Below are 127,378 nucleotides of genomic sequence, written 5' to 3'. Positions count from 1 at the left end.
ATAGAATAATTAAGGATCTAGACAGCTTACTTTGAGAAACAACCCCACAAAATTCTAGTTCAGTAAGAAAGCTTAACATAACTATGTGTTTTTGGTGTTTGAGTCAATTAGACCATACCCATTTCAAGATGAACTTTCTAAACAATGAAAAGTTATTTCAGAATATTTAGGCAAATTAGCTGGCTCATTGATCCTGCTTTGTAGTATTCCTCTCTGTATCTATTTTTCTAAAACAAAAGTGTCTTCCTCAGATGTTGTGAGATGATGAAAAGACAGTAGAGAGAGCATAAGTAATCTTTCTGGTTACTTTTAATGCATAACTACACAAAACAAAAATACCTGATTGATGAGGAACCCAATGCACAATGTATTTCGTATCCAATCCAACAGTATTATTCCCTGTGCCTAAAACAACAGAGAAGGTAGAATTCCATTTAGCATCCCATAGCCTGGCAAATCAATTTTACTCCACCTTTCTGTCTTACACAACTCGACACATTTTGATGCAATATTTGTCTTGGCTGCCATGACAGTGATGAAGATTGACTAAGGAAATTGTAGTTTCTTCTTTTACACAAAGACTATAACTACTAATACTGTTTCAATGCACATCCTTTTGGAATACTGTTTGTCATCAGGCTTCTTTTGGCAAGGATGTTACTTCTGGATGTAACCACTGACAGGCATTAGTGCTTTTTAATTTCACTTGGGCCCAGAACTGAAAACAGAAATATAAACCAGGTGGGTTTGTCTTCTGATGGACTCTGGCAGGAGACCAGCCATCGGCTTTTTAGTCTTGATGATAAATCAGTATGATTAATACGAGATCTCTGACCTCGTTTAAACCCATTTCAGAAGAAGATGGCTAATACTGTACAGCTGATTGTCTGTTTTTTCCTTATTTATTTTCTTTTTGAGGTATTTTCCCCTGGAAAACACATAACAGTCATGTTGTTCTGTCCATCTGAAGCTATAATTTCCCCTGGAAAACATGCATAAAGTCCCTATTTGACTGTAGTCTTATGACATAGCTGCCTGCGAGTTACTGTAACAAGCCTACAGCCTGTACAGCAAGAAGAAAGCACACATTCTCTTCCCAAGTTTGCACTATGTGGCCAGGAGCTCTGACTTTGTTCCTACTGGAATACATTAACAAGTGAGATTATCCAGAGGCTAGCCTGTTTGAATTAGACGCCTTGAAAAAATACAGTTGTGTTTCAGAAATATGAGACATGCACTGACCACCCTGCCTCTGATAACATCATAGAGTGATTCCGAAGCAATCGATAACACCTTTACTGTATAAACATTTGCAAGTTATGTTTCCTGTGTTTGTCCCCCCAAATAGATATAATGTATATATTTTTATGAAATCCATAACAAACACAGCTTTCCATAACTGAAAGTAAATCCCCAAACATCCTCTCATTACATGGCAGCAGAATCAGGAATGCACCTTACCTCTTCAATACTGTAGTTGCCAAGGAGACCACACTAAACAGGAACCCATACAGAACATGTTTACATTTTCATACAGGCGATAAACTGACAGACACATTTGTCAGTTTCAGGTATTCAATTTAGAGTTAGCGATGATAATACAAAAAACTTAAAACATAAAATGGGACGTGAAAATATACAATTGGAAAATATGGCATCATTTGGAATCATTTGGCATGAAATTGTTAAGAATAAGTGACTGGCGAACGGTTGTTTAAGATTGATAGAAAAATGTAATCTTCAAACAGTAGGCATTTCACATAGGGCCAATATACAGTATGCAATCCTGAATTTATGTTTGTAACAATAGAGGGGAACCATGAATTTGTCCTAAATTTACAACACAAGACACAAGTTAACCTTGGGAAAATGCTTGCTTCTCATGAAAGGATGTCTGAAGATGAAAGTCTAAGTCCCAGGGCTAACCTTGCCAAGGCACAGGTACTTCAATTTACAATGATTGGAGAAGACATATCAGGTCAAATGCAGTCTTTCGGGACTCTGGAAAGGCAACACACAGCCCCACTTTCTCTAGTTCAGGAAACAAATGTGCATATAAGCACACATGCACACTATACATCAGCGTAAGGAGACATTTCTTGTGTCTTACTGCAGCCTTGTCATACCAAGCAACATGTACAAATCTGACCCAGGTGGCCGTGCTGTTTAACAGACACTGATTGAGCTGTAATGGAAGTCCCAGCACACTCAAAGAAGACAAATAGGGAGAACTTGAGCCACATATTTACAGAGTTAACTTTTAGAATGTTTTTATATTGTTATAATTCTAGACATTAAGTTAGATAGTATTGTCTAAATATTCCTAATGTAATGTTAATGGGGAGCTAACATGGCTGCCATAAACTGTTGAAGTGTAATGTCAACGCATTAATACGCAGAAACCGCATTGGCCCAGCTCTCTATATAAATGACTCTATAGGGAGAACCATGTAGAACGATGAATAAAGTAAACTGAAAAATATTTTTATTAGATACAATTTCACCAGCCTTGTGGACAGAGTGTAAGCTGACCCTTTGAAATAAACTGTGAGGCAAAGAAAAAAAAAAAAAAAACATCCTGTAGTTAACTCAAGGGAAACAGAAATGGGAATTACGTAACAGAATTGACAATGGCTGTTGTTTTGTGGCCATTCATTTACATGTATTATTTAGTTCACTGAGAAACCAATGTTAACCCTGAAAGTGACAAAAATGTAAATTACTAAACCCTTTTTTTTTATCCATCTGAAATGTTTAGGACATTGTCAAGCAACTAGTTATAGACAAAACACACAATTTATCATGATTTAATATAAAATAAAAGAATAACCTCTCTTTTGTATGCCAGTGGTGTGCGGCTAAACTGAAAATGTAGACTCAATAGTAAACTTTGGCATAGAGGTAGATGTAAAGTATATACTCTAAAAATACATAGTTTTGGGGCCACTTCAGATCTGCCCTTAGGGTGCGTGGCAGCCACTATAACTACAACATTACTAAACAATTCTAGTCAGTAGCTAGTTATCCATCCAACTGGCAATAGGTTTTCAATATTCTAAAATATGCATAAATAAAATATGCACATTTTTCCACCAGAGATGTGTTTCCATCAAATGAACTTGTTTCAGATTAAAGTCTGTGCATGATTACATAGTGCACATATAAAACTTTTGCGGTTCAATTTCCGTGTACTGAATAAAAAATACAAGTTAAATGGGGTTCCATTGCATTTTCAACTCTACTGATGGTTTTGTAACAAAAAAAAATTGCTTTATATAGCGAATGTGCCCAGACTGGTCTGGGTAAATGCACTCCAGCCAACAGCTCGCAGAAACAGTGCTCTGGTATAGCCAACATGATGAGATCATTTTGAACGAAAGAGCAATATTATTTTAAATTGTCAAATGGCAGCCAAGCATCGATCATCATGTCACCGGAATAAGATATTTATTGGAAAGGAGCATCAAGCTCATCACCTTGCACTTTCACCACTCTGTGAAATTCATAACTTATAATAAACAGCTAGGTGTAATAAACGGCATGCTTTCCCAAGTTGTAGCGGGGGGACCAGGGTTGGATAGGTTACTTCCTAAATGTAATCCGTTACAGTTACTCAGTAACGTAACTTTTGGATTACCCAAACTCAGTAATGTAATCTGATTACATTCAGTTACTTTTCGATTACTTTCCCCTTAAGAGGCATTAGAAGAAGACAAAAATGTACATTACCAATTGAACGACATCTATTGCAGGATGAATTATTGTTAAAGTTTACATAACTGACCATATATGGATGTTACATTTTACTTTATGGGTTGGTTGTGTATGCTTCTTCTAACCCATTGCTTTCTACTACATATAATATATAATACGATTAAATTATATCTTTACATGAATATATATAATTTCTAAGTCCAAAAATGGATGTAACAGCTACAGATTGCCCCTTGAAGTCTATCAAAAGTGTGTGAGTTTGAGCATGTGTCCATTAGGCTTGTGGATGCATTTTTTTTTATCAGCATGAATTACATTGAGCTATTAAAGCCCCACTTTTATTCCATAGGCTGGGATCCGCACTATTCATCTGTTGTAAGAGCTCATTTTTCACTTGCTGTCCAATGGTTTCAAAAACAATGATTGATAGGCAGCTTAAATTTCTTCAAATAAAACATTATTGGGTTCAAATAAACATTTGATTTGTAAACAGCCATCCACAATAACCACAATCCGTAAGGCTCAAATAGCTAAATGAGAGAGCAGCAGTGTAATTCACATCAATGCGCTGTGTAGATATCAATAAGAAGTGATATCCGTATCGCCGTAGACTACACCCCTGCTGTCATCCTTACCTCCAAGCTTTTATTCAAGTTGGATAATCTTTGGATGCCAACAGCAGTCGCACCATTGGAAGACATAGCTTGGACTGTAGCCTACAAAGGCCCATTCCTGCTCTTTTCCCGTGATCCATCAAACACATTTGGTGTGTCATCATAGTGGTCTCTGACTTGTGGTCAGACTCACCCAGGTGGAACAAACTTAAACTTGTGCCTTTTTTCAATGCTGATTTGAGTGTCATTGAGAAAACAGTGAACTGTCAAAGATTTTCTTTTCGCAAACATCTTTTCTTAATTTAAAAGTAATCCTCGATGTAATCTAGATTTTCAAAAGGATCTGTAATCTGATTACAATATTTTTGCTTGTAACGTAACGGGTTACAGTTACCGGTATTTGTAATCTCTTACGTGTAACGGATTACTTGTAATCTGTTAATTACCTTAAATTACCTTAATTACTCCTAAACCCTGGGGAGGACAATACAACATGTCATCACGTGACTCCAAGTTAACTTCAACATGATGGTTACTACAGATGAAGTCGGAAGTTTAAATACACCTTACCAAATACATTTAAACTCAGTTTTTCACAGTTCCTGACATGTAATCTTAGCAAAATACCCTGTTTTAGGTCAGTTAGGATCACCACTTTATTTTAAGAATGTGAAAACTTTTTTGGTTACGATATGTGTTATTTCATAGTGTTGATGTCTTCACTATTATTCTGCAATGTGGAATTTAAAAAACATTTATTTTTTTGGAAAAGATAAATAAAATAATGTGTATTTTTGCCATAATTCCCCATTTAGGGTCAGAAATTACCCCTGTTGCCGCTTTTAGGGTTAAGGATATTTTATTTGTTTCATGAGCAAACCTCTAAATTACTTTCATAAACCACTCAAGGTGTTGTTATCCTCTTTCCCCCGTATTATTCTTTGTAACACCTTCCACCTTCTATAGAGCGGATATTATACATGTTGAGACATTTCATGACAGTTGTTTAGTATGCAGACCTAAGCTTGTCACCTGCCTTCTTGCCTTTGGGATGACTCCCATTGGTAGTGCGGAGACTTGAGCAACTCGTCATTATATAGCCAACAGATCTCGGACTAATGCTGCATTCAATTGCACTCTGAAATTTCCGACATGTGAACTGATATTATTTATGCATGTACCGCAGCCCAACGAAACAGGAAGTCGGATATTTCAGAGTAGCATATGAACGCGGTATGAGGTAACACTGACATCATCTTTTAGGGTATGGTAATGAGGTGACCATTAATGATTGCAATTGAGATCAGCCGTGTGGGTGAATTTAGCACATACTGATGTTTTAAGGAGACATCAGCTGGCGTTAATCTAGTGCCATCCATAGTTGCAATAGGCCCCTTGTTATTTGATTAAATTCCAATAGGCCTCATTTTGCCTAGCCATTGTCACAAATTGAAAGGTGTGAAAACCATTAATAGGCTACTGTTTGTGTTTCCCTGAGCTGATTTGGGCCATCAGTTGATTGACAGATGTAGACCTACTGTAGAATGGTAAACTTTCCTCCAGTGTGGATGCTCGCCCATGTTTTATAGTTAGGCTATGTACAATATGCTGAAAATCTGAAAATCTGTTCTTAATGTGGCTATCAGCAGTAGAAACAATAACAAGACCCTGTTTTGGTAAAAAGCAGAGAAATGGGGCTGGAGAAATGTAACCATTTACATTCATAGACAGAGCTATTCATGCAAGGACTGACCATCCATGATATCACAATTATAGTTTTAACCATGTTTTGAGGCTATGTAGTCTTTAATTTGTTTAGAAACAGAAAAATTCCTAAGTACTAGTCACAAATTTAGTTTGGTAATTTTTACACCTTATAGTAAATTGTGACAGCAAAGAAAAAGGACAGTTTAGTGCAAGTGATTTGACATGCATTGTTTAATTTAAGCCTGCCTGCCAGCCAGCACCATCTTGCAGATGTCCTCCAGCACAGCTAAAATATTGATATAATAACCATCAGATGGAAATAAATGGGGTCACGCAATGATATGGTGTGGTCCTCTCACTACAACTCGGGAAACCATGCAGTTTACTAGGCTACAGATGAAATAAGTTACGATGAACTTCAGAGAGTTGTGAAAGTGCACGGTGATCTTGATGTTCCTTTCCAAACAATATCGAGGGTCTAATTCTGGTGACATGATGTTTGACAAATACAAATATTTTTGCTCTTGTCCATGATAAACTCATTATAAAGACTATCTTACCCGTCCGTACTGTATCTGCAAGCTGTCGGCTAGAGCACACGTGCCAAGACCAGAGTAGACACATTTGCTATTTAATGAAACAATTTTTGTGACAAAACTATCCATTGGGTTGAAAATGCGATGGACACACATTGAACTTTAGATTTTTATTCGGTACATGAAAATGTAAGCGAAAAGTACATTTTGTGTGGATTATGTCATCACGTGCTGATTTTTATCCCCAACATGTCCATTTGGTGTTAACACACCTGGTGGTTAAAGGCACATATTTTCTTTATGCGGATTCTAGAATATTCACATGAAAATCCGTCGCCAATTGGATCGAAACCTAGCTGCTGTGCAAAATTTCATAAAAAGTTAAATGGTAACTGAGACATTTTAATAATTTTACAATTACAATAGCATTAGAACGCCAGGCAGCCCTGAGGTTAAGAGGTTGATCCGGTAACCGAAAGGTTGCTGGTTTGAATCCCCAAGCTGACTAGGTGACAAAATCTGTCGACATGCCCTCGAGCAAGGCACTTAACTCTAATTGCTCCTGTAATGGATAAGAGCGTCTGCTAAATGAGTAAAATGTCAAATGCAATTGCACAATATAATTTCAAGTACATGTGATGGTGAATGCCCACTAAAACGATTTACACCATGTTTCACTCAAAATGAAATATCAAGGATGATCAGGCAAGCGTACAAAAGTAAAATAAGCATTAATATAGAAATGTCACTATCAATCGGGTTACTAGTATGCAAATCAGGCACATTTCAACATGTAATTAAACATCAAGGTAGGTATTCAGGTCAGCATCATAAGTAGCCTAACAGATAATCAAAAGGCCCAATAGAATATCAATTGCCATAGTCAACTCAATCATCTTTTTCCAGCCAAGGTAGGATTTACTGGTCATGTTTCAATAGGATTTTGACATCAAAGTAGATTTTTTGGTACATTTTAGCTAACCGTAACCCTTCTCCTAACCTACTCCTCTTAACCTGCATCGTTAATTCTCTTAACCTGCTGCATAACTTCCAAAAGCAGCATCCCTTCTAGACAAAACCAGATTTACCCTCCGAACCTCACCTTTCCACTTACAACGCTATTTTATTTTCTTGGCTGGCCTATTCTCCTCCCCCTTGGTTGTGCTGCAAATAAGACAGACACAAAAACTACTTTGTAGTATATGGCACAAAAAAAGATTACTGATATGATACACTGACTGAATGAGAGATTTGCTTATGGGCCTAGGTCATAAAAACACAGGGACATTTACACACACGCACACTGCGCTGAACATTAGCTAGCTAGCTACATGGTTTACACTGCAGCTAGCTAGCTAGTTTAGACAGCATATCTACTTGCACTTAATGTGATAGCTAGTTAGCTATTGCCATACACATCTGATTAATCTGGGCACTATTTAAGCCAGTGACAAGGTGGCTAGTTAGCCAATAAGCAGAGATAATATGGAGAGCTAAAAACAGGTAGTTAGCAACCTAGCCATTTCATTTGCACTCGCCCTCAAAACACAATCAAAATCAAATTTCATTTGTCACTTGCACCGAATACAACACCTTACCGTGAAATGCTTACTTACAAGCCCTTTACCAACAATGCAGAGTATGAAAATACTGGCTACATAAACTAATGTAAAAAAAAGAACAAAAAAAGAACAATAACGAGGTTACAGTTGAAGTCGTAAGTTTATATACACTTAGGTTGGAGTCATTAAAACTTGTTTTTCAACCACTCCACAAATTTCTTGTTAACAAACTATAGTTTTGGCAAGTCGGTAAGGACATCTACTTTGTGTATGACACAAGTAATTTTTCCAACCATTGTTTAGACAGATTATTTCACTTATAATTCACTGTATCACAATTCCAGTGGGTCAGAAGTTTACATACACTAAGTTGACTGTGCCTTTAAACAGCTTGGAAAATTTCAGAAAATGATGTCATGGCTTTAGAAGCTTCTGATAGGCGAATTGACATAATTTGAGTCAATTGGAGGTGTACCTGTGGCTGTATTTCAAGAACTACCTTCAAACTCAGTGCCTCTTTCCTTGACATCATGGGAATATCAAAAGAAATCAGCCAAGCCCTCAGAAAAAATGTCTGGTTCATCCTTGGGAGCAATTTCCAAATGCCTGAAGGTACAACATTCATCTGTAAAAACAATAGTACACAAGTATAAACACCATGGGACCACGCAGCCGTCATACCGCTCAGGAAGGAGACGCTTTTAGAGGTGAACGTTCTTTGGTGTGAAAAGTGAAAATCAATCCCAGGACAACAGCAAAGGACCTTGTGAAGATACTGGAGGAAACAGGTACAAAAGTATCTATATCCACAGTAAAACGAGTCCTATATCGACATAACCTGAAAGGCCGCTCAGCAAGGAAGAAGCCACTGCTCCAAAACCGCCATAAAAAAAGCCAGACTACGTTTTACAACTGCACATGGGGGACAAAGATCGTACTTTTTGGAGAAATGTCCTCTCGTCTGATAAAACAACAACTGTTTTGTCATAATGACCATCGTTATGTTTGGAGGAAAAAGGGTTAGACAAGCAAGCCGAAGAACACCATCCCAAAGCATGGGGGTGGCAACATCATGTTGTGGGGGTGCTTTGCTGCAGGAGGGACTGGTGCACATCACAAAATAGATGTGAGGTAGGAAAATTATGTTGGTATATTGAAGCAACATTTCAAGACATCAGTCAGGAAGTTAAAGCTTGGTCGCAAATGGGTCTTCCAAATGAACAATGATCCCAAGCATACTTCCAAAGTTGTGGCAAAATGGCTTAAGGACAACAAAGTCACGATATTGGAGTGGCCATCACAAAGCACTGACATCAATCATGTAGAAAATTTGTGGGCAGAACTGAAAAAGCGTGTATGAGCAAGGAGGCCTACAAACCTGATTCAGTTACACCAGCTCTGTCAGGAGGAATGGGCCAAAATTCACCCAACTTATTGTGGGAAGCTTGTGGAAGGCTACCCAAAACGTTTGACACAAGTTAAATAATTTAAAGGCAATGCTACCAAATACTAATTGAGTGTATGTAAACTTCTGACCCACTGGGAATGTGATGAAAGAAATAAAAGCTGAAATAATTTATTCTCTCTACTATTATTCTGACATTTCACATTCTTAAAATAAAGTGGTGATCCTAACTGACCCAAGAAAGGGAATTTTTACTAGGATTAAATGTCAGGAATTGTGAAAAACTGAGTTTATACGTATTTGGCTAAGGTGTATGTAAACTTCCAACTTCAACTGTAGCCTACGCTGCTTGAACTGACACCCAGTGGACCTGTAGTCTAATATAGCCTACAAACACCGTTCAGATCTGCCCCCTGGCAGTTATTCCTAAAATATTCAATATTCACTAAAATCCTCCAGCTGCAGAATTATTTTCCTCCTGCGACAAAAGGGGTCAAATTAAGATCCAACATCTGTAGGATGAGCCATGACAAGAATACGCTATATACACTACCGTTCAAAAGTTTGGGGTCACTTAGAAATATCCTTGTTTTTGAAAGAGAGCACATTTCTTGTCCATTAAAATAACATCATATTGATCAGATATACAGTATTGACATTGTTAATGTTGTAATTGACTATTGTAGCTGGAAATGGCTGATTTTTAATGGAATATCTATATAGGCGTAGAGAGGCCCATTATCAGCAACCGTCGTTCCTGTGTTCCAATGGCATGTTGTGTTAGCTAATCCAAGTTAATCATTTTAAATGACTAATTTATAATTAGAAACCCCTTTTGCAATTATGGTAGCACAGCTGAAAACTGTTGTACTGATTAAAGAAGCAATAAAACTGTCCTTCTTTAGACTAGTTGATTATCTCAAGCATCAGGATTTTTGGGTTCGATTACAGGCTCAAAATGGCCAGAAACATAGACTTTCTTCTGAAACTCGTCAGTCTATTCTTGTTCTGAGAAATGAAGGCTAATCCATGCGAGAAATTGCTAAGAAACTGAAGATCTCATACAATACTGTGTACTACTCCTTTCACACAACAGTGCAAACTGGCCCTAACCAAAATAGAAAGAGGAGTTGGAGGCCCCGGAACACAACTGAGCAAGAGGGTTTAGTTTGAGAAACAGACGCCTCACAAGTCCTCAATTGGCAGCTTCATTAAATAGTACCCAAAAACACCAGTCTCAACGTCAACAGTGAAGAGGTGACTCCGGGATGCTGACCTATGCAGAGTTACAAAGAAAAAGCCATATCTCAGACTGGCCAATAAAAATAAAAGATTAAGATGGGTGAAAGAACACAGACACTGGACAGAGGAACTCTGCCTAGAAGGCCAGCATCTGTTTAAGCTCTCTTGGGTAGGGGGCAGCATTGTGAATTTTGGATGAAATGCATGCCCAAAGTAAATATGCATATAACTGGTATATTTGGATAGAAAACACTCTAAAGTTTCCAAAACTGTTCAAATAGTGTCTGTGAGTATAACATAACTGATTTGGCAGGCGAAAACCTGAGAAAAATCCATTCAGGAAATCTTTGTTCTTTGTTATATAGTTTTCTATTCACTGCCATTACAGTATCCATGGACTCAGGACTCAATTTGCAGTTCCTATGCTTTCCACTAGATGTCAACAGTCTTTAGAAATTGTTTCAGGCTTGTATTCTTATAAATGATGGAGTAAGACCAGTCTGAATGAGTGGACCCTGACGTGTCACAGAGCTTTTTCATGCTCAATTCCGAGAGAGTGCATTTCTTGTTTACCTTTTGTATATTTTTTTTGTCTGCCTGTTTTAACTGCGTTTGAGCCTGTGGATTACTGAAGAAAACGCACGATACAAAGAGACTTTATCGAACAAAAGGAACATTTATTGAGTAAATGAATGTCTTCTGAGTGCCACCATATGAAGATCATCAAAGGTAAGGGATTAATTTGACCTCTATTTCTGAATTTGTAACGCTTCTGCTTGGCTGGTTACTGTTTGTAATAATTTGTCAACTGGGCTATGTTCTTGGCTAGGTATGTTCTGGGCTAGGTATGCTTTCACCGAAAAGCATTTTATAAAATCTGACACCGTGGTAGGATTAACAAGAAGTTCATCTTTAAACCTATGCAAAATATGTTTTGTTTTCTGAATTTTTATAATGAGCATTTCTGTATTTGAATTTGGCGCTCTGCAATCTCACTGGATTTTGGCCAGATGGGATGCTAGCGTCCCACATACCCTAGAGAGGTTAACAGTGTCATGACGTTGCCCTCTTTGGACACAGCGAGCACAATACTCCTACCTCTGCACCATCCCCCCCCCCCCCTCTCTCTCTCCTACACTCAGGCTGCTGAGTTCAGAGAGGTCATAAATTCCTGGAGGAGAATCTTCCTCATGGCCAGACAGTATAGAGAGAGCGTGAGTTTCATAGAGAGAACAAAGGAATTTATTCCACCTCACAGAACTGGAGAACCGAACAATATTTATGTTCTGGAGAATGTATAAAAGATCGGTGAAGAATCCAGCTACGAACTGGTCCATTTGGTACAATTTTGTGAAACTCACGAGAGTCAACACAGCCGCATTACCGTAACCCTGTTTTTTTTAGAGTCTCAGTTATGGGGCTTACATCTAATTGTTGTATAAAATGAATGAGTAAAGATGAAACTATTTGTGAAATTATGTAACGTGATTTTAGACTGTTTAATGAAGGAAACTCCAATTCCCTTTGGAGTTTAACTAAATCAGAGGACCACCCCCAGCACAGGCAGGACCCGGCGTCATGGGACCACCCCTTTCTATGTTCTGAATAAAACCCCCACCTGGGTTTTCCCACTTCAGACCGAGCTTACCTCAATTACGAGAGGGCTAAGGGTTGAGACCAGACCAGCTTACCTCGATAACCACGAGAGGGCTAAGGTTGCAGACCATGCATTTCTCTTGTTGAAAACCATACCACGTGGTTAAACTCTTAGACTATTGATACCAACAGAATAAGAACAAATCTTTGATGCTAATTACTAGTCTGCAGCTAGGAATTAGGTATCATTGAACGCGAAGACCGACAACCGCCGAAACATCTATTCTATAACAACATGAATGAATGTTACTCTGAACTATCCATTCTAACCACGGCAGAGAGAGAGGGCGGACAAACTCTCCAACAGAAACAAACTTTTCAACAAAGATCCTGACGACACACTGAGCGTAAATATATATTGATTGCAATTATTCCCGAATGAGTGAGCGTTCAAGTGCAAAGGATTAGCATTTCAATTGTTATACTTATCAACTTTGTAGTATCTTATCTCAGTTGACCCCCACTTCCCTTTTTGTCCACCAAGCCGCGATACCTGTTTATCCCATTGGGAAAATCCGCTATCATTTCCAAAAAAATAAAATAAAATAAGTCTTCAGTTTTAATGATGCCAAAGACACGACAACAGTCTAATGGCCTGGGGATAAACCGTTTCTATCAGTCTCTCCTCCCAGCTTTGATGCACCTGTTCTGTCTCCTCTTTCTAGATGATAGCAGGGTGACCAGGCACTGTTTCGAGTGGCTGAGGTCCTTGATGATCTTCTTGGACTTCCTGTGATACCGGGCTGACCTCACCACCATCTGGAGAGCCCTGTGTTTGCGGACTGTGCAATTGTCGTACCAGGGTTTGATACAACCCAACAGGATGCTCTCAATGGTGCATCTGTAGAAGTCTGTGATGGTTTTAGGGGCCAAGCTGTATTTCTTTAGCCTCCTAATCAAAGTTTATTTGTCACGTGCGCTGAATACAACATTACAGTGAAATGCTTACAGGCTCTAACCAATAGTACAAAAAAAAGTATTAGGTGAACAATAGGTAGGTAAAGAAATAAAACAGTAAAAAGACAGGCTATATACAGTAGCGAGGCTATAAAAGTAGCGAGGCTACGTACAGACACCGGTTAGTCAGGCTGATTGAGGTAGTATATATGATAAACAGAGATTAGCAGCAGCGTAAAAAGAGGGGTTGGTGGGGTTGGGGGGAGCACACAATGCAAATAGTCCGGGTATCCATTTGATTACCTGTTCAGGCTTGGGGGTAAAAACTGTTAAGAAGCCGTTTTGTCCTAGACTTGGCACTCCGGTACTGCTTGCCATGCGGTAGTAGAGAGAACAGTCTATGACTGGGGTGGCTGGGGTCTTTGACAATTTTTAGGGCCTTCCTCTGACACCGCCTGGTGTAGAGGTCCTGGATGGCAGGCAGCTTTGCCCCAGTGATGTACTGGGCGGTACGCACTACCCTCTGTAGTGCCTTGCGGTCGGAGGCCGAGCAATTGCTGTACCAGGCAGTGATGATGTCGATGTCGATGTCGCAGCTGAAGAACCTTTTGAGGATCTCAGGACCCATGCCAAATCTTTTTAGTTTCCTGAGGGGGAATAGGCTTTGTTGTGCCCTCTTCACGACTGTCTTGGTGTGTTTGGACCATTCTAGTTTGTTGGTGATGTGGACACCAAGGAACTTGAAGCTCTCAACCTGCTCCACTACAGCCCTGTCGATGAGAATGGGGCCGTGCTCAGTCCTCCTTTTCCTGTAGTCCACAATCATCTCCTTAGTCTTGGTTACGTTAAGAGATCGGTTGTTATTTTGGCACCACCTGGCCCGATCTCTGACTTCCTCCCTATAGGATGTCTCGTCGTTGTCGGTGATCAGGCCTACCACTGTTGTGTCATCTGCAAACTTAATGATGGTGTTGGAGTCGTGCCTGGCTTTGCAGTCGTGGGTGAACAGGGAGTGCAGGAGAGGACTGAGCACATACCTCTGGGGAGCTCCAGTGTTGAGGATCAGCGTGGCAGATGTTTTGCTACCTACCCTCACCACCTGGGGCGGCCCGTCAGGAAGTCCAGGATCCAGTTGCAGAGGGAGGTGTTTAGTCCCAGGATCCTTAGCTTAGTGATGAGCTTTGAGGGTATTACGGTGTTGAACGCTGAGCTGTAGTCAATGAATAGCATTCTCACATAAGTGTTCCTCTTGTCCAATTGGGAAAGGGCAGTGTGGAGTGCAGTAGAGATTGCATCATCTGTGGATCTGTTTGGGCGGTATGCAAATTGGAATGGGTCTAGGGTTTCTGGGATAATGTTGTTGATGTGAGCCATTACCAGCCTTTCAAAGCACTTCATGGCTATGGACGTGAGTGCTACTTTTCTGTAGTCATTTTGACAGGTTGCCTTCGTGTTCTTGGGCACAGGGACTATGGTGGTCTGCTTGAAACATGTTGGTATTACAGACTCAATCAGGGACATGTTGAAAATGTCAGTGAAGACACCTGCCAGTTGGTCAGCACATGCCCAGAGCGCACGTCCTGGTAATCCATCTGGCCCCCCAGCCTTGTGTATGTCATCCTGTTTAAAGGTATTACTCACGTCGGCTACGGAGAGCGTGATCACACAGTTGTCCGGAACGGCTGATGCTCTCATGCATGCCTCAGTGTTGCTTGCCTCGAAGCGAGCATAGAAGTGATTTAGCTTGTTCGGTAGGCTCGTGTCACTGGGCAGCTCGTGACTGTACTTCCCTTTGTAGTCTGTAATAGTTTGCAAGCCCTGCCACATAAGATGAGCGTCAGAGCCGGTGTAGTATTATTCAATCTTAGCCCTGTATTGACGCTTTGCCTGTTTGATGGTTCATCGGAGGGCATAGCAGGATTTCTTGTAAGCTTCTGGGTTAGAATCCCGCACCTTGAAAGCGTCAGCTCTACCCTTTAGCTCAGTGTGAGTGTTGCCTGTAATCCATTGGTTCTGGTTGAGGTATGTACGTACAGTCGGGACGACATCCTAGATGCACTTTTTGATTAAGCCAGTGACTGATGTGGTGTACTTCTCAATGCCATCGGAAGAATCCCGGAACATGTTCCAGTCTGTGATAGCAAAACAGTCCTGTAGTTTAGCATCTGCTTCATCTGACCACTGTTTTATAGACTGAGTCACTGGTGCTTCCTGCTTTAATTTTTGCTCGTAAGCAGGAATCAGGAGGTTAGAGTTGTGATCGGATTTACCAAATGGAGGGCGAGGGAGAGTTTGTACGCGTCTCTGTGTGTGGGGTACAGGTGATCTAGAATTGTTTTCCCTCTGGTTGCACATTATATAGCTGAATATAGCTGAAAACTCGAGGCAAGTAGTGTGGCCTGCACGTCTTACCGGTGTGTGCTGTTCTATCTTGCCGGTGCAGCGTGTATCCTGCTAGCTGAATATCCATGTCGTCATTCAGCCACGATTCCGTAAGACATAGGATATTACTATTTTTGATGTCCCGTTGGTAGGATATTTGTGATCGTACCTCGTCTAGTTTATTGTCCAATGATTGCACATTGGCGAGTAGTATTGACGGTAACGGCAGCTTTCCCACTCGCCTTTTCCAGGTCCTGACCAGGCATCTGGCTCTTTGTCCTCTGTACCTGCGTTGCTTCCTCTTGGAAATAACGGGGAAGTCGGCCCTGTCTGTCACGATGTTCGTAATAATGAATGTCGGACCAAGGCGCAGTGTACGTTGAGTTCAACATAATTTATTAAAGAAGTTAAACTTTAGCAAAGACAAAACTATAAACAATATCCCATAACCCACAGGTGGAAAAAATGCTACTTATGTATGATCCCCAATTAGAGACAACGATAGCCAGCTGCCTCTAATTGGGAATCATATCAAAACCCCAACATAGAAAAAAACAACCTAGAACCCCACATAGAAAATATAAACTAGACTAACCACCCAGTCATACCCTGACCTACTCCACCATAGAAAATAAAGGCTCTCTATGGTCACTTGATGATTGAGTTGGAGACGTGTGTTGCTATACAGTCATGGGTGAACAGGAAGTACAGGAGGGAGAGGAGCACGCACCCCTGTGGGGCCCCCATGTTGAGGATCAGTGTGGCGGAGGTGTTGTTGCCTACCTTCACCACTGACCCAGGGCCTTGAGCTTAGTGATGAGCTTTGAGAGCACTATGGTGTTAAAGTCAAGGAACAGCATTCTGTGGGATGGGCAGTGTGCCTTGCAATGACGATTGTGTCATTCGTGGATCTGTTGTCGGGTAAGGTCGAGGTGATATGGTCCTTAACTAGCCTCTCAAATCACTTCAAGATTACAGGAGTGAGTGCTATGGGGCGATAGTCATTTAGTTCAGTTACCTTTGCTATTTTGGGTCCAGGAATAATGGTGAACATTTTGAAGGAAGAGTGGGGGACAACAAACTGGGATATGGAGAGATTGAATATATCTGTAAACAACCCAGCCAGCTGGTCTGCACATGCTCTGAGAACGCGGCTTGGAATGCCGTCTGGGATGGTAGCCCTGCGAGGGTTAACACGCTTAAATGACTTACTCACGTCGGCCACAGAGAACAAGAGCACACAGTCCTCATGAGCAAAGGGGGTCCGCGTCCGTGACTTGATGTTGTTTTCCTCGAAGTGGGTGAAGGAGGTGTTTAGCTTATCCGGGAGTGAGGCATCGTTAGATCAACACTTAACCCTGCTGAGAGCACTGAAACACAAAACTGACATTTCATCAGAACTCAGTGTGCAGTGCAGGGTTGCTCCTGTGCAGTGGCTAACAAGATATTAAATATAAAGGAGCTTATTGACATCTTCAAAATAATGATAAGATTACAAATCATTTATAATATTAAACTGAAATATATTCTGCTATCCATGGGCTCAGTTGTTTCAAAAGGCATGCTAAATGAGGAGAATCTAGGTCAGGGATGTGCATCTGGGCAGGCCCCTTTTGAAGACACTTTAATATACACTGAACAGAAATACACTAACCAAAAATATAAATGCAACATGTAAAGTGTTGGTCTCATGTTTCATGAGCTGAAATAAAAGATCCCAGAAATGTTCTACAAGCACAAAAAGCTTATTTCTCTCAAATGTGTTTACAGCCCTGTTCGTGAGCATTTCTCATCTGCTAAAATAATCCATCCACCTGGCAGGTATGGCATATCAAGAAGCTGATGAAACATCATGATCATTACACAGGTGCACCTTGTGCTGGGGACAATAAAAGCACACTCTAAATTACACAGTTATGTCACACAACACAATGCCACAGATGTCTCAAGTTTTGAGGGAGAGTGCAATTGGCATGCTGACTGCAGGAATGTCCACCAGAGCTGTTGCCAGATAATTAAATGTTAATTTCTATACCATAAGCCTCCAACTTTGTTTTATAGAATTTGGCAGTACGTCCACCTGGTCTCACAACCACAGACCACGTGTATGGTTTCGTGTGGGCGAGTGGTTTGCTGATGTCAGCATTGTGAACAGAGTGCCCCATGGTGGTGGTGGGGTTATGGTATGGACAGGCGTAAGCTACAGACAATGAACACAATTGCATTTTTTCAATGGTAATTTGATGCTGTGATGAGATCCTGAGGCCCACTGTCGTTCCATTCATCTGCCGCCATCACTTTATGTTTCATCATGATAATGCATGGCCCCATGTCTCAAGGATCTGTACACAATTCCTGGAAGCTGAAAACATCCTAGTTCTTCCATGGCCTGCATACTCACCAGACATTTCAGTCATAGAGCATGTTTGGAATGCTCTGGATCAACGTTCTACGATGCTCTGGATTGACGTGTACGACATGTTCCAGTACCCACCAATTTCCAGCAACTTCACACAGCCATTGAAGAGGATTGGGACGACATTCCACAGGCCACAATTAATTAGATGTGTTGCGCTGCACGATGTAAATGGTGGTCACACCAGATACTGACTAGTTTTCGGAACCTAAGTCTAGGTTCCTGGATATTACAAAAGGTGTACCACAGGGGTTGGTATTGGGACCTGTTCTCTGTAATATTTATATAAGTATATTGGTCTCTCTGTTAAAACTTGTAATAGTCATCCATATTCAAATCAAATTTGTTTGGTCACATACACATGTTTAGCAGATGTTATTGCGTGTGTAGCGAAATGCTTGTGTTTCTAGTTCCAACTGTGCAGTAAAATCTAACAAGTAATATCTAACAATTTCACAACAATACACACAATAGACACAAATCTAAAGTAAGGAATTTAACTAAGAATATATACTGTTATGTATGCCATTGCCCCAACTGTAGACCAGGCATTGTTAGAGCTGCAATCGGACCTTGTTAACTTACAGAAAGCCCTGGTTTATTAATAATGTGCACATAATGTGGCTACGACTAAATATATGTTGTTCTCTAATTCTCAAGAAAATGTTTCAGATGGACTAAATATTTATTAATTGAATGGTTCTCCCATCGATCGATCGGGTTCCCGTCTCTATAAATATCTGAGCTTCTGGTTTGGCAAGGATTTAAAAAACATACTAATGAGTTAGTTAAAAAGCTAAGATTTAAGTGGGCTTCATTTTTAGAAATTGATCTAGCCTCTCCTTAAACAGCAGGAAGCAGATCGAATAGTTCACTTTCCTGGCAGTTCTTGATTATGGTGACACAATTTACCAGAATGCAGCAACCACTACTGTTAAGCCTTTGGATTCCAACTTCCATAGCACCCTTCACTTTATCACAGGTGAGAGCTTTAATACTCATCACTGCATCCTTTATGAAAAACTCTTGAGGTTCCTCGAGTCTCCACCGAATGAGGCAAATCCTCTTTCAGTTTCAGTTTCCTCACCACTGGAACAATTTCCACAAGTCATTACAGTTAGATGTTCTGGTGTCGCTCGGACAGCTTAGGGTGTTAATTGAGGACCTAGTAGCTGTGGACTGTGACTGTTTTTCATACATTTTGTGTGTCCTGTTGATTCCTGCTTTATTTTTTAATTGTATTGGTTTTTGTATTTTTTTTCCCAAGGTGGCGTAGCTGTGCAGACGTGTTTTGTTCGTTCTCTCGTGTACTTTTGTATTTTTTCGTCTTTTTTGTACATATTTCAATTTTATTTTCAATCTCTTCTCCATTTTAGTTCAATTATACCTTCCAGTAACCTACGTCACCCAATGTGATACGGAACCGCTATTATTTGCCATTTTTAGACTTTAAAACAAGAACCTCAGCCATCAGAAGCTAACCATTAGCTACAAGCTATTTAGTCATTGTTAGCCACTGCAAGCGGCCTTTACCTTCTGCACAGGTACCAGTCCCTTTTTTAAATATATATATATATACAGTGGGGCAAAAAAGTATTTAGTCAGCCACCAATTGTGCAAGTTCTCCCACTTAAAAAGATGAGAGAGGCCTGTAATTTTCATCATAGGTACACTTCAATGACAGACAAAATGAGAAAAAAAATCCAGAAAATCACATTGTAGGATTTTTAATGAATTTATCTGCAAATTATGGTGGAAAATAAGTATTTGGTCACCTACAAACAAGCAAGATTTCTGGCTCTCACAGACCTGTAACTTCTTCTTTAAGAGGTTCCTCTGTCCTCCACTCGTTACCTGTATTAATGGCACCTGTTTGAACTTGTTATCAGTATAAAAGACACCTGTCCACAACCTCAAACAGTCACACTCCAAACTCCACTATGGCCAAGACCAAAGAGCTTACAAAGGACACCAGAAACAAAATTGTAGACCTGCACCAGGCTGGGAAGACTGAATCTGCAATAGGTAAGCAGCTTGGTTTGAAGAAATCAACTATGGGAGCAATTATTAGGAAATGGAAGACATACAAGACCACTGATAATCTCCCTCGATCTGGTGCTCCACGCAAGATCTCACCCCGTGTGGTCAAAATTATCACAAGAACGGTGAGCAAAAATCCCAGAACCACACGGGGGGACATAGTGAATGACCTGCAGAGAGCTGGGACCAAAGTAACAAAGCCTACCATCAGTAACACACTACCCCGCCAGGGACTCAAATCCTGCAGTGCCAGACGTGTCCCCCTGCTTAAGCCAGTACATGTCCAGGCCCGTCTGAAGTTTGCTAGAGAGCATTTGGATGATCCAGAAGAAGATTTGGAGAATGTCATATGGTCAGATGAAACCAAAATATAACTTTTTGGTAAAAACTCAACTCGTTGTGTTTGGAGGACAAAGAATGCTGAGTTGCATCCAAATAACACCACACCATGAAGTGTACCTATGATGAAAATTACAGGCCTCTCTCATCTTTTTAAGTAGGAGAACTTGCACAATTGGTGGCTGCCTAAATACTTTTTTGCCCCACTGTATATATATAAACAATGCCGGACACCTGCCGTAATCCCTGGACCATTCTCCTGATCTTCACAGCTAGCTAGCACCCACCGTGTTAACCAGTACTGAAGCTATCCCTGAGACCCACCTCCCGGCCTACTCAGTTGTTCACCCGGACACGGCTAGAACACACTACTCCACCGGATCACCGCTGCTACCGAGTGGCTATAGTGGCTAAAGCCTCTGCCCCGAAGCTAGCACCAGTTAGCCGTAAGCCAGGCGTATCTACAGTATAGAAAACTAAATTACTACATTTACAATACCTCTTTTGCCACCTGGCTTGGATCCTTAGTCGACACGGCGCCCCGCCGCACCACTACGACAAGTCTGCCGACTAATACTCCATCCGCTGTGCCTTCAACCGGCCTCCGTCGGAGCAGACGCTTCTACTAGCCCCGGGCTATTAACTTTAAACGCTGCGTCGCCCGCGTGCTAGCGTGGTAACGACTACTCCGCGGCCTCCCTGTTCCATCTTTTGCTGCCCCTGTACCCTATGATCACTTGGCTACATAGCTGATGCCCGCTGGACTGTCCATTAATCACAGTACTCCATTCTGTTTATACTGTATATACTGTATATATATATATATATTTATTTATTGTTATTTCTTTATTTCTTTATTTCTTTATCTGCCGGCCCCAGCCGCAAACTCAGGCTCTGTGTGTAGTTAACCGACCCCCTGCCCATTCATCGCCATTTTACCTGCTGTTGTTTTAGCTAGCTCTCCAAATCAACACCTGTGATTACTTTATGCCTCGCTGTATGTCTCTCTCATATGTCAATATGCCTTGTAGACTGTTGTTTAGGTTAGTTATCATTGTTTTAGTTTACAATGGAGCCCCTAGTTCCACTTATTATACCTCTGATACCTCCTTTATCCCACCTCCCACACATGCGGTGACCTAACCCATTATAACCAGCTTATCCAGAGATACAACCTCTCTTATCATCACTCAGTGCCTGGGCTTACCCCCGCTGTACCCGCACCCCACCATACCCCTGTCTGCACATTATGCCCTGAATCTATTCTACCACGCCCAGAAATCTGCTCCTTTTATTCTTTGTCCCAATGCTCTAGGCGACCAGTTTTGATAGCCTTTAGCCGTACCCTCATCCTACTCCTCCTCTGTTCCTCGGGTGATGTGAAGGTAAACCAAGGCCCTGCATGTCCCCAGGCACCTTCATTTGTTGGCTTCTGTGATCGATAAAACCTTGGTTTCATGCATGTCAACATCAGAAACCCCCTCCCTAAGTTGGTTTTACTCACTGCTTTAGCACACTCCGCCAACCCTGATGTCCTTGCCGTGTCTGAATCCTGGCTTAGGAAGGCCACCAACAATTCTGAGATGTCCATACCCAGCTACAACATTTTCTGTCAAGATAGAACTGCCAAAGGGGGAGGAGTTGCAATCTACTGCAGAAAGAGCCTGCAAAGTTCTGTCATACTTTCCAGGTCTATACCCAAACAGTTTGAACTTCTAATTTTAAAAATGAACCTCTCCAGAAATAAGTCTCTCACTGTTGCCGCCTGGTATTGACCCACCTCCGCTCCCAGCTGTGCCCTGGACACCATTTGTGAATTGATCGCCCCCCATCTAGCTTCAGAGTTCGTTCTGTTAGGTGACCTAAACTGGGAAATGCTAAACACCCCGGCAGTCCTACAATCTAAGCTAGATGCCCCAAATCTCACACAAATCATCAAGGAACCCACAAGGTACAACCCGAATTCGGTAAACATGGGCACCCTCATAGACATTATCCTGACCAACTTGTCCTCCAAATACACCTCCGCTGTTTTCAATCAGGATCTCATTGATCACTGCCTCATTGCCTGTATCCGCTATGGGTCCATGGTCAAACAACCACCCCTCATCACTAAAACACTTCTGCGAGCAAGCCTTTCTAATCAACCTGGCCCGGGTATCTTGGAAGGATATTGACCTCATCCCGTCAGTCGAGGATGCCTGGTTATTCTTTAAAAGTAATTTCCTCACCATCTTAGATAAGCATGCCCCGTTAAAAAAATGCAGAACTACGAACAGATATAGACCTTGGTTCACTCCAGACCTGACTGCCCTCGACCAGCACAAAAACATCCTGTGCGGACTGCCATAGCATCGAATAGTCCCCACGATATGCAACTGTTCAGGGAAGTCAGGAACCAATACATGCAGTCAGTCAGGAAAGCAAAGGCTAGCTTTATCAAGCAGAAATTCAAATCCTGTAGCTCCAAAAAGATTTGGGACACTGTAATGTCCATGGAGAACAAGAGCACCTCCTCCCAGCTGCCCACTGCACTGAGGCTAGATAACACAGTCACCACTGATAAATCCATGATAATCAAAATTTCAATAAGCATTTCTCAATGGCTGGCCATGCCTTCCTCCTGGCTACTCCAACCCCGGCCAACAGCTCCACCCCCCCCCATCCCGCAGCTACTCGCCCAAGCATCCCCAGCTTCTCCTTCACCCATATCCAGACAGCAGATGTTCTGAAAGAGCTGCAAAACCCAGACCAGTACAAATCAGCTGGGCTAGACAATCTGGACCCTCTCTTTCTAAAACTATCCTCCACCATTGTTGCAACCCCTATTACCAGCCTGTTCAACATCTCTTTCGTATCGTCCGAGATCCCTAAAGATTGGAAAGCTGACGCGGTCATCCCCCTCTTCAAAGGGGGTGTCACCCTAGACCCAAACTCTTACAGACCTATATCCATCCTGCCCTGCCTATCTAAAGTCTTCGAAAGCTAATTTCGAGTCCCACCCCGTACCTTCTCCGCTGTGCAATCCGGTCACGGGTGCACCTCAGCCACGCTCAAGGTACTAAACGATATCATAACCGCCATCGATAAAATCGACCTGGCCAAGGCTTTCGACTCTGTCAATCACCATATTCTTATCGGCAGACTCAATAGCCTTGGTTTTTCTGACGACTGCCTCGCCTGGCAACTACTTTGCAGACAGAGTTCAGTGTGTCAAATCGGAGGCCATGTTGTCCGGACCTCTGGCATTCTCTATGGGGTTACCACAGGGTTCAATTCTCGGGACTACTTTTTTCTCTGTATATATCAATGATGTCGCTCATGCTGCGGGCGATTCCCTGATCCACCTCTACGCAGACGACACCATTCTGTATTCTTCTGGCCCTTCCTTGGACACTGTGCTAACTAACCTCCAAACGAGCTTCAATGCCATACAACACTCCTTCCGTGGCCTCCAACTGCTCTTAAACGCTAGTAAAACCAAATGCATGCTTTTCAACCGTTCGCTGCCCGCACCCGCCCGCTCGACTAGCATCACCACCCTGGACGGTTCCGACCTAGAATATGTGGACAACTATAAATACCTAGGTGTCTGGCTAGACTGTAAACTCTCCTTTTAGACTCATATTAAACATCTCCAATCCAAAATCATATCTAGAATCGGCTTTCTATTTCACAACAAAGCCTCCTTCACTCACGCCGCCAAACTTACCCTAGTACAACTGACTATCCTACCGATCCTCGACTTCGGCGATGTCATCTACAAAATAGCTTCCACCACTCTACTCAGCAAACTGGATGCAGTCTATCACAGTGCCATTCATTTTGTTACCAAATCGCCTTATACCACCCACCTCTGCGACCTGTATGCTCTAGTCGGCTGGCCCTCGCTACATATTCGTCGCCAGACCCACTGGCTCCAGGTCATCTATAAGTCTGTGTTAGGTAAATCTCCGCCTTATCTCAGTTCACTGGTCACGATAACAACACCCATACGTTCCAGCAGGTGTATCTCACTGATAATCCCCAAAGCAACACCTCATTTGACTGCCTTTCCTTCCAGTTCTCTGCTGCCAGTGACTGGAACGAATTGCAAAAATCGCTGAAGTTGGAGACTTTTATTTCCCTCACCAACTTTAAACATCAACTATCTGAGCAGCTAACTGATCACTGCAGCTGTACATAGTCCATCTGTAAGTAGCCCACCCAATCTACCTACCTCATCCCCATACTGTTTTTATTTAATTTAATTTTCTGCTCTTTTGCACACCAGTATCTCTACTTGCACATCATCATCTGTTCATTTATCACTCCAGTGTTAATCTGCTAAATTGTAATTATTCGCTCCTATAGCCTATTTATTGCCTACCTCCTCATGCCTTTTGCACACACTGTATATAGACTTTCTTTTCTCTACTGTGTCATTGACTTGTTTGTGTCATTGGCTTGTTTATTTTTTACTCCATATGTAACTCTGTGTTGTTGTCTGTTTTACACTGCTTTGCTTTATCTTGGCCAGGTCGCAGTTTCAAATGAGAACTTTTTCTCAACTAGCCTACCTGGTTAAATAAAGCTAAAATTAAAATAAATAAATAATTAAATACAAGTATTGTTGTGATGAGACCACCCTTGGGAAAGAGACCATGGTCTCAAGGAGTTTTCTCTGAATAAATAAAGAATACTACAAAAAAATACATAATAGTACTTGCTAAAATAAAAAATACATCTGTTCAAGGTACAAAAACTAGTAACACTCAAGCAAAGAAAGACATAAAGAACGAAAGAAAGAGAGAAAGAAAGATAAAAAGAGAGAAAGAAAGAAAAACACCCTACACAAACTTTAGCGGATTGTCATGGGTTGTTTTACTGCTGTTTTCAGAGCAGCCATTTTGTGGTGTGCCTCAGAAGTAAGGGGCTGTTGATGTGATGGGATTCAGAGCACCTCTGACTCACTGTGGGCTGTAATTCAGCAGGAGGCCCTCCCGAGGGGAAGGAGGCAGTGTATCAATCTGCCCTCAGTATTGCAACTCCTTTCATGTGGTCAGGGGGTTTACGCTAAGAGGCCTCTATACTTGCTGAGAGTTCCTGAAAGTATGAGTTTATTCATGCTAGCCCCGTACGTTATAGAGAGGGAGAAATGTAGCTGGATTGGAAAGAATCCATGATATTAAACAGTAGATGGGATTGTAAGTGCTAGAAGTAATCATGCCAGGCAACAGGCCACAGGAATGCAAATCATCCTCCACGCCAAGAGTTAAGTTAGCAGGTGGCCTCTTCTATTCATTGAACATCAACACTTTACGATGGGAGCACACATAACATCTGGGTAGACTGGTCACTGCTTTAAATTAAGTGAAATATAGTCACTCAATGTTCTGCCATTTGGAAAAAAAAAAAAAAGGGGGTGACTGAGGGAAGAAAAAGTATAGCTGAATACATGTCCTGTGTTTGGTGAAGGTCAATACAGTTGTGTAAATAAATATTCATCTTTAACCTAATCCCTTTGGTTATCTACCTTTCCAAGTGTACTGAACATCCCTGGGCAACCAAAGGACTTCAGGAAGCCCTACTTGGACTGATTTGTTAGACCAGGGGTGAATGCAAGAGCTATTCATCCCAGGTCCCTGCTCTCATTTCATAAATGAGCTGCTATGGTGAGATATTGCATTAGTTAGGACAACACATGCTCCTGTTGATAGAACCTTCTTCTGATTCGACTTAAGCCTGCTCATTTCATAGGTAGATGCTTACAGCTTTCAGAATAAAATGTGCATGAGAAGTAGATTAATATCACTTTATTCATACACAAGATCACCTTATTCATACACAAGATCACTTTTTTCGTACACATGATCACCTTATTCATACACAAGATCACCTTATTCATACACAAGATCACCTTACTCATACACAAGATCACCTTATTCATTCACAAGATCACTGTATTCATACACATGATCACCTTATTCATACACAAGATCACTTTATTTGTACACAAGATCACCTTATTCATATACAATATCCCTTTATTTGTACACAATATCACCTTATTTGTACACGCAAGATCCAATGGAAGAAAGACACACATACACACTCAGGTTGGAAAGGTTGGCGCGGGGGGCTGTTGTTGTTGTCGTGGAGCAGTTGTTGTTGGGTTTTAAGTGCCTTGCTCAAGGGCACAACATGCCGCAATGGCATCTATGATTTGATACCAGCAACCCTCCGGTTGCCAACTCACTTCCCGACAGATTTTTCCCATCAGACCCGGGATTCAATCTTGCAACCCTCCGGTTGCTTGCTCGCCTCTCTAACTGCTAGGCTCCCTGTTGCTAGGCTACTCTATAAACAAAAAAAATGTACTTTATGTACAGTGGCGTTTATTCATGGATGCCAAGGGAACCCAGGCTTCCCCCAAAAATTAACGGAAAAAAAACTATATAAAATAATGTACCTTTCGTCTCTCTGTGTTTCATAATTTTGATTCAATTCGCAAGAGACTGAATCTCACCGGAGAAAGCATCTGAGCAAGCGAAACAGTGCCCCTCTCTCTGTCTCTGTATGTGTAGCCCATGCTGTCTGGTCAAAAAGAGTATGACATTGTTGCCGCCTGCAGAATTGAATGCAAAGGAAGCCAGAGAGCATTTGGCCTCTGTTGATAAAAACATAAAAGTAATAAAAGCCAATCAACATTGAGCTAAACTGAGTGAGCTCAACTGTGAAATTAGCCATGGATGGAGACACGGATTTGGACGTAATTATCCATACTGGCCAATGATTATAACGTCGATTCTGATCCAACCATTAATTAATATTGTGCCCATGGCCTGAGGATGGTAGTTCAATATGCTGCTAGATGTAGTAGGCTAACATTAACTAACTGGCTCATCATTGCCCATGAAAGGAAGTCAGGCTAGTGAGCAAGCATTTGAGCTAGGTAGCCTAGGAAAACATATATTGTGGTAACTCTCCGTGGTTCTAAATCATCAGTTATTCGGTAGTCCGAAAATGTTGGAAACATTAACTTGCTTGACTATGCTGTAGGTGATGTAACTGTGCTTTGTGGACTTCACAGGACGAATGTTGCTCCCCGGTTTTGTAATGAAACAAAGGTGTAGTTGAATTTATTCTGCCACTGTCTTCTTATTGTCTGGGCCTTAGGCCTATATGTCACAGTGGCAAGGCATAACAGGTTATAGAGCAAACAATGCAAATATCACAACAAAAAGGTTGTAATATGGCTTTTTTTCTGGCCTGGCTTCCTCAGTGATTTTACCCATGCACCGCTACTGTTTATGTATATTGCATAAACAAGAAGTTTGACTGAATCCTACTCTTGGTGTGTTAGTGGTTATTAGGGACAAATTCCTCAATGGTTAACTATCTGTTCTTCATCCCATTTGAGCCAAGTGGGAGCTGGAATAGCAACTATGGCAAATATCATTGCTTCTCTTTTTATCTCGAAGGATAGGAGGCAATGTCAGTGGTCAAAAAAGTAAGTAGAACTGTCTTGAACTGAATTGTGTCTCCAAAGTGTTTGTGTGTCACAGAGAAAACTGAATCCATTTAGATATTCTCCCTCTTGGCAGTTGTCGTTCTAATAGCGTGGATTTCCTAGCTAGTTGATTTAAAAGGTCACTTCTCTATGGAAACCCCATGCACAACGGTGCTTTACCAACAGCTGCTTGGCGGGACTCATGATTAAGTGCTAGCAGAGACGAAAAAAGCATAACAACCATTGTGATCACACCACCGTAATTCAAACCCTGATGCTACTCATATACTTTGCATTAAACAATAATGTAGCAGTAAAACATTTGGTCAATGTATGGTCTAACCCGTACATTTATTTTATATTCTCCAAAATAGGAGGGATGCCTCTTTGGTGCCTAGTGACTATAGATCACCACACACAGCAACAATATGATGGTGTAATCCTCCCTGTCAGGAGTCAGGAGAGAGTTCTGCTGAAGCTCACAAAACAACTAAACACTAGCAGTCTGTCACTACGCAGCAGATGTACAGGCTCCCTGGGTGGACCCCTATGTTTATATCATACTTGTCAAACATTTATAAATCTCAGACGGTAGTCCGGCAACAGTGCATAAAACATCCATAGAATTCCAAACACTAATACACGAAGACAACTTGGATTTGAAAAACCTGAAGGCCTGCAGCTGGAGGACAAAAGAGAGTGTTTGTCAATGGAGTTTCTTTAAGGTGGGATTGGTGTTTTAAGCCTTTGTGGGGTGGGGAAAATGGTTATTTTCATGTTTAAACTGAACATCTTTTAAGGGATGTAAATTGTCTGTTTATTTTTTAATACGTATTGGTTGAGTTAATAATAAATTGAAAGTATTTGGAAGCAATATTTTCAAAAAGATCATTTAATAATATGTAAACAACACTAACAATACAGTAACCTGTATTTTTCCCCAACATATATTACTCAAATGACTATGAAGCATAACAACACGACAATAATAATATAACATCAATAATAATACAAAAATAACAGTGATATAACCACAATTGGGCAAACAATGTATTTTCTCACACCTTGACCAAACCTGTCCCAAGCATGCATCCGCGTGCGCCATCCTGTGCATTTAGATTTTGTTTATCTCCGCCATATGCGTTCATGACACGCAGGTTAAAATACCAAAACCAACTGTGAACCAACTATATTCATTTGGGGACAAGTTGAAACACAAATGAAACATTCACGGACATTTAGCTAGCTTGCTGTTGCTAGCTAATTTGTCCTGGGAGATAAACATTGGCTTGCTATTTTATCTGAAATGCCAAAAGGTCCTATTTTTTTGCTGGATCTTTGTAGAATTTTGTCCTATTTTGAGTCATACAAAATTGTGTGTCGTCTACTCCGACAATTAATTTTGTTGTCAGTTTGTCAGTTTTCTTTGATTTATCTCTCCTTGTTAATTATTCAATCACCCATGTGGGTTAGTATGGTCACGAAAACAAAAGAGTAGATGGGAGAGGCAGGACATGGAACCAAGTTCTGGCTATGCAGACGATCGTTGACACATGCAAGCAGTTTGGATGAAATGATTGAATAACGTGTACATGATGTGTACATTTATTTTGCAACACCCGCGCACACAACGTGGCCGGTCTAGTCAGCACGTTAGGGATGTTTCATCCATTACGTATCGAATATGTAAAATATGAAAATATATACTGGCCATAAAGTACTTTTAAGAGAGCTACTGCACAACTTTTGCCTAATTTTCATATGTTCCTACTGTTATTGAACTATGACATTTCAAGGGTCTGAGAATATAGCATGCCAGTCCTCATGTTTTTTCAGTGAATGCTCTGGAAATATGTATTCAACAGAATGTAGCTATGGGATACTTTGGCATAGAGGAAGTACCTTTCAGCAGAACTTATTTGATATAAAACATGATATATACATATATTTTATAGCCAGAAGTCTAAGGATACCGTATAAACAACCACACGTTTTTCCAAACCCATTTTCATGATAGACTGAAGCCTGTGCACAGTGTAAATACGATTAACTTCAAGCCTGGAGGAAAAACTCCAGAGTGTTATTCAAGGGGACCTATTTGAAATACTTCCTTTGCTCTTTTATGTCATACCTTTAATGTGATTTATGTTGTGCCAGGCTCTTACTCAGTCAATGACATCAATACGGATTCTGCTTTAACACATCTGATGGATAAATCAAATACATTTTTTTGCAAGTTGCATAGGCTAGTAAAGGTTATAATGTGCTTCATAATACAATGTCGATGCAATAATTGACACTATTTCTAGGTAAGATACTGTAGCTACGCAAACTATTTTCAACTGCTGTGTCATAAGATTTTACCTCATTTTACTGTAGCGGCATCTTGTAAATCTTTTTGGAGTGGTTAGAATGGTTTAAAACAATGGTTTGAAAATGAAATGTAATGTAACAGTTTAAAAAACAGTGCTATACACTCTTAGAAAACGGGGTTCCAAAACGGTTCTTCCGCCGTCCCCATAGAAGCACCATTTTGGGTTCAATGTAGAACCGTATGTGGAAAGGCTTCTATATGGAACCCCAAAAGGTTCTACCTGGGAAGAAAAGGGTCTCTTCAAATGGTTCTCCTATGGGGACAGCCGAAGAACCATGTTGGTAAAATGTGTATCCTTAGTTGGACCGTATTCAATAACAATACGTCCAATAGATCCATATTGGATCGAGAAGTTTCCTTTTGCTAAGATGTACAACAACTACAACTATAACAACGTATCTGTATATGTTTGATATGGCCTATAGGAGAGAGTGCCAAGTGATGTCTAATATACATGCACTCTAATTTCATATTCTAAGTCATATTCATTGTACAATGTTGAGTGTTACCACAAAAATAGGGGAAATAAATAAGTAAATACAACTAATATATACATAATACTGTACATCACACCTCCAACCTATCTAAATCGATATTGTACTTTTTCAGCAATACCACATATGTGAAATATAACGCTGCTTGCCCGTTAATGGCAACCACATGACCTGACAACCATGTTTCTGTATTTCTTGAGGATGACATTTGAGCTGTCATCAAAGTAAAGCACAGATATAGCGTTCAGCTTGGTCGGTGCACAGCATGGCTTTGGCACATTGTCAGGGAACATCAGATGGACCTGTGGAAGTGAACAGAAAGGACTGAGTCAAATATAAATGAAAATGTCTGAAAGAAAGAAAGAAAGAAAGAAAGGACTGAGTATAGAAAGGAGATAGCATCAAAGCAGCAGTTTGAGAAGCTCATAAAATCTATATGGTGAGGGAATAATTATCACCATATTGTTAAAGAAATTCAATATGAATTCAAATAAGTAAATTTTGAGGCTTTGCACTTACCAGAGTTTGCACAATGGCGTGATTTGTCGCATTCATATGTGCATTGAGTGGAAAAGAACATTCCCCATCGCAGTAAAAAGCAGCATAGCCTTCAGGTGCAATAATCCAGTCCTTCAAATAGAATGAAAAAAGACAAAATAAGCCTGAACGTGCTCCTCATTGAATATTGAAGACACTTCATTCACACTTCATGTGTTTTCTTTAGTCAGTCATCTGTCTGTTTCTCGTGCACTGCGTTGTATACCCTAAATAATAGTGTTGAAACTAAAAGAGGTGTTTTTACAAACACACACATGTAACACACATGTTATGATTCTCATATTTTTTTTTACTAATTGGTCTTTTGACCAATCAAATCAGCCATGAAAAAGAGCTGATGTTATTGGTCAGAATACCAATTATTGGAGAAGGAAAATAATTGGTCTGAATTGGGCTGCCTGTCTAAATGCAGCCTATGTGCCTTCTGCTCTGACATGCTTATGACAGTGTAGAATAGACATGGTAAGGTTGAAATGGTATTCCATCTTCCTTACCTGCCATCCTAAGTCTCGGAAGCTGACGTAAAGTTCATGCTTCTTGCAGGCTTGTTTCTGTTCACTGGTGTTATGATCTGAAAACAATAAACATTAAATTAATCTGCAAGTTTACCGGTTTTTCATGCATCATTAGGCTTTTATTTTATTTTATTGAGCACCTGTGAGCACTATTATTATTTTGGACAATAGGAAAATAGAAAATGATTAGTGAAATGTTAACAAACTGTTAACAGCAAATGGCAGCACCAACTCATTTCTAGTTATTACAGTAAAGAGGCCACTGAAAGGGTGTTGACTGGGTGTCCCTAACGCACTGAACCACATCAGTTCTAAACAGCTGTGGAGCTGAAGCAAGTGCACATAGACTTCTATAAAATGACAGCCAAATTAAACTCATTTATTGAGGGTCATTGGGGACGTTTTGTGTACTTTAGCTAGAGTATTTATATAAGGTGAGCGTTACATGTTAATATCCATGGACCATCCTTAGTTGAAGGAAGGGTAAAAGATTCAGCAGGTAGGTTTATTATTTTGAAAAGCTATGTGTTTTATATGGATCTATAGTACACGTGTAACTGCCAAAACAAGGCTAATTGGCAACAAGAAGCTGCTTGAGTAGACATAACATCCTGGAGGGTAGACATAACAATTATGATCCTTTAATATGCCCACCTCCACTTTTCGGTGCCTGTGATGATTCCTGTTGACCACCTGATTTGTTACGATTGTGATTCTTTTTCTTTCCACCAGCGGCCCTGACAGAGCGCAGCAATACCTCACTGGCCTTGAAGAATGAGACTAGGAACGGCTGTTTGGATTGTGGTCCATTCCTACCAACGATGCCAGCAGACTTCATGTTGATACTCCGTCCTTTAAAACAACAAGCAGTGTGAATAGCAGCAAACAGAAGCACACTTACGTTCCTATCCAATCAAATGCAATGATCGGGGCACAACATAAGAGTTTATTTCCAAAAGGCAATATCCACCAATCCTTCACATTTGTGTTTTTAGGATTGCATATGGATACTTTCATGTGTGTGTAAAATATTACTGTTCTCAGATGTTTCATTCATAGATTTTAAATGTATAGTTGAAGTTAGAAGTTTACATACTCCTTAGCCAAATACATTTGAACTCAGTTTTTCACAATTCCTGACATTTAATCTTAGTAAAAAAATCCCTGTCTTAGGTCAGTTAGTATCACCACTTTATTTTAAGAATGTGAAATGTCAGAATAATAGTAGAGAGAATGATTTATTTCAGCTTTTATTTCTTTCGATCACATTCGAAGTGGGTCAGAAGTTTACATACACTCAATTTGTATTTGGTAGCATTGCCTTTAAATAGTTTAACTTGGGTCAAATGTTTCGGGTAGCCTTCCACACGCTTCCAACAATAAGTTGGGGGAATTTTGGCCCATTCCTCTTGACAGAGCTGGTGTAACTGAGTATTGTAGGCCTCCTTTCTGGCGTACGCTTTTTCAGTTCTGCCCACAAATTTTCTATAGGATTGAGGTCAGGGTTTTGTGATGGCCACTCCAATACCTTGACTTTGTTGTCCTTAAGCCATTTCGCCAGAACTTTGTAAGTATGCTTTGGGTCATTGCCCATTTGGAAGACCCATTTGCGACCAAGCTTTAACTTCCTGACTGATGTCTTGAGATGTTACTGCAATATATCCACATAATTTTCCTACCTCATGATGCCATCTATTTTGTGAAGTGCACCACTCCCTCCTGCAGCAAAGCACCCCCACAACATGACGCTGCCACCCCCTTGCTTCATGGTTAGGATGGTGTTCTTCGGCTTGCTAGCCTCTCCCTTTTTCCTCTAAACATAACGATGGTCATTATGGCCAAACAGTTCTATTTTTGCTTCATCAGACCAGAGGACATTTCTCCAAAAAGTACGATCTTTGTCCCCATGTGCAGTTGCAAACCATAGTCTGGCCTTTTTATGGTGGTTTTGGAGCAGTGGCTTCTTCCTTGCTGAGCGGCCTTTTTGGTTATGTCGATATAGGACTCATTTTACTGTGGATATATATACTTTTGTTCCTGTTTCCTCCAGCATCTTCACACGGTCCTTTGCAATTGTTCTGGGATTGATTTGCACTTTCCGCACCAAAGTATGTTCATCTCTAGGGGACAGAATGTGTCTCCTTCCTGAGCGCTATGACGGCTGTGTGGTCCCATGGTGTTTATACTTGCATACTATTGTTTGTAAAGATGAACGGGGCACCTTCAGGCATTTGGAAATTGCTCCCAAGGATGAACCAGACTTGTGGAGGTCTGCAATTTTTTTCTGAGATCTCGGTTGATTTCTTTTGATTTTCCAATGATGTCAAGCAAAGAGGCACTGAGTTTGAAGGTAGGCCTTGAAATACATCCACAGGTACACCTCCAATTGACTCAAATGATGTCAATTAGCCTATCAGCGCTTCTAAAGCCATGACATCATTTTCTGGATTTTTCCAAGCTGTTTAAAGGCACAGTCAATTTAGTGACCCACTGGAATTTTGAGACAGTGAATTATAAGTGAAATAATCTGTCTGTAAACAATTGTTGGGAAAATTACTTGTGTCATGCACAAAGTAAATGTCCTAACCGACTTGCCAAAACTATAGTTTGTAAACAAGAAATTTGTGGAGAGGTTGAGAAACGAGTTTTAATGACTCCAACCTAAGTGCATGTAAACTTCCGGCTTCAACTGTATATTTTGATTTTGTTTTGCAAAACGCTACAAAATGTATATGTTGTTTAGCTGTAATTTTGTAATTTTTATTTAACCTTTATTTAACCAGGCAAGTCAGTTAAGAACAAATTCTTATTTGCATTGACGGCCTACCAAAAGGCAAAAGGCCTCCTGCGGGGATGGGGGCTGGAATTAAAAATGTATTAAATCAAAATATAGGACAAAACACACAACACGACAAGAGAGACAACACAACACTACATAAAGAGAGACTTAAGACAACAACATAGTATGGCAGCAACACATAACAGCACAGCATGTTAGCAACACAATATGACAACAACATGGTTGCAACACAACATGGCAGCAGCACAACATGGTAGCAGCACAAAACAGGGTACAAACATTATTGGGCAAAGACAACAGCACAAAGGGCCAGAAGGTAGAGACAACAATACATCACGCAAAGCAGCCACATCTGTCAGTAAGAGTGTACATGATTGAGTATTTGAATGAAGAGATTGAGATAAAACTGTCCAGTTTGAGTGTTTGTTGCAGCTTGTTCCAGTCGCTAGCTGCAGTGAACTGAAAAGACGAGAAACCCAGGGATGTGTGTGCTTTGGGGACCTTTAACAGAATGTGACTGGCAGAACGGGTGTGTTAAGTGGAGGATGAGGGCTGCAGTAGATATCTCAGATAGGGGGAAGTGAGCACTAAGAGGGTTTTATAAATAAGCATCAACCAGTGGGTCTTGCGATGGGTATACAGAGTGATGTGTCCTACAAGCAGCATTGGTGGCAAATCTGATGACCGAATGGTAAAGAACATCCAGCTGCTCGAGAGAACCCTTACCTGCCAATCTATGAATTACATCTCTGTATTCTAGCATGGGTAGGATGGTCATCTGAATCAGGGTTAGTTTGGCAGCAGGGGTGAAAGAGGAGCTATTACGGTAGAGGAAACCAAGTCTAGATTTAACTTTAGCCTGCAGTTTTGATATGTGCTGAGAGAAGGACAGTGTACCATCTAGCTATACTCCCAAGTACTTGTATGAGGTGACTACTTCAAGCTCTAAACCCTCAGAGGTTGTAATCACACCTGGGGGGAGAGGGGCTTTCTTTTTACCAAATCACAGGACCTTTGTTTTAAGGGCAGATAAAGCTTTTTGGACACCAAGAAAGCTTCGTTGTAGAGCATTTAACACAAAATCTGGGGAGGGGCCAGCTGAGCATAAGACTGTATCCTCTGCAAATAATTGGATGAGAGAGCTTCCTACTACTTGAGCTATGTTGTTGATGTAAATTGAGAAGAGCATGGGGCCTAGGATCGAGCCTTGGGGTGTACCTTGGTGACAGGCAGTGGCCGAGACAGCAGATATTCTGATTTTATACACTGCACTCTTTGAGAGAGGTAGTTAGCAAACCAGGACAAAGACCTTCTTGTCTACACCCATTCAGCATCATTCACACCCTCTTCAGCTTTAGCCCCACCCAGCTCTTAAGGGTTGTTCCGAATGTACTAACATCAGCAGTCAAGCACCGAAGCTAACTTGTTAGCTACTTAAGTGAGAGAGAACAGCTCACTGAACATTACTCACCCTAGCAGAGCTAATTAGGCTGTTATGTTATCCAGAACATTGGTGGCTGCAACTGTGTTGTCAGACTGTCCGTTAGTAAATTCAGAGCATTTCGCGTTCAGAGTGCACACCGGATGCTTTGGCCAATTAGTAGGGCTGATCTGAACATTCTGATGGCTCTTTCTGTCAAAATGAGACATTTGTAATATCTGAAAATATGGCTAGCTAGAATATCTCCTGTCGGATGCCATGGTTGCTCTTAGGTTGAAAATGTAATCCGGAGACATATTATATTCCACTGATTTCAAAACTCAGTCCTCCAGAAAGTGGAGAGCAACACTTATGCAGTTTTAATACACAATCGACTTTTTAAAAAACTACGCTAGAACAGGATTACTTAAACATATTGACCAGCTCAAATAGACAGAAGCGCACTAAACTCAGCAAAAAAAGAAACGTCCCATTTTCAGTCTTTCAAAGATAATTTGTAAAAATCCAAATAACTTCACAGATCTTCACTGTAAAGGGTTTAAACACTGTTTCCCATGCTTGTTCAATTAACCATAAGCAATTAATAAACATGCACCTGTGTAGTTAAGACACTAACAGCTTACAAACGGTAGGCAATTAAGTTCAAAGTTATTAAAATTTAGGGCACCAATGAGGCCTTTCTACTGACTCCTAAAAACACCAAAAGAAAGATGCCCAGGGTCCTTGCTCATCTGCATGAACGTGCCTTAGGCATGCTGCAAGGAGGCATGAGGACTGCAGATGTGGCCAGGGCTATAAATTGTAATGTCCGTACTGTGAGACACCTAAGACAGCGCTACAGGGAGACAGGATGGACAGCTGATCATCCTCGCAGTGGCAGACCACATGTAACAACATCTACACAGGACCGGTACATCCGAACATCACACCTGCAGGACAGGTATAGGATGGCAACAATAACTGCCTGAGTTACACCAGGAACGCACAATCCTTCCATCAGTGTTCAGACTGTCCGCAGTAGGCTGAGAGAGAATGGACTGAGGACTTGTAGGCCTGTTGTAAGGCAGCTCCTCACCAGACATCACTGGCAACAAAGTCTCCTATGGGCACAAACCCACCGTCGCTGGACCAGACAGGATTGGCAAAAAGTGCTCTTCACTGACAAGCCACGGTTTTGTCTCATCTGGGGTGATACACTGAGGCGTTACACTGAGGTCTGCACTCTGGAGCGGAATCAATTTGGAGGTGGAGGGTCCGTCATTGTCACGTTCGGAACTTTATTTCCTTTGTTTTGCCTTTATTTAGTATGGTCAGGGCGTGAGTTGGGGTGGGCAGTCTATGTTTGGTTTTCTATGTATGGTTTCTGTTTCGGCCTAGTATGGTTCTCAATCAGAGGCAGGTGTCGTTAGTTGTCTCTGATTGAGAATCATACTTAGGTAGCCTGGGTTTCACTGTTGGTTTGTAGGGTGTTTGTTTCCGTGTGTGTGTTTGTCACCACACGGTACTGTTTCGTTTTTTGTAGATTTCACGTTATCGTTTATTGTTTTTGCTCGAGTGTTCATTTGTCTTTATTAAAATATCGTCATGAACACTTACCACGCTGCATCTTGGTCCGATCCTTACTCCTGTTCAGACGAAGATCTGCCGTTACAGACTTGGTCTGGGGCGATGTGTCACAGCATCATCGGACTGAGCTTGTTGTCATTGCAGGCAATCTCAATGCTGTGCATTACTGGGAAGACATCCTCCTCGCTCATGTGGTACACTTCCTGAAAGCTCATCCTGACATGACCCTCCAGCATGACGAAGCCACCAGCCATACTGCTCGTTCTGTATGTGATTTCCTGCAAGACAGGAATGTGTTCTGCATGGCCAGCGAAGAGCCCGGAACTCAATCCCTTTGAGCACATATGGGACCTGTTGGATCGGAGGGTGAGGGCTAGGGCCATTCCCCCCCCAAAAAATGTCCGGGAACTTGCAGGTGCCTTGGTGGAAGAGTGGGGTAACATATCACAGCAAGAACTGGCAAATCTTTTGCAGTCCATGAGGAGGAGATGCACTGCGGTACTGTTGATGGAATTTATAGCTTTAAAGGAATGATTAGAATACTCCACTCAGAAACCATATAATTGTAGAAATTGACTAGAATCATAAAGTTATAATTAATGATGTGTGTAGTTTTAGTCAGTCAAACAATATGTCTATTATAGCGTCTTGAGCACAGACTGTCTGATGCCGACCTGACTAGAGATTTGGGAGAGAACGGGACGTCTCAAGGACAAGGTCTCCCTAATCTCTGTCGGCTGGGTAGTGAGACAGTATGTGCGTCGGATACCTTCTGTTTTGTGTCGATGTATGTGTGTGCATATGTTTGCGTGAATGTGTGTGCATATGTTTGTGTGAATGTGTGTGCATATGTTTGTGTGAAGGTGTGAGTGAAAAGCCAGTATAAAATTTATTGTTTTGTACAACAGGCTAGCGTGCTCTCGTATATACATTTTCTGACTATTGTAGCTGGGCCTCCGTCTGATTCATTTCAACCAGTTTCTTACAAATTCTGGGTTTCAGGCTGAGTAATTAATTAAATTGGGTTTATGAACATTGAGAACATAATTCTCGTGACAGGTACTTAATGCAGCTGGTGGCCACACCAGATACTGACTGTTACTTTTGATTTTTAGCCCCCCAACTTTGTTCAGGGACACATTATTCCATTTCTGTTAGTCACATGTCTGTAGAACTTGTTCAGTTTGTCTCAGTTGTTGAATCTTGTTATGTTCATACAAATATTTACACGTTAAGTTTGCTGAAAATAAATTCTGTTGAAGGTGAGAGGACGTTTCTTTTTTTGCTGAGTTGATATGGCAGAACAATCCCAACTCATCTCTCGGCAAGTCCAGCCCACTCATTATCTCAGCCAATCATGGCTAGTGGGAGGTTTGCTCACAATTTCTGTGGCTCAACCAACTAGGCTCGTAATTTAACAATTTTATTTGTATTTACAGATTGCATACACGTTTGTTATTAAGGCAAATGAAAGCTCACATGTTCGAGAAGGAATTTCTGCCAAGAACGCAAATGTTTACGTTCAAACGGCTCTCCTGTGAAGTAGTGACCCGCGACATATGCCTGAAATGAGTCACATTTTACTGTGATATGTGGCTGTCTTACCTAGCTATCTTAAGATGAATGCACAAACTGTAAGTTGCTGTGGATAAGAGCAACTTGCGTTCTCGAACATGAGAGCTTTCATGTGCCTTAATAACAAACATGTATGCCATCTGTAAATACAAATAAAATTGTTAACCTCTATGAGGAATGGGCTTCTCAGGATGATCACCACAAACACATGAAGAGGATCTATCCTTAACTTTTATTTCTTATTAGGAAAGTCAGTTAAGAACAAATTTTTATTTACAATGACTGCCTACCCCAGCCAAACACAGACTACACTGGGCCAATTGTGCACTCCCAATCACAGCCAGATGTGATGCAACCTGTATTTGAACCAGGGTTGAACCACAGTTATATCTTTTGCACTGAGAAAGAGTGCCTTCAACCACTGCGCCACTTGGGAGCCCATGAAGCCAAGCAACACGTGTTGGGTTAAATGCGGAAGACACATTTCAGTTAAAGGTATTCAGTTGTGCAACTGACTAGGTATCCCCCTTTCCCCTTTCCCCAGGGCTCAGTTCTCCTCCCCTGTTGTTCTCTCTGTAGACCACGACCCCTTTCCCCTTTCCCCAGGGCTCAGTTCTCCTCCCCTGTTGTTCTCTCTGTAGACCACGACCCCTTTCCCCTTTCCCCAGGGCTCAGTTCTCCTCCCCTGTTGTTCTCTCTGTAGACCACAACCCCTTTCCCCTTTCCACAGGGCTCAGTTCTCCTCCCCTGTTGTTCTCTCTGTAGACCACGACCCCTTTCCCCAGGGCTCAGTTCTCCTCCCCTGTTGTTCTCTCTGTAGACCATGACCCCTTTGCCCTTTCCCCAGGGCTCAGTTCTCCTCCCCTGTTGTTCTCTCTGTAGACCACAACCCCTTTCCCCTTTCCCCAGGGCTTAGTTCTCCTCCCCTGTTGTTCTCTCTGTAGACCACGACCCCTTTCCCCTTCCCCCAGGGCTCAGTTCTCCTCCCCTGTTGTTCTCTCTGTAGACCACGACCCCTTTCCCCTTTCCCCAGGGCTCAGTTCTCCTCCCCTGTTGTTCTCTCTGTAGACCACGACCCCTTTCCCCTTCCCCCAGGGCTCAGTTCTCCTCCCCTGTTGTTCTCTCTGTAGACCACGACCAAGTCACAGGGCTCTGTTTTCTCTTCACAGGGCTTATCCTACATTTGCTATGCAGAAGGCAAACAGCTCTGTCTGTCCTTCTCTCATCTGACATACAGGTTATGGTACAGTATGTATCTCTTCATGGTAAACATCAACATCACAACCTCAAACCTTGACAATAAAGACCTAACCACTCCTCTATGGACAGCTGTGTCTACCTACAAGATGGCAAAGAACTTGGGTGTGACTTTGGAAGACCAGTTTTGGGGTAACTACAAAGTTTAACTGCCATTTGCTTTTCTACATGTAATTCCCAGCAACAACAAAGACTGAAGAAAAGTAATGCTTCCATTACCATCCATAGTTTCAACAGAGAGCTGCAGACCCATGTTCTGCAGTGGATTCAGCACCCAGTGGTTACTGGTAGCTGTGATATCAAAGACCAGCCAACCCCCGTCAGAGGCCTTGATCTTTTTGGAATCCAACAAGAACGTCTCTGCATCCCTGTTGAGGAAAAAAATACATAGAAAATCAATAAAAAATAACTTGACACGCAAAGCAATGCACATACATTATTATGTGTAATAGTTTGATTTATTGAATAAAAAAGATTTAGCACAGTGGTGATATAACTGATGGGCCGTCCTCTCCTCTTTAAGCTCTGGAACTAATCATGAAATTCCTGTCATTCCACGTTAATTTTGTTAAAACTTGCACGGGGCCACACAAAGAGAGAACATGCTTCCTCTGTGTCGTTTAGACTTGGAAGCAGAAGAACAGTTAAGGAGGCCCTGACACACCATATTGGAAATTATTATAGAAACAAAGTACCATTGAATAATCCCTACTGGATGCAATTTATTCCATCTTTCTCTCTCAGATCTGAGCCAAAAACATCCTTTGACAAACATGTATCTTGCTAGTTACATTTATTGATCCCATTTGCTCTGTCCTTTGAGCCCCATATTTTGAAGTAAATTCTTCTGAAATACAGGCACGCAACTTTCACTGGGAACTGGGGGTCATGTCGTCCCTACATTCTGAAATTACATTTCAAACTCAAATAAAATCTAATAAAATTTTATTGGTCACAATCATGTGTTTAGCAGATGTTATTGCGAGTGTAGCGAAATGCTTGTGCTTCTAGTACTGACCGTGCAGCAATAACAAGTAATATCTAACAATTCCACAATAAATACCTAATGGAATCATTTACATTCTGAATTACATTTCTGTCCCCCCCCAGTTTTATAATTGCAATATGATACAAAAAAGTGGCAACAGTGTGCTTTAGGACGACGTGGACACCTCAGAGAGGTCCACTAGGCTGTTTGGAGTGTTCAGCAGGCTGGATTTAGGACGATCCGGACACCACAGAGGGGGCGGACAGGCTGTGTAAAAGGCAAAGGAACTGGAAGGCTGGTTGGACCAGCACCAGAGAGTTGAACGGAGGCAGCTGCTGTCAGTGTGTTACACTTTTTTTCCAAGTTGTAAAAGCAAGCAGAGCAGAAACGGGCTACTCTTTAGTTGACTGATGTAGCTGGTAAGGTAACTGCTGTTTAACTTAACAGAATAAAACAAAACTAGTGTTTATTCGCAGTGCTGAGCTATTAGCTAGTGTGACTGACATATAACATTTGCCAAAGTTTCATCCTCTCTCGACTGAGGTGAATGAATTAGCTGCACTAGCTAGTAGCTACCATAGCCAGGTCAGCTCTAGCCTCTAGCTGTCTGTCAGATTGCGATATGAGGTCCCTATTATAACTATATAACAGCAGTTGCTTGTATGTACAGTATTTTTGGGCCTACCTTTAAGGAGTGGGAAGATTTTCAGACCAAGAAATATGGGTTATCTATATTTAGGCCTATTTCTAGGCAATGTAGTAAACTAATTAGGAAGTATATTTTCTTGGAAAGATAACTGCCCAGTGCTTCTCTGCCCATGCATAGGTTATAGCCTACTCTATTTAATTGAGACCACAATCGCACCTGATCTCGCAGGTACTGTATGGCTACTGAACTTGAAGCAGCAAGAATGATGACAGCGACACTTGCTATTTTTTTGCAGAGTCCTATAGGATATAGCCTACCTTTTAGGAGGACCATTTGCAGGCATTGACAAATAAATGGGTAATCAATGCTTATTGAAAAAGAAAAGGCGCAACCCTCGCTCACCATAGTAGCCTAACCAATGTGGTGCGTATTGTGCCTTTTTCTTTTCAGTGCTGATTATATTTTTGGATTGCACTTCAACTCACGTTGGTTGAGCACCCTCCACTTCGTTCCATTACCAATATTTATTTACAGACACTGTGGTAAACTACAGTCTAATCATATTTAAGTTAACAGCCACGTGATTCTCTGCCCATGTATGCAGCTTAGTCTATTTCAATGAGACCACACATTCTAGATGCACTTGAACTCTCACGCCCAACTAGGAGAGGTAGGCTACTAAAGTTGAAGCACCATATTCTGAGTGTGTAAGTAATGTGGAAAAATATGTGCTTTTAAACCTCTCTTGGGTAGGGGGCAGTATTTTGACATCCGGATGAAAGGCATGCCCAAAGTAAACTGCTTGTTACTCTGCCCCAGAAGCTAGGATATGCATATAATTGGTAGATTTGGATAGAAAATACTCTAAAGTTTCTGAAACTGTTAAAATAATGTCTGTGAGTATAACATAACTGATTTGGCAGGCGAAACCCCGAGGACAAATCATCCAGGGAAAAAAACAATTGAGGTCATAGGATTTTCCAATGGATTTCTATGGGATACCCTTATTATTAGGAACCTGGTTGCAGTTCCTATGGCTTCCACTAGATGTCAACAGTCTTTAGAAATTGTTCAATGTTTTTCTTTTGAGAAATGAAGAAGTAGTCCTACTCATTGTATGTGTCACTCCAGGTGGACTCAACTGTTTTGGTGCGCGTGAACTGGAGCGCGCTTCACGTTGTATTTATCCGGTATTAGAAACCGTTTATTCCGTCTTAAATTTGATTGATTATTTACGTTTTAGGCTACCCGAGGTTGGATTAGGAACGTTGTTTGAAATTTTTGGACCAAGTTTACAGGTAACTTATTAGATACTGCGTAGGCATGTTGGGCGAGTTGAAACCGGTGTATTTCTGAATCAAGCGCCACAAATAAATTGACATTTTTGGGACATAAAGAAGGTCATTATCGAACAAAAGGACAATTTGTGATGTTTCTGCGATATGATGTTTCTTGGCGTGCCAACAGAAGAAGATCTTCAAAGGTAAGGCATGATTTATATCGCTATTTCTGATTTATGTGTCGCACATTCCTGGTTGAAAAATAATTTTCATGTGTTTCTATGCGGGGCGCTGTCCTCAGATAATCGCATGGTGTGCTTTTGCCATAAAGCCTTTTTGAAATCTGACACAGCGGCTGGATTAACAAGAAGTTAAGCTTTATTTTGATTTATAACACATATATTTTCAAGAATATTAAATATTTGAATTTAGTATTTTTGAATTTTGCGCTCTGCAATTTCACCAGATGTTGGCCAGGTGGGACGGTAGCGTCCCACCTGGCCAACAAGAAGTTAATACAATACAATACAATAGGCTAACGCATACAAAGCAGAAAGAGGACCGTTTCCAAATAATCTGTGGGACAAGAAAAATATTTTCATCCTAAAGTAATTTGTCTGACCGCCTGCAGCATGAAAAATGCAGACCACACCGCAATGATCTCTTTCAGGTCCTGCAGGCATCCCCCGGGATGCACAGACAGTACACAATACTGCTCATCATGTTTTAGCAGGATCAGATGGTGACATGGGTCAGGGAAGACTAATCTACAGAGCTCAGGTGAATTTTGCAGTATATTAACAATATCAGTGAATGATACAAAGTTCCATCTTGAATTGATGGGTAGACCTACAGTAGCCACAGGACAGCAACTTAAAGCTACAGTCTGAGATCTGGGAATGATGGTCATTTCAATTATTGAACCATTGATTATATTCTTGGATAACGTCATGTATAAATATATACCAAGGTAATTAGTTGTCATGCCTCATTTTAGGAGGATCAGATGGTGACAGGGGTCTCAGTAGAGTCAGGCAGCCTGGGAAAACCAGTCTGTGACGGAGCTGAGGTGAAGTTTTGTAGATACAACACGTTATTCTCTCTGTGCAGCAAACACTGGACAAGCCACATACGGTTTCCAAACTGTATAAAGGGTTGAAAGAGGCTTTGTCTGATGTCACAAAACATTCTGAAAAAAAAATGTGAAGAAGACCCATGGGCAGGATTCACAAAACCTTCTTAAGAATAAATTTCTTCTTAACAGCCATTTTTTCCCCTTAACTATAGACTTAAGAATAAAGTTAAGAAAAATTGCTATTCCTCAATAAAGTTATTGGAAATGTTCTTAAGGTTTTTCCTAAATGTCTTCCTAAGAAAAAAGTTGAAAAGAAATCGGATTCTTGAAAAGAATGCTTTAGAATTTCTTCTTGGAAATGTACTTAACTTTAGAACAGCTTAAACCCTTGTCTTGAGACGAATGGATACTGTTGTAACCATGAACGTTTTCTTGCGCCACAGACACAGTTGGCTAACGGATATTTAAATACAGCAAGAATACAAATTAAACATGCATTATCTAGCTAGCTAGTAATTAACAACATATTACAATATTCTAGAAGTGTTAAATAGCTAGTGCTATCTCGTCAATTTGCAAAGAAGAACACGGCTAACTTAGCTAACGTTAACGTTGTTAGCTTTGTTGGCTATAATGTCTTTACACGTTAGCTAGCTAACGTATCTAACTAATTTACCGGTTGCGCAGTCCGTCTACCACCATCTCTATGATGGACGACACCTTCTCCTCCAGCTGGTCCACATGAATGGTCTCTCAGATCCCTTCTTCTTAGCAGCCGACTTGATGTCGGACCACTTCTTCTTTACGGCGTCACTGTCCCTTGCCATTCCCCCGACGGCAGAGACAGACTCGGCCACTCTCGCCCATCCTTTCTTTTTGGTCTCTGCAGTGACCACACAGTTATCAAGTCTCACCAATAGCAACCTTTTCCTGGCTGCTATTTCCTCCACCATCACTTCAATCTCTTTTTTTGGTTATCAATTTTAGATTTTGATATAGTTAGTCTGATGGCTATAATGTGTGAAAAATACCAAAATAACCAAATCTGATCATCCCTGTCACATAGGCTTATTGACTGGTTTCAAGCACGTCACCAATGTCAATGCACATAAGGAAGATATTTACGAAGTTCTTAAGAAAGATATTTACGAAAGAAAACTCAGAATTCCTAAGAACATTTTGAGGAATTGCATTTAAGAACTATCTTATGAACTTCCTTATTTTTTCTTTAAGAAACTTCTTACGTTTTTCGTAAGTAATGTTTTGTGAATCTGGCCCCTGGTAGAAGCTATTGATGATGATGAATGGATACAGATATATTTGAATGCCCAGTAATGTTCATATCATCTCAGGCAGTTTAAGACCATCCATAGAATGTACTATATGCCAGTGAAACTGAACTACATGCACTCAGAAATGTAATTCCTCTGCTGGAGGTGTAAAACACAAAAGAGGACATATTTGAATATGCTATGGTCTTGTGAAGGCTGGCTGAATTCTGGCAAAGAGTATGTTCTTTAATCTCAGCATGTCTACAGATTATCCCTTCTACCTGTGTTATTAGAAGAAACTGTATAACCAAGCATGTATAGCAGCTAAGAAATGCATTGACATTAATTGGAAGATTGGTTATCCTCCCACAATGTCAAGTTATGTATCACCAGAATTGATTTATTACAAGATTAAGGGTATACTGGGCAATTTTCATAAGGTCTCGGTGCCTTATATGGAATACAGTATGACTAAAGGAGTCTGTATTGAAAACATGCCCACGTCAGAGGAGATAACTATTTAGGCAACCCCTAGCTGCTGGGCTGCTCAGTCCTGGCCCTGGGGGTCTGCCATCCTGTGGGTTGTCACTCTGGTCTTGGCCTAACACATCCAAAACCAATAAATTAATGTTTCACAAAGAACCTAAAGCTGAGTGGGGTGTGTTGGGTTGGGGCACTGCAGTGTGGTGGACCCCTAGGGACAGGAAGGGGTGACCCAGCTATATTGTGTGCAAGTAAAAAGAGCTCTACACCGCGACCGGGAGGTCCGTGGGGCGACGCACAATTGGCCTAGCGTCGCCCGGGTTAGGGAGGGCTTGGTCGGTAGGGGTGTCCTTGTCTCATCGCGCACCAGCGACTCCTGTGGCGGGCTGGGCGCAGGGTACGCTAGCCAAGGTGGCCAGGTGCACGGTGTTTCCTCCGGCGCATTGGTGCGGCTGGCTTCCGGGTTGGATGTGCGCTGTGTTAAAGAAGCAGCGGCTTGGTTGGTTGTGTATCGGAGGACGCATGACTTTCAATCTTCGTCTCTCCCGAGCCCGTACGGGAGTTGTAGCGATGAGACAAGATAGTAGCTACTACACAATTGGATACTACGAAATTGGAGAGAAAAAGGGGTAAAATTAAAATAAAAAAAGAGAGCTCTACAGTACTATTAGGCCTATGAGACTAATTATATGGAGGATTTGCTGTTTCTGTGAGTTAATGTATATTTGACATGTATATATTTTTTGTTGTGTTTTTTGTTGTTGTTTCCAAACCTTTTCCTTGAGAATTAAAACAATTAAAGGTGGGAACTGGGAGGGAAATTGTGTTGGGAGTGAGTTGAGTTATTGACCAGATTGGTGGGGGTCGGGCGTGCAGGAGGATCAGGCTGGCTGGTCGGTCTGGCTTAAAATTGATAGGGAGGAAGTCTTAATAAAGACAATGAAAAGTCTATCTTTTGTAAGGAGTTGTTCATTTGTTAGGCTATTGGTTGAAGACATTTAAATAATGATCTCTTACCTAGCTTGATGACTGTGGGAATTCTTGCCTACTTTTTGTTTTAAATAGAGATGGCATATTGGTTTGTGTAAAAATGCAGGAAATGAATAACTATAATCTGTTACGTTACAAACTAAAATATTGCAATCAGATTACAGATACTTTTGAAAAAGTAGATGATTACATCGAGAATTACTTTTAAATTCAGAAAGGATGTTTGCGGGAAAAATCTTTGACACTTCTCTGTTTTCTCAATGACATTCAAATTAGCATTGAAAAAAGGCACAAGTTTAAGTTTGTTCCACCTGAGCGAGTCTGACCACAAGTCAGAGACCACTATGATGACACACCAAAAGTGTTTGATGGATCACGGGAAAAGAGCAGGAATAGGCCTTTGTAGGCTACAGCCCAAGCTATGTCTTCCAATGGTGCAATTGCTGTCGGTATCCAAAGATTATACAACTTGAATAAATGCTTGGCAGTAAGGATAACAGCACTGGTGTAGTCTACGGCGATACGGATATCACTTATTATTGATATCTACATAGCGCATTGATGTGAATCACACTGCTGCTCTCTCATTGAGCTATTTGCACCTTACGGATTGTGGTTGTTGTGGATGGCTGTTCACAAATCAAAATGTATATTTGAACACAATAATGGTTGAATTCAAGAAATTTAAGCTGCCTATCAATCATTGTTTTTGAAACCAGTGGACAGCTAGTGAAAAATGAGCTCTTACAACAGATGAATAGTGCAGATCCCAGCCTATGGAATAAAAGTGGGACTTTTATAGCTCAATCTAATTCATGCTGACAAAATAAAATACATCCACGGGTCTAATGGACACATGCTCAAACTCACTCACTTTTGATAGACTTCAAGGGGAAATCTATAGTTGCTACATCCATTTTTGGACTTATAAATTATATATATGAATGTAAAGATATAATTAAATCATATTATTATATTTAGTAGAAAGCGATGGGTTAGAAGAAGTCTACATAACTGACCCATAAAGTAAATTGTAACATTGATGTATGGCCAGCTACGTAAACGTTAACATTGATTCATCCTGCAAAAGATGTTGTTCAATTGGTAACATTTTTGTCTTCTTCGAATGCCTCTTATTAAGGGGAAAGTAATCGAAAAGTAACTGAATATAAGAAGGTTAAGTTACTGAGTTTGGATAATCCAAAAGTTACATTACTGATTACAATATTGGACAGGTAACTTGCAACTATAACCGATTACATTTATAAAGTAACATACCCAACCCTGGTGGCACCCCTGCTGAAATATACAGTTGAAGTTAGAAGTTTACATACACCTTAGCCAAATACATTTAAATTCAGTTTTTCACAATTCCTAACATTTAATATGAGTAAAAAAACAGTTTTAGGTCAGTTAGGATCACCACTTTATTTTAAGAATGTGAAATGTCAGAATAATAGCAGAGAGAATGATTTATTTCAGCTTTTATTTATTTGATCACATTCCTAGTGGGTCAGAAGTTTACATACAGTCAATTAGAATTTGGTAGCATTGCCTTTAAATTGATTAACTTGGGTCAAACGTTTTGGGCAGCCTTCCACAAGCTTCCCACAATAAATTGGGTGAATTTTGGCCCATTCCTCCTGACAGAGCTGGTGTAACTGAGTCAGGTTTGTAGGCCTCCTTGCTCACACATGCTTTTTCAGTTCTGCCTACACATTTTCTATGTGATTGAGGTCAGGGCTTAGTGATGGCCACTCCAAGACCTTGACTTTGTTGTCCTTAAGCATTTTGCCACAACTTTGGAAGTATGCTTGGGGTCATTGACCACTTGGAGGATTCATTTGCGACCAAGCTTTAACTGATGCTTTGAAATGTTATAACAATATACCCACATAATTGTCCTGCCTCATGATGCCATTTATTTTGTGAAGTGCACCAGTACCCCCTGCAGCAAAGCACCCCCACAACATGATGCTGCCACCCCCATGCTTCATGGTTGGGATGGTGTTCTTCGGCTTGCAAGCCTCCCCCTTTTTCCTCCAAACATAACTATGGTCATTATATTTATATTTATGTTTCATCAGACCAGTGGACATTTCTCCAAAAAGTACGATCTTTGTCCCCATGTACAATTGTAAACCGTAGTCTGGCTTTTTTATGGTGGTTTTGGAGCAGTGGGTTCTTCCTTGCTGTCAGGTTATGTCAGGTTATGTCGATATAGGTCTCGTTTTACTGTGGATATAGATACCTTTGAACCTGTTTCCTCCAGCATCTTCACAAAGTCCTTTGCTGTTGTTCTGGGATTGATTTGCACTTTTCGCACCAAAGTATGTTCATCGCTAGGAGACAGAACGCGTCTCCTTCCTGAGCGGTATAGCGGCTGTGTGTGTTTATACTTGCGTACTATTGTTTGTACAGATGAACGTGGTACCTTCAGGCATTTGGAAATTGCTCCCAAGGATGAACCAGACTTGTGAAGGTCTACAGTTTTTTCTGAGATCTTGGCTGATTTCTTTTGATTTTCCAATGATGTCAAGCAAAGAGGCACTGAGTTTTAAGGTAGGCCTTTAAATACAAAAAAGCACATTGTTATCAATATGCATCTGAGTAATGTCTTTCCCGGGTATTTTACACTTTGTTTCTAGCATAAAGCATTGCAGACCAAAGCGCTGTCATAGATCACTTTATATAATCGGATCAGTTTTATTTGAATCAAAATCTTAAGCTAACAAAGGGTAGGCTTTTAGACATTTTCTTTAATAAAAGGTCAGCCTATGGGATAGCCTCTCATACCCCCTCAATTCAAGTCTTGGTTTAAACTTAACAGCCCTTCACTTGCACGGAGGTAGGCTTTTTAAAGAGTACAATATGGGTGGAGGAATTTACCAACAAATCTATGGATATAGCAGCATATAGCCTAATTTTGTTTGTCAAACAGGTAGGCCTACTTCTTATTTCTTAAATAGGAAGAAATAGGTTCAACACAAAGCCCTCTTGTTGTTAGTAAAGTCTAATTAAAATGAAGATGGTTGAAATTAATTGTGCTTACTTGAATTTGCCTACTTTCAGCACCCTAAGCTGTCCATTTCTGATTGATTGTGGCGCGGCTGCTAATTCGAAGTTTAAGCACCACAATGTAAGTTACTCCAATCTGGCTTATTGTCAATAACTCTGATAAATACACTACTGTTCAAAAGTTTGGGGTCACTTAGAAATGTTTTTGAAAGAAAAGCACATTTCTTGTCCATTAAAATAACATAAAATTGATAAGAAATACAGAGTAGACATTGTTAATGTTGTAGATGACTATTGTAGCTGGAAACGGCAGATTTTTTATGGAATATCTACATAGGCGTATAGAGGCCCATTATCAGCAACCATCACTCCTGTGTTCCAATGACACGTTGTGTTAGCTAATCCAAGTTTATCATTTTAAAAGACTAATCTATCATTAGAAAACCCTTTTGCAATTATGTTAGCACAGCTGAAAACTGTTGTGCTGATTAAGGAAGCAATGAAACTGGCCTCCTTTAGACTAGTTGAGTATCTGGAGCATCAGCATTTTTGGGTTCGATTACAGGCAAATGACCAGAAACAAAGCACTTTCTTCTGAAACTCGTCAGTCTATTATTGTTCTGAGAAATGAAGGCTAATCCTTGTGAGACATTTCCAAGAAACTGATGATGTCGTACAACGCTGTGTACTACTCCCTTCCCAGAACAGCGCAAACTGGCTCTAACCAGAATAGAAAGAGGAGTGGGAGGCTCTGAGCAAAATTACAAGTACATTAGAGTGTCTAGCTGAGAATCAGACGCCTCACAAGTCCTCAACTGGCAGCTTCATTAAATAGTACCCGCAAAACATCAGTCTCAACGTCAACAGTGAAGAGGTGACTCCGGGATGCTGACCTAGGCAGAGGTGCAAAGAAAAAGCCATATCTCAGACTGGCCAATAAAAAAAAGATTAAGATGGGCAAAAGAACACAGCATCCCGGAGTCGCCTCTTCACTGTTGACAGTGAGACTGGTGTATTGTGGGTGCTATTTAATGAAGCTGCCAGTTGAGGACTTGTGAGGTATCTTCTTCTCAAACTAGACACTCTAATGTACTTGTCCTCTTGCTCAGTTGTGCACCCGGGCCTCCCACTCCTTTTTCTATTCTGGTTAGAGCCAGTTTGCTCTGTTCTGTGAAGGGAGTAGGACACAGCATAAGGTAGTCATTTACAACATTAACAATTGTCTACACTGTATTTCTGAAATGTGATTTTCTTTCAAAAACAAGGACATTTCTAAGTGACCCCAAACTTCTGAACAGTAGTGTACATAACGGGCAGGAAACATACTGTTTTTTATCAAATCAACTATATTAGTAGCAAGCTATCAAAGTTGATCTTCATTCCTCCTAATCTTCACAATCTCCTTAAACTGATGAGAACAATAGGCTAGTCCATGCGCAAGAAGTGCGTTTTTTGGACTAGGCCTAATCCTTTCCCAAAAATCAGAAGAAGCCTTTGACTCTTCTTCTGAACTGCCACCTACACAGCACAGCCACTGGCCAGGTAGCACATAAACACGTGTTTGATTAGCAAGAGCAGAGTAGGCAGTATCCATTGCGGTGTGTAATGCAGCCTAGTTTAATTACACCGTCACAGCAGCTATTTTCGAAATGTAACTTTACTCTGTGATTCTCCAAGCGTGCACTTCGTAGACTACAGCCTATATGGAAAATCTGATTGAGACCACAGTAAATAGCCTATAGGCGCAATTGATATTGCACGCCCAGCGGAGAATCATAGACAAGGGGTGGCATCGGGCACACATCGATATATAACCTAATAAGCAACTAATTGTAAAAATATGTTTTTTAACCAATTACAAATTACACTGACTAGATTTAAAAAAAGACTAAACCTTCTCATGTCTAGACTTAAAAAGACTAAACCCTCCTCTGACTACATTTAAAAAAGACTAAACCCTCCCCTTGACTGAAATTGAAAAAGTATGGCCCTCTCCATTTTCCTCCAGGTAACCATTCTGTAACTTTCGATTCATGCCTAATGACTCTGGCCAGATTAGAGACAATCTGTTTTCACAACCGCACAATGTATGGACAGGCAGGATATTAATCAACCAGTCACATACTCAAGGCCATAATTTCCAAGTAGTGAAAAAAACATTAAAGTTACAAATGTGTCTTTGTTCTACCACACATTTAAAGTCCTATGTGTCTGAGCTGTTGAGCAGTTTAGAGCCGTCTTTATGAGTGCTTCTTGGGGGAGGAGCAGAGAAAGGAGGTGCTGAACTGTGAAACTCTGAATAAGTTTTATCCAGCAGAAAAATAACAGTTAGGACCTAAGAAGCTAAATGTGTGGTGTGTGATGGCTCCAGACCTGGGTGAGCTATAAAGGTGACCGTGATGACTGGGGCACAGGGCTTCAGATGGGAGAGTTTATTGACTAGGACCTCCAGAAAAGCCCAAGAGGGCCATATCTCCCCTTCAATCACCCGCACACATATTTGGCCAGTGAATGTGGGCCCTGCTTTAAGTAGACCCCTGTGTGTTCAGCTATGTCACTGCTTCTCACTTCCAGAACAGCTTTAAGAGAAGCAGGTAGGCATAAGGGTTACCATGGGAACCCCCTAGGCAGCTCCTATTGGGCCAATATGGCTTCAACTGAACGGGAATGCAACAAGTCACCTGATAGTTAACACATAGAGCAGGAGGACTGATAACTGATGGATTTCTGAGGCTTCACAAGTGGTGAACTTGCTAATGGAAAAGCTTTATCCAAGAACTATATTTGTGAGCCCCTGGTGTGGTGAGAATGAGACAGAACAGGGTTTGAGATACAATGATGAGGTTCACAAACTGTATCTAGTCAGTCAGCTGAAAGGAGAGCAATGTAGAACACTTTTAGACCAGGCAAAGATCAACTGTAGAATTCATACATAACATTGACATATTTACTTAACATGCAAATTTATGTTTGTTCTAAAGTTTCAGTAACTTATTAAAACCTATTTTTCATGTCCAAATACAAATAAAGTCAAAATGTATGTTTGGTCTTAATTAATTAAAAGAAAAACCTGATTGGGCCAGAATGTTTGCGTAACCATGTCCATTAAGTTGTGTTTACACAAGCAGTCCAATCAGATCTTTTGCCAATAATTGGTCATTTGAACAATCAGATCTTTAGCCCATATTTGGTAATTTTAACAATCAGATCTTTAGCCCATATTTGGCAATTTTAACAATCAGATATTTTGCCCATAATTGGGTAAAAGATCAGAAATGGGCTGCCTGTGTCAACCCAGCCTTAGTGCCTCCTTTGTTGTTTGCTTCATCTTCATTGGATTGTTTCATGACACACCACACTGTGTAGGCTACTGATTGCATTTACCACAGCTAAAACTCTCTTTCCGTGGAAGACGTATAACATACAGTGCCTTGCGAAAGTATTCGGCCCCCTTGAACTTTGCGACCTTTTGCCACATTTCAGGCTTCAAACATAAAGATATAAAACTGTATTTTTTGTGAAGAATCAACAACAAGTGGGACACAATCATGAAGTGGAACGACATTTATTGGATATTTCAAACTTTTTTAACAAATCAAAAACTGAAGAATTGGGCGTGCACAATTATTCAGCCCCTTTACTTTCAGTGCAGCAAACTCTCTCCAGAAGTTCAGTGAGGATCTCTGAATGATCCAATGTTGACCTAAATGACTAATGATGATAAATACAATCCACCTGTGTGTAATCAAGTCTCCGTATAAATGCAGCTGCACTGTGATAGTCTCAGAGGTCCGTTAAAAGCGCAGAGAGCATCATGAAGAACAAGGAACACACCAGGCAGGTCCGAGATACTGTTGTGAAGAAGTTTAAAGCCGGATTTGGATACAAAAAAAATTGATCACTCTGGATGAACTGCAGAGATCTACAGCTGAGGTGGGAGACTCTGTCCATAGGACAACAATCAGTCATATATTGCACAAATCTGGCCTTTATGGAAGAGTGGCAAGAAGAAAGCCATTTCTTAAAGATATCCATAAAAAGTGTTGTTTAAAGTTTGCCACAAGCCACCTGGGAGACACACCAAATATGTGGAAGAAGGTGCTCTGGTCAGATGAAACCAAAATTGAACTTTTTGGCAACAATGAAAAACTTTATGTTTGGCGTAAAAGCAACACAGCTGAACACACCATCCCCACTGTCAAACATGGTGGTGGCAGCATCATGGTTTGGGCCTGCTTTTCTTCAGCAGGGACAGGGAAGATGGTTAAAATTGATGGTAAGATGGATGGAGCCAAATACAGGACCATTCTGGAAGAAAACCTGATGGAGTCTGCAAAAGACCTGAGACTGGGACGGAGATTTGTCTTCCAATAAGACAATGATCCAAAACATAAAGCAAAATCTACAATGGAATGGTTCAAAAATAAACATATCCAGGTGTTAGAATGGCCAAGTCAAAGTCCAGACCTGAATCCAATCGAGAATCTGTGGAAAGAACTGAAAACTGCTGTTCACAAATACTCTCCATCCAACCTCACTGAGCTCGAGCTGTTTTGCAAGGAGGAATGGGAAAAAATTTCAGTCTCTCGATGTGCAAAACTGATAGAGACATACCCCAAGCGACTTACAGCTGTAATCGCAGCAAAAGGTGCCGCTACAAAGTATTAACTTAAGGGGGCTGAATAATTTTGCACGCCCAATTTTTCAGTTTTTGGTTTGTTAAAAAAGTTTGAAATATCCAATAAATGTTGTTCCACTTCATGATTGTGTCCCACTTGTTGTTGATTCTTCACAAAAAAATACAGTTTTATATCTTTATGTTTGAAGCCTGAAATGTGGCACAAGGTCGCAAAGTTCAAGGGGGGCGAATACTTTCGCAAGGCACTGTAAATACCACAATGGATGTTTCTAGTCAATAAAATAATCTAATCTTAATCTAGATCCTCCATTTGGAATCAAAGTTAAGATAAAACAAAAGTATATTCAAGCTCCTAATGATAATATATTTGTGACAAGCTTCATTTCGTGGCATTTCTTATTACTTTGTGTCACTTAATGCTCTGCAATATCCATATATTGCCTAAATGTTTGTATCAGGTCATGATTTGATATTTCAAAGGAGAAAAATAAAATGTTTGAAGATACTCAAAACAAGCTGATTAATCAAGGAAAATACCCTCTAAACTTTAGAGATGGGCTAGTGTAAACATGTCGTTTATTTTCTGTCTGATTGCCTGCCACAAGCGTTTCACAGTATCGTGCAGGTGTTAAAGGGACATTTGAAAGCCTCCGTTGGAGAAAGCCTCCCTTGGAGAAAGCCTCCCTTGGAGAAAGCCTCCCTTGGAGTTGATTGATTGACTGATTAAGGGCACAAGAATGGATAGTGCTAGAGGTTCCAAGGGTGGCTTCCGATTTAAGGCCAATTTATGCTTGATCTCCAAATGTGGTTGGAGGTTCCGTATGGACGGTATGACACAATTGTGGAGCCGCTGGAGGCATGCAGAGGCCATTGAGGTCCATACCGCATTGCCGTGCGCCTCCCAAATTTTGCAACAATGAAGAGGGCTCTGTATTGCTCCGTATAGCTCCGCATTGACATGATTGGTTAAAGAATGGTAGGGGCGGGAGGTCCTGTGTCAACACAAACTCACTTCGTTAACAACTTCCTTCACAACAACTCTGCTTCATAAAGCACAATACGTATGAATGCCCTGACTTCTGCGGAAGCTGCATCACAGTAAACGCTGTAAAGCCACTGCAGACGTTGGACTGACCATGCATAGCCTTTTAGGGAGAGCCGCTCATAGATGTTATGCTCTACAGATGTAGAATGTGTTGCAAGGAAAGCTCAGGCTTGAATGCCTCGTGCCCTTTAGGGAATGTACAGCATTAGTGGGGGATGCTCTAAAGGAAGATTGTGTTTGTTTTTTATGATTATGTCTTGTAATTTAGTATTTGTGTTGTGTTTTGTATTCATGTGTGTGTTTGTATTGTGCAGGGCTCATTTGAAAAAGAGACTTGGTCTCAATATGACACCCTGTTAAAATAAAGGTGAAGAAAAAGTATAAAATGTGATTGATTTGGATTTATTGATTAATTAGTTAGTTAATTAATTAATGCATTTATTCATTCATCCATTCATTTGAAAATACATTTACATCCATATCACTGAGGTATTACATCTCACATATGATAAAGATAGTTCTTCCATTCTCAAACTTTCCAATTTGAAAACCCAAATCAGCAACCATTTTGGATCTCTAACTGGCAAAAAGACCAGGGCAGAACAAGGCAAACTGGTTTGTAAACTCTCATGGCTGCATCTTTTATGTACAGTGATTCAGGATGCCTATAAACAGTAATAGGGGACATTTGAGATGGCTGTTTCCTCTCAGTTAAACAGAATAAAATGTGCTTTCACTTCCCTTCGTATAGGCGTTTGATTGAGGAATCCACCACTCTAAACCATAGAATGATCAATTACATGCAGCAGCAAATTCAGTTCATAACATAGTTTGATTTAGACCAAATGTACAGTGACCGTCTAAAGAGGTATAAAACTGGATGTCAAGGAAACTCTACTGTGCATAGTACTGTTTTAGAAAAAAAAGATTGTGGAACTTATTCCAAAGGTGGCATTCAATATAATCTGTTTCTGTGGAGGGACTTTTAAATGCCCATGACTGAATGTATATTCCATTTCACAAGAATTTACAAGGTAATGATATTCTTCATATAAAAACATTTTTATAGGATGGATGATTTACAGAGTCAAATTGAAAAGCAGCTGGTCATGATTTGATATTTCAAAGGAGACAAATTACCTTCTTGAAGCTACTCGGAACAAGCTGATTAATCAAGAAAAAATACCCTCTAAACTTCAGCGATGTACTTATATAAACAGGATGTCTTTTATTTTATGCCTGATTGCCTGACACAAGTGTTTCACAGAACCGTGCAGGTTTTAAAGGGCCATTTAAAAGCCTCCCTTGGAGTAAGCTGTCACAAGCATGTCCCCAAACCTGGATGCTCAGCTTTAGATAATGATCTAAAGACATCCACGCCAAAAATTCTAAACTTTCAAATGCATTCACATCAAATCAAATCAAATGTTGTTTTTCACATGCGTTGAATACAACAGGTGTAAACGTTACAGTGAAATGCTTACTTGCAAGCCCTTAACCAACAATGCCATTTTAAGAAAATAGAGTTAAGAAAATGTGAAAATGTGCAGATGTGTTCTTGCCTACCCTTACCACCGGGAGACGACCCATCAAGAAGTCCAGGATCCAATTGCAGAGAGAGGTGTTTAGTACCAGGGTTCTTAGCTTAGTGATGAGCTTTGTGGGCACTATGGTGTTGAACGCTGAGCTGCAGTCAATGAACAGCATTCTCACTTACTGTAGGTGTTCCTTTTGTCCAGGTGGAAAAGGGCAGTGTTGTGTGCGATTGAGATTGTGTCATCTGTGGATCTGTTGGGTCGGTATGTGATTTGGAATGGGTCTAGGGTTTCCGGAATGATGGTGTTGATGTGAGCCATGGCTAGCCTTTCAAAGCACTTCATAGCTTCCGGCCTGAGTGCTACAGGGAGGTAGTCATTTAGGCAGGTTACCTTCGCTTCCTTGGGTACAGGGACAATGGTGGTCTGCTTGAAACATGTAGGTATTACAGATTCGGTCAGGGAGAAGTTGAAAATGTCAGTAAAGACACTTGCCAGTTGGTCAGCGTATGCTCTGAGACAAGTCCTGGTAATCCGTCTGGCCCCGCGGTCTTGTGAATGTTGAACTGTTTAAAGGTATTGGTCACATCGGCTACTGAGAGCATGATCACTGATCACAGTGTCTGGAATAGCTGGTGCTCTCATACATGCTTCAGTGTTGCTTGCCTCGAACAGACCATAAAAGGGATTTAGACTGTTTGATAGGCTCGCTTCACTTGGCAGCTCGAGGCTGTTTTTCGCTTTGTAGTCCGTAATAGTTTGCAAGCCCTGCCACATCCGACGAGCATCAGAGCCGGTGTACTAGGATTCCATCTTAGTCCTGTATTGACACGTTGCCTGTTTGATGGTTCATCTGAGGGCTGTCATGGCGTTGGCATGTGGGTAAGGTTTATGACCCCCCCATAAATACCTTTCTCCCTTCCCTCTCTCTTGACTCTACAGAGGGACTCTTGAATAGCCTTTGTTAAACAGAGATTCTGGGAACATCAGAAGGTGGGGGGAAATGAACCATATTTTCGTAATCCAACCAGTTGAACATATGCGTTGGTACTTAATGAATATGATGTCAGTTCAGTTGTCATCTGAGACATTCTCATCAATGATAAGATGACATAAACGGTACAGTGGAAAGTCTACACATTATAGTTATCAGATTCACATGGAATTGTGTGCAATTTAAATGTTTGAATATTAAATTATTTGGGAGGGGATGAAATGTGATTTTATCTTCTAAAATGTGAGAATTGGGTTTTCATGAATGAATTAGGCCCGACTCAGTGGCCCGCCCACGTGAAGAGACACTGGTTATAAACTATGAAACACGCCCTCCTCTCCCTTCCTATTTAAAACCTTGACGACAATATAACTTTCTGTTCCGGGTACATTAGGATGACATTCCGATGTCAGAAGGGTTCAGATAATAACTACAGAACGAAGACAACCTCAGCGTGAGCTTTGGTTGCGAATGGTATGAACTTTGAACTCTTATTCACTACTGAAGTGATACCTCCTAGCTGTTGAGTTAGCAACAGCAGCTGCAAACGTGGGCTAGGAAAGAACAGACAGAGTATCCCGTCTACCACACAACGACGTTATTACAATGTATTCAATTTACCACCAGAGACATTCTTCAAAGGACAAAGGACTCTGTTGGGCAACACGGCCTTCCATCTACCACCAACCTACCGAAGCGCAGCTCAGAGTAAATATTTATTGCATTTTCCTTTTCCAAATGGGCGGTAATTTAGAATGCATAAGATACTGTATTTCCGAGACATCACTTCTCCCTTTTTCTTCAGTCTTTCCGCTCTTTCACTCAAACACAACCCCCTTTTCTTTGGATAACCAGCTGTCATATCTGTTCTGTCCGCTAGGTACGTTTTCCTTTATGACATAATTTGTAATCAAGGTATGATTTATTCTGTGTATATGTAATTATGTGTGATTAGTTAGGTATTTAGTAAATAAATAATTAAACCCAATTTTGTATTGCTGATTCAACTTGTTAGTTTGTGAAGATAACCAAGAATTTACAACTTTCATATGAGACTGAAATAAGCTGACGGTTGATATTGACTGCTATTGATGTAAAATATTACTAGGTCTTTAAGAATTTATTCGGAATATAACTGCTCTATAAATATTATTTTGTGGTGCCCCGACTTTCTAGTTAATTACATTTACATGATTAGCTCAATTAAGTAATATTAATTACAGAGAAAGGATTTTTATAGAATAGCATGTCATATCACTTAATCCGGCATAGCCGAAGACACGACAGGGCATAGATGGATTTCTTATAAGATTAGTCTCCCGCTCCTTCAAAACGGCAGCTCTAGCCTTTAGCTCGGTGCTAATGTTTCCGGTTATCCATGGCTATGGTTGGGAAATGAACGTTCTGTGACTGTGGGGATGATGTCGTCGATACACTTATTGATGAAACCGATTACTGAGGTGGTATACTCCTCAATGCCATTGGATGAATCCCAGAACATAGTCCAGTCTGTGCAAGCAAAACAGTCCTGTTGCGTAACATCTGCGTCATCTGACCGATTCCGTATTGATCGAGTCACTGGTACTTGTATAATTATTGTCAAATTTGCCAAATGGAGGTTGAGGGAGTACGTGTACGTGTCTCTTTGTTTGGAGTAAAGGTGGTCTAGAGTTTTTTTTCCCTCTGGTTGCATATGACATGCTGGTAGAAATTAGGTACAACAGATTTAAGTTTGTCTGTATTAAAGTCCCCAAACACTAGCTCCTAGTGAAGCACTCCGCTGCTTCTGGATGAGCATTTTCTTGTTTTCTTATGGCCTTATACATCTTGTTGAGTGCAGTCTTTGTGCGAGCGTCGGTTTGTGGTGGTAAATAGACGGCTATGAAAAATATAGATGAAAACTCTCTTGGTAGATAGTGTTGTCTACAGCTTGTCATGAGGTATTCTACCTCAGACAAGCAATACCTAGAGACTACCTTAATATTAAACATTGCACACTAGCTGTTATTGACAAGTAGACACACACCCCCGCCCCTCATTTTACCGGACATAGCTGTTCTGTCCTGCCGATGCATGGAAAACCCAGTCAACTGTATATTATCTGTGTCGTCGTTCAGCCACGACAAGGTGAAACCTAAGATATTACAGTTTTTAATGTCCATTGGTAGGATAGTCTCGAACGGAACTCATCCTGTTTATTCTCCAGTGATTGCACGTTGGCTAATATAACAGATGGTATAGGGGGCTTACACACTCATTGACAAATTCTCACAAGGCACCCTAATCTGCGCCCCCTATATTTCCGTCTATTCTTCATAAGAATGACGGGATTTGGGATCCGCCATAAGAGATGGTAGCATCAACATTATGTACAAAAAAGTTACAAACAATGAGGGGAAAAAAACACAAAATTGCACAATTGGTTAGGACCCCGTAAAACGGCAGCCATCCCCGTCAGTGCCATTATCAGTTCAAAGCTGATTCAAAACTAATTTAAGCTGTGTTCAATTTCATAAAATGTTAGGTTCACTCTAAGACCATGGTGATTGGAAGATTGGGTGATTGGTCGATTGGAAGATTGCGTGACTGGTAGATTAGTTGATTGGTAGATTGGTAGATTGATTGACTGGTTGATTGGTAGATTGGTAGATTAGTAGATTGGAAGATTGTTTGATTGGTTGTTTGGTGGATTGGAAGATTGGTGGTTTGATTGATTGATTGATTGATTGATTGATTGATTGGTTGGTTGGTTGATTGGTAAATTGCTTAATTGGTAGATTAAACGATTGGTTGGTTGATTTATTGGTTGATTGGTAGGTTGATTGAATTATTGATTGAATGGTTAATTGATTGGAGTTATCAATGAATTCATGTGAACATACATTTACAGCCATGTCACTTAGATATTACATCAGACATGTGATAAAGACAGTTCTTCCATTCTCAAAATATCCAATATAAAACCCAAATGAGCAACCATTTTGGTTCTCTAACGGGCAAAAAGGCCAAGGCAGAACAAGGCAAACTGGTTTGTAAACTCACATGGCTGCATCTTTTATGTACAGTGATTCAGGATGCCTATAAACAGTAATAGGGGACATTTGAGATGGCTGTTTCCTCTCAGTTAAACAGAATAAAATGTGCTTTCACTTCCCTTCGTATAGGCGTTTGATTGAGGAATCCACTACTCTAAACCATAGAATGATCAATTACATGCAGCAGCAAATTCAGTTCATAACATAGTTTGATTTAGACCAACTGTACAGTGACCTTCTAAAGAGGTATACAACTGGATGTCAAGGATACTCTACTGTGCATAGTACTGTTTTAGAAAAAAAAGATTGTGGAACTTATGAATCATAAATATACAGTTCACCCTATTCCAAAGGTGGCAGTTAATATAATCTGTTTCTGTTTCTGGACTTTTAAATGTCCATAACTGACTTTATATACCATTTCAGAAGAATTGAAAAGGTAATGATATACCTCATATTCAATTTGGATGATGTGGGGTGTTAAAATGAAGAGCAGCTGGAGCTTACTTGTTTTGATATTCCTTGATGACCTGGTGGATGGTGACCTTCAGGGTAACGTTCTCATAGCGAGGAGGACTGCCATCTTTGTAGATCCGAAACTCAGCAGCAGTCACCGCCTCCCCCTCTGGGATCTGAGTCAAGTCAAAACGGAACTCCTTGTAGTGTCTTCGCTGATGGGAGAAATCTTTGTCTTTCTCCACTGAAAAAGAAGACAGTATGTTCCATGAGGACTAAATAGAGGACTCGCATAACTGCATAACATGCTGAGAGGAAATGTATGAACCTTATTCAGATCAGTGATTATTATTACCGATATCTTCCTCCCTGATACACAATAGAGCCAAAATGTGTTGCAAAGCAACAGAATGTGGTGTGACAGCAGTAACCAACCTAACTGAAAAAAAAGTAATTCATCAAAACTTTTCACATTCCAAAAGCCAATCCAAACATTTTGACTCCCAACAAAAGCACTCTCCAGTCCATTCAATCAGTCAACTGAGTACAAGTAGAAGTTTCCAGACAGGCCCTCCACTGTGTGCCGCACAACATTCTCTGCCGATGATGAATGGGCTGTCAGTTATGAAAAACAGGGTGATTTCAATAATTGAAAGTTACTTTCGTCTGCCCCTCCACGTGAGAAAAAGTGATCAGACAGCCTTTTTTTTACATGATTTGAGTGACTGCTGGGACCTCATTTACCAACCTAATATTGATCTCCTGTAGTTCCTATATAACATATTGGCTATGTTTGATACAAGAAACCCATATTAAGATACATGAAACCCATATTAATCTTTGTCTGATATATTTGTTTAAACTTGTTTCATAGGAGGACATTAGAAAATGTGCACATTTCCAATTTACAAAAATTATAAATGCAGGTGTAGCATCTTCATTTAACTAATATTGTCACCACTGGCGGTCGTGCCTTTTAAGATTAGGGAGGACAAATTGTTTTAATGAGCATGTTTTTATTTATATTACAGCATATTGGATGATACTCTAATTTGCCCTATTCCCATCATGAGGTTGTTACAACTTAGCATGCAAATTAAAGTTTATAACGTTGGTGCACAGGTCGAGAGACAAATTGGAGTAATCAAGATGACAGACAGTGACACATTCAATACTGCCTTGCACACTCTTGACTGCATCTAGCTGATCTGGGGTGTAATCATTAGTCCAAATAGTTTCAAAATGTTTCTCCTCCTCTCAACCTTCACTCTTTGCCTGTGGACTTCAGTGCACAACACAATAGCTGTGACCAAGGGCAAAAAACTCTCCAAGCCAAACCTTCATACCATAACCGCTAACCGCTACACAGCTTACATCGTTGTCATCATTATAGTCAACAAACTAGAACTAACGCGTTAGTAAACCCACAATCTAATCCATATATATATAATTGCGAAGTAAGCAGTTTAGCAGTTACACCAGTGGGCCCTGGTGGCAATACATTTATAAAACTGAAAGTTTACCTGGACTTGGAAGAGTTGCAGTGTTTCATAGCCTCACAGCAGTGTTATAGAATATTGGACCTTTGACTTTCATTCTTTTCTCATTCTCAGCTCAAGCTATTTCTCCACCTGTCAATAAGTTCAAATGAACAGAGGACGCGTATCAGAGCTGCGTAGCAATGTCACAATGGGATGCCGGACTATCACGTCTCAGCATATTACTATGATTTACTCTTTAGCCAGCTAGCTAACATACAGTAAATAGCTATCTAGCATTCCTCAATGTTGGAGTCAGGTTGTTGAGTAGGCTAAATGAGCTGCATTACCTATGTAAGTGAAAGGTAAAACAATAACAAAAAAAATACCATGAAATCTCTCTCTCTCTCTCTCTCTCTCTCTCTGCTGCTTCTCCTTAATTTTTGAAGAAATGAATTTATTCAAAACTGTTCCAACTATTGTCTTTTTCTCTCTTTGAGTCAACTACTCACCACATGTTATGCACTGCAGTGCTAGCTAGCTATATCTTAGGCTTTCAGTAGGCTACTAGATAAATGATCTGATTCTTTGATTGGATGGCCAACGTGTCAGTTCATACTGCAAGAGCACTGGTAGGTAATTATGAAGTCGTCATAGTTGCTGTGTAAGTCTATGAAAGCGGGTGAGAACCATGAGCCTCCTAAGTTTTATATTGAAGTCAATGTACCCAGAGGAAGAAGGAAAATAGCTGTCCTCCGGTTACACCATGGTGCTACAGTAGAGGGTTCTGTTAAGGCCACTGTAGACCTTCATTGCAAAACTGAGTAGGATGGTCCTCGCCTTCCTCCTCTGAGGAGCCTCCACTGAAAGTCACAGCAAAATAATCCTGCAGCAACAGGATTTTAACATTTAGTCAATACTGTTGTTTTATCAGTGGTTAGGCTATTAGCTGGCCAAATGTAAGCTACATGAAATAGCGAATTTATGTAAATCACAAAGCTCATCTGCATTTCCTGCGGTACAGGAAAATTATCAGCAACAAAATATTGATCAAATTAAGATTGTACATTTGTACTATATTATATGACTGAGAGTTACACTTGACAAACAAAGAAGAGCCGACCTCATTTTGAACCCTGTCTGCAATCAAAGGCATGCCATAATGCAGTCAAGAAGACACAAAGTGACAGCTAACCATCCAACACTTGCTAAATAGCAGCAGAAAAGCATTGATGTTGAGGTGTGTTAGTGTTCTGGCACAGCAAGTGAAATCATACAGCCAGCAAGTCCATTTCACTGATAGTTTATCTACAGTGAAAGTCTGTGGTTACTTAACACAAACAGGCCAGGGGTCAGGCCGTCCTGTCATAGATTGGACTTGCTCCATGATTAGCTTTGGTCAGTAATCGGAAGCAGAAGTGAGGTTGAGTATATAGTATTTCAAGCGTCAGATGACTGCAGATCAATTCAGAGGGTGGTTTGACTCACTAAAAAGGGTCGGCCACTTAGGCTACCAGACATGTAGCAGTTTCAGTGAATAAACTTTGATGATCATTTGGAAGAGGAACTAGGCAAATTATACATATTTTGCACAATTGTTCATCATAATGTCTCCGGAGTGGCGCAGTGTTGTAAAGCACTGCATTTCAGTGCATGAGGCATCACTGCAGTTCCTGGTTCGAAACCAGCTGCGTCACATCCGGCTGTGATTGGGAGTCCCATAGGCCAGCGCACAATTGGCCCAGTGTTGTCTGGGGTAGGCTGTCATTGTACGTAAGAAATTGTTCTTGCCTGATAAAACAAAAATGAATGTTGACAAGAGTAAATATGCATTTTTGTGAATACCTCACTTAAATGGCCTAATAATCATTCATAGTAGTAGTATTATAATAGGCGTTAGTAGTAGCATTAGTGTAGTTAAATCCATTATAGCTGTAGTGGTAATACTTGCGTAAATAGTCTCATTGAACACTTTACCACTGACTGTCCCATGAATGAGAGCACATAGCATTAAAGGCTGACAGTGAACATGCCATACAGCTCTAAGTGCAAACAGATGGGACTGGCCAAGGTGAGGGATTTTACATCCAACAGCGTTCACACAAATACCTTTTACATGCTTTCGCTATACAGCACTTATAAGAGCTATATCTCGTATAAGCCTCATTGTTGTTAAATGTGTTCTCTGTAACTGTAGTTGTTGGTAGATGTGTCTGTATCATTGTAGGATCTTAATTTGACCTGTATTGTCACAGCAAAAATAAACTGAACTGTTTAGTCCATAATGTTGCTTAATCAGTATGTGGCCAAAAGTAGGCTACATGAAAAGTGCAGTACAGTTAATATGATCTGTGTTAGTGTGGGTTTTCAGTGAATTTCTGTAATCACAAAGCTCCTCTGTATTTCTTGCAGTGCAGGAAAATTCTCAGCAACAAAATAGTGATTTAATTAAGATCCTACATCTGTAAGTGTAGTTTGTGTTTTATCATAGTGGCACATGTGAACAAGTATAACATTTATATAACAGCTCCTTTTTTGCCGCTGTTGTACTATTCCTTAAATGCGATATACATTACATTTCACTCTCCTTTGGGATGTAATGTTTAATGAAAAATGACACAAAGACGAATTAACAATGCTACTGCTTTCACATCTTACTTCCCAAATCAACTGCCACGATGAATAAGTGGCGAAAATGTGCAGCCCTCATTCGATCGCTTTCCTTTCTTTAACAACAGGACGTAATTAAGGCCAATTTAACCAAGGCCAGACAGTCATCTGATAAGTTTGTATGAACTGCGGGTATAAAGGTCAGCGCTACTGAAGAAACAGTGTTAATCATATTTACCAGAACGCCTTTCCTTAGGCTACAATGCGTTTTGACCATTTCAAAAAATAGAAATATTCCAATGTGGGCCTTATGAAGGACTTTGATAAACATCTATTCATTCAAAATGTATGTGCTGGATATCTAACATGTGCTGAATGCTTTTGATGTCCCCTTGTCAAATAACCATTGTCCTAGGTTATTCAAATATGAAGGTTTAAGAGAAAACTCATGCATTTTAAGGGAAGCAAGACTTAGAATGAAATTGCAGTTGAATATTTCAAGATCTCCATAGAGATGAGAATTTGAAGAATGTCCATACAAACAGCTTGTTTGATCAAACCTTTTTCAAAGAGTTGTTTGTGCTTTTACCACTGTTTTACCTTGTAAATATGGTCTGACATTAATATCAGGCATCTCAAAGTCTGAAATGGAAACTGATATTGACATCGAAATAGACTTGAAACATCAACAACAGTATAATGAAAAGTGCAGCGTTAAGACAAAACAGCACAGTGACCTTGAAGAGAACTTGGGAACACTTCTGAGCAGTGTGCCACACTGTTCCTGCTACAGGTGACAAAGGGGAAATGAGTGCCTGATACTACAGGAATAGCCTATAACTTTATATTAATTGGAAATCTAACTGAATATCATAATTATCTGCAACAAAATGAATAGCATTGCATATGCTACTGTGGGAGGAACATTTGTTTAACATGTTTAGGATTTTTATTTTCGTCTAATGAATCCAATCAAATTCAATAAAAATAAACACAGATTCGTGTTAATTTAATCAATGTTGTTAAGTTAGAATTTGTATGAATCTATGTGGTATTTTAAATGTAAAATGAAAACATGGTTTAAAGAGTACGTTTCCATCATTGAAGGACATATGGACAATATAAGAAAAATAATAAGCCTATAATATATTAACAAATCTAAATGTTAAAATATTAGTAGTGAGAAGGCCATGTGACATTGTTCTAAGGATTAAAAAATACTGTGGTTAATCAGTTACCGCAATATTTGCAATTGTTGTGTGTTGGAGCGCACGGCACAAATCAGCAAGCTTGAAACCTTTCTCAAATCAATTCGCTTACCTAAGTTGACAAAGCTCATAACCATATCAGCATCGTTTAGAAAGTTGGTGTCGTGAGATGTAGTGAGTGGAGGGCTTTGGCTCGTCAGAGGAGCCGCGCGGTAAGGTTGCGAAACACGAGAGTGTCCCTGCGGAGAGCCGTGGTACCCTTTACGCGAGTTTCCATGAGCCTTCGCGCTGAATCCTTTCCCTGTAACCTCTTGTGTTCTCAACCCTTCTTCCTCCTCAGTAGTCATGGCATTGTACAGGTCAAGCATGAACAGGGGTGCTGAAGATGCTTGTTTTCCTGGAGAAAAGGGCCTTGGACGATGTGGTAAACCCAAAATAGAGAGAATCTCTCTCTGAATCTCTCTCCGTTCATGGTTACGCAATCTCCTGTAAATAAAACTAGAATGCACATGGTTGTCGCCTAAACCACAATGAGCGCAGTATAGAAAACTCAAGCAGCTCCAGAAAAGTCCAAACGTTGGCCGGTTCAAAGAAATGAAAGCTCTCATCTTGCACAATTATGTTTTTGATGATGATGTTACACAAGTATACAGTTGTTACCAATGTATAAAGATGATCTCCATTTCAATGCAAATATCACAATTTCTGAATGTTTTTTTTACATCCAGCATAACATAAAGGTTATTATGTCACAACACTTAGAACGTCTGCCTGCAATGATGTTCTTGTAAGTCTCACATCAACGTATGCTGTGGAGCTGTCCCTTCTCTTCGGCAAAAATAAACACGTTTTTGTTGAAGTTCTTTCCAGTGCTCCGCTTAAATCCAATGTCCCACTGTCACATGTTTCAAAATAGGCGCATCACATGTGGAATTGTTACTTTCTATCGCACCTACACAATAACATGCAGGTACGCCCATAAAAGTCGAAAAAGCCCAACGCTTTCATTGAATAGGAACATAAAAGCCCCTTTGAGTGGAAATCAGTAGACTATATACAGTAATAGCACCCGTTGCCACTAGTTGCCACGGCGCGTAAAGTTTTTGGGAAAATGTGTTGAAGCTTGTTGTCTATCCAATGAGTCCTTCCCATCCAGGAACACGTTTTTGCATCCACCTCTAGCGGCCACAATAAAACTTAACCGACATGAAGATGAATGTGGCAACTCAGATGTGCAAGGGGAGACACTTGAAATCTGAAACCTGTCTTAACAAGTCAAAGAATAACGACACGGCCATTTAATTACCCCTTCAGGGTTGGCCATATCCGTGCGTTTAAGGAGAGGACATTTGGACAAATGAGTAATTATTGTTTCCAAAATCAAATCTGTACATTCATTGAATCTAGAAATATATCAATCAACGTATATTTTTGACCACCTACAATATTATGTCGATGGTCTTTTAGGACAGGCCCATCTATATTGAACAAACATTTGATATGAATGCAACATGTAAAGTGTTGGTCTCATGTTTTGTGAGATGAAATACAAGATCCCAGAAATGTTCCATACACAAAGCTTTTTTTTCTCAAATTTTGTGGCCAAGTTTGTTTACATCCTTGTTAGCGAGCATATCTCATTTGCCAAGATAATCCGTCTACCTGACAGGTGTGGCATATCAAGAAGCTGATTAAACAGCATGATCATTACACAGGTGCACCTTGTGCTGTGGAATATAAAAGGCCACTCTAAAATGTACAGTTTTGTCACATAACACAATGCCACAGATATCTCAAGTTTTGATGGAGCGTGCAACTGGCATGCTGACTGAAGGAATTTTCACCAGAGCTGTTGCTAGTGAATTTAATGTTCATTTCTCTGCCATAGAGAATTTGGCAGTACGTCCAACCGGCCTCACAACCACAGACCACGTGTAACCACGCCAGCCCAGGACCTCCACATCTGGCTTCTTCGCCGGCGGGATCGTCTGAGACCAGCCACCTGGACAACTGATGAAACTGAGGTGCATTTCTGTCAGTAATAAAGGCCTTTTTTGGGAGAAAAAAAAACTATTCTGATTGGCTGGGCTTGCCTCCCCAGTGGTGGAGGTAATGTGTAATAAATAGAGTAGGGCCTAATTCATTTATTTCAATTGGCTTTTTTCCATCTATGAACTGAAATTGTCACATCTTGAGTTTATTGTTTTCGTTCATTATTATTTCCTTTTAGCTCCACAAAGTTGCAAATCATTTTTTTCTTAATGAGAAGACTGTAGGCTGGTGAGGTGTGACATGTGCGCGAGTTATCCTCACCAACACATGGGGCTGTATGGTCATCATCATTGAACATAGTTAAATAATGGGGTTGGTGCATACATTTTCATATGTACTGGTGCCCTGTGGGAATCAAACATACAACCCTGGCATTGCAGCAACTACGCTCTATCAACTGAACCACACAAGCCCCAGGCATGTGTAAGCCTATGTAAGTATACAGGAACGTATGTGCTATTGATATGGCTGCTAAGATCTCTTGCCAGGTTTGCAATAGTGTATTGATTGGGTATATCATGATGTAAATATCCTAACATTCATTTACATCAAAGGCAACACGATTACTTTTTCAATTATGTTCAGACCTACAGTATGTATACAGTATTAAAATGTTAACTTTTGAAGGGATTTATAGCAATAGTTACAGGTAAGAACAACCTGTAACCATGCAGTAGGCCTACCTCAGCTTTAATATTACTGATGTACTATCATAGTGTCCAAGCTATCAGTCAGTCATTGGTTGGCTCAGGTGCAGCTTAGCAGTGCTGTCAACATTATCCTCAAGACATATACAGTAGCAGCATAAACTGTCCTTCTCCACATTTTCTCCATCAAAGTCTTGGCCTCTATTGGTTGGCTTCGCTATAGTTAAGCTACTCATGGTGATGTATTGGTTGACCACGCTAACTATAGTTAGGCTGCTCATTAATATCTAGTGGTTGTTTGTTCTATGCCTTTGAAGCTGAGTTTCTTTTGAAAAGAGATAGAAATGGTCAATTATTATTATTATTAGCAATCTATAAAGTATTTAATTTTCATTCAATTGACTAAGCATCCCCAATTGATTAAGTTATTTCACAGTTTAGTTGCAGAGTTGTAATCCCATTGCGCCATCTAGTGTAGGATGTGTACATCACCTGTTATTGCAGACAGACAGCCATAGACAGACACACAGAATACACACACACATGTGAGCACACACACAAATTCAGGCTGAGTCATCCGGCAACTGGCATGTGACAGTTGATCAAGATCGTACAAAGATGTAAGAGTGTGAGAGTGTTAGGACCATCATTTATCATCCCCAATTACCACCAGTGAGAATTCTGTACTTAAAAGGAAATTCCAACTGTGATTTTGAAACAGAGGGAAATTAGTAATATAAGGTAAGAAGTGGTGGAATGTATTTTTTAATTTGCATAACACACACACAAACACAAAAAAACTTCACGTCATAAAAAAGTTTTAATTAATGATACCAAAAGTCAATACAAAAGTCATCATTACACATACAAAATTAGACACAGCAAAAAAAACGACCATGCTCTCACAGGTAAAGCCCATCAGTACACAGTAAATTAGTTCAGTTTTATAAATAACCAAAAATACTTCAACTTGATAGGCTAAGGTAAGACAAGGTACGGTAAGGTAAGGTACTCAGGCACATAAATGTCATATATGCGCGAACAGTAAAACATTTGCAACAGAGCAAACTTCAGATTAAGTCAAGATGTCAACATGTTTCATTTATCCCTCACTCTTTTGGCAGAAAGTAGCTAGGATTTCCCAGGTTTACATTTGTTATAGTAGGTAGGCCTATCCTCTACTCAAGTAAAAAAAAAATACTTGTTAATGTATTTTTCATACAATACATAAACTAGTTTTTGTAAAAAAAAAAAAATGTTTTAAAAGGAATATAAACTGAAATAGCATCGCTGTAATGCACACAGGTTTTAGATTATGGCTTTTCTATGTTTATTCATCAAAATGTTTCATAAACATAGCAGCCTCCATTATAGAGATAGTAAGCTCACAGATTTGCCCTGAAACTATGTAATAATTATTTAGATGTTGTTTACAACTTTATTTGTCAAATTACAAATTATAATACATTACAGGGTCTTTAAATATTTCATAAAAAAATACAAACAAATTTGCGAAACAAATTGAGGGGTGACCATGAAAAAGAAATGGTGCAAAAACACTTCATTTTTGGGGTGACCAATCAGAAAGTCTGGTGCAAAAAATGCATAATTTTGGGGTGACCAATCAAAAAGTATGGTGCAAAAACACCAACACCAGGGGGCAGTATATGGCAAGAAAATGTACCATCAGCATTGTCCAAGTGGAGTACCAACCCTTTATTCCTGTGTACTTCTGTGAGCAATGTAGAATTCTTTACATTGGATTTGTTGTATTGCTATTTGGCTCAGAATCTAACCAATGCCAACCAAAGCCATCCAAATGTAGGAGCAATTACTATCATTCTTTTAAAGGGATAGTGAAACATTTTTTCATGCTAGCTCTTCCTGTAGCTGTTCCTGTAGACTTCCTGTCATTGTGCTAATGCTAGATAGCAATGGCTCCAGAAACTACCTTCAAACTGCCTGCAGAGACATACAAATGGTATCCATGAGTTCATCTGACTCTGGGCAAGTACAAAAAGGCCAAAATGTTGTACTATCCCTTTAAAGCAAAATGGAGCCCATGACATAACAAGCAGAATGTGACAAGGACAGAATTAATATGTTTTTTTCCCCTCTAAAGCCGGTTTATACCTGCTGCAAATATGGATCCTGTGTCCTGATCTGGTCCACATTGTGATTGTTCCTGAATTTTCAGAAATGTAATATCTTATCCGTCCACTGTGCATGCATTGTAACCAGATTTCCTGGCCCACCCCTGTATGCAAATTATTTCACAGTTATTCTTTCAAAATAATCTTTATTTATTTTAAGACACATATTGATGACATAAGTCAATGGTGCCATCTGTCCAGATTCGTCTGCACAGGTATTTCCAAACCCAACGTGTGCCTGACTACCTAAGAAGCTGGTCAGGAAGATTCGATCACAATCAGATCACAGATCACAGATCTTATAATTGTCTACACCTGTCTCAAAATGTGGGCACAGTCAAAATGTGGACAAGATCAGGACGAAGGACCAGGTTAGAACCAGGTATAAACTGGGCTTGATAAAGGTCATGAAAGGATGCACATGAGTATCTTTGCTATATACATGTTAAGAGGTACTTCCTGTTTCCGTGACTAATGGGAAACACTGTAAAATGTGATCTTCCTGAGATTGGAAAGATTTGCTGTTTTTCTTTGCGATGTATGCATCTACTCCAGACTGTTTGATTGCCTGCCTGCTGCCATGTTGGGTCAATAGTTTGGTCCTTTACTAAAAGGATCCCTGCTCCTCATCATGACACCGTAACACATGGATAGATGACACACCCCCGGCTGGCCCGGGACCCCAGGGTTACCTCTCTTCCCCTCCTCCCCGTTTAAGCCAGGGGCTCCTGGCTTCCCTGGATGGCCTGGTTTACTGTACCCCTGGGGACCCATTTGACCTAGGAAAGTAGACAATTACAAATGAGATGTTTTTCTTGTGGTTCCAAAACATGTCTTACTGGTTTGCCAACAATTCCTAATCCTGTTATTTGATCACTTTTGATTGAAAAAGGGTAGCTACGGTCCCAGAAGGCTTACAATGTGTTTATCTGCAGAAGAGGGGAAAAGGGTCGTAATAGATTTGAAATGAATCCCAGAAAGTACTCTCCAACAGCTTGGACTGAGGACATGATTGGACACTATGCAGTGACTCAGATGCATCAATCTTAAGTACATTCTCCTGATTCCATTTCTTAAGTACATTCTCCTGATTCCATCTTAACTAAATAACTGAATAGACATAACTACACTGAGTGAACAAAACATACAGAACACCTTCCTAATATTGAGTTGCACCCTTCCTTTTTCCCTCAGAACTGCCTACATTTTTTGACACAAACCGGTGCACCTGGCACCTACTACCGTACCCCGTTCGTTCAAAGGCACTTACATCTTTTGTCTTGCCCATTCACCCTGTGAATGGCACACATACACCATCCATTTCTCAATTTTCTAAAGGCTTAAAAATACTTTTTAAACCTGTCTCCTTGTCTTCGTCTACACTGATTGAAGTGGATTTAACAGGTGACATCAATAAGGAATCTTAGTCTATGTCATGGAAAGAGTAGGTGTTCATAATGTTTTGTATACTCAGTGTATATTGCATTTATCTGATTGGATGCACAGTAGCGTACCATACATAGTAAACATGTATTATATTCCTATTATTACCTGGAGGCCCTGGTGTTCCCGGATCTCCAATCTCTGTTCTTCCTTGACTGCCCTTCTCACCCTTTAATCCAGGATCTCCTGGAAACACAAATAGAATGCAATGTGTTCCAGACAGTACAAATAAAATGCAATGTGTTCCAGACAGTACAAATAGAATGCAATGTGTTCCAGACAGTACAAACACATTTTGAAATCGTATTTGAATAAAAGAAAAAGCTAGGCCTATGTTTATATTCTACTCTACTGTTTACCTGTACATACTGCACAGATTAATTGAGTCCTCTGTATTAATTGAGTCCTCTGTGAGCCTATGCATTACCTTTCAAGCCAAGCATCCCAGGATGCCCAGGTCGACCTGGATGACCTGGCTGTCCACTGGAACCAGGGTTCCCTGGAAAGCCTGTAGATCCTTGGGGCCCAACCGGGCCTGGTACCCCCGGAGTCCCGTCCCTGGTCTGACAGTGGTCACAGTTACTCAGCTGCTGGTTACTGAGGAGTAGTGAAGGCATCTCCACTGGGATGAAAACACAATGGAGAGGGATCAGATATAGGTGTACTACACAGAGCACAGCAATGATCAAACATAATCAATACTCACATCTAAGTACCTCTCTGCATATTTCCTGAATTATTTGCTTGGACATCTCCCTTCCCTGTGGAAATGTGACATGATTGATGGCATCATGCAAAATGTACGAGTCAATTAATACAGATAGCATAGACATTGATGGAACAGTGAACGATTTTTGTGGAAAAGTGACATGTTGGGCAGTTGTTGATGACCAAGGATGGTCAGTGTACTGGTGAGGTACATACAGGTCTCCCCTCTAGTCCAGGTGGCCCAAGAGGGCCAACGTCCCCGCTCTGTCCTCGAGGCCCAGGTGGGCCTGTCTGCCCAGATAGTCCTGGCTGGCCTTGGTGACCTCCTAGTCCCCTCTGACCGGGGTCTCCTGTTGTCCCTTTCTGGCTTCCACAAGAGCATAGTATAAGTACACACACACTGCTCTAGATGGGAATGTATGCTTAGCTATTAGGGCTACGGCTACTTACAGTAGTCAATGACAAACTTACCTCTCCTTTTTGTCCCGATGAGCCATTAGAGCCCTGTCGATCAAAGTCATAATGGCTGATTATTAGTAAAGTTCATTAATTATAATGTAAATGGAATTGAATGAGATGGAAATACAACTAACTTCCATATCCTCTAGATGTGGATAAAGGGAAAACATGCTGTTTAAATTGATATTGCCAATGGAAAAGTGATCGTCAGAAGTCAATTTGAGAGTTGTTCTGACACTTCCAAATTCACAATCCAATTTCTGTACATGAATGTATTAGATCAGTGCTAGTCTATGCTATGAAATAAACACAGTGTGACAAGAGGAAAATATTCCCATTTACAAATGATTTAGGCTATTGAAGAGCCACTATAATGTGGTGAGAAAAGTTTTCCAATAGAACAAGTCTACTGCAGCACTTGCAAGCACTAAATATGATGTAACTGGGCTTCTGAGGCTACTGGACAATCAACTGTCCAATTGGACAAAATGCTCTTGTATAGCCATTACAGAATGCATTCATTGATGTAAAAAAAAATCATAGGAAGGGGAACTTACATGATTCCCTGGAATTCCCATATCTCCTTTTTCACCTCTCAATCCCTGTAGAGAAAATTAAACTAGCAATTATGGTTTTTGTTTTTAGTCATTCTGTTAGTGATTAAATGTAAGGTCATCCGTAATGAAATTAGTGTCCTTCAGAGCAGAGTTAAAATTGACTGAGATTTTACAAGAAGGTTGTTGCTATGTCCATGACAGTCAGTTTAATTATATTTCCATCCAGAGACTCAGTACAAGTGACTTCTTAACCGTAGTCCTGTGGTGACATTGTCATTTGACTCGATACGCTTCCTAGTTTCCTGCCCCAAAGATCATAGCTGTCCCTGTTTTCCATGACTTTTGAATTAAGCGGTTGTTCAACATGATTCCACTCTGGCTAAATGAAAGCAACCACATTTGGAAGGAGGTAGTGAGCCAAGCATCCGATTATACTTGAAGCAGTCTTTTGTACATGGAAAATGTAGCAACCTGTATATACAGTATCAGTCAAAAGTTTGGACACACCTACTCATTCAAGGGTTTTTCTTTATTTTTACTATTTTCTACATTGTAGAATAATACTGAAGACATCAGTTAATGGTGAAAACATCAGTTGTGTTGTGACATGGTAGGGTTGGTATACAGAAGATAGCTCTATTTGGTAAAATACCAAGTCCATATTTTGGCAAGAACAGCTCAAATAAGCAAATAATAATACTGAAGACATCAAAACTCTAAAATAACACATGTGGAATCATGTAGTAACCAAACAAGTGTTAAACAAATCAACATATATTTTGAATTTGAGACTCTTCAAAGTAGCCACCCTTTGCCTCTGACAGCTTTGCACACTTTTGGTACACAATGTTGAAAATAGTAAAAAATAAAGAAAAACTCTTTAATGGGTAGGTTTGTCCAAACTTTTGACTGGTACTGTATGTTTCCCAAAGCAACCTCCGGTCCATACGTCAAATGAAGGTTTCAATATGTTCATCAGTTACAGTATATTACATTTCATTTTGTTGCTCTTTACCATTATTTACTCTCTTGGACTGAACAGCATGGAAAAATATAACTCAACTCTATGCTTTACATATGTGGAATTCCATCTGAAATCCTCTGAGAGGACAGACACTCCATACAAAGAATCAAGGGCAGTTAAATGGATTTGAATTATCAGGAGTAATTAAATGTCGCGAATACCTCCCCTCCTCGTTCACCTGGATCTCCCCTTTGTCCCTGGTGAGATAGAAATGACACAACAATCACGTGTTATGATATTGTTACAATAGGAGAATACAGAGTTACAGCTACATATGTTCAAACTTCAGCTGCATCAAGTCAATGGAACATGCTATGGATATGCCAGAGGACAGTGTGTTAAACATTCTACAAGCCTCTTGTAGTGTTTCCCTGTTTTTTGAAAATATATTTTGTTGTAAGATTGCTAAGTTGTCCTGAAGTGGTAGAAATTAAACGAAAGGCAAACTAAAAAGTGCTGTTTATGATACGGTAAGCTAGATGTAATTGTCTCTACTGTGGAGCATCAAATAATGACTGTGAAACAGTTCCTGTAAAAAATACTGTTATTGATCAATGATGTATTTTATTGCATTTGATTAACCCTCACCTGTAAATTGCAGTCCTTGGGGAAATGTATTTATTTCATCATATGAAAGGCTTATTGGAAGCTGTGGTATAAATTATTATTCTTTATTGAAGTTAATGGAGGTAAATCTGGAAACACAGCTCACTATAAAGTAGCTTTCTGGCTCCTAATTCTTCATCAAAATGCAACGTCAGTGTTTTTCCTCGCTCATTAAATAAACAATTTGATCGGGATGGCAACACTGAAAACATTTGCAGAAAACATTCTTAATGTTTAATCCCAGCTCAATCGTACACTAAGCCTCAGAAAAATTAATAATTATACCAATTTTAAAAGAACCTATTTGAGCAGAACATTTAGTGAAAATGAGTATAATTGCTAATTCCAATAATTCCAATAATTGCTAAATAGGTTAATCCCTATTGAACAGTATAGACATAGTAATTTCACAGCAGTTAAGAGTGATTTTGTAGGAGACTGTCCTCTCCCTAATAACTACCTTAGGTCCTGTCAGGCCTGGCATTCCTGGGTGTCCTGGCTGACCTGCTCCACCATGGTCACCTGACTTGCCCTGGAATAACATTCATTCAATCAGCATTATACTGTACATGTCCATTTGAGTCATTTAGCAGACACTTATTACAGCGACTTACAGTCCTAAGATAGCTGGGTGAGACAACCACATATCTGTACATAGTAAGAACCCACAGTAAGGACACTTTGTCTCGTAGACGTTCTGTAGCTTACGTCGTAAGGGTTCATCAATGACTCACACAGCCTTCTTAAAACAGATCTAAATGACGTAATCACCTTTACATTCATAATAGACAATATCAACCGATATAAAACTTTAAAATGTTGACCTCCTGTCCTGGAACCCCTGGTTGACCTGGAAGTCCACTTTCACCTTTGCTGCCCTTTATTTGAGAAAAAAAATATTAGTTGAAGGAAGTACTTCATAAAATACAATTCAGAAATACCATTCTGCTTTGAAATCATGAAATACTGCTGTGAAAAAAAGGCATTGTTGAAAGGCATTGTTTCCACATTGGCAGAGACCACATTCAAGGTAAGTGCTGCGTATGTCGGCTCAATCAGAAATTCCATTTAAATGTCAAACGTGCTAATACGTTATCTAGTGCTGATCGGATTTAAACCTAGCCCTAGTTTGTGTTTTTTCTTTTTCTAAACAAATATCCTCTCCCTAATAAATGCTGTTTGAAACTAGGACATTAATATGAAAACCCTGGTCATGTCTATAAACTACTATTTCACTCCTGTGCCATTAACCAATACACATTGGCTCTTGTTAAACAGATATCAGTTAATGAAAAGTGATTGGGAGACAGAGAGTCGAGACCAGAGAACCAGAGTACCAGACCGCTTTTGATTTCCATCCCAAAATTCCACTGTCGAAGGCAATAGTAGTCAACTTGTATCACCATTTCATTTGGCGTCTCCAGTGTAACCAAGGCACTGCTCTAAACAACATACTCGCTAGAAATTATATCACTGCAGAAAATGTTAACCCAAGCACTATATGCATGCACAATAATGCAACGTTTTGTTGCTTGTCTTGGTAGGCCTATACAGTGGCACTCTAACATGACTAGAGGAACGGATTTCGCACACCAATAGACAAGGGCTGATATGCACAGCGCAACTATAAACCCTTTTAAGGACAGATGAGGTAATGTAGCCGGCAATATTTTGAATTTCATAACACTGCTCAATGTCATTAAGGGTTTTAAAGTTGCTCTGTGTGGTCATCACTGCCTTTAGTGGTGGTGTTGCAGCGCTGCCTCTAGTGGTGGTGTTGCAGCACTGCCTCTAGTGGTGGTGTTGCAGCGCTGCCTCTAGTGGTGGTGTTGCAGCGCTGCCTCTAGTGGTGGTGTTGCAGCGCTGCCTCTAGTGGTGGTGTTGTAGCGCTGCCTCTAGTGGTGGTGTTGCAGCGCTGCCTCTAGTGGTGGTGTTGTAGCGCTGCCTCTAGTGGTGGTGTTGCAAGGCTGCCTCTAGTGGTGGTGTTGCAGCGCTGCCTCTAGTGGTGGTGTTGCAGCACTGCCTCTAGTGGTGGTGTTGCAGCGCTGCCTCTAGTGGTGGTGTTGCAGCGCTGCCTCTAGTGGTGGTGTTGCAGCGCTGCCTCTAGTGGTGGTGTTGTAGCACTGCCTCTAGTGGTGGTGTTGCAGCGCTGCCTCTAGTGGTGGTGTTGCAGCACTGCCTCTAGTGGTGGTGTTGCAGCACTGCCTCTAGTGGTGGTGTTGCAGCACTGCCTCTAGTGGTGGTGTTGCAGCACTGCCTCTAGTGGTGGTGTTGCAGCGCTGCCTCTAGTGGTGGTGTTGCAGCACTGCCTCTAGGTGGTGTTGCAGGAGACAGGAGTAATTGAGATCTTCAACAGGACACTGGACAAGTACCAGTAAATGGCCAGAACACTGAAATTCGTCCAACACATTCTCATCCTGTCTTAATTTGTTCCAGTTTGCTGCAGCAGGAAAATACTTATTAAACCAATTATAATTCATGGACATTTTTGTATGAGGTGATGGATTTTTTGTTAGATCAAGTCTGAAATGTATAGGTGGAAATGACAAACTTTAGAATCCTTTTTAAAACACAAATACACGTAAAGTTAGCATTTCCTGCTGTGCAGGAACATTCTCAGCAACAAAACAGTGATCAAATTAAGATCCTACATTTGTACCTGTATTGGTTCACATCATTTCAATGCTAATATGGTGTATTAAGGTATGTGTTCGAGCAATCTTTACTAATGCTATTGACTATATTTACACAAGTTATTGAGATGTTCTCAGCCCCCCATGAAAAGTGCATTTTACTACTTCTGCAAACAGTACTCACATGGACATTGGGCAAAAGAAAATCGACACAATCCATGATTGACATAATCCCATTGACAAGATGTTACATTTCTGGAAGAGAACAGAAACCACTAGTACCTTAGGTCCAGGTTGTCCTGATGATCCAGGTTCACCAGGCAATCCATTGTCCCCCTAAATAAGAAAAACAAGAAAACAGCATCAGTTTCGATGTTCCCGGTATCTCTGCACATCTGTATTTGTATTTATTATGGATCATTGAGTATGTGTGAAAATGACTTAGAACCTTGCTCCATACATATGTACAATATACTACTGTAAGTGTGACCCTGAATACATTTGGACAAATTGAAACTGGATCTATTGGTGGCAGCCAACTTACAGATAGTCCAGTGGAACCTTTGGCTCCCTTCGGTCCTGGTAAACCATCTTCACCCTGTAATTATAGAATCATATAATTAATAACATTGGTGGTCACTTTTCTATACTGCAATTAAACCAGGGGTTGTTCAATTTGGAAATATTTTTAGCTAAGAAATACAAGTTTAACAACTTCCCTGATTGTTTGCATGTGTGCACTTTCTCTCTGTCACTTATGACATCTTTATTAAAGATTATTTATGTATTTCAATATCAAAACTTGAACCATAGTTTATAAAAGTCTAATGTTATGGGGATAGGGTACTGGGCCCTCAGAGGACTTTTGAAAATGTACTTATTTGTGGGCAAGACTGAAGTCTTCGATTTTTGTAATCCCAAAATCATTTGCGGATTTTCCAAAATCCATCACCTGGACTTATATTTTTGTCATTTAGCAGACGCTAAAATCTTATCCAGAGCGACTTACAAGAGCAATTAGGGTTCAGTGCCTTGCTCAAGGGCACATCGGCAGATTTTTCACCTAGTCGACTCGGGGATTCAAACCAGCAATTTTTCCGGTTACTGGCCCAACACTTTAACGACTAGGCTTACTTTATTATATTCCTATATATTTTAGTCTATGCTCTATAACAGTGCACGTAAACCATAGTTGAAAACAGTATAGTGTTCATAAATTGTTTTAGACTTAAAATAAGGGAATGCCAAATAAAGTACAATAACATTATAGCCTTTCTTGCACAAAAGTTTGCTATAAAAAATTGCCGGGAAGGATATTGTGACTTTGAATCAATATTTAATGAAAATGTAATAGACAGTATGGGTACGTCCTGATATAAGGGCAGACGTTTATGAGAATAACAGGAGCTCACCTTAGTTCCACTCTGGCCCTCATTTCCAGGCTCGCCAGGCATACCCTGGAAACAAAAGAGTATGTAGCTTACTCTATATGACAAAACACGATCACAATACCCCGTGTGTTATGCATTACAATTGTTTTCAATATATTGATGAAAGACAGACGGGTAAGTGTCCTCCCCATCGAACACAGCTAACATACTGTATATGGTTCACGGATAGTTTTGTTTTTTTTCTTCTGAGAGGTCTGGATTATTCACATATCAAATGTCTTTCCCCTGAGCTTCGCTGGCTGTATCAGACAGTGGGTTTAATAGCTTTCACAGGATGTTGTAAAAACAAACACAAATACCGCCCTAATGAAGAGAACAGTAGTACTAGATAGCATTGGGTATCACTATGAATGGACAGGTCGAATGCGGCTTGAAACCTCATTGCATTTATAATTCATCAGAGAGATTGTTGTACCAATCTATATAACATACAATGTGTGTGTTAACCCTTGGCGATCTCTTCATAACATGTTCATTGATTTTATATGAATAACTAGTTGACCCCTAACAAGGATAGACCTAATAGTACAAATAGGTTTGTTGTCCAACTAAACTAATGGTGTTTTCTAATGCTAGAAATAGACCTCTGAACCTTTCACCTATTACTACCTGTCAGGGCAAGGAGATTGAGGTTGTAACCTCATATAAATATCTTGGAATTTTAACTGATGATGCCTGTCCTTTAAATTGCATATTCAACAACTTACAAAAAAATTTAAGCTGAAATTGGGATTTTATTTTAGGAACAAGGCCTGTTTTTCTTTTGAAGCCAGAAGGAGGCTAGTATCAGCTACATTTATGCCTTTACTAGACTATGGGGATATTTTATATATGAATGCTTCCGCTCAGTGTTTGAGATCAATTAACACTCTTTACCATGGCACAATTTACCATGGCACACCATGGCACAATTTTAAACTGCAAAACCCTTACGCACCACTGCACTTTGTATACCAGGGTTGGCTGGCCTTCTCTAGTCACTCGTAGGCTCAGTCACTGGTATACTTTTATGTACAAAGCCATTTTGGGTTTACTACCTTTTTATTTGGGCATTTTTATTGTTCAGAAATGTGGTGGGCACTCTCTTCGTTCGCTGGACTTTTTCCTGCTAACTGTTCCAAATGTCCGAACTGAATTTGGTAAAAGGGCTTTTATGTCCTCTGCACCATCGTCTTGGAACACCTTACAAAATACTTTTAAACTGGAAGAACTTGTCCCGATTGGTGTTTTTAAATCACTGCTGAAGGATTTTGAGGCTGATTCCCTGACCTGTCAATGTTTTTAATTTGCTGTTTTATACTCTTGTGAATTCAATGGTTTTTACTAGATTACTTGTAGTTTTTCATGTTGTCTGTCTGTAATTTTTTTTGTAATGACTTGTGCTGCCGATCTTGGCCAGGGTGCTCTTGAAAAATAGATTTTAATCTCAATGAGCCTTTCCTGGTTAAATAAAGGTTCATTTAAATTAAAAATATACTTCCTAAAGTTTGTATAGAAGAATATACACAACTTTATGTGGACCTATAAGTGTTCTCTGCACACAATAGTTTTCCCACTAATCAGTCATTTCAACATGGAAAATGTATCTGGGACACCTCCAGAGTCTCATTCCGACAAAGCCTCAGACCTCAAAGCTCTTAAAGCCACAGTGTATATCTTGGTTTAAATGAATAGCAACACAGTCCCAAAAATATTACTCATTGAAAACAGCAATAGGTGTTTCAAATGCTTGAGGATATGTTCCATGAAGTGGAACGGATGCATTCCATTTCCATGAAAGCTTGCCCATTTTGTCTGACCACTCAGTGTCAGAAATCAGGAGTTTAAAAGAAGAAGCATGTATGCAGTGAACACATATGCCATGTTTATGGAAGTACTAAATAAGGTCTACTGCATTTAGTGATTCCAAATATCTCTGAAAATACACTGTGGTGTAACCCTGTGAACGATGAGACCAAAAGGAGACTATTGCGTACAGGCCAAAGGTCAGTTGATACATCATATTTAAGTAGTCCCAGAGATGACTGTATATCCTTTTTCAAGTCTGATCTACATTCATGACTGTACGCATATTATCTATAGAAAACATTTCCTCCTCTTCAAAGACTTTCGACCGACACATCTCTGTCACACTTCAAACAAAGACTGACGTTGAAGGTTAAGGATATGGATATGGGTGACATAGCAGGTCACCCAAGTAGTGGTTGGCGGCAAATGGTTGGCGGCAAATGTAGAATAACCAACCATGTCAAATCCCAAACAGGGATTGTCACATCCTAAACCAAATTCTGCATATTCCATTACACCTCACAGCATAATCTGATATATGTTTGGTAGATGAGAGACAATATTTGTTGTTAATGGACAAATGTGAAAAGTGCCTGGCGTTTAAAACCCTCCCGGGGACATAAATGGTCGTAAATAGTAAATCTGTTAGTTTGTGAATGTTTAGTTGAGTAAATAAACAGTTTATAATTGTTGAGCACATCCAACAAAACTACCTTGAAATGCCTCTTTAGTCAGTTTTTCATGATAAACGGGTACAGATGTTTGGAAAACGGCAGAGACTTTATCTTGAGGGGATTGTAAAGGAACATGGAAACATGGAAAATAACTCATCAAAAATCCTCCGATGCTGCAAATATATTAAAAGCTGTTCCCCAGACGAGGCTATTGACAATTAGCCACTTCAGGTAAGACACCATGAAAATCTATTTATGTGTCATATAGATAAGCCAAAGCGTATTTATGTGTTAAACAGCAGAGATGTTCTTGGAATAGGCAGAGTAGTACATCATGGTCAACTATAGTGTGTTCTTGGATCATTGATGCGAGTATGGGGGAGATGAATGGAGTTAATCCATGAACAAGTTGTGACTGTGAGGCTTATTATGGCTCATTGGAGGCACAAATGTTTCATATCATTTTCTTCCAATGGAATTCATAAAAAAATGTTGCACATCAAAGAGTTGCCTAGCTATGGAAGTGTCCAAGAACAGCCTTTGTTTCCTTCTCTTTACATTGTGTTCTACTAATTAGAAACGTGACGACAAAGAACCCTTTCAATTCCAAACACTAAATACCTAAATAAGGACCTCTAACCAATTTTTGGCAAGAACACCACATGAGCTATGTTTTTCGTTATGTGCAATGCTTAAATCCTGTTAAATGCTAACATGCAGTACTGTATCTATCTGCTGCAGAGGAGGCTGGTAGGAGGAGCTATAGGAGGACAGGTTCATTGTAATGGCTGGAATGGAATAAATGGAACGGTATCAAACACATCAAACATATGGAAACCACATGTTTTACTCCATTCCATATATGCCATTCCAGCCATGACAATAAGCCTGTCCTCCTATAGCTCCTCCAAACAACCTTCTCTAATCTGTTGGCATCTATCTGTTGGCTTTGGATAGGGCCTGAAAGTGGTTTTGGAGGGCCAATAGTGTGTGCTCTTCCATCTAATCTAAAAAAAAACAATGACTCAAGGTGATGTCTTTCGGATACAACACTCTTGACTCTCATTGGTTATTCAAAATCACATGACTCTCAAGAGTAAGGCTGATAACCCAATCCTTTTCCCCATGCCATTATCAACACGTCATGTAAAATAAGTACCTAAATAGAAAAAATATAGAAAAAAGTCTCACAATACAATAATTTTTAGACACTAGCTTTGAGGGGGTTACAGGCAGATACAACTATTGTGTTATTTAGTCCATAAAGACATTGGATCATTGGATGTTCTGGCAAACCAAATGGCTTACAGCCCTGTGGAGCAACTGACTCATCTAGAACATTGTAGTTCCACCACTCGGCTTGTGCGGCCAAATCTGCAGAACTCCCAAGACTAATGGGGATGCACTTGTGTAAAACTCTTTTTCAGATGTATTATTCTGTCCCCAAATGACTACAAAATGACTACATGAAGTCACCAAAGTATTGCCATAATAGGGTTTATATCCTGGGATGAACTAGAGGGAAACCACTCCAAATTTACTAGCTGTCAGAAATACTGTCATGATCCATGATGTCGGCTGTGATTCAAGTAGCTCCAGATGACCGAGTCTGTTTTGGATATCCCCTGCTAAAGTCAAGGAACTCATTTTATTTGAGGGGGTGGAGGGCATTCTGGCATTGTTCGTATTTCATAGAAACCTAAGCATACAAGAAAGTAGACCGTCTGGAGTGCATAGAATGTAGATTATAATCCATGGTTATAGAAAGAATAGAAATGTCCATGACTTACAGGATGGCCCTCCCTTCCGTCTAGACCAGGGATGCCAGCTGCTCCAACCTCTCCCTATTGATGAAAATAATGCATCAGAATATCATTAACACAGACGTCATGCTTGATGATTCAGTGTACTGGCTACAGGTACAGTTCAAAGAGATAGCAGCACCCACCATGAATTTGCTAATTGGATACTGTTGAATCTATCTTTGTTAGATTAAAGTTAACAGCAGAGGCGGCAGGTAGCCCAGCGGTTAACAGTGTTGGGCCAGTAACCGAAAGGTCGCCGGTTTGGATCCCCAAGCCAACTGGGTGAAAAATCTGCCAATGTGCCCCTGAGCAAGGCACTTAACTGTAAGTCACTCTGGATAAGAGTGTCTGTCAAATGAGGTGTTAAATAAGGTGTCTGTACAGTGTCAGCTCTACATGTGACCCAGCTTGTCAAGCCATGATGAGGTTAAATAAGGTACAGTGTCTGTACAGTGTCAGCTCTACATGTGACCCAGCTTGTCAAGCCATGATGAGGTTAAATAAGGTACAGTGTCTGTACAGTATCAGCTCTACATGTGACCCAGCTTGTCAAGCCGGGCGGCAGCATAGCCTGTGTGTTGCCTGAGTGTTGGACTAGTAACCAAAAGGTTGCAAGTTCAAATCCCTGAGCTGACAAGGTACAAATCTGTCGTTCTACCCCTGAACAAGGCAGTTAACCCACTAGGCCCACTAGGCCATCATTGAAAATAAGAATGTGTTCTTAACTGACTTGCCTAGTTAAATAAAGGTTCAAAAAAAGCCATAATAAGTCTGTACAGTATCAGCTCTACATGTACAGTAACCCAGCTTGTCAAGCCATTATTTTCAACCAACTGGCATTCTAAAAACATCCAATGAGACACTACTTGTTCTATTTTCCACAGTGTAGAAGGGAAGAAACCAACTGTGAACATTTTTGGAAGGTCCTACATGTGGAAGAAAAAAATCATATAAATCCAGAAGTTATAACGCAGACACAACCACCTAGATGGTGATGAACTGCCATTAAGATAATGGAAACCATGTGTCAGAAAAGCCTGAGCTGAGTAAGAACACAAGGAAACAATGGCGCTAACCCCCTTATAGATCACAATGTGTTCTAACAGCAATAATATATTTCCACTGTTGGGGAACTGCCAGACAATAGCAGCCTAACCCTTTGGTGGTTCAGTTCAGACCGACTACGACAAGTCAACCTTATGGTCAATTTTGTCAAACGTCAATCCCATCCATCAGTGAGTTAACTTTCCTTTGTGTAGTCACATTGGAAACCAACCTTTTGACCGATTTGTCCTGGGACTCCGTTCTTTCCATCCCTTCCAGGTAAACCCTGAGTTGAAGAATGGGAGAAAGAGATATTTTTTCAAACTTAAAGCCATGTCAGTTCCTGGTTTGAAACCAGAGTATCTATATTGTACATACTGGTACTCCCGGATGTCCGGATGGCCCAGAGAATCCCCTGGCTCCTTTTTCTCCCTGAAATCGTTAAATTGATATATAGTATTTAGTCTTTTATTAGGATCCCCTTTAGCTGCTGCCAAGGCAGCCGCTACTCTTCCTGGGGTCCATACCGGAACCAAACAACACATCACACCAAAACGGTCTACATCATCAATAAAACAATACATCACACAATACCTTGGGTACTATACAAATTCACCCTTATCCATCATTACAAATGTACAATATAAAATGTACAATATTACAACAATATAATACTGCAGTATATTGGCCAGAGGTCAATATACTGTATACATTTGTCAATATGTTTGTCATCTTGAAAGCATAAGTAAGTGGCCAGTTAACTACTATCTAACCTTTGTTGTTTACTTGGCAACTAATGTACATAACCGTGTGGTTAACAGTATTGGGATATTCTTACCACTAGGCCATCTTTGCCGGCAAGTCCTGATCCCCCTGAAAGACCCATAGAGCCCTGGGAAAGAAATGAAAGAAATGAAAGATGAATTTAATAACGCCCCTTGCCTACCTTTCCCTGAAAACATTTGATTAAGATGAACAGTGAAATGCTTACTTACGAGCCCTTCCAAACTAAAAAAAGTAATAACACAATAATAACAACAGTAACAATAAATAATGTACAGAGTCAATGTCTATGTTCCTTATAACCTACAAATGTTTCATGTTCTTTTTCATTTCCTTTGGCTTGCTCTCATAGAATACAAGGTGTATTGTTTTATTAGATGTGGGATTCATGACATTCAGTTCACCAGCTGTTTATTTCCATTTAAGACGGTTCTATTAGGATAGTTCCGAGAGTTTATTGCTATGGATTACCAATAGCTTCCTTATCTGTTCATAATTTGACCAAAATAATGAATCAATGCAACGCAACATATGTCATCTTCCCAGGACGTAAGACATTTAGGGAGATGGATTACTGATTATATACAGATTAATTGAATAACCTGGCTGATAATGTGCATGCAAAGAGTTGATATTATATAGAGATGTATACATTTGATAACCTTATTCAGTGAAACCAGTGTTATGGCATACCTTTTCACCTGCTTGACCCAATGGCCCAGGTAATCCCGGAACCCCTCTTTCACCCTGAAAAGACAAGAGATTTATACATAAAATGTGTGTCTGATGAAAGTGATTGTAGATTATTAAAAGTAGCTTTGATCAGTTGGTTGGAATTCCAAGCATTGGTTATAATGCATGAAAGTGGGTCTCCTACAGTGTCATAAAATAAATAATGCCGAATCGATAAAAAGTCATACTAATGCATTTTTTTGACCTTCCTACCGAATCACCAGGCCGTCCTTGTTCTCCCTTGTTGCCATCAACCCCGCGTCGCCCCTGAAAGAGAGAACAGAAAGAGTAGCTCCATTGATTTTACATCAAAAACACTACTCTGATCAAAACATAATTTGTTTTAAAATTCAGCTGATACCTCTGTCCCAGTTGGACCCTGTGGTCCAGGAATCCCTCGGTTACCAGGCACACCCTTCAATTTAAAAAGAGGAGAGATGAGAATTCATGAGATATTTACCCTTTTTATTAATGTTGCTCATAGATAAAACACATGAATCAGCTGTGTTCAATTAAATTAGTCCCACTTAATGTGGCAATCAGCAGTTAAACATTAACAAGACGTGCTCCCAGTCTGTGTTTCGCAAAAAAAATTAATGGATGGGGCTGGAGAAACGGAACCACGCTCAAATTCGTAGACAGAGCTATGGATACAAGGACTGACCATCCATTATATCAAAATGAAGGGTAACAATTTACTTTGACTACACAGCTATAAAGCATTCTTTAGACATCTATAAGCATTTCATGAACGTGTTACAACAGGTTCCAAATGCATTATTAATTAGGTTAAGGTTAATGAAATATATCCATAGCATATCTACAGAGCATATCTATAGCGCCTTCATGTCTTCCTAGTCTGGTGTGGATCACTTGGTAGAGCACAGCACTTACAACGCCAGGGTTGTGGATTCAACTCCCGTAGGGGACCAGTATGAAAACGTATGTACTTAGTACTGTAAGTCGCTCTGGATAAGAGAGTCTGCTAAATGTAAAAAACTGTAAATGCTATGCAAAAGCTCATGTTTAGGTATCTTTATAGATGTGTCATATGGTGTACTTTATCCTTCAGAGTTACATTTTCATGGACCTATGCATGCTCTCACAAATTATTTACCTTAATTGATGGCATGTGTGTCCTGTAACTTTCTGTACTAAATTAACCATCCTCCTCCTGTGATTGTAGCATCCCTTAAACTACTGACTCTCTTTCATTGTGGTCCACACGCTCTGCCTCCATTATAACCTGTGGTGCACCTGTGTTTGAGATCAAGCGCGGTGAATAAAAGACGCAAATTGTTGGTCCAAACTACAAAGGTTTGAGCTGCGTAAGTGTGGTTGAAGCTAGCTCATAGTGGCGTTCGTCCTAAAAATAGTTTTCCCTGAGTTCAGGGTTGTCTTTTTTTTGTTTTTTTGTAGTTGTTGCTCCAAGTGCCACACCCCGTGCTCCCCCATGCTCGTGGTGATGGTGGCTTCGCCAGGTAGATTAATTGTGATTAAATAATTGACAACATAATTTATTTGCTCTTATGGACAGTAATGTGGTTGTAGTCTTGTGCATTATTATTGTCTAAGTAGTGTGCAAGCCACCATCTGGGTATCTATTGACTGATGATCGATGTGATACTGGCTTGGAAAAAGAAGATTGTAATAAAAGTGATTTTTTTTAATGGTGTTGTCTGGTCAATTGCATTGCTAATGCCCGAACTCATAAAATTTGGGCTCCCAAGTGGAGCAGCGGTCTAAGGCACTGCATCTCAGTGCAAGAGGCATCACTGCAGTCACTTTTTCCACATTTTGTCACATTACAGCCTTATATTGTTTTTTCCCCCTCATCAATCCAACAATACCATATTATGACAAAGGAAATACAGGTTTTAAAAAATGTAAAACAGAAATAAACTCAGCAAGAAAAGAAACGTCCTTTTTTCAGGACCCTGTCTTTCAAAGATAATTCGTAAAAATTAAAATAACTTCACAGATCTTCATTATAAATTGTTTAAACACTGTTTCCCATGCTTGTTCAATGAACCATATGCAATTAATGAACATGCACCTGTGTAGTTAAGACACTAACAGCTTACAAACGGTAGGCAATTAAGTTCAAAGTTATTAAAACTTAGGGCACTAAAGAGGTCTTTCTACTGACTCTGAAAAACACCAAAAGAAAGATGCCCAGGGTCCCTGATCATCTGCGTGAATGTGCCTTAGGCATGCTGCAAGGAGGCATGAGGACTGCAGATGTGGCCAGGGCAATACATTGCAATGTCCGTACTGTGAAACGCCTAAGACAGCGCTACAGGGAGACAGGACGGACAGCTGATTGTTACACGTGGTCTGCCACTGCGAGGACAACACCTGCACAGGATCGGTACATCCGAACATCACACCTGCAGCACCAGGTACAGGATGGCAACAACAACTGCCCGAGTTACACCAGGAACGCACAATCCCTCCATCAGTGCTCAGACTGTCCGCAATAGTCTGAGAGAGGCTGGACTGAGGGCTTGTAGGCCTGTTGTAAGGCAGGTCCTCACCAGACATCACCGGCAACTACGTTGCCTATGGGCACAAACTCACCGTCACTGGACCAGACAGGACTGGCAAAAAGTGCACTTCACGGAAAAGTCACGGTTTTGTTTCACCACGGGTGATGGTCGGATTCGCGTTTATCGTGAAAGAATGAGCGTTACACGAGTCCTGTACTCTGGAGTGGGATCAATTTGGAGGTGGCGCGTCCGTCATGGTCTGGGTCGGTGTGTAACACTCATTCCTTCACGAAGGAGAGTTACACACAGCACCATCGGACTGACCTTGTTGACATTGCAGGCAATCTCAGTGCTGTTCATTATAGGGAAGACATCCTACTCCCTAATGTGATACCCTTCCTGCAGGCTCATCCTGACATGAACCTCCAGCATGACAATGCCACCAGCCATACTGCTCATTCTGTGCGTGATTTCCTTCAAGAAAGGAATGTCAGTGATCTGCCATGGCCAGCGAAGAGCCCGGATCTCAATCCCATTGAGCACGTCTGGGACCAGTTGGATCGGAGGGTGAGGGCTCGGGCCATTCCTGTGTGAATTTAAGTATGTCCCCTCTAATTCTCTCTCTCTTTCTCTTTCTTTCGGAGGAAATAAGTGTCTCCTGACCCCTCCTGTCTCAGTCTCCAGTATTTATGCTGCAATAGTTTGTGTCGGGGGGCTAGGGTCAGTCTTTTATATCTGGAGTATTTCTCCTGTCTTCCTGTGTGAATTTAAGTATGCCCCCTCTAATTCTCTCTCTTATCTCTTTCTTTCTCTTTCTTTCGGAGGACCTGAGCCCTAGGACCATGCCTCAGGACTACCTGGCCTGATGACTCCTTGCTGTCCCCAGTCCACTTCATCATGCTGATGCTTCAGTTTCAACTGTTCTTCCTGTGGCTATGGAACCCTGACCTGTTCACTGGATGTGCTACCTTGTCCCGGACATGCTATATTGGACTCTCTCTCTACCGCACCTTCTGTCTCTGACTCTGAATGATTGGCTATATGATAGGTGAGAATTGTCTGTTAATTTAATGATTAGAATATTCTGCCCTGAAACATATAATTGTATGGAATTGATTAGAATGTATGAAATCATAATCAATAAATGTGTAGTCCTAGTCAGATTTAGGGTAAAACAATATGCCTTTATGGTATTCTAAACACAGACTGTCTGAGCTCGGTGCCGACCTGACTAGAGATTTGTGAGAGAACGGGGAGTACGTCTCAAGGACAAAGTCACTATCTCTGTCGGCTGGGAAGTGAGACAGACTGTGTGTGCGTAGCAGGACATGTGTGTGCATATGTTTGTGTGTATGTGTGCGTATGTTTGTGTGTATGTGTGTGCGTATGTTTGTGTGTATGTGTGTGCGTATGTTTGTGTGTATGTGTGCGTATGTTTGTGTGTATGTGTGTGCGTATGTTTGTGTGTATGTGTGTGCGTATGTTTGTGTGTATGTGTGTGCGTATGTTTGTGTGTATGTGTGGGCGCATGTTTGTGTGTATGTGTGGGCGTATGTTTGTGTGTATGTGTGGGCGTATGTTTGTGTGTATGTGTGTGAGTATGTTTGTGTGTATGTGTGTGCGTATGTTTGTGTGTATGTGTGTGCGTATGTTTGTGTGTATGTGTGGGCGTATGTTTGTGTGTATGTGTGTGCGTATGTTTGTGTGTATGTGTGGGCGCATGTTTGTGTGTATGTGTGGGCGCATGTTTGTGTGTATGTGTGTGCGTATGTTTGTGTGTGTGTGTGGGCGTATGTTTGTGTGTATGTGTGTGCGTATGTTTGTGTGTATGTGTGGGCGTATGTTTGTGTGTATGTGTGTGCGTATGTTTGTGTGTATGTGTGGGCGTGAGAAGTCAGTATAAAATGAATTGATTTGTATTCTTGACTTCAGAACGTTCCCGTGAATAAACATTTAACTTTTGTAGACTGGGCCTCTGTCTGTTTCCTTTTCTATCAGTATCTTACAAATCCTGATATAACAGACTAAGGGTAACTTAATTGGTAAATTAACAGGAGTATAGAATTCTCCTGACACTATGAAAAGCCAACTGACATTTACTCTTGAGGTGTTGACCTGCTGCACCCTCTACTACCACTGTGATTATTATTGTCTGACCCTGCTGGTCATCTATGAACGTTTGAACATCTTGGCAATGTTCATTTATAATCTCAACCCGGCACAGCCAGAAGAGAACTGACCACCCCTCAGAGCCTGGTCCCTCTCTAGGTTTCGTTCTAGGTTCCGGCCTTTCTAGGGAGTTTTTCCTAGCCACCGTACTTCTACGCTACGTAAATGTGATATTTGAGTGTTCATTTATTTTTTAATGCAGAAAAACGGATTCTGATTTGTCATTATGGGGTATTGTGTGTCGATTGATGAGGGGAAAAAACTATTTAATCCATTTTAGAATAAGGCTGTAACTTAACAAAATGTGTAAAATGTCAAGGGGTCTGAATACTTTCCGAAGGCACTGTATTTCATTAACCTTTAATGTGGTTGGGAGCTGTTATAACAGGTTCCTGAAAAGCTTATATATGTGTAATGAATGCTTTATATATGTAGTGTTGGGTTTGGATTTCTTGACTTATGAAATCATGAAATATACTGTACTTAATTAATGTCACTGAGGGAGAGAGTGGAATGTATCATGTTTACATTGTGTCAGGATGTGTTATCGTTAGCCTTCAGGGATTCTAGTCACCATGACAGCAGTGATTTTGGTACTATTGAGCACTTTGGGGCAGAGGTCAGGTCAGATGAAGTGAGGAAGAACAGATATCACTAAGGTTCTGTCTAGCAACAGGGATGCATTGGCTGTTCAGATGTGTAGGAGGAGACTGGGAGAAAGAGTTCAATATCAGTGCTTGTGTGAATATGTTTTTTGTCTAATGCAGCTGTATTGACCAGAATAAACTTGGTGTGAGCTTTCATAGTGTCCGTCGAGTTCTTACTCTGATAATTAGAACATAACAATAGTCAAACTATAGTTTTAACCTATACAGGCTATACAGTGTTTGTTTACAAACATTGGTGTAAAACAAGGTAATATTTTGGGTTCTGATGGGGTACGACAGTTTAACTAAGCCCATGAGGCACTTATAAAAGTTATATTCTTCAAGAATCAATGTGTACATATCATTCCTTTCTATGTCCAAAAATGCAATTGCCCCTTCAAAATTTTAAAACAACTTTTAAAACCTTCATACATACACACTTTATAAGCCTTCATTAGCCCTTTATAAGGCCTATATAGATGCTTCAGAAGTCATTCATAATCAAATGCCATATGAAGGGTGCCAAACGGGTTTTGATAGATTTGACAAAACAGATGTAAGCACCTTTTATATCACTCTTTTTGTAGTATGACTTTGCTTGTAGAGGATTCGTAAGACCTCTATGTAGGGATTATTAAAGCTCTAAAAAGCCTTTATCAGTTGAAACATGTTGCTGGTATACTTAAGACAAGGTTTTTGGTATCCTGTAAAAGTCAAGGCTATAATGTTATGGGTAAACTATGCCTTTGTCCTCACAGCAGGACAACCAAAATCTATATGAGGACATGACCTCCAGCCAGCTTTCAATTGGAATCTGTTGAAAAATGCTAATCAGTTTAATCAAACATCAGGCAATTTATTTTCTCCAAATCTTATTCCTACATGGCCATGAAAGAGGGTGAACCCCTTTTTCCATTGCTTTTAGGAGACGTACTTTTATCCTCGTGAGAGTGGTGAGCACCACCGCCAAGCACTATACACTTCATAATTTTACGTCAAGAGAGCATATGAAACTCATTAATGAATTAGCGCTCATACTGCTGCTCTGCAGCTGTTATGGAAAACTTGAGCCTCTGCCCTAGATATGAAGTACTACATGGGTAGCAATTTACAATTCACACTACCTGTTAGCTACAATATAGCTCCATGCTGCATTTTATTTGATTTTAATATCATAAACTGGCACAGGAATGGTATGTTCTTTTTTTGTTTTTTGACATCTGCATGTCTATATTTAACATAAGAAAAAATAGTCAGGAGAAAAGTATGCTTTCTGAGTGTAGATCCGTTTCTGCATTGATCATAGATCTTTGCTCTTAGTATGATGGTAAACTTGATTACTGTACAGAGTATGGTTCCAGTTCTGTAAGTTCTTTCACACTTCCACACCCATACTTGATTACACTACAAGTGGGTACCATTTGTTTATTCAACTGTAAGTGTGTCGACAAATTCAAAATTTGAGGACTGTTCAATTAAGATAATTATTCAATTCTATTTAATGACTCAAACCACTAGAGGATGTTTACTGGGAACTAAAATATTCTCAGTTGCTACGGAAATTAGCATTTGCAATAAAACAGCCCTCATATTTTGGGATAAACCCAAATGTAACATCTGCCCCAACTTCAGTGGGAGGATGAAATGTAGGAGGATGATATGTACTGCTTTCGTTGTTATGTAGTGTAGGGTTTGAACGAAACTAATATCTTTCCTCTGGTTACAAAGGAAAGACTTCACAAGATATTTATGAAAGACACTCTCTCATCTCTTTATGGCACTTTGGAGGAAGATTTGCTCCAATAATACAATGCCAGTATTTAAAGGCCACAACATGTTCACAAAGAATTCATCTTTGTATTGTAAACTGGTCTACAAATCTCGTGACCTCAGTCATCAGTAGAGATGAGTATCGAGTGCAAGTTGAACACCCCACACAGACCAACGTACTGTCCTTCCAACCATACAGCATTTCAAAGCCTCTAATGGAAAAAGCTAGGAAAATATAGGACTTCAAAATGTCATCCGAACAGTGAGTTGATAAAGAGTTCATTGATAGATAACAATGAACAAATTGAGTTCATAAAAATTAGTGAAACAATGGTTATTTTGTCCCTGATATAGTTTAGGCAGAAAATGACACAATAGTCTTTGTTACATGACTATTTACAAGAATAATGATGATATTCAAAATTGACTTTATATGCCACTTTGGGCAAACATTACTGAGTCATTACAGGGTGGTTTTCCGGACACAGACTCAGACTAGTCCTGAATTAAAAATAACTTTTAATGTAGATTCTCCATTGAGCTTACTTTTTAGTCCAACACTAGGTTTAATCTGTGTCCAGGAAATCACCCTACAAGTTCAAAGTGATGGTAGAGCTGGTACAAGCAAACAAGCAATATCAGCAAACGTGCCACATGTTTTCAGTTACTGAATTTCAAGGTTCTTGTGTAAGTATTCATACAGACACTCTTACCTCCTGCTTAACAGTTTCAGTGAAATCTGAGTCATACCACAAAAAACAACAAATGCCAAACCGCTAATGCACAAACGCCTACTAAAAAATCTACTGCTTCTGTGAGATTTATCTTGTTACAGTGACAGTCCCCTGCGAGGTAACATGTGCTGTACTGTTTCATGGAAACAATGACCATGAGTCCTCTTAAAACATTTGTCAGATTTCCAAAAACATTTGCTTCATGGCATGAAGTCTAGCCCTTAGAAATGAACAGTCCCCTAAAGGTCATGATCCAATCCACTTAGGGTCTATTCAATCAATTCTGGTAAGACAATTCTGCTCTAACTCAAAGAAATCAAACACCAACATGGAACGAAGATATGCAGGGACTTTATCATTAAGCCAGACACTAGGTTAGAGAGACATTCACCTTTACAAATGACAGATTATTCTCTTTTCCTTTCTGCTTGATGTTAGAGAGCATCTCAGGGAGGACTTGCTCCATGACCATCTTCATGATCTGTTTCATAATCGTTATGTTCTGACTATCAGCCACTTCACATGTAATCAGGTGAAGATCCAATATGCTTTAGCATCTTCAGTGGCGACCAGATCATTATATCAAATCTCCACTTAGAAAAAAAGGGTTCTAAAAGGGTTCTTCGGCTGTCCACATAGGATAGCCCTTTTTGGTTCCAGGAATAACTTTTAGGGTTTCATGTAGAACCCTTTGTGGAAAGGGTCCTACATGGAACCAGAAAGAGTTCTACGTGGAACCAAAAAGGGTTATCCTATAGGGACAGCCGAAGAACCCTTTTTGGTTCTAGATAGCACCTTTTTTTCTACTCTCTGCAGATTTATGTATGTTAGAAACTGTGGCAGCGGTGATTACTTACGTTTGAGTACAATCTAGTCTAGAAATTAGATCTGGGCCCGTATCCACAAAGCGTCTCAAAGTAGGAGTGCTGATCTAGAATATGTCCATATAATCTTAATCTTTGTGATCAACACTCCTACTCTGAGACACTTTGTGGATACGGGCCCTGGACTTATTAATCATATTTAACACAAAGCTTTTCTGCAAATAATGAAATTCCATCTGGCCCGCCTCCATCTGGCCCGCCTCCATCTGGCCCGCCTCGTGTGCCCAGTTATCACACTGGCAGGAGTCATAAAGTTTCTCCTGCCACCCAGTAGGGAGAAAAAGCCTTTAGAGTTAAGTACCAGATACTGTACTTAACACTCAGACATGAACCTCTTTTCCCTTTCCTTTTAAGCATGTGAAAAATGCCCTGAAATCCCTAGAAGGTAAATCCTGTTGGAGAAAGGGTACTATTAGCACCACTATGTACTCTACCCCGGGTGCCGATGGCATGGGCGTCAATTAAGGCAGCCCCCTGCACCTGATTCAGAGGGTTTGGGTTACACGTTTTGGTTGAATGCATTCAGTTGTGCAACTGACTAGGTATCCCCTTTCACCCTCTCTCTCCAAGTGTGCTCTTTAACCGTTACAACATTAACGGGAATTCTCTTGACATCCAAAACATCCAACTGGCATCCAACTGATTTGAATGCCCATTCAGCAATGTCCCGAATAGCAATTAATCCATTTTCAATGCATTTATTTTCTCCAAAAGTGTTGGATTCTGATGGGTGTTGAGTAAGTAGATGTTTGTATATTAAACTATGTAGTACTCACAGGCTTACCATCAGCACCAGCAGGACCAGCTTGACCTGGGTTCCCCATTGTTCCTGCTTCCCCCTGACAGAGAACACAGCATGTTATTGACTGGACCATTTTGATCTTTAAACAATACAATTGCACCACTCATGAAACCCGCTGAACTACTCAGAAACTGTTTGTCTATTGCATGCTGCAAAGCAGCACCGATTCGGTTTTAAAACATGTTCTTTGTGAGTAGCATCAAACAGAAATGCTTTTTTACCTTTCCTGGAAAAGACCTTTCAGGGTTTTACAGACTTTATCAGTACGAAAGATCATTCTGAGTTCATGTCTCAGCAGGACATGTTGAGCTTCACTTGATTCAAGATGCCCTTTGCTACAATTCCTGTTAATATATCAGCCCCATAGGAGGCTGGTGGGAGGATATATAGGAGGACGGGCTCATTGTAATGCATGGAAGGGAGTAAATTGAATAGTAAGAAACACATAACAATTATGGAAACATGTTTAACTCCATTCCATTGATTCCATTCCAGCCATTACAATGAGCCCATCCTCCTGTAGCTCCTACCACCAGCTTCCTCTGATTCAGCCCAAAAGATCCATCTGCGAACCAGCCATGCTTGTAGCCTTTTGGATGTATTATTAAAACCTTTAAGAGCAATCTTTTCCTGTTGAAAAACTGGATTTGTACCCATGCGTGACTATGGCCTTATAAACACAAACATGCCTATAACCTTGTGCACTTTTACAGAATGAAAGGACCTGTTGCTGTGGTAATATTGCTTAAAGGTGAAACGTTTTAGTTTAACTTTTAACATCTTGTAAATTCTTTGGCATATGCTCTGTGAACAATTAAATGTGTCACACAGCACTTTATTTTGTGGCCCATTTAAGGAAACTTTATTTAGCCTAGGAGCCAGTCTGTTTGTACTTTTAGTCAACTTGTCATTTTCTTGCCAAACAATCCGTAACTAGTCCCTTTTTCAATGGTTCATTATTTCCATCAATAAAGACGTTGGACAGTGGGGCAGGTCTTATTGATAACATCTTCCAACCACAACCAAATCACATGCATTGCTGTCACAGTGACGTACTGTAGGCACAATGCCACATCCGTTTGAACCGCATCTTTCTATTTGGCTGTACGTTCACGTCTTGGATGAATTGGTCATGCAAGTTGTGGGTAGACAAAACCATTTATGTCAGAAAACTGTTCAAAAGTGAAACGCTTTCAGAGGTGTATCTGATTTGCACAGCATCATGTCCTGATGGAAGGAGTTGACACCTGATTTAGAAACTGGCAAGCGCGGTGATGTAACCCTTCTGACTGACCTTCATTCCTTGAAGACCAGGAGGTCCGGGAGGACAGGTACATGGTTCTGGAGTGGGGTCCACGTCTATGTCACCAGGACCATTGGCGCACTGGAATAAACAAGAAACACACACACCATTCACTAATGGCACATAGCCCTTTCCAGCGGTCAAACCACCAAATCGCCCTCTAGTGGCCTCATGGGTGGAAAGTTATTCATATTTTTCATAATTAATCAAGATGATTAAAAAAAACTGCAAAAAATCCAGTGTTTCAGTGTCAAACTTTTTTTCCCTCTTATTTCTTCTGTTACGTATATAAAGTGTAATATTGGGATGCGAACTCAAAATGTAATACATTTCAACGCTATATCTGACATGGTACAGGTGTCTTTTTTTTAAAGTCCATAGCCCTGTGTGTGAGGTGTGTACTTTTGTTTCAAAGTAGACTACCAATAAACACTCTGCCTACTGCAGTAAAAGGTTTGAACATAGTGATCACTAAGAAATACTCTTGTCATATGGAAGACATACGAGCAATTAATCAATGATATGTCTGATTTCCTGCTAACAGACACTCAGACAACTGAAGCCAAGGGAGTGCATTCAGTTCAGGTCTCTTAGCAGTCGTATCATTTAGCATTTGGCAGCCTAGTAGCATTCACACAGCAGACACTTCCAGCAAAATGACTTTGCAAACATAGTTCTAGAGACAAAGGGCTATATTACATGTTTATAGCAAGAGACAAAAAACCTTGACTGCATATTAGTACAAATATGTTTGCTTGCTTGACGCAAGGGAAAAATATTACTTTGGACTTACCCTGAAATTCATCAAATGTAACGATAGGTATGTTCAACATAAGTTTATTACCATGTGATTACTTTTGTATTACCGGTAGCCTAGCGGTTAAGAGTGTTGGGCCAGTAACTGAAAGGACGCTGGTGCAAATTGTCAAGCCGGCAAGGTGGTAAAAATCTGACGTTTTGCCCTTGAGCAAGGCAGTTAACCCCCAACAACAACTGCTCCCCGGGCTCCTATGATGTGGACGTCGATTACAGAAGACCCCCGCACTTCGCTGATTCAGAGGGGTTTGGTTAAATGCGGAAGACACATTCCGATTGAATGCATTCAGTTGTGCAATTGACTAGGTATCCCCTTTCCCTTCCCTATTTCAATGTTGTAACTATAGTTAGTGCTGTGCAGTTACCTGGGTATAAGGGAAACTTCAAAGAGAACCCCAAAACTATATTTTAGTTTGTTTCATGAGTCCCTTGTTGATATAGTCCCAAAATCTGTTGCATGTCAGCAACCACATTTTCAAGATACTGTATATAACTTTCAAAATACAGTAATACAGTCAGTATGTTGCATTGTATGATGGTGTGTATTGATTGCATCACATAATTGCTGGCATGCAAAACAAATTGGGATTATATAAACAATGGACTAATAAAACCAATACTAAAAGATATAATGTTGGGTGGAATTTTCCTTTAAGGTAAAGTGTTACCTATACATTGCACAACCCCTAGCAGATTAGTGATGGCAGGTAGCCTAGTGGGCCAGTAACCGAAAGGTTGCTAGATCGAATCCCCGAGCTCACAAGGTAAAAATCTATTGTTCTGCCCCTGAACAAGGCAGTTAACCCATTGTTCCTAGGCTGTCATTGCAAATAAGAATTTGTTCCTAACTGACTTGCCTAGTTGAATAAAGGTTAAATAAAAAAATAAAAAAATAAAATAAGTGACACTGCAAAAGACCATAAAATAAAGTATAGTCTTACCTCTCACGATGAAAATTAAACTAGGGTTTACTTTGTAAGCGAGCAAAGCCATCAGCCAAAATACATACCTCGCCGTCCTGGAAATAAAAGGAGCGAGATTATGTCATGGAAGCGCCTGGAACCTGTAATCTCACACTAATAGACCAATTCATTTAGACAATAACACTGGTTGAAGGTAAATGAGACAATGCAAGACATGCAGGGAGAGAGAGAGAGATGCTGGCATGCGGTTGTGTTTTCAGTGCCTCTCGGTCCCTCTCTTTTTGTTTCTCCCAAACTGATATCCAGAAACCACATATGCAAAACAATGGTCTGGCATCGTGGGTTAGTAGTGAAAGCAATAGCCAAGCCAATGCAGCATTTGGCCACTGCTTCACAAACAGATTTGCTGTCAGACGGTAAAATAACAGTGAGAGCAATGTGCATGTGGCAAGCAGAGGTAAAGGCGCTCCACCACAGCACAGTAGAAAGCAGGATGAGGTCAAACAAGTGATACGTGTAATAATCTATAAAACACAGGTCATATATCGTGAATCATATTCCTAGTTCCATGTGATTCAATGCACAACTGAAAGAGGAGAAAGAAGAAAGAAAAAGTAAAGTTTTTTGACAAATTTCAACAGATTTCAAGATGAACATTGTATGGATTTTCCCCGATACTAAGTCATGGTGGTGGTATGGTGGTATATAGTATAGTGGTGCATTGTGATCACAAACAGGAAAATATGTGATCCCTTAAAAAAATGTGGTTTGGTTTTAATGTGCCACATTAATTACAAGGACACATCCAAAAAGTTGGTTGTACTCACAACTCCAGGTATTTCACAGGCAGTCTCACGGTTGTTCTGCTCGGGGTCGCAGTAGATCCTGAGTTTCATAATCTCAAACTGTTAAAGAGAAAGGAATTATCGTACGGTCGGGGGAAAAGCATTTCAACACTAACAAGTGGCTACTTTATCTTGATAAGAGTTTTATAACGATTCATGAAAAGTAATAAGTCCCTCTCATCACCATACCAGGAAGTTATTTCTCTAGACTTAAGTGACACCTTCATTATATTTACCATAACTTGTAAGGATTTATTGCAGGTCATTTTCATGTTTTATGGGTTGAAAACAAATCCAGCAACATTCAGGTTGCACGTCTCAAATTAGCTTGGCTAAAAGTTGTTCATTTTAACACACATCATTATGATTGATTGCAGGTTGAGGATGTTTGGCACAGCACACCAAGTATCAACATGGCCTAATAAAGCAAAGACTAAATAAGACATAGAGGGCAGAGAGGTTCTTCGTGGCAAGATTTTCTAATCCACTGAGGTCAGTATGTTTTAGAGGAAAATGCAGAATATTGACTCTTCACATCCTACTGTTAAACAGTTAGACCAATAGCCGCTTAAATGCGATCCAATGTACAAATGTAGGATGTTATTTTGATCACAATGTTGAAGGAGAACTTTGCAAACTTGTGGTGTATTTTAGGTTTTAAAAGGCTTCTAAAATGTGTAATTTCCCTCGCAAAAAATTAATCAACCCCTACAAAAATGCCCATTAATTGTAATTTATTGTAATTCACATTTCCTGTTGCAGAATGATTATTTTCTTGTTGTAGCAAACTGGCTCAAATTAAGATCCTACATCTGTAAACGACAGTTGTCTTGCTCAAAGATGCACGAATGCACGTTATTGGTTCTGAAAATGTAGTCTCCGGATACTTACTGGTACAGTCGTCTCTTTGCTGACATACTTTCCGATCTGGGTCTTCCCATTAATGAAGATACCAACAGGAGGTTCCAATGGCATGGTTTCAATTTCCAGGTCATCAACATACAGGGTAACATCCTGCTCAGTGACCAGTAGGCGAAGCTGGTGCCAGTTCTCATCAAATAGTTTCTATTTGACAAGAAAAGAGGATATGGAATGATTATATATACAAAGGTCAACAAGGTCTAGGAGAATGTAGCAACCTGCCTACTAGAGAGTGCAATGGATATGAAATTGTTGGGCAATCACAAAACACTGATAGAAAGAACAATGGAGAAACAAAGAATAAAGACAGGCTCAGCTTTAGAAGATCAGTTTCTTTTCTGTTTAGTTAAAATCACTAATCCACATGGTCAAAACGTAAGAAATCAAAGGCACCTCAATACAGATATTTTTTGAACTAATTGGTATTTTGACCAATAACATCAGATATTTTTTACATCAGATATCTTTTAGAGCTGATCTGATTGGTCAAAAGAACAACTAGTGAAAACAATATCAGAATTGGTCTGCCTGTCTAAAGGCAGACCATGACATTTAACTCAGGCATGTCAAGAAGCCATTGTAAAGTAGGCCTCGGCTAGCACAAGGCCAGTAGGAAAACGTTGGATGCTTTCAAATAGTCTGATAAGGTGCCTGATCTCCAATAAGTTATTATCTAACCATATTGAATCATTCCTTCAATTCACTACATCCCATTCTCCTCAAATGTCACAGTCTTCAATCCTCCCACATCCTAGTCCTTAGAAAGCTAGTTATTTTCCCGAAAATGCTTATTTGGAATATAATGTAGCTTGTTGTCATATCATTAGTGTGTGTAGTAATAAACCCTATCACTGTTTTATGAGGACTCTCTGTGTTTCATGGACTGTAGAGACTGTACATCTGCCTCAGAGATTTTCATGATGATTGCCAGTTCTGGAGAGAAATGAATTAATGACTTAGTCAGACTATTTTTGTTTCTCTTTTCCAAATTTGAGGTTTTATAAATGCCACAAACAAGTCATGATTTTACATTTTCGTTGGGGCTCGGTACAGATTTATCATCTTAATCACTCTTTTGTTGCTGAGAATTTCACTGTTTCACAGGAAATGCACATGAGCTTCGTGATTTACAAAAATTAATTGAAAACCTGCACTAACAGATGGTTATAGTAACAGTATCCCACTTTACAAGTAGCCTCATTTTGACCCGCTAAAGGCCTAACCACGGCTCAAGCAACATTATGGATTAAACATTCAAATCCTGTTGCTGCAGGATTATTTTGCTGTGACTATACAATACAAGTCAAATCAAATCAAATTGAATGTCAAATGTGCTGAATATAACCGGTGTAGACTTTACAATGAAATGTTCATTTATGAGCCCTTTACCAACAATGCAGAGATAAAGAGTAAGAAAAATAGCAAATAAACATAGAAAATAGTAACACAACAAATAACAATAACGCACAAGGAGTAACAGTACCGAGTCAATGTGCAGGGGTATGAGGTAGTTGAGGTTATATTCTCATATACGGTACCAGTCAAAAGTTTGAACACACCTACTCATTCAAGGGGTTTTCTTTGCCTTGATGCAAAGCTGTCATCTTTGAAGAATCTCAAATATAAAATCTATTTTAATTTGTTTAACACATTTTATGGTTACTACATGATTTCATATGTGTTATTTCATACTTTTGATGTACTCACTATTACTAGAAAATAGTAAAAATAAAGAAAAACCCTTGAATGAGTAGGTGTATCCAGACGTTTGACTGGTACTGTAGGTAGGGGTAAAAGTGACTAGGCAATCAGGATAGATAATAAAAAGAGTACCAATAAACAGAGGTCAAATAAAGATCCGACATCTGTAAAGTACTATCATGTCATGTGTCTGTTTTGGTGGTTTGGAAGACTCATGGTGTTGAGGTACCTTGGAAGGTTCTTGTTGGAAGACCACTGTCTGAGTATCACCTGGTGCTACACTGGTTGTAGTGAACTTGACATTGCGTTCAAATCCGTTAAGTGTGACAGCCATTTGTGGTTTCCCGTTATTGGTCTGTACCCTCCATAAGTCCCACTCTTCCCTGAGCAGAGACCCCTTGTACCTCAGTGTGGACACAAAGACGTAGGACGGAGGCAGGCCGTCTGGAAACAAGTTCCTGTGGGCCAAAATTAAACAACCAGTCAATCACATCACCATGAAACAACCAGTCAATCACATCACTATGAAACCAGAGTGATAAAGTAGACATGGCAACAGTGATGGGATGGGCTGAGGGTTGGGATTAAAGAGCTGAGGTCTATGGTGATAGGTGGGATGGGCTAAGGGTTGGGATTAAAGAGCTGAGGTCTATGGTGATAGGTGGGATGGGCTGAGGGGTGGGATTAAAAAACTGAGGTCTATGGTGATAGGTGGGATGGGCTGAGGGTTGGGATTAAAGAGTTTATGTTTGGTATTGTATTATTGTTATGTGAATGCTTTATATAAAAGTACCATGTATGTAAAATGTGCATGTAAAATGTGTATGCAAAATGTATACGAAAATATATTTATAAAATGTATGTACACTACCATTCAAAGTTTGGGGTCACTTAGACATTTCCTTATTTTTTAAAGAAAGGCTAATTTTGTCTATTAAATAACATCATCTTGATCAGAAATACAGTGTAGACATTGTAAATGTTGTAAATTACTATTGTAGCTGGAAACGGCTAAAGGAATATCTACATAGGCGTACAGAGGTCCATTATCAGCAACCATCACTCCTGTGTTCCAATGGCATGTTAGCTAATCCAAGTTTATCATTTTAAAAGGCTAATTGGGGTGGCAGGGTAACCTAGTGGTTAGAGTGTTGGACTAGCAAGTTCAAATCCCTGAGCTTACAAGATACAAATCTGTCGTTCTGCCCCTGAACAGGCAGCTAACCCACTGTTCCTAGGCTGCCATTGAAAATAAGAATTTGTTCTTAACTGACTTGCCTTCTTAAATAAAGATACAATTAAACCATTCTGCAATTATGTTAGCACAGCTGAAAACTGTTGTACTGATTGAATAAGCAATAAGTAAGTAAGTAAGATGGCGCCTGAGAGGATGGCAGATGTTTTTTGTGTTTTTTTGTTCGTTTATTTGTGTTATTTGTAACTTTTAAAAAATATTTTTTTGTACATAATGTTGCCGCTACCGTCTCTTATGAGCGAAAATAACTTCTAGACATCAGGACTGCGATTACTCACGACGGACTAGCAGAATCCTCTTTTTCCTTTCACAACTATGATGAGCCCGACACGAAGGATACACTGCTTCCTCGAGAACAGGCCCGATCCCGTGATCTGCGTGAAGAGGAGGCGGAAAAAGAGGGGGTGAAGGTCAGGCTGCCTTCTAAGAATTCATAGGCGATCGAATAAACCCCCACTTCCCTCCATTCTGGTAGCAAAGTGCAATCTTTGGACATTAAACTCAACGAGTTACGCGGAAGATTAAACTACCAACAGGACATTAAAAACTGTAACATCTTAAGTTTCACAGAATCGTGGCTGAACGACTACAACATCAACATACAGCTGGCTGGTTATTTGCTGCAGGATAGAACAGCGGCGTCTGGTAAGACAAGGGGCGGCGGTCTATGTATTTTTGTAAACAACAGCTGGTGCACGATATCTAAGGAAGTCTCGAGCTATTGCTCGCCTGAGGTAGAGTATCTCATGATAAGCTGTAGACCACACTACTTACTGAGATAGTTGTCATTTGTATTCTTTGTAGCTGTTTACATACCACCCCAGTCAGAGGCTGGCACTAAGACAGCATTGAATGACCCATATTCCACCATAAGCAAACAAGAAAACGCTCACCCAGAGGTGGCGCTCCTAGTTGCTGGGGACTTTAATGCAGGGAACCTTAAATCCATTTTACCAAATTTCTATCAGCATGTTAAATGTGCAACCAGAGGGAAAATAACTCTGGACCACCTATACTCCACACACAGAGACGCATACAAAACTCTCCCTCACCCTCCATTTGGCAAATCTGACCATAGTTTTATCCTCCTGACTCCTGATACCAAGCTAAAATTAAAGCAGGAAGCACCAGTGACTAGATCAATAAAAAAAAGTGGTCAGAGGAAGCAGATGCTAAGCAACAGGACTGTTTTGCTAGCACAGACTGGAATATGTTCCGGGATTCCTCCTCTGATCAGTCATTGGCTTCATCAATAAGTGCATTGATGATGTCGTCCCCACAGTGGCTGTACTTACATACCCCAACCAGAAGCCATGGATTACAGGCAGCATCCACACTGAGCTAAAGGCAAGAGCTGCCGCATTCAAGGAGCGGGACTCTAACCCGGAAGCTTATAAGGAATCCCGCTATGCCCTCCGACGAACCATCAAACAGGCAAACCGTCAATACAGGGCTAAGATCGAATCGTACTACACCGGCTCTGACGCTTGTCGGATGTGGCAAGGCCTGCAAACTATTACAGACTACAAAGGGAAGCACAGCCGAGAGCTGCCCAGTGACACAAGCCTACCAGACGAGCTAAACTACTTCTATGGTCGCTTCGCACATGGAATAGCCTTCATTTCTCAGAACAAGAATTGACTGACGAGTTTCAGAAGAAAGTTCTTTGTTTCTGGCCATTTTGAGCCTGTAATCGAAACCACAAATGCTGATGCTCCAGATACTTGTCTAAAGAAGGACACTTTTTTCAGTCAATTCAGTTTTCAGCTGTGCTAACATAATTGTAAAAGGGTTTTCTAATGATCAATTAGCCTTTTAAAATGATGAACTTGGATTAGCTAACACAACATGCCATTGGAACACAGGAGTGATGGTTGCTGATAATGGGCCTCTGTACACCTATATAGATATTCCATAAACAATCAGCCGTTTCCAGCTACAATAGTCAATTACAGCATTAACAATGTCAACGAAGAGGGATGGTTAATAAAAAATACAAATAAAAAATAAAATATTGACACAGCCACTGGCATGGCACATACTGAGGTACGGGGGGGTCAACGAGATTTGGGGTCTCCCAACCCCCCCAAAAAATCATCATACCATGAAAGAAATGTTCAGAATTATAGGAAATTTGCTTTATAACTACAACATTTTCTCTCAGCAATATGTAGAATGCCAGGAAATTAGCTCAGAGACTCTTGAAAGTCAGGACAATTGTTGTCCGACAGGGAAATTGTATTTTTATAGTCAAAAAAATATGATTTTGTTGTGTTATTTTTATTTGAGCCCTAAAATGTACATTCATGAGAATCTTAGAAGGGACGAGATTTGTTTTAGGAATTCTCTAAACTTTCAAAATGCCTTTGTCCGAAGCAAAGGAACCCAATTTCAAACTTTCCAAAAAAGTGTTTAAAATTTTAAAAACTGGCAATGATGGTTATTATCTAGAAAATGATCTTATTGAGTTTCATGAAATAGCCATCTCTAACTTTAAAACCCCCTAGATTTGATTGACACACCCACACCCACAAGGTGATGTCATTTTGGATATTGAGTGTGTTTATATCCCTGTGTGTTTAAGTTAGAGACATACAGTACAATTTATTGTATTGGCTGCAGCTCAATCCCCTCTTTCCGGATATATAAAGTTTTCACTTAATCCATACAACAGGGCTTTTGAAAGTGGCCTTTTAATACACATGAGAGAATCCAGACAAGACATTCGCAACAAATCTGTCTGTAAAACCCAAACAGTGTGAGTTACAAACTAATAAGCTTCAGGGACGTTGTCTGAAGGTAATCCAGTACCAGGCTGCAAAAATGTATAGGTAAAATGTGCCAAAAATAACGTGACCAAACATGGGTCTAAGTTTTCTCATTCAAAACCTTGTTCCTTATTATTAATTTTTTGCCATTTATTAATGTGTAGTTCAATGTGTTTCTATGGGCTGTAGCAATTTTATATAGACCTTTAAACACTTGTTCGATAATAATTGTAAAAATAAAATGCCTTTTATGGTGTCTGATGGGGTTGGTAGGAATCCAGTTAGTTGCATTTTATGAAAACATATAGAAATTGGAGGTTGTTCCTTTACATGCTGTTATACTGTAGCTGATACTTTGGCCTGCAAAATATATGTTTCATTTTCATTTTCGTTTTTCTTAAGACAAATATTTGTGGAAAGAAAGTTGAGATTGTCCTGTCTTTCAAGAATCCCTGAGCTATAAAATAGCAAAAAATATATAGCCAAAATGTGTAAAATAGCATGAGATTAGCTATAAATAAATCTGCAAATTTTTCTCTCTGCCCACATGAAAAACAGGGGGCCCAGTGAAACTGTGCTACACCACTGGACATGGCATGGTGTTTAAAGCTTACGTCGTGCTTTCACTCAGGTCAACGCGAGATGTCACCTGGAAGGCTTTGGAGCCATAGAAAGACCCTTGAGTTTTTTTGACCTTTTTGGCCAAATTAAGATACTGTAGAATATCGAAGCCCTTCACATCACCGTTATCGACTGAGATACTGCTTGGACAAACAGTCTCTGAAATAAAGAGAATGAGAGAATTTAGAACACAGCAGAGTACGTATTTTTGTGTGACTGGTTGAAAATCACAAACACACTTTCATACCACCATCCTTTTTTCTGGTCGGGCTGCATGTTAATTTTGAGTTAAATCCATTTCATTTGACCTGGAAACCGAAGTGTCAGATAATCTGTTGTAAAAGGCATTGGAAAGGATCACTGGACATTTTGCAAATAGGCAAGCTGTCTAAAGAACACCCCTCCCATTGTGAAAACCAGACAGAATTTGACCATTACACCCACCCTTTAATTACGCATGTTAATTATTACAGTAGGCTATTCATTTACATGGGATCAGGCATCCTTACTGTTTTCTGTTTTTAAGTGGATATAACCACTCAAATAGGTCCGATTTTCCTAACTATTGTTTTATGCTTGGTTCTGGGAGTTGTTTTTGCTCTTGTTCTTGATGAAACCCTTTTGTTTTAAATAGCTTCACTAACCTTTACCTCACTCTGAAGCATGAACCAGTATCTGGGCAAAGGAGATGATGAATATGACGAGATCGCCTCTCTGCACAAAACGCTACCATTCAAGCTACCATTCACCAGCTCTGCAAGCGTCAACATTTCAGAATTACTGTCCAAATATGCCTGCGCTGCCAGCAACTACTGTAATTTACTGCCCTTACGCCATGTATGTTCCTTCAAAAAAGATCAAAATAAAAATCTACAAGCAAACAAAAAAAATCATTATGTATTGTTTCTTACCAGAAGGTGCCTCTTCCGGTCAAAAGCAATTGATAGCTGTTTTGTTGTTGTTGCTTGTTCATTTTTATTTAGGCCTTGGGCAGAGAGCAGATCATATCATCTTCTCCTTTGCCCAGATATTGGGTCACCTGAAGCACTAACATCACATTGACATTATTCTCTTGGCACAGTTTGGCTCGTCATCCATAGTCATCAGCTTTAGAAAACATTTACATTCCCAATCATTAGATCTTGAGAAAACATTTGATTTCAAGACATTTCTTGGTTTTGAAGAGCTTCAATGTTTGGCAATGTGCAAACATGTTAAATGAACCGAAGAGTCCTTAAAAGCCCGCTCCTTCATTTTAACCAACAACAACAAAAATGATTGCCCCACTTGGTTTGTTATAAAGCTGAGGGATAGGGCTTATGACTGTCCCCATTTTGTCATCACAACAATGCCTACCTTCACACAATTTCTGCCTTATGGTCTCACGGATCTTGGAAATAGCTTTATAGTCATCAACGTAAAACACGTAGTTGGAGGAAGGCTTGTTTCCAATAGCATTCAACTCTGCCTCTTCTGTCTCAGATCCCACACCAATGGCAAAGATGATTATTCCTCTTCTCCTGGCTGCCTCTGCTGCAGCTTTCACCTCATCTTGTGACTTCCCATCTGTTAGGACCACAGCGATTCTAGCAACGCCCTTTGGGCCTCTCTCAGACAGGTTAAACAGTTTGTCGCTAGCAAACTGTATGGCCGTCCCAGTCCTTGTATTTCCTCCCATGTAGTCAATGGATTCCATGGCTCTAATGAGATCCTTGATATGAAGGTGCTTCCCTAGTGGAATATTTATGATTGGATCATCACTGTATTGGACCACTCCGATCTGGGTGAACTTCTGTCCGATGTTAAAGCTTGTGGTAATGTTGACTAGCCATCGCTTGACTATTTCAAAGTTCACATCAGCTACACTCCATGAGCCGTCTAGGATAAAGACCAGATCACTTGCAACAGTCTTACAACCTGTAAGAGACATGAGACACATGAGTGGTGGTACACAGCCTTGAGAAAAAACATTAATGCAAATTATTCACTTCTTCTGAAGGAATGGCCTTTACCAATACGGTTCATAGAGAGCTTTCCTGAACATCCATTCTGTTTTTATAGTAAACCTGAGAGATAATGGACACCATGCAATGGAAATGTGTCACACATAACGATGAAGACAGAAGCACTCTTACTGAATCTCATGTCCTCATCTTGTGCTGTACAAGACAAGTGAAGGAGCATGAAGCACACACACCGCAAGACACAATGCATGGATCTTGTTTTGCAACCCATGATGCTGAAGTACCAAACTCCAATTGTGCCCCTATAGGGAAAGGGAAACAACACATGCATTGCTGAGATTGTCGTTACAATTGCTCATATCAGTTAACCAATCAAGACCGTTTTTCTTACTTGTCACTGCTGTTACTTGAATTGCATGCAATGCATATCTTAATATTGAAAGTAGACATACAGTGCCTTGCGAAAGTATTCGGCCCCCTTGAACTTTGCGACCTTTTGCCACATTTCAGGCTTCAAACATAAAGATATAAAACTGTATTTATTTGTGAAGAATCAACAACAAGTGGGAAACAATCATGAAGTGGAACGACATTTATTGGATATTTCAAACTTTTTTAACAAATCAAAAACTGAAAAATTGGGCGTGCAAAATTATTCAGCCCCCTTAAGTTAATACTTTGTAGCACCACCTTTTGCTGCGATTACAGCTGTAAGTCGCTTGGGGTATGTCTCTATCAGTTTTGCACATCGAGAGACTGACATTTTTTCCCATTCCTCCTTGCAAAACAGCTCGAGCTCAGTGAGGTTGGATGGAGAGCATTTGTGAACAGCAGTTTTCAGTTCTTTCCACAGATTCTCGATTGGATTCAGGTCTGGACTTTGACTTGGCCATTCTAACACCTGGATATGTTTATTTTTGAACCATTCCATTGTAGATTTTGCTTTATGTTTTGGATCATTGTCTTGTTGGAAGACAAATCTCCGTCCCAGTCTCAGGTCTTTTGCAGACTCCATCAGGTTTTCTTCCAGAATGGTCCTGTATTTGGCTCCATCCATCTTCCCATCAATTGTAACCATCTTCCCTGTCCCTGCTGAAGAAAAGCAGGCCCAAACCATGATGCTGCCACCACCATGTTTGACAGTGGGGATGGTGTGTTCAGGGTGTGAGCTGTGTTGCTTTTACGCCAAACATAACGTTTTGCATTGTTGCCAAAAAGTTCAATTTTGGTTTCATCTGACCAGAGCACCTTCTTCCACAATTTTGGTGTGTCTCCCAGGTGGCTTGTGGCAAACTTTAAACAACACTTGTTATGGATATCTTTAAGAAATGGCTTTCTCCTTGCCACTCTTCCATAAAGGCCAGATTTGTGCAATATGCGACTGATTGTTGTCCTATGGACAGAGTCTCCCACCTCAGCTGTAGATCTCTGCAGTTCATCCAGAGTGATCATGGGCCTCTTGGCTGCATCTCTGATCAGTCTTCTCCTTGTATGAGCTGAAAGTTTAGAGGGACGGCCAGGTCTTGGTAGATTTGCAGTGGTCTGATACACCTTCCATTTCAATATTATCGCTTGCACAGTGCTCCTTGGGATGTTTAAAGCTTGGGAAATCTTTTTGTATCCAAATCCGGCTTTAAACTTCTTCACAACAGTATCTCGGACCTGCCTGGTGTGTTCCTTGTTCTTCATGATGCTCTCTGCGCTTTTAACGGACCTCTGAGACTATCACAGTGCAGGTGCATTTATAAGGAGACTTGATTACACACAGGTGGATTGTATTTATCATCATTAGTCATTTAGGTCAACATTGGATCATTCAGAGATCCTCACTGAACTTCTGGAGAGAGTTTGCTGCACTGAAAGTAAAGGGGCTGAATAATTTTGCACGCCCAATTTTTCAGTTTTTGATTTGTTAAAAAAGTTTGAAATATCCAATAAATGTCGTTCCACTTCATGATTGTGTCCCACTTGTTGTTGATTCTTCACAAAAAAATACAGTTTTATATCTTTATGTTTGAAGCCTGAAATGTGGCAAAAGGTCGCAAAGTTCAAGGGGGCCGAATACTTTCGCAAGGCACTGTATCTGTGACAAAAGATGGAGGGTCAGTATATTGCATTTGTTGTAAACAAGATAAAGCAAATTAAGTATGTGTTAGTGGCAATGAAACATGGAAGAGCATTCTGAGGTCTCTCTCTCTCACACACACTCGCTCTCTCTCACACACTCGCTCTCTCTCCGTGTGTGTGAGTACTCAGAATTGTTTTGATCATACTTCTTTGTTTCCCTCTGGCTTCTTTAGGAAATGGTATATTTTATTGCAGTTTCCAGCCCGTGAAAGTTAGAAACTGCAGACATTATAAAAAGAAGCAGCTATAAATGAGGAACAGATATGTTCCATAGAAAGCATTTGTGGAAGGAAGGAAGGACCTTTAGTCAGCTCAGTCAATCCATCCGATCAACCTTAAGCAGTGGGTTTTCCTAAGACAATGACCAGACTTGGATAGAAGAATTCTGCAATGACCGAAATCTAACCCTGATCCACCATATGTAACTGTGCAGTCGGTTTGTTGTCACAGCCATAACATGACTGTGTTTTTCCACTCCCTGACCTGGGATTTGAGGCACAGCTCAGTGAGGCTCCAAACTGCCATGGTAGAGCCGGCCATTTTGTTCCGGTCTTTCCCCCCAAATCCGTCCAGAGCACTAGGGGAGGTCGCTGGAGCAGCGTGACATGGGCAATTTGGTATGGTCAGTAAAATCCTGTATCCTTGGGACATTCCTAAAATAAACCTTAACCTTAACCCCTACCCTTACCCTAACCCTTACTGTTTTAAATTTCAACTTCAATGAGGTGACGTCAGATTTGGGACTTCCCAATGACCCCAGATAGCAAAGACCCATTCGCTAGTACCCCAAACTGGATATTTCTACATTTCTGCTAAAGCCACATGGAATTCATTTATGGCGTCAGACAGTGAAATTCCAGCTCTGGACAGTGACCAAACACATGTAGTCATGACGAATGGATGGCAACCATTGTCCAAGACACCAAGAGACCTGGTTGTGATTGGACTACACAGTTAAAGGAACACATTCCTGAATGGGCTACATTAAAGCTTGATGGAGTAGGCACCAGCTGAGAATGCATGCCACAAAATTCTCTCAAATAACCCATGCACTTGTTTTGCAGGTCAGTGCAGTGCCGTCAACCATATGTTTATTTTTATTTTGTATGACCCAGTCATTGACCTCTGACGTTATTGGAGCAGTGCAGACACTTAATAGCTCTCCATCTTGGTCAAGATGACGGGTCGCTGGTATGCAGTTTATTATAACCCCCCCCCCCCCCCCCGACTAGAAAAACACAAAACAATATCCATCATAAAGATTTTAAAAAATCTGACATATTGCCTAAAACCCGTAACATGACTTCCAAATTCTATTCCAGACACCTTATTTATTATTATCGAGTCTGAGTTATTCATCTAGTTTGCAGCAATACTTTGTAAAATATTTATGTCATGCCTGGTGGGTTGCATCCAGCTGGACATGGGAGTCAGGAAGCTCATGTTGAACAGCTGATTCCTCCCACTTTTCCAGAAAAGGTGCTACCAACAGAGTTAACCTGTTCGTGGTTCGAGCCGAAAGCACAAACTTCTATAGATGATCACTTACGGATTTTCTGGTTCCTTCATCTGGTTCTTACCCTAACCTTTTTGGTTGCTATGGTCTTCTGATTCATAGAGTTGTTGTTAGGGATACATTTGAGATGTTGTTTTCACAACTCCAAAGCTAATTGGGGAAGTTCATGTGCACCTACTAGAATAGCTATTTAAACATTAGCACCTGCTGTCTTAAATTACTGTGTTTAATATGTCAACCATTGCATTTTGGACTGAACTCCTTTAAATAATGCAATTAAAAGTTATTCCATCCCAAAATCAACAGCTGCTGTTCAGCATGTACTACAACCAATGATTTATACAGCATGTACACTAGCTGACTGACTAGCTGTTTCTAAGCCACCACACTCCGCCACCATTGTAAAAACTATTTTGGAAGCTATATTAATACATTTCTTTTTATACCTTAATTTGTTTTGGCCAGCTTTATTATATTATAAGCTCCTTATTTTATTACAGACACATACATTTGATTATGTTAGCTAAGCAGAAAAATATATTTAGAAATATTCCTTAAAGTATAGTTTGTTACTTTCCCCACTACAAAAAAAAAAATACTTACTGCCCGGTGCAGTAAAATATGTATATATTTCCAAACTGAGGTTGGAATGATAACTTGAAATTCAGAAAATGATGATAATACCCCTTTAGTGTAAGAGCTGTTTGAAAATACCGCCTGAAATGTCTGCCTGTTTTGATGGGAATTCCAACGCTCTCTGCCAATAACAGATCGTTTTTTCCGTTATCCCTCCCCTCTCAGACCACTCCCAGACAGTCCTAGCAAAATTCTTGTTTGAGAAATTGCTCTTTGCTAAGAAGCAATCTTTTTGTTCATGACCATATTAATAGAAAACAATCCCAGTAAGTTATTAATTGTTACCCAGAAATGATTTGATATTGAGATACAAATGGCTGCTTTGGACCTTTAAATACATGTAATTTTGTTCTTAAATTTTTTTATTGAAATACTGTAGAATTCCATTCATTCATGTGGAAGACTGCTTCTTCTGGGGAGTGCCAATATGGCAGACTGGTGGTTTCAAAGCCTCTCTTTGGCCAATACATAGCATCAGCAATCCAGGGTTTATATACATCATTGATTACAACTTTGCCAAGGTAAGGGGAACGTTAATTACTGCCAAGTTCCTCAGGCACCAAGGGAAAAGCCAAAACATTATATTAGCTCTCCCTTGAAATCAAATCAAATAAGCAAAACCATGAACCCATATCATCACAGTAGACTAAACCACTTGGAGCCTGGGAGGGGTATATTATCATCCAATATGTTCCTATTTTAGAATGAGCTACAGGCTAGGGGTTTACTTTTGGGAATGACTAACTTTTGTTTTATATAAATCTGTCACACTCACAGAAACTCATGAAAGCAATTTATGCAAACCCCTGATCTTGGTATTTCTATGGATTTTGTTCCCTCAACTTTCTTTTTCTGTTTATGAGAGGAGACTGAGTCGAGCGCCAAGCAGAGTTCAGTTAAATAATTCCATTCATTCTTTGCATATGACAGAGGCACAAACAAGGGACTGATAACTGCTCCTAATGTCTTCAGTATGCTACCTGCTGTCTGCTGCTGCAGCCGCTCAGATCGTAGGAATATAAACACTAGTAGATTATCACATCTATTGAGACATTGATAAAGCACAAAGCTTCAGTGAAAGCTACAACACACTAAAACACACTCAAAAACCAGAATGATCTGAAATTGTACTGAAAGTTCATACTCAGTCTAAATCCCAAAAGGATCCAACAGGTACAACTTGCTTTACAATGCATGAAACAATTGAATAATAAACACATTTCAAACAAGAAACAATCTGTTTCCTAATTTAAACATGAAACATTCTTTAGCATACCGTAGATTAAAGTATTGGCATCAAAGGCCCTTGCAGACCCAAAATCAACAAGTGTACAAAATGTAGTTATCCAAAAATGGCAAAAGCAAACCCCACCCCCCCCCCCCCAAAAAAAAAAAGTTACCAGTGGTTAGTGTAGTCCGAGTGTCAGTGTCCCCCGTCACCTTCTCATATGTGCCCTGTGGCCATAACCGTGGCAAGGTCTAGGTAGAAGAAGAAGCTGTGTTTGGGGAAGAAGTTTCAGCACTGCACCAAATGTTCCTCCTGTGACTGAAAGCCTGCCCTCTCCATTCAGTTTCCAGTTCTCTGTCTCTCTCTCTCTCCCCCTGCCTCCCCTTCTCACTTTCTTCCCCTCTCTCTTGCTCTCCCCCTCTTCCCTTTCACTTTCTTCACCTCACTCCCTCCCCCTTCTCTCTACCCCTCTCTCTTCTCCTCTTTCTCTCTCTGCCTCTCTCCCTCTCTCTCTTTTCTCTGGGTCTTCTCCAACTTTTACTGACCAACAGCCACTCTTAATTATCCAGGCTAAAAGAGAGAGACAGATAAGAAATACTGAGAGAGACAGCCTCTTTCTGTCAGTGCCAGGAGAAAAAGAGTAGTCAGAAGGACAGGATTGTGTGTGGGGGCTGAGGGTATACACATGAAGTCCTGAGGGTTCCAGGAACCAGGGTAGGTCCTAGATAAGGCTACAGGCTTTCAAATGCTGGGACCAAACCTCGGGCTTGGTAACTGGCATTCTGTTCCGTTGTTCTCCATATCTCCATCTGCCCATTGTCATTTTCCTATTGTGTGCTCATGGAAAGGGCTTACCAAGGTGGACAGCAGGAGATCATGTGGTACAAGTGAGCAATGAACAAGGGGCATAAAATGACTGTGATATGGTACCGTTCCTAGTAGCCTAGTCTTACAGCTGAAACTCGTCACATATGTCCAACCAAATCTGATATCAGTTGAGAATGTTGTTGTAGACTTCAGTTTGTCATATTTCTTTGAGTTTCATAGCTCTGCAGCATCCTGCATCAACTAATGACTCCATTTTGGCTTTCTGCACCTCAGTATTGCAATGATTAACGGGGGCAGTTTCAGCATACAGGCTGAAATACTCCCAGGGTAGCCCAGAATACACAATGTTAGGCCTTCACAATGTAAATCTCATGAGAATAAAAACACACATTGTACACATCAAGATGATTTCACAACCTGACCTAAGGGAACAAAACATTCAGTGTAATAACTAAGATACACATGAAATGCTGTCCAGATGCTGTAGGACAGGGTTTCCCAATAGGCGGCACACGGGCCGAATTTGGCCCGCTGGTGATTTTATTTGGCCTCCCAAGTTTTCTGAGCAATTTCTTTATATATTTTTGGACATAAAATACTGTAACAACACCAGCAAATCAGCTCCAAGTGATTTTGATTTGGGAAGTCTGTTCCAAAGTATTCCCATGTATAATAGAGAGATAGATGTGGTCGTTTACAAATGTAAGCTGTGTTTGAAATTATTACGTTTAGTCAAATATTACATTATTTTTGGGCTTCTTGCGGTCAATTTGCAGTCTACAAATGATGTGTAATTATCTTCTGGCCCCGTGACCATCTGCTCAAGAAAAACTCTAGTTGACGATCCCTACTGTAGGAGAATGCATTGAGTCAAGCATGATCATCATCTGTTCGAGGAAAAAAGGGGTTTACACTACTGATACAAATAAAATGAAATGTTATTTGTCACATGCGCCGAATGCAACAGGTCTTACAGTGAAATGCTTACTTATAAGCCCTTAACCAACAATGCAGTTTTAAGAAACCCCCCCCCCCAAAAAAAATACAAAAAAAATAAATGTAACACATAATTAAAGAGCAGTAGTAAAATAACAATACCGAGGCTATATAGAGGGGGTACCAGTACAGAGTCAATGTGTGGGGGCACCGGTTAGCCAAGGAAATTGAGGCAATATGTACATTTAGGTAGAATTATTAAAGTGACTATGCATAGATAATAACAGAGAATAGCAGCAGCGTAAAAGAGGGTGTGGGGGGCGACAATGCAAATAGTCTGGGTAGCCATTTGATTATATATTCAGGAGTCTTATGGCTTGGGGGTAGAAGCTGTTTAGAAGCCTCTTGGACCTAGACTTGGTGCTCCGGTACCGCTTGCTGTGCGATAGCAGAGAGAACAGTATATGACTAGGGTGCCTGGAGTCTTTGACAATTTTTAGCGCCTTCCTCTGACACCATCTGGTATAGAGGTCCTGGATGGCAGGAAGTTTGGCCCCTGTGATGTACTGGGGCATTCGCACTACTACCCTGATTGCGGTCGGATGCTGAGCAGTTGCCAGACCAGGCAATGATGCAACCCGTCAGGATGCTTTCGATGGTGCAGCTGTAGAAACTTTAGAGGATATGAGGACCCATGCCAAATCTTTTCAGTCTTCTGAGGGGGAATAGATTTTGTCGTTCCCTCTTCATGACTGTCTTGGTGTACTTGGACCATGTTAGTTTGTTCGTGATATGGACGCCAAGGAATTTGAAGCTCTCAACCTGCTCCACTACAGCCCCGTCGATGAGAATGGGGGCGTGCTTGGTCCTCCTTTTCTTGTTGTCCTCAATTATCTCACTTGTCTTGAACACATTAAGGGAGAGGTTGTTGTCCTTGCACCACACGGTCAGGTCTCTGACCACCTCCCTATAGGCTGTCTCGTTATTGTCGGTGATCAAGCCTACCACTGTTGTGTTATCTGCAAACTTGTGACCTGATGTAATGAAACACTGTTTACATTTTTGACATTATTGTGCTGTGATAGGGGGGCATCTAGAGCCTAATTTATACCTGGTGCTTACATGCACCCTTGATTTGGCCAGCATTTTCAGAAATGTCTACACATGGTATTAAAATGTCACTTATTCGTCCACTGTGTCTGCATTGTGACCAGATTTACTTGCGTCTCCCTGTTTGCAAATTATTTGACAGCCATACTTTCAAAATAATATATATTTATACATTTTAAGACACATATTGATACCATAAGTCAATGGTGCCACCTGTCAATATTAGAAGGCGGGATAATGATGATTTAAATGGTTCCACTGTCCAGATCCGTCTACACTTGTAAGATATCCAGATACAATGCATGCCTGACTACCTCCGGGGGTGATCAGGAAGATCTGATCACAATCAGCTAATCAGTTTTTCATTCTCTAAACCTGTCTGAAAATGCAGGCACAATCAGAATGTGGAAAAGATCAGGACAAAGGATGCATGTTAGAACCAGGTATAAATGTCTTACATAAGCCTATGAAGACAGCATACTGATGAATAATGTCAGAAACATGGTTGTTTTGTTGAAATGTTGATGGAATTGTAGATAAAGTATCTAGTAGCAGTGGAAGAAGGGGTGGACAATCCTCCTCAGTGAATTTCATAAAAGTAAAAATAGTGAAATATTGAAAAAGTTATCGTTTTTAGATAATACTATACTAAATATATTCACGTCACCAAAGAATTGATTAAAGCACACTGTTTTGCAATGGTTTACAGTAGCCTCAGCAGCACTCTGTAGGGTAGCACGATGGTATACCCGGAGGACAGCTGGTCCTTCCTCCTCTCGGAACATTGACTTCAATAAAAAAAAATAGGAGGCTCGTATTTCTCACCGCTTTCCATAGACTTACACAGTAATTATGACAACTTCCAGATGACATCCTCCAACCGATAAAAGCTTTTGCAGCATGAACTAACATGTTGTCCACCCAACCAAAGGATCAGGTAATGAATCTAGTACTAAAAGTATAGGCTACAGTACAGCTAGCTAGCACAAAATCTGGTGAGTAGTTGACTCAAAGAGAGAGAAAGGCAATAGTTTAACAAATTTGAAAATGTGTATTTTGTTTAACTGAAGGAGAAGCAAAAGTGAGAGAGAGCGAGAGAGAAATAGCTATATTTCATATTTTTTTCACTTTCACTTTCACTTAGTTAGCTAGCAAATATAGCTAGCTAGTTTAGCCTACTCAAACACCCAGCTCAAACAGAGAGGGATGCTATGTGACCTAGTTGGCTATGGCTATCTAACATTGGGACTCTTCCAAGTCAAGTTAAGCTTTTGGTTTTATTAATTTATTGCCACTGCGGCTCGCCGATCGATTTAACTGCTAAACAGCTTGCTAACTGTACAGTGTACTACATGATTGTAGCGGGTTTACTAATGGGTTAGCTAATGAGGTGACAACAATGTAGTCTGTGTGTAACGGTTAGCGGTTATGATATGAAGGTTTGGCTTAGAAAGTTTTTTTTGCCTGGTCACAGACCACTGATGTGCTGTGCACTGAAGTCCACAAGGGAGGGGAAAGGTGAGAGGAGGAGAGTGCATAGATGCAAGAAGGAATTATACAATGATCTGGCTGCTATGAAAGTGAACTGTTTGCGTGTGATCAGGAGTGTATTGATTCTACTGATTCTGTTGAAAGACAGGCATAAACATACCTGAATTTGTCCAATAGACACTCTTGTTTGCAACTGTTGGACTAGTGATTACACCCTAGATCAGCTAGATGCAGGCAAGAGTGTGCAAGGCTGTATTGAATGTGTCAATGTCTGTCACCTTGATTACTCAAATTTCTCTCAATCTGTGCACCTACAGTACATTGTAAACTTTAATTCATAGGCTAGGTTGTAGCAACCTTGATGGGTATAGGGAAAATTTGAGTATCATGTAGTAAGTAGCCTAAACCTATCCATGTTACATTGAGCTGGATGAATGGAATATGAATGACAGTCATCCATTATGCTGTAATAGAAATAAATCCATGCTCATAAAACACGTAATCGTCCTCCCTCATCTTAAACGGCACCTACCACCACTCGTATCTAGCATACCTCTATTTATTTGTCAAGTCGACAGGAAATTGAATGGTGCCCAGTAAATCTTTGATGACTCATTAGATTGGTCAATGAAAAATACATAGCCTTCAAAAAATAACCCAACAGAATGTTTATTGGTGTTTTATATGGTAGGATCACCAGCCGATGGGTCAGAAGTTCATTAATCACAAATGATGACTTCATTGTAGCGTACAGTTGAATTTGTAGTATTTTCTCACTGTAACAACATTGCTGTATTCTGTAACAACTGAAATGGCAACGTAAAGACGGAAAGTGCATTCCCAAACTTGACCAGACATGTTACATTTTAATGACCTCAAAGCTTTAAGGGTCCCAATGAAAATGTGTAGGTACTTTCTTTCTTCTTTCTGTCATCCTAAAGGAAAACACTGGAAACTCACAAGCACCATTATTAGCAATTGTAACAAGTATTAATGTTATAGGGGCGGCAGGGTAGTGGTTAGAGCGTTGGACTAGTAACCGGAAGGTTGCAAGTTCAAACCCCCGAGCTGACAAATCTGTCATTCTGCCCCTGAACAGGCAGTTAACCCGTCATTGAAAATAAGAATTTGCTCTTAACTGACTTGCCTGGTTAAAGGAAGATAAAATACCCATCATTCAATTGCTTGAAACTTGACCCAACATACTACTATATTTCAGCTGCTCAGAACACTCCAATGTCGCACAGAGAGTTTCTTTCAAAAGTCCATTAGACATGTTCTTGTTCTGAAGCCAAGCAACAGAGGCTTCCTGAATCAGACCTGAGAGACCCTGTGTCTCGGCACAACCTTGTGGTAGAGCGCCCACCTGCTGACAATCTTCTGGCAACTTAGTTTGACGAATGGTTAATCTGTGGTTTACACTGACGGATGACATTTAAATGGGAACACCTGGAAAACTAGGACAGGGAGTCCTGTCATTCTGTCATAGCTATCGAAATGTGAAATTTACAGCTAGGATCATTCTGGATGATTTGGAGGCCTTAGAGGAAGAACATTGTGAGGTTAAGGAATTATAGGTCACACAAGGGAAATAGCAGGGATGCATGAGAGACATACATGTATGATTAAGCAATTATCTTGGTTCTCCCCCGAAAAAACGTTATATGCATGCATATGTATGCATGTGAACCTTTCGGAGGGGTTGGGTTCAAAGGGGAAGTAAAATTTAGGTTGGTCCTTATGTGCTATTGACCAATAAAGTGATCTTCATCTTGATTTTGTAAATGTAGCCAAATTACTTTGAATATAGTTGTATCATATCATATGTGTATTTTTCAAATAAATGACAAACCGTAAACATTAGTGAGGACCTACTATCCTTACATACTGTAGCCTATACTATACTTGGGATGGAAGGGCTGGTACACCAACTGCACAGTATACCCTCTCTCTCTTCGGACAACCACTTTTCCATCTTGAAGGTAGACTCAACGATATGACTTACATGCAGAAAGTAAACAGCATACTGGGTCAATTTCCACAACAACTAAGAGCGTTGAAGTGCGATGCTCAAATTCTCTGCTGTTTTGGATACCGGGGACCACCCATATGTCACTTCCGTCACACTTCAGCATCATCGCCGTACTGCTGTGCTGTTTGTTGCTGCTTGGCTACCTGCCAAACTTGAGCTTTTTACTTTTAAAAGCCGTTTAATCAAACTTTGCATTTAACACATTTCCCAACGTCTTAGTTTTGCCCAGTCGGTACAGGTCGTACTAACTGTCTGCATGCTCAACCGGTGTCGCTCATTCAACCGATATAAACTTTCAACCAGTTTTCCCCACTGAGCCAGGAATCTGAGTCAGAGCCTTCTCAGGTCTCTCCTCTACCTGTTATGGGGTCTGAGCCTCCCACTATTAGCTCTGACAAATAGAAAACCCTAGTCATTGGCAACTCCATTACCCGCAATGTTAGAATTAAACATTGTTTACCAAGGGGACGGGCTACCGATGTAAAGGCTAATCTGAAGATGGTGCTGGCTGAGGATAAAACTGGTGAGTGTAATGAGGATAGGGATATTGTTATCCACATCAGCACCAAAGATGTTAGGATGATAGGATGAAACAGTCAGAGGTCACCAAGCTCAACATCGCTTCAGAGTGTAACTTAGCCAGAAAGATGTGTCAGCATCGAGAAATTGTCTCTAGCCGCCTCCCAGTTAGGGGGAGTGATGAGCTCTGCAGCAGACTCGCACAACTCAATCGCTGGTTGAAAACTGTTTTCTGCCCCTCCCAAAAGATTGAATTTGCAGATAATTAGCCATCTTTCTGGGACTCTCCCACAAACAGGACCAAGCCTGGCCTGCTGTGGAGTGATGAACTCCATCCTAGCTGGAGGGGTGCTCTCAACTTATCTACCAACATCTGGTTGCACTAGTTACCATATCCCCCGCTCATCCCGCAAAGGCAAAGGTGTTGCTAACATTTATGACAGTAAATTTCAATTATTAAAAAAAAGAGTGTTCTTTTCTTTTGAGGTTCTAGTCATGAAATCTATGCATCCTACTCAATCACTTTTTACATCTACTGTTTACAGGCCTCTTGGGCCATATACAGCGTTCCTCACTGAGTTTCCTGAATTCCTATCGGGCCTCGTAGTCAGGCCAGATAATATTCACGTTTTTGATTACTTCAATATTCACATGGAAAAGTCCACAGACCCACTCCAAAAGGCTTTCGCAGCCATCATCGACTCAGTGGGTTTTGTCCAACATGTCTCGTGAACTACACATTGCCACAATCATAGCCTGGATCTAGTTTTTTCCCTTGGAATAGATATTGTGGATCTAAATGTTTTTCCTCATAATCCGGGACTATCGAACCAACATTTTATTAAATTTGCCAATCTCAACAAATAATTAGCTTAGACCCCAACCAAGGATTATCAAAAGCAGCACCATAAATTCTCAGACAATCCAAACATTCCTAGATGCCCTTCCAAACTCCATCCACCTACCAAAGGATGTCGTGGTACAAAAATCAGTTAACCCCCTAGAGTCGATTTCCATGGCTCCGCTGAAATCTAATTAGCATAATAAAAACATCCCCATCAAGATCCATCAGTTTAAGCTAAAGATATCTCCATTGGATGCATCTCAATCTGTCAGATGTCGCAAAACTAAAGTGGTGTTTGTCAGACCATGAAACATCCCGAAAATCGGTCTTCGCACTAAATTGTCTGTAGCATCTGAATGGTTCGGCCTACAAACTACCCCTCTACAGTAAGAGGAAACTCACAAACATGAAGGTGTTTTCAGTTTCGCTTTAGGACGCCCACAAGCCTCACAAGACTAGTCTGAATGTCCCCTGGTACCAGTTTAAAAATAATGGATGTACAGTATATGGACAAAGCTTAGTGTCAAAACTAAGGGATTAAATGCATGTCAAAAATAAATAAAATATCTCAGATATACAGTGCATTCAGAAAGAATTCAGACCCCTTCCCTTATTCCACATTTTGTTTTGTTACAGCCTTATTCTAAAATTGATTAAATAAAAACAAATCCTCATCAATCTACACAAAATACCCCACAATAAAAAAACTAAAAAAGTTTTTTAGACATTTTTGCACCAAAAAATGGAAATACCTCATTTATGTAAGTATTCAGACCCTTTGCTATGAGACTCGAAATTGAGCTCAGGTGCATCCAGTTTCCATTGATCAACCTTGAGATGTTTCTACAACTTGATTGGAGTCCACCTGTGGTAAATTCCATTGATTGGACATGATTTGGAAAGGCACACACCTGTCTATATAAGATCCCACAGTTGACTGTGCATGTCAGAGCAAAAACCAAGCCATGGGATCAAAGGAATTGACCGTAGAGCGCCGAGACAGGATTGGGCCGAGGCACAGATCTGGGGAAGGGTACCTAAAAAATGTTTTCAGCTTTGAAGGTTGCCAAGAACACAGTGGCCTCCATCATTCTTAAATGGTAGAAATTTGGAACCACCAAGACTCTTCCTAGAGCTGGCCCCCCAGCCAAACTGAGCAATCGGGGGATAAGGGCATTGATCAGGGAGGTGACCAAGACCCCGATGTTCACTCTGACAGTGCTCCAGAGTTCCTCTGTGGAGATGGGAGTACCTTCCAGAAGGACGACTAAAGACCTCTCAGACGATGAAAAACAAAATCTTTGACCTGAATGGAAAGTGTCATGTCTGGAGGAAACCTGGCATCATCCCTAGAGTAAAGCAAGGTGGTGGCAGCATCATGCTGAGGGGATGTTTTGCAGCGGTAGGGACTGGGAGACTTGTCGGGATCGAGGGAAAGATAAATGGAGAAAGTACAGAGAAATCATTGATGGAAACCTGCTCCAGAGTACTCAGGACCTCAAACTGGGGCAAAGGTTCACCTTCCAAAAGGACAATGACCCTAAGCACACAGCCAAAACAATGCAGGAGTTGCTTCGGGACAAGTCTCTGAATGTCCTTGAGTGGCCCAGCCAGAGCTTGGACATGAACCCAATCGAACATCTCTGGAGAGACCTGAAAATAGCTGTGCACCAACGCTCCCCATCCAACCTGACAGAGCTTGAGAGGACTTTCAGAGGAGAATGGAAGAAACTCCCCAGCATCATACCCTAGAAGTCTCAAGGCTGTAATCAATGCCAAATGTGATCAACAAAGAGTCTGAATACTTATGTAAATGTAATATTTCTGGTTTTTTTTATACATTTGCAAAAATGTCTAAAACTCTGTTTTTGCTTTATGGGGTATTGTATGTAGATTGATGGAGGAAAACACAATTTAATCAATTTTAGAATAAGGCTGTAACACAACAAAATGTGGAAAAAGTCAAGCGGTCTGAATATTTTCCAGATGCATTGTAGGACAGACACTTCAGAACAAACTTCCTTTAAGTTTTTTAAGTTAAATCAAATATCTAAATTATCCTTGGTGACCGTCCACATGTTAGCGTAGTAGCTTGGAAAGACAGTGCAATGCAATGCAATATCGAAAAGAACTCACTATTGCTCGATCAGCCTCCTTTTACACCCTGATGGAGGAGAACAACTATCCAAAATGTATTTTGATACTGATGAAGAGCTATGTAAAAAGCAGCATTCCCCAAGTGAGGATGGCCTTCGTTTCAGAAGTGATGAGTTTGTGAACTTCTTCCATGAAAAGATCATGGAAAAACAAATGACAGATTATTCTTTGAATATATGTATTTCTTCAAAACTCAGTTGTTCTGAGTCTGCAACAAACTTCCATGAAATCGTATCAATAGAGACACTAAAGTTTTTTTATCCTGTTCCTCTCTAGGTTTCTTCCTAGGTTCCTGCCTTTCTAATTTGTTTTTCCTAGCCACCGTGCTTCTACATCTGCATTGCTTGCTCTCTTGGGTTTTATGCTTGGTTTCTGTATGAGCACTTTGGGACAACTGCTCATGTAATCTGGCTTTATAAATCCATTTGATTGATCGATTGATTGATTGATTTGTTCCGTGGCCACCACGCTGTAACATCTCAAAATCTGCAGTGGTGCTCATGGCCATGTAATTTCACTGACACTACCATTAATATACACTGAACAAAAATATAAAGGCAACATGTAAAATGTTGGTCCCATATTTATTGAGCTGAAATAAATGATCCCAGAGATGTTACATATGGACAAAAAGCTTATATACAGTTTCTCTCAAATTTTGTGCAAAATGTGTTTGAATCCCTGTTAGTGAGCATTTCTCCTTTACCAAGATAATCCATCCACCTGACAGGTGTGGCATATCAAGAGGCTGATTAAAAGGCCACAAAATTAAAAGCCACAAAAAAAACTTTGAGGGAGAGTGCAGTTGGCATGCTGACTGCAGAAATGTCCCCCAGAACTGTTGCAAGATAACGGAATGTTAATTTCTCGACCATAAGCTGCCTCCAGCGTCAATTTTGAGAATTTTGATTTTTGAAGCCGTTTTACATCAGCAGTTGTCCCAAAGTGCTTATACAGAAACTGGCCTCACAACCGCAGACCTAGTATCAAGCCACCCGGACAGCTGATGAAACTGTAGGTTTACACAACTGAAGAATTTCTGCACAAACTGTCAGAAACCATCTCAGGGAAGCACATCTGCATGCTCGTTGTCCTCACCAGGGACTTGACCTGACTGCAGTTCGGCGATGTAAACAGACTTCAGTGGGCAAATACTCACCTTCGATGGCCAATGGCACGCTGGAGAAGTGTGCTACTCACGGATTAATCCTGGTTTTAATTAATCCTGGTTTTGTACTGGGCAGATGGCTGACAGCGTATATGGGGTTGTGTGGGTGAGTGGTTTGCTAATGTCAAAGTTGTGAACAGAGTGCCCCACAGTGGCGGTGGGGTTATGGAATGGACAGTCATTACCTATGGACAACAAACACAATTTAATTTTATCAATGGCAAGTTGAATGTACAGAGATACCGTGATGAGATCCTGAGGCCCATTGTTGCGCCATTC

The 127,378-nt window shown here is 40.4% G+C and overlaps 2 protein-coding genes across 10 annotated transcripts; both read right to left on the bottom strand.

The window, feature by feature from the left end:
- Window positions 1–28,878: 28,878 nt before the first annotated feature.
- bmp5 (bone morphogenetic protein 5) lies at window positions 28,879–68,570 on the bottom strand. Its single transcript, XM_021576472.3, has 7 exons — window positions 67,449–68,570; window positions 62,092–62,284; window positions 40,802–40,950; window positions 32,598–32,795; window positions 31,923–31,999; window positions 31,390–31,500; window positions 28,879–31,172 (listed from the first exon to the last, which is right to left on the bottom strand). Exons 1-7 carry the CDS (start codon window positions 67,942–67,944, stop codon window positions 31,023–31,025), a joined length of 1,374 nt encoding a protein of 457 aa, XP_021432147.2. The 5' UTR covers window positions 67,945–68,570; the 3' UTR covers window positions 28,879–31,022.
- A 2,266-nt stretch (window positions 68,571–70,836) lies between these two features.
- Window positions 70,837–116,632, bottom strand: col21a1 (collagen, type XXI, alpha 1). 9 transcript variants are annotated; one of them, XR_016489249.1, is made up of 29 exons: window positions 116,187–116,632; window positions 110,679–110,809; window positions 109,900–110,460; window positions 108,537–108,702; window positions 104,129–104,357; window positions 102,169–102,342; window positions 101,260–101,337; window positions 98,685–98,774; window positions 97,365–97,427; window positions 88,257–88,310; window positions 88,101–88,162; window positions 87,857–87,910; window positions 87,219–87,272; window positions 86,759–86,812; window positions 86,613–86,666; window positions 85,322–85,375; window positions 81,031–81,075; window positions 80,163–80,216; window positions 79,901–79,954; window positions 77,810–77,863; window positions 77,446–77,517; window positions 76,541–76,576; window positions 75,356–75,400; window positions 74,811–74,843; window positions 74,556–74,706; window positions 74,338–74,392; window positions 74,059–74,253; window positions 73,740–73,817; window positions 70,837–72,967 (listed from the first exon to the last, which is right to left on the bottom strand). XR_016489249.1 is itself a non-coding variant. In XM_036956228.2 (29 exons), the coding sequence occupies exons 2-29, from the start codon at window positions 110,776–110,778 to the stop codon at window positions 72,777–72,779; spliced, it is 2,898 nt and encodes a 965-aa protein (XP_036812123.1). In that variant the 5' UTR covers window positions 110,779–110,809; window positions 116,187–116,632; the 3' UTR covers window positions 70,837–72,776. The 9 variants fall into 9 exon arrangements, 4 of the variants coding, with proteins under 4 accessions (XP_036812123.1, XP_090068076.1, XP_090068077.1 ...); XR_016489248.1 differs by having other exon boundaries at window positions 74,556–74,702; XR_016489247.1 differs by having other exon boundaries at window positions 88,109–88,162.
- Between the last annotated feature and the right edge of the window lie 10,746 nt (window positions 116,633–127,378).

This window comes from Oncorhynchus mykiss, chromosome 20, assembly GCF_057628025.1.
Source record: "Oncorhynchus mykiss isolate SJ-2025 chromosome 20, ASM5762802v1, whole genome shotgun sequence".
In the NCBI taxonomy this organism is placed as follows: domain Eukaryota; kingdom Metazoa; phylum Chordata; class Actinopteri; order Salmoniformes; family Salmonidae; genus Oncorhynchus; species Oncorhynchus mykiss.
Note: the sequence above shows the minus strand (reverse complement) of the source record. Positions and strands in the feature narration are given on the sequence as shown.

Coding starts and splice junctions, on each gene's coding strand:
- bmp5 (XM_021576472.3), bottom strand. CDS start 67,944: ATGAGAGCTTTCATTTCTTTGAACCGGCCAACGTTTGGACTTTTCTGG. Junction 40,951..62,091: donor ATCAAGGAATATCAAAACAA/GTAAGCTCCAGC, acceptor TTTCCTCAACAG/GGATGCAGAGACGTTCTTGT. Junction 31,173..31,389: donor ACGCCATTGTGCAAACTCTG/GTAAGTGCAAAG, acceptor TCACTTCCACAG/GTCCATCTGATGTTCCCTGA.
- col21a1 (XM_036956228.2), bottom strand. CDS start 110,778: ATGGGTTGCAAAACAAGATCCATGCATTGTGTCTTGCGGTGTGTGTGC. Junction 102,343..104,128: donor TCCAACAAGAACCTTCCAAG/GTACCTCAACAC, acceptor CTTGTCAAATAG/AAACTATTTGATGAGAACTG. Junction 98,775..101,259: donor CCTGTGAAATACCTGGAGTT/GTGAGTACAACC, acceptor TGTTTATTCCAG/TGCGCCAATGGTCCTGGTGA.